This window comes from Monodelphis domestica, chromosome 6 (assembly GCF_027887165.1).
Source record: "Monodelphis domestica isolate mMonDom1 chromosome 6, mMonDom1.pri, whole genome shotgun sequence".
Classification (NCBI taxonomy): Eukaryota; Metazoa; Chordata; class Mammalia; order Didelphimorphia; family Didelphidae; genus Monodelphis; species Monodelphis domestica.
This window is the reverse complement of record NC_077232.1, coordinates 264732836-264868996: the sequence shown is the minus strand read 5'-3', so window position 1 is coordinate 264868996 and position 136161 is coordinate 264732836. Positions and strand designations below refer to the sequence as shown.

Below are 136161 nucleotides of genomic sequence, written 5' to 3'. Positions count from 1 at the left end.
AGTATTCCCCAAGATTTTATTCTTTGCCTTCTCTGTATTTGCCCCTTAGAGACTTTCATTTACTTCCACATTTCCAACTACCATTTCTAGACAAATGGCTTCCAGGTCTATGTCTTAATGTCTTATCTCTATTACGAACTCCAGACAAACATCTTTCAACTGTATGTAGGACACTTCTATCTGCTTGCCTCAACAGCACCACAAATTCCATTTATCTAAAGCACAGAACAGTGGAATCACACTCAGATAGAAAGTTTATTGACTAAGTGAACCAGTTTATTTTTCCCTCAAACTCTGACCCTCTTCTTACTTCATTTTTTCTATCAAATGTGACAAGGAAATCACTTTAAAAGACTGATATATATTAATTTAAGGTCGCCAAGGAATTCAGCTATGTAATTCCTTAATGAAAACTCAAGTCAGCAGTCAACCTTTTATGGAGTTTAATTACAAACAGGAGGAAGAAAGGTATGAGAGAGAGAGAGAGAGAGAGAGAGAGAGAGAGAGAGAGAGAGAGAGAGAGAGAGAGAGAGAGAAAGGGGAGAGAAGGGAATAGGGCTTAAAATACCCCCTCTGTTTAGGCTGGGCCAAAAGGCCCAAGCCCTTAGATAGCTGAGGCAAAGAAAAGAGATCAGTCCCTATCACTCACGTGACCAAAATGGAGAAACAGTCTCAGGGGCCTCCACCTCCAGCTTCCTTCAGAGCAAGCTTCTCAGAGCACAACCTCTCAGAGCAAAACCTCTCCAACCACCTCTAGTCCTCAGACCCCGCTATCTTTAAGGAAACCATCCAAGTTCCCTCCCCTCAGTTCTCACATCTACCAATCACTGTCCATGTCTTCCTTGTGCCAATGGTGGCTCTAGCTTAACCCAGGACCGCCCAGAGGTCTGTGGCTTTGCACATGTCTATTGAAGGTCATATTCTCAAATAATTAAATCTTGATCCTTTGCTACAGCCCTTCCTAAATCCTGTTACCCTGAGTAGGGTGGAGATTGGAATAATTAAATTTTGATCTATGCTGCAGCCCTTTCCATTGTTCAGCAAAAGGTTTCTGTCCTAAAGTAATCTTAAGAAGGGAGGAGGAGGAACCTCCCTTGCCAATGGGGTTCACATTCCAATAGACTATCAGTAGGAAATTTTTCAAGTATGAAATTTCCCAGTGGTGAAATTTCCAACATTTATAAGTCTATGAAATTTTAAGGTTTACACAATGGAACCACCAAAAGTCCAGTCTTCTGTGTTTAAATCCTTGGGATTATGTTTGACTCTGCCATTTCTCATATTATATCAGTTTCCAAGTTCTATAAATGAAACCTCCACAGGATCTTTAACACTTGAAAAGGTTCTGTGTACACCACCAGCACCCCTAGGTAGCTTAAGCTTTCATTACCACCTGCTTGGTTTAGCCTCAGAGACAGTCTTCACTCTCTTTTTCTCCAATTTATCTTTCCTACTGCTGCCAGCAAAACTTTCCTTACCTGGACATTCCACACCTTTGCTCAAAAGTCTTTTAAAATATATTTAATTATAATTAAATTCTATACTTTATAATATAATAATAAATAATATAAATAGAAATTAATTAATTAAGAATATTTTCCCATGGTTACATGACTATGTCCTTCACCTCCCCTCTACCTTCCCCTCTCTCTGGGCTGACAAGCAGTTCCTCTGGGTTTTACATGTATCATTGTTCAAAACCCATTTCCATATTATTAATATTTGTAATAGAATGAGCATTTAAAGTCAAAATTCCCAATCACATCCCCATCAAACCATGTGATTGAGCATATGTTTTTCTTCTGTGTTTCTATTCCCACAGTTCTTTCTCTGGATGTGGATAGCATTCTTTAAAAAAATTTTTTTTATTATGTGTAATTGCTAAAAAATAAATTAACCCTCAATTTAAAAAATCTCCATTTACATATAATAACAATTTTTCATATACATTTTCCAAAACTTTGAGATTCAAATTGTCTTCCTCCCTCTCTTCTCTCCCCACTTCCTAAGATGGTAAGCAATTTGATCTAGGTTATACATGTGTTATTGTGCCAAACATATTTCTACTTTGGCCATGTTGTGAAAAAAGGCTCATATAAAACAAAAGCCAAAACAAAAACTCACACCAAAAAAAGGATCAAGTGAAAAAGTCTACTGTGAGAAATCATTTGCCTCTACCCATACTCATGTTAAATGAATTTTATCCCTGATTAGTCCTAATCAGTATTATCTCGCTTAATGTGATTCCATAGGGATAGTGATCAATTACTTATTTGCAAACAGTAATCAGAAGTCACTAGCTCCAGTTATGGTTCATGGTTTGATGATTATTAAAAAGAGTCTTTTCCCCCAGGATTTCTATACCAGACTTTAGCTTAGTCAATAGGACCTGAAGGGAATCATCATGGCTAGAAGGGCCATGATATATTAAATATGGAAAAAGGCCTTTCTATTCAGTATTGCTCCCCTTGTGACCCTTATTAAGCAAGCTGGGCCACCTAAACAAGAAATTAAAGTGGGTCTGTTGATAAAACAATCCTGATGATAAAGTGGCTGTTAGCTAACTACTGCTTGGCAGTAAAGTAATAGGGTGGTATACCAAGAGTTTGGAGTCCATCAACAAGATCACTCACTGAAGCCTGGCCTGAGCAGGCATAAAAGGACAGGGCTGGGCTCTCTGGAGAAGGAAGGGGTCTCAGACCATGAGGAAGGTCTGGGATCCTATTTGTTAGAAGAGGCCAAGTCTCTCTAATAGTTGTTGATTCAGAGCTCTGCCTCAGTTGTTTTATTGTGGATTGGACAAATTTCTAGCATTGCAAATCTTCAGTCTGCATTCAGACTCCTTTAGTTCTTCCTTTGGAGGTAGATATTTGCTCCAAAATGTTAGTGGCTCCTTAATGGCTCCCAAATAAAATTCGAACTCTTTCACCTCTTATTATGGGGACTCCACAATCTGCATCTACTCTACCTTTTTAGCTATATCTCATTTTGCTTTTCTTTATGCATTCTGCATTATGTCTTGCTCCTCTAAGTCTGTGCATTTGACTGCTCTCTTCTCTGTGTCTGGAATGTTCTCCCTCTTCTTTTGTTAAATTTCTACCTGTCCCTTAAAGCTCTATTAAAATGTTATCTCCCCTAAGAGGCCTTCCAAGATTTCTCCAACCTTAATGATTTTCCTCCTCAAACTTCACATAACACTTTGTTCTATATCTCTTTAATGTGTGTGTGTGTGTGTGTGTGTGTGTGTGTGTGTGTGTGTGTTTTAAACCCTCACTTTCTATATTAGAATAGATACTAAATATTAATCCCAAGGTAGAGGATCAGTAAGAGCTAAGCAATTGGGGTTAAGTGATTTGCCCAGGTTCATACAACTAGGTGATGTTAGAGATCGTAATTGAACCTAGGGCCCCCTGTCTCAGGCCTGACTATCCACTGAGCTACCAAGCTGTCCTTTAATGTGTTTTCATAAAACAGGAGCAGATATATAGCCCAGAGAGAGCATTTCATTAGAAAATAATAGAAGTCCTCTCAAAAAATCTTTAAACAGATCCTAGCAGGGCTATGGTGGTACTTGTTTTCTACCTGAAGAAAAGAAGAATTCTATAAGATAATTATTAGTGCTTTTGATGTTCCCTCACCAGACTGAGAGCTCCAAGAGGGCAGAACCTATATATGCCTCTCTTGCACCTAAAACAGTGCCCTGCACACCGTAGAAACAATGCATGTTTGTTGAATGAGTGAATTGGGCTTAACTTACTGAAAGGAACATTAACTGATGTTTTTCTTAACCGCTCCAGTACCTAGATTAATTTTACAAATTCATAAATGAGTAGTAGTCCCATACTAAACATAATATTCTAGTGAGATTATTATTGGTGTTAATTAGAATAGGAGGATTGCTGTGTCATTTTTCCTAGAGTCCATTAAAATCTCATAACCTTAAGAGACTCGTAAATTGTCATGCTATAATGGAACTTAAAAAAAATTAGAATTCAATCTGGAACTCCTATGGAATTTGTCATAATGAGATTTTAAGTATGTGCATTACTAGGATGTATAACTAAAAAAGCAATATGTTGGAACAATATAATCATCCATTCTAATTGGCATTGGCCATAGCCTTGTTAGAATAACACAGCCAGGGTTAGGCTTTCACAACTGAAGGACAATGGAAAACTTGGAGCAGATTCAGATGAGAGCCACAGAGATGATGAAAAATTTGGAAAAGATGGCCAGTGACCAAAGGATTAAAGAACAGATTATTTACTTGGGAGAAAAGAAAACCAAGGAACAATTGAATAATGATCTTCCAAGCAATGATAAAGACTTTCAATAACAGAAATCCTACATTCTTGTATGTATTCAAAGAAATTGTCTTAAATTGAAAAGCAAAGGATTTTGCTTAGAGATGAAGAAGAATTTCTTGACAGTGAGAATTACAACCCTGGAACAGGGTCCTTGGAAAGGCTGAAAAACTCACTTTGTTGTCCTGGGATAGATTTGATGACTTGTCAGAGTTGTTTCCAAAGGAGTGGCATGATTTGAGATTTTGTACCCCTTTGCAAGCTTGTCAGAAAAAATCCTTTATTGCCACCAATGGAGATTGGCTGTGAATGGAGCATCTTGTCATCTTTACAAGCCTCTACATTTAGGAGACTGCTGGAGCCAGATTTATTCTGGTCTTTATGATTCTGATGATTATGTCTTGTAATTTAAATTTCCTCTGTTTGCCCTTCCAGTTGGTGCCAAAGATGTTTTGTTACCAGACTTATCATTAATCTAATTGTATTCATTTAAGAAAAGCTGGCAGAACAAAACTAGCCTCAGACACTTCATGACTATGTGACCCTGAGCAAATCACTTGAGTCCAATTGCCTGGCCTTCACTGCTCTTCTGCCTTGAAACTAATATTTAGTATCCATTCTATGACAGAAAGTGAGAGTTTAAGAAAAAAGGAAAAAGAAAAGCTCAAGGACTACACTGCTGTTTGGTTATTTTTCTGGACATGTGATTTCATCATTGGTGTAGGAAAATCCCAGTGTGGAAACTCCCTTCACTGATATAGGTTGCATCTAATAGATTGGCACATACTTAGATCCTAAAATATCATCTACTTTGTAGGATTGTTATGAGGACCAAATAAGATACTATTTGTAAAGTGCTCAGCACAGGACCTAGCACATAAGTGCTACATAAGTGTTAGCTGTTATTATTATTTTAAGCTTTTATCTTCTGTCTTAGAATGGATACTAATTATTGTTTCCAAGACAAATGAGTGGTAAGGGCTAGGCAGTTGGTGTTAAGTGACTTGTCCAGGGTTACATATCTAGGAAATATCTGAGGCCACATTTGAACCCAGGCCCATCCATCTCCAGGCCTGGCTCTCTATCCACTGAAGCCACCTAGCTGCTCCGTGTTGTGTAATTATAATAACCAAACTTGACCCTAAAGAAGAGAAAATACCCATGCACCCTTTCTTTGAAGAGGTGGGGGACTGATGTATGGAACATGGAATTTACTTTCAGATGGTGGGTTAACTTTGCTTTATTTTTTCCTTCTGTTTTCTTTGATTATAAGAAATGGCTTACAAGAAATGGCTCATTTTTTTATTTGGTTACAAGAGATGGTATAAGAGGGGGGATATTTGGAAGTAAAAATGATACATTAAAATATGTTTGCTAGAGGTTGTATAACAATTTCATACATATTTCACATTTTCAGATTTATGCTGAAAGAGCTAACTCGTATGACCTGTCAACCATCTAGATAATAGGCTCTGGATTTGGAGAACTGAAATGAGAGTCTGGGAATTTGAGGTACCAAGATCATATTTTCTGTAGGGTCCATTGAAGCTTTGATTTTCTTTTCTTTTTTAATATATTTTATTTGATCATTTCCAAGCATTATTCGTTAAAGACATAGATCATTTTCTTTTCCTCCCCCCCACCCCCCATAGCCGACGCGTAAGTCCACTGGGCATTAGATGTTTTCTTGATTTGAACCCATTGCTTTGTTGATAGTATTTGCATTAGAGTGTTCATTTAGAGTCTCTCCTCTGTCATGTCCCCTCAACCGCTGTATTCAGGCAGTTGCTTTTTCTCGGTGTTTCCATTCCCATAGTTTATCCTTTGCTTATGAATGGTGTTTTTTTTCTCCTGGATCCCTGCAAGTTGTTCAGGGACATTACACCGCCACTAATGGAGAAGTCCATTACGTTCGATGATACCACAGTGTATTAGTCTCTGTGTACAATGTTCTCCTGGTTCTGCTCCTCTCGCTCTGCATCACTTCCTGGAGGTTGTTCCAGTCTCCATGGAATTCCTCCACTTTATTATTCCTTTTAGCACAATAATATTCCATCACCAACATATACCACAATTTGTTCAGCCATTCCCCAATTGATGGGCATCCCCTCATTTTCTAGTTTTTGGCCACCACAAAGAGCGCAGCTATGAATATTCTTGTACAAGTCGTTTTACTTATTGTCTCTTTGGGGTACAGACCCAGCAGTGCTATGGCTGGGTCAAAGGGTAGATATTCTTTTGTCGCCCTTTGTGCATAGTTCCAAATTGCCCTCCAGAATGGTTGGATCAGTTCACAACTCCACCAGCAATGAATTAATGTCCCAACTTTGCCACATCCCCTCCAGCATTCATTACTTTCCTTTGCTGTTATGTTAGCCAATCTGCTAGGTGTGAGGTGATACCTCAGAGTTGTTTTGATTTGCATCTCTCTGATTATAAGAGATTTAGAACACTTCTTCATGTGTGAAGCTTTGATTTTCTAATGCCAAGATACAATGAATCACAAATATTATACATAACTTTATACAATAATGCCTCTATATTAGAAGGGTAGAAGGCAAAGTTTTATGTGAAGTCTAAAGGGGTAGCAGGGAGCAAGGGATAGTAAAAAAAAGTACTCACCTTGGAATCAGGAGGACCTGGGTTTGAATCTTATCTTAAACTAGATATGTAATCCTAGATAAGTCAATGAACCTTTCTGAGACTCAGTTTCTTCATCTGTAAAATGAGAGGGTTTCACTAGAAGTTAGTCACTAAAGCCTCTCCAGCTCTAAAATCTATTATCCTAGGGAAGGATCTCTGGGAAAATGTGCCATTTGGGAATTTAAAGTTGGAATCTAAAGGATGGGCAGGAATTTATGAGGAGAAGAAGGGAAAGAGAGGGTATTCCAGACTTAAGGAAGGGCACATACAAAGGCACAGAAGCAGAAAAGCACTGTGTGCATTCAAGAACAAATGATGCCAAAACTAAATTATTTTGTTTACTTACTAAGCTGGTGGGTCAGAAGGAAGCCATTTCCATAATATTCCTCAATTTCAGTAAAATTTTTGAGAGAGCATCTTTTGAGAGATGTGAGGTGCTGAGTGATATTACAATTAGGTGAATTTCAAAATTGATTGAATGATTAGAGACAATGGATTTTAATAATCCACGTTGACTTGGAGGAAGGTCTGTAGTAGAGGCTCCAGAAATTTATCCTTGGTCCTATGTTGTTCAATATCTACATCAATGAAATGGAATAATTCATTTTCAGACAAGACTGGCACTAATAGTAAGAAAAATACAAGCTAAAACAACTCTGAAGTTCTACCACATACCCATCAGTTGGAAAAAGATGAACTTAAAAAAGAAAAATGGTGTTTTGGGGATGGACTGTGGGAAGACAAGTACACTAATACTCTTGATGGAACTGTGAAGTGATTCAACCATTCTGAAAAGCTATTGGTAAGGGTACTATTAAAAAAAAAAGAATTACAACTGTGCATGCCCTGGGACCCAGTGATCCTACTACTCTATATACCCAAAAGAGATCAGAGAAAGAACCTGCACGTATAAATATATTCATAGCAACAACTTAATTGTAATCAAGAACTGGAGAACAAAAGGATGACTGTCAATTGGAGAATGATGGAACAAATCATGGCCTATGAAGGTGGGAATAGGAATAGGGGTTGGATCTGTGATTTCATTGGTATACATGGAACTCTTGGTGAAGCTATTGTTAACAGAGGTCAGCAGAATTCCATGTAATAGAATATTGTGGTGGCATAAGAAATGATGAAATGATACATTCAAGGGGGAGCAAGGCAGCACAGTAAATAGAGTGCCAGGACTTGGGATACTTCTTAGCTGTGTTACCCTGGGCAAGTTATTCTTCTGTCTTAGACTTGATACTAAGACAGAAAAAAAGGGTTAAAAAAAAATAAATGATGTATTCAGAGAAAGCTACAAAGACTTGTACTAAACTGATGAATGAGTGGGATCATGAGACCATTTTACACTATTATGACAATAACATAAAACAATGAAGAACTTAAGAACTCTGGTCAGTGCAGCGACTAATCAACTTCCAGAGACATGATGAAATACTTCCCATTTCTTGTCAGAAAGGTGATGAATTAGAGGTGCAAAAAATATATATAAAATAAATATTTTCAAACAATGTCTGACTTAGTTCTGTTTGACTATACTTATTTGTTACAAGGGATGGCTTCTATTATATGAAGATTAAATTTAACTCCCCCCTGATGGTGAAAATGAAATTAATTAATTCTCCCCTGATTGTGAAGATTAAATTGTAACCCCTGCCCATTTTTTGATTTAATCACCAAATGTGTAAACACCCTAGTCACACTTGAATGGGAAAGGTCTGTGACCCACATGTGCAATAGTGGGTGATGGATCAGAATTAAACTGCCCCTTCACTTAAACTTTGCCCCTGCAAAGCTTCAACTGTGATTGTTGATGTAAAATTAGGGGAAGGCACAGGATATAAAGCAAAAGAAAGTTTTTAAAAGGGAATTATAACTTCCCGTGGAGAGAGAATTGTCTGAGATCTTCAGCTGAAGAAGAATCTGCTGATTGGACCTGAGACCCTGTTCCTGGTGAGGCTGTTCTTAAATCTCTTCCTTTGGACTGACACATGGTGAGTGAAAAGGCTGACTCCTTCCCTGGATTTACTGAAAAAACTAGGCTCAGGAGAGACCTACCTCTGGAGAGAGTTTTCCCCAGGTCCTGCCAAGTCTGGCTGAACTAACTCTCCCTGCCCGGGTTGAGCCAGGGGCTGGGAGTAAATTACCTAGTGCTTAGGCTAGAGATCTTACCCTATCCTCTCTCTGATTTTCTTACTTCATTCTTTCTATATTTTGTAAATAAATTCTAAATAAATCTCTTTGGAAATTAATATAAATTCCTGGTAATCCTATTTTAAATATAATCCAGTTCAACCTTTTATATAATTAACCCCTTTTCCCCCTTACAATTAGAGGGGGAGTTATTAAGGAGGTTAGTGGGTAATGATGATGATTCAAACAAACAAACAAACAAACAAACAAAAAAGAATAAAGAAAAGGGAGGAAATAGGAGGAAGTTCAAAAAGGGACACAGAAGCCAGGCAGTTTTTTTAGTCTGCTGTTAAATTTAATATGTGATTTTAAAAATTATGTAATAGATTTGGGTTTCATATATAAGAAAAAATAAAAGAAAGAAAAGGAAGAAAATCAGAAGAAAGAAAGAATGCAGAAGGCAAAGAAAGTAGCAGAGAGAGAAAGAGAGAGAAAACAGAAAAGGGAGAGAGAGAAGATAGGAAAGAAAAAGGGAAAAGGGGAGGAAGAGAGAGAGTTGAGAGAGAAGAAATAACATTTTGTGACACCCTCAGGATACCAGAGAATGGTCAGAACAGTAGGAAATGTCAAAGTTGAACGAGACTGCCTTTAAGTTCTTCCCAGTTCTAGATCTATGATTTTATAATCCTTTTCCAGATCTAAATTTCTGATCCTATGAAAAGTCTGTGGAGGAAGGATTACTCTTATTCTCCTATAGCCACAGAGTAGGAGCTCAGAAGGAATAAAGGAGTCCAGAGAAAGTGAAAAAGGCCTGTCCCATACTGGTCATCTTTGCTAGTTGGGGGTGAAGCATACAGACTCCCACATTAAAAAGGCATGCTCAGGGCAGCTAGGAGGTTCAGTTGATAGAGAACCAATCTTAGAAATACAAGGTCCTGGGTTCAAATTTGACCTCAGACAGTTCCTAGCTCTGTGATCCTAGGCACGTCAAGGTAATCCCCATTGCCTAAACTTTACCCTTCTGCCTTGGGATGCTTAGAATTGACTCTTGTAAGGGGTAAATTTAGGGGGTTTTGACTGAAATATAAATTTAGTTGGTCACCAGATATTAAATTCAATCCCAATAAAAATACTCAAGTCAGTTTAGGAAATTTATAGTGGTTTAATTGATATAGAGGGAAGGAATTAAGAAGAGAGAGGGGAAAGGGTATAAGATTTCTCCGGCCTAGCCTGAACCAAGGGGAGTTCAAAGACCTTCCAGCTACGAGGCCTCCTCCAAGATGAGGGACCTCCTAAGAGGATGGCGTTTTAGGAAAAGTAAAGGGAAAAAAAAAGAATCAGCCTAAACTCTGAGAGAGCTCAGGGAAGACGCCTCACCTGACCCACACCAAGACACCAAAATGCCAAAACGCTGCTATGAGCCACACCACTGCCTAAAAGCCGGACAAGAGGAAGTGATGCAAATATATAGACTTTTTTTACATCACTTCCTGCCTCTCACATGTATCAATGGTAGCTTAAGCTTGACTTAGGATAGCCCAGGGGGTCTGTCAGTTGTTTCTTATTTGTCACTTCCTAGCACATGTCTGTCATGGGCCATCCTCCTCAACATTTAATCCTTAAGTAGGGGTGTAGACATTCCTATTTGTTGGGATTTTAAAGGTTTAATCAGGGTGGAGAAAATCCAAAATTCACACTCTAAGACAGAAGATAAGGGTTTTTTAAAAAAGACATGCTCTGGGGCAGCTTTAGTTTTGGGGACAATGTGTCAGCCCCCAGATATTCCCTATACTTTGACTTGCTCATCTCTGGCAGATTCCTTTCACTTTTAATTCTCTGACCTGCTGTTGGTTCTCCCCCCCCATCTTATGCCTTTAAATCTTGGTGCCTTAGAGAAGGGTAGGAACTCTAGGATATGATGCAGCATGACTTTTGGGAACACATCTGCTCTGCTCTCGTAACTCAAACTTTGATTCCCTAAGCACAGGCAAGGAATAAATCTTCCCCTCCAACTTGCAGATTTTCCTAATTGTTAGCACAAGTAGCTTTGCCCAGGGCAGAATATGACAGATTGTTTGTAGTTTCAAGGGGCCCTACCATATTACCAGACCACCAAATGAGGGGGCTTCAGAGATCTGGGCAATAGTATGACCATTGTTCTCAGGCCTCTGAAAAACCTAGCCACATTTCAAAGCTCACTTCAGGTTCTATGGGCATCAGATGCTTGGTTTAAGCAGTATTCAGAGGCAGCAAGCAGCTCTGGCCCCATATGACACCAGCACAAATTGTTTATGACCCTCTAACCCCTAGGATTCTATGCCAGACAGACTAAGATGGTTTTTGGAAGGGTGTGCTTAGTGGAGCCCTTCTCTACCTCATGGAATGGTGTGGATGATGTAAAAATGGTTTCTTCAGGAGTTCAGGGAGATTTTTGGCATCCTTCCTTATAAGTGAACTTGTTAACTTCCCCAAGTTTGTGGCCTTAGCTTAGATGTTTCACAAGGAGTCAAACCCCTTATTGGAGAAAGCAATAGACCTCTTTTCAAGATGTATCCTCAACCATCCAAGGAAAGGACCAGATGTTAAAAATTAGAACTCATGTAGTTCAGAACAAGAAGGTTGTTAGATTAAAATTAATATCTTCAAGTTCTTATTTTTCATAAAGTTTATTAATAATCACTTGAAATAGAAAAGGTAGATAAGCATAGATTTAAAGTCTCTTTCTTACTCTAAGTCTGACCATCCTGCAGGATCCTCCATCCGTCTCACCTGCCTGCTCAGGGAAGTAGAGAGAGCCTGGTGGGCTCCACCCACACCCTTTAACCCTTTTATTTACATTCATGGACACAGTGCTGCCATGTGAAAAATGGGATGAACTGGGTGGGCAATCCAGGACAGGGAGGGAATGAAATTCCCTTTACACAAGGTGAAGGTTACAAAGGAAGGATTCAAGCAAGGAATTCACTGTGCAAAAGTCTTCAGGCCAAAGCAAAGGAAGAAAAGGGGTCAGTAGTGGTCTATCAGAGGGGCTGACTTTGGACTTGCCATATCTATCTCTTCTAGTCCTCAATCATTTCTCCTAGTTGATACATGAGATGGCCCAGTTCCTCACTTCCTCCACATCATGGCAACTTGCTAAATCAAGCAAGGAACCATCAGTTATATACTAAAGTGTTGAGTTTCCATCAGGCACAGTTGATTTGCTTCCAGGCTCTGACATCACAGGCACAAAGATGTAGGCAGTTGGCAGTGGACAGCTGGGGGTGAACAAGCACAGGCTATTAAAGTTTACTCCAACAGGGAATAATATTAGTGGGTGTATTCAGAGGTCATGGCCACAAGTGAGCCATATGGGGTTCAAAGAACCCCTCCAAAAATGGAAGCTTTTAAATCTTTTTTAACTATCATACTAATAAATTCACTCATTCCATCAGGGAAATGGGAATGTCAGGTCCTTTCACATCCTAAAGTAGAAGCTGACATGGCATAGCCTTACTCTGGTGATGAATAAATTTAATCAGATTACTCATCCACCTGCATATCTACTCTCATTTCTAGTCACAGAGCACTCTTTGACAGTTTCCAACATTCTCTCAGTACAACTGCTGTGCATGGGTACTATATCCAAGCTGAGGCAGAGGATAGAGTGCCAAGCAAGTCAGGAAGACTCATCTTCCTGAGATTAAATCTACCCTGTTTACCTCCATTTCCTCATCTGAAAATAAGCTGCAGAAGGGAATGGCAAACTACCCCTGTATCTCTGCCAAGAAAACCCCAAATAGAGTCATAAGGAGTCAGACACGAATTAAAACAACTGGACAACAAATGTCCAGCCTTCCTTTAAATAACAGGGTTTGGTTAAAAAGTATCCACATAGATAGCCCTGCCAGCTCCGACTACCCTCTCCTCACTGCCCCAGCCAGAGTCCAGTGATTTCTGGTTCTAACCACCAGGGGGTGCTGAAGAGCTAGGTCAGGGGAGGTGGCAAGGTTGAGTTGCTATGGTGGCCTCCAACTCAGGACCCATGCTTGAACTGGTTCCTCTTCTCCTGGAGTGCAAAGCTTAGATTTGAGAGTAGCAGCAGCAGAGCCAATTGCCCCAAGAAACCTCTATATAGGTCACTGCCTTTTTGTCTGGCTTACATTTTTCTCTAGAGGTGACTCAGGATTTTCTAGTGATTTATTTCCATTCATCTTTTTTCTTTTTCCAGTTGTTATCCATCTCTTTGTGACCCCAGTTAGGATTTCCTTGGTAAAGAGAGTGGTTTGCCACTTCCTTCTCCAGCTCATTTTGCAAATGAGAAACTGAAGCAAACAGGATTAAGTGGCCACACAGCTAGTAAGTATTTGAGGTCAGATTTGAACTCAGGAAGATGAGTCTTCATGACTCCAGGCCTAAGGCATTCTATCAACTATGTTACCTAGCTGCCCCCAAGTATATAACAATAATATAAATGAAAGAAGGAATTAGTAACAATTTTGGTAGGGTGGTGGGGAGAATGGGGAAATAGAGGCAAGAATATTTATTTGTAGGCTACTGTCAACAGCCCAAGTAGGTAATAACGAGAGGCAGTAGTAATAAAATTATATATATGATGTGTTTCGAAGATAGAAATAATAGGACTTGGTAACTCTATATAAATGATGAGGAAGAGAAAGAATAAAATGTTACCCCAAGATTTTGAACAAGGGAGACTGGATAGTATCACTGACTTAAAGAGTAACATCATGAGGAAGAAAAATTTTAGGGGAAAAATCATGAGGTCATTCCTGTACATACTGAGTTTGGGGTACCAGTGAGACAACCAGGTGAGATGTCATATGGGAAGATATTTGAAGATGGTGTGGAGCTTAGAAGGGATGTAATTTCTGCAGATATTGGTGGTGGCAGTTGAAGCTTTGAGAACAATGGCCAAAGTAAAGAATATGGAGAGAGAGAAGAAAGAAGAGCTAAGGAAAGAAATCTGGGGAAAAACCACCTTAAATTGTTCAAAAGAGGACAAGGAATCAGCAAAGGACTGGGTTATGTTTCTGAGAGTTCAACATCTTTGAGGCCAAGGAAGGTCAAGATGGTAGGTGTAGTAGGGTGTAATATTTACCTCATATGGACCTATCAATAAGCATTGATCAAGTGCCTACTATGAGGTAGGTAGGCACTATGCTAAGCACTGGGGCAAGGAAAAACACAAAATAGTTCCTGATCTTGAGGAGCTCACAGTCTAATGGGGGAGACAACAAGGAAAAGACTACATACAAACAAGTTATATGAAATAAATAGGAAACAATTGACAGAAGGAAGGCACTAAAATTAAGAGGGATTGAGAAAAGCTTCCTGTAGAAAGTGAGAATTTTGCTAGGACTTGAAGGAATAATGGGATGCAAGAAGCAGAGAGGAGGGAGAATATTCCAGGCATGGAAGAAAGCCAGAGAAAATGTTTAAAGCTGAGAGATGGTGTCTTGTTCATGGAATAGCAGAGAGGTCAGTGATAGGATTGGAAAGATAGGGAGGGGCTAGGTTTGAATGCCTAACAGGATTTTTGTATTTGATCTGGGGGCAACTGGAAGCCACTAGAGCTTATTAAGGGTGGACTTGTACTTTAGGAAAAATTCTTTTGGTAGCTGAATAGAGGATGGACTGAAGTGGGGAGAGATGCCTAAGAGACTAGGATACTGTCCTGAACGTTAATAGAGAAATATGAAAGGAGATCGTTAGGGGAAGAAAAGATAGAGTTCAGTTTTGTACTTGTAGAGTTTAAGATGCCTATTGGACATTGAGTTCCAGATTCCCAAAGATTGTTGAATATGAGAGCTGGGAAGTCAGAAGAGAAGTTAAGACTAGATAGGTTGATGTGAGAATTATCAGCACAGAGATGATAATTAAATCCATGGGAGCTGGTGAGATGATCAACTGAAGAAGTATGGAAGGAGAAGAGATGATGGCCAAGGACAGTATCCTATGGAACAGATCTGGAGGAAGATCCAGCAAAAGAGACTGAAAAGTATTTAGACAGGTAGGAAGAGAACCCTGTCCCAAAAACCTATACAGAAGGGAGTATCCACAAAGAGATGGTGATTATCATCATCAGAGCCTGCAGAAAGGCCAAGGAGAATGAGGAATGAGAAAAGGTCATTGGATTTGGCAATTAAGAAGCCACTGGTAACTCTGGAAGAGCAGTTTTAGAGGAATGATGAGGTTGGGAGCTGCATGGTAAAGGATTAAGAACAGAATGAGAGGAGAGAAGGTGGAGGCATCTATTGTAGACATCCCTCTTAAGGAGATTAGTCACAAAAAGCAAAAGAGATATGGGATGACAGTGAGGATGGAAGGATCAAGTAAGGGTTTTTTTAAGGATGGGGGAGAAATGGGCATGTTTGTAGATGGTAGGGAAGGTGCCAAAAGACAGGGAGAGATTGAACATAAGTGAAAGAGTAAGGAAGACAGAAGGAGAAATCTTTTGGAGGAGACAGGTAAAAGATTTTGCCTTGGCAAAGAATAGGGTCACCTCTTCATGTAAGGTAAGGGTGGAGGAGAAGATGGTGGCAGATGAAATCTGAGTGATAGGAGGAAGAGAAGAAGTTGTCAGTGAATGGCCTTAATTTTTTATATAAAATATGAGACAAAGTTCTCTGGTGAGAGGATGGGGGAAGAGGGAACCATGGGAAGTTTGAGAATGTATAAAAAGGCTTGGAATTGCTCCTGGGAAGAGAAGGAGAGTTCATTAATAATGGAGTTGTGGAAGGAATATCTAACAGCAATGAGGATCTGGTTATGGTTGTGTAATACAAATCTGAAGTGGACTCAATCAGAATTACTTTCTCCATCTTCATTCAGCAACACATGAATAGGAATGAAGGCAGTGGATGGTGGGAGTCATCCAGGGCTGAAGCTTGGCAAGGTCCAATCAGCAATATGATAAGGGACTCAAGATAAGACAGGGTAGAGTTGAATTGATTCCCTAAGTGATGATGGGGAAAAGGGGAGAGTGCAAAAGCCATGACCCTGGAGAGAAATTCCCCTTAGAAGTTTTTAAAAAGGGAGGAAGAAAACTAAGGGAATTTATGTTGAATGGCCTCAGTTGTCTTATTGAAATACAGCTGCAATAATAATAAAGGCTAAGGGTTTTCTTGTGTGCTCAGAGAGAAAAATATTTGGAACAACTATGATAAGAATAGGGCTGTTAAAGATCAGTGAGGGCCTAGAAGAAATTGGGAATCACATAGTTTTTGGTGAGATGAGACCAGCTTGATTTATCTTCTCCAGCAAATCTTGATAACTTCAGAACCAGTGTAGAAACATTAGATTATGAGAGCTGTCCAAAGATAAAAATGATTAGATAGGGAAGAGTAGAAAGTCAAGAGGTAAGAAATTCAAATATGATGGCTGGCAAAAAATAGAATGGCAGTCAATGGGTAGTTGGGATGCAAGTGAAGCCAAAGTGTAGGAAATAGGAGAACAAGGATGGATAAAGTAAAAGTCATGAAAAGGGTTTATTTCATGTGGCTTAGAAAATAGGTATAGTTGGGGAGAGCTACAGGAAGCAAAATAATGAAGTTGTGATCAGACAGCCTAGAGTTTCTCTTTGTTTATATGTTGTAGCTGGCTTATATCCACCATGTTGTCTCTCCATTGCTCTCGGTGTGATGCTCGTCTTTAATTTTTCAAAGGCAGTAGTGTTCTATATCTTTCTGCCATAAAGTCACAGAGGTAAAATGTTAGTGCTGAACAGATGGGCCTTTGCCTTCAGGGGAAGCTTGGGATCATTAAAGGGGATTTGGAATTTTCCAGAAACAATCTAGCCCATAATCCTCTTCCTGTTTAACTCTGGGGCCAGGTCAACATCGATCTGTATAGTGTGTCCTAGAGATGTACGAAACAAACTCTCTACCAGTGGGTTCTTAACCCACTCTGGCAACCTAGTGAAATCTTTGGACTTTTTCTCAGGTTGATATTTTTAAATGCATTAAAATAAAATAGGAATCCAAATGAAACCAATTATGTTAAAATGCTATCAAAATCAAACACACATATACACATTCACAGACTTAGGTTAAGAACCTTTGCTCTAGGGGGCAACTAGATAGCTTGCTTGCTTGAAGGCCAGTCCTAGAGATAAGAGGACCTGGGTTCAAATTTGACCTCAGATACTCTCTACCTGTGTGACCCTGGACAAGTCACTTCATCCCCAATGCTTAGCACTTACTACTCTTCTGACTTGGAACTAATAGATAGTGTTGATTCTAAGGCAGAAGTAAAAAGTTAAAAGGAAAAAGAACTTTTGCTCTACAAGATTGAAACCTGGCCAACAGATAGATATTTTTCCATTTGATCTTCAACCAACCTATTTTTTTTTTAACCCTTACCTTCTGTCTTGGAGTCAATACTGTGTATTGGCTCCAAGGCAGAAGAGTGGTAAGGGCTAGGCAATGGGGGTCAAGTGACTTGCCCAGGGTCACACACCTGGGAAGTGTCTGAGGCCAGATTTGAACCTAGGACCTCCCATCTCTAGGCCTGGTTCTCAATCCACCGAGCTATCCAGCTGCCCCCTCAACCAACCTATTTTTAATGTGAAAGATAAGATTATAAGAAAAGATGCCATGTATTTAGGCAAGGAACTCAGCAACAAATGTTTTGTTAAATGCTTCATTTGTTAAGCATTTACATGGTAGAATCAAACAAACTCCAGAGCAGGCCGTGAAGACATAGCGACACTGTCTACCTCAAGGTTAGGTAGGCAAGGCCTGTGTTAAGATTTTAAGATGGGCCCAGGGCCAGATGCAGAGTATTGTTTAGTTGTTTCAGTTGTGTGAACTCTTCATAACCTTATTCGGGGTTTTCTTGGCAAAGATACTCTTTAGCTCATTTTTGCAGATGAGGAAACGAAAGCAAAGAGAGTTACACAGCTATTAGGTGGCTGAGACTGGATTTGAACTTGTGAAGGTGAGTCTTCCTGACTCCAGGCCCAGTGCTCTATTCACTGCACCATTTAGACACTTCTTAAACACTTAGTAAATACTTGTTAACTTTTTTTGAAACTTTGATCACTGGTTTCCTCAATGGACTCCTGCCCACTCACTGATACTGAGTCTGAACCCAATCCATAATGGTTAGAATATTCTCATCCCCTCTTACTTACCCATCCCAGTGATTCTAGACACCTGACTGCTGAAGAATAACTCTTATCTTCCCCAGTTTCCACTATTCGCTTCATAATTCCTATGCACCTCTATAGTACCCATTCAGTGTTAAACTCCAGACCTATCTGCCCCTTTTACTGACCACTCTGGAAATATGATTTCTTATCATTTTAAACCATATTCTTTCTTGTTCTTCCACATTCTGGAACATACTAAGATCTGGCTCTTTCCACATGACACCCATTACTTGGCTGTCCTTTCAGGTACTTTCTGCCATACTTTTAACTCACTGATCCTGGTGGGGGAGTCAGGAATCTCTTTGTTCCCCATTGTCATTACCCAAATTCTCTACTGCCTTAACTCACCAGCCTTTCCCCCTTTGAGGTTTATTCTATCTAAATTTATCACCCAACCCTAAGATACTGTCACGCTTTTTTCCAATGTGTTTGCTGTCTGGCTCACAGTATCCCTCTCCATCCCAATTCCTGCCATCATATTAGTCTTCAATATAACTTGTGAATTGTTGATGTTACCTCAAAACCCCTAATCTCCCAGTTTCTCAGTCTACTCAAGGTCCATAATTGACTTTTCTGTTTCACCTGAGCAGTATGCAAAGGGATAATCAAAGACTTGATCTTGCCATCAAATGAAAATATTCCACTTCTATGATCAAGAACTCTATAATTCTTTTGTCTAGTCATAAACATTTAGCAAATTTATGTTATCTTATTTCATCTAGACGCTTACCAATAGTAAGACAGTCCTTCCACTGCCTATAACTGATTCTCTATCCACCTCTGAAAAAAACAGCTGTTTCAGACTTTTTCTTCTTTTTCTTCTCTCCCCAAGTCTCCCATATCTCCTTTCACACCACCCTTTCAGTGAAGGATCATGTCATCCTTTTTTGAAAAAATTTGAGGCCATTCCCCAAGAGCTCCCTCTTTTCATCTTACATCTCTTCACTCTTCTTCCATTCCAGGCTGATGAAAAGGAGGTCCTTTCTCTTGACAAAGCTGAGCCAGTTTTCTCCAACAGATTGCCTCAATCTCTCTTATCTCAACTTTTCCCTAACTACAAGTTCTTTCTGTGCTATTTACAAACCTTCTCTAGTCTTCCTCAGCCATAAAAAAAAGACCATGTTTGGTTCTCCCAACTCTGCTCATTATCATCCCATATTTCTCCCACCCTTCTCAGCTAAATTCCTCAAAAAAGACACTTCCACTTTGTGTATTCATTTCCTTTGCTTTTGCTCTCTTTTAAACCCATGGCAATCTAGCTTCATAATACATTACTCAACTTTAACTGCTCTCTGTAAAGTTACCAGAGATTTCTTCATTCTCTACTCTAAAAGCCTTTTCTCAGCCTTCATCCTTCTTAACTTGTCTGCAACCTTTGAAGAGGTTGGTTATCTATCTTCTTCTGGCTGATTTGCCCTCTTAAGCTTTTGTGACACTCTGCCCTCCTGGGTCTCCTCCTAACTGTCTGATCACTCCTCAGTCTTCACATCAGGCCCATTAACTATGGGTGTATCTCAAGGCTCTGACTTGAGCATCTTTGACATTTGATAACCTCATTAGCTCTCATTGTTTAAATGATCCTCTCTCTGCAAAGATGATTCCCAAATCTATACAACTAGCCCTATTTTCTCTTCTGAGCGCTAATTCATCACCAATTATCAACTGGATATTTTGAACTAGATATCCTATAAGATATCTCAAACTGAACATGCCCAAAATGGAACTCCTGCTTCTCCTCTCCCAACCTTCTTATAAACCTTCCTATTACTGGTAAGGATACCATCATCCTTTTAGTTATCCAGATTCACAACCTCATTTTTTCCTTAATTTTTCACTTTCACTCATTATACATATCCAATTAGTTGCAAAATCTTGTCATTTTTTTTCTCTACAACATCTCTCCAGTCTATTTCCTTCTCTTTACTCAAATAGCCCACTACCCTAGTTCAAACCCTCTCCACCTCTCTCAGGGACTGTTGCAATAATCTAATTGGCTCTATGCTTTAAGTCTCCATTCACTCTAATTCATCCTTCACATAGATGCAAAAACAATTTTCCTAATATATATCTCTGATCACATCTCTCTCTCTCTCTCTCTCTCTCTCTCTCTCTCTCTCTCTCACTCTCTCTCTGGATGTTTCCATAGATACTTTGAAAAGTTTAAATTATCATAACTTTTTCATTTTTACCTCAAGCTACATAACATTTAAAAATTTTAAATGTTCTGATGTGTAATTTATTAAATGGAGCAAAATATTGGCCTGAGGACTGTACAAAATTTGTCAAATTCTGATTACTTAAGAATTTTTTCCCCAACATGCTTAGGAAGATACACTACTATGGCAACATGCTATTATAGAAATGCTAATTGAGTTGCAAATGTTTGGTGGAGATTTATCAGGGCATACAATACTTTGTAAGCAAAAACATTTATTCTTGTTGTAATCCATCATTCTTGAGAGCTAAAGAAAGGACTAGGATTATTTGTACACATGCAAGAATATAATGCATAAAATTTATGATTGAAACTTACATGTGCATCTCATCCAGGGTTCTTTTAATTACTTAATCATTCAGCTATAACAAATAGCAAAAACCATTTTTTCTGACATTATCTGAGAATTCACATTTGAAAATCAAAGCATTTGAACCAAGGTCAAGCTATTTCCTCAAAGTAGGTCAGGCAATTATTCCACAAATCTGCAGGTCAGACATTGGCTCTGCATGTAACATTTTTATTGTTGTAGAAGTCTTTCTTCTGGCCTTTTATAGTCATGCCTTTGTAATCTCTGGACTTTGAAAGTTTCTAACATTTTCAAAAAATAACAGAATGGTCAGTATGGTTTGAAACCTGTACTGTATCTGTGTCCTGGTTTTGGATATGTATCTAAATTAGAGGATCACAGATTTGAGCTGTAAGTGTCTTAGGGGTCATCTTTTACAACCCCTTCATTTTATACAAGAAAAATGAGACCCAGAAAAATTAAATGAGGTGCCTAAGGTTATATGGTTAGTAAGTAGAAGAGCCAAAATTCAAACCCAGAACCTCTGACTTTTCTGTGTTTTGAGAAACCTTTATTATGGTTTTTTTCTAAATATAACTTTGATCATGTATGGCATGGAGAGATATTCAATATGGGATCGGCTTCATCTCTCTCCAAGGAAGTTAGCAATTTTCCTACAGTAGGAAATAAGGGGAGAGCCAGTGATTAGATGCTCATTCCTCTCATCTAACTCCAAGAGGGAAATTGGGATAGAATTATTAACTGTTTATCATACTATTACTATACATACATTAACTATTCATCATCATTTAATGAGTCTGAAGAGGAAAGACACTAGCAGTTATGGGGAGATTATGAAAGGTGGTAAGGAACCTGAAGGAAAAGAGATTCTATTAGGCAGAATTGAGGATGGAATATATTCCAAGCATGTGGGAAAAGCTAGAAGAGCAGCTAGGTGGCTTAGTGGATAGAAGTAGGACTGGAGACAGGAGGTCCTGTGTTCAAATCTAGACTCAGACACTTCCTAGCTGTGTGACCCTGAGCAAGTCACTTAATCCTAATTGCCTAGATATTATCTGCTTTGGAACCTGTACTTAGTATTAATTCTAAGACTGAAGATAAGAGTGTTTTTGTTGTTGTTGGGTTTTTTTTTTTAAGGAAGAAATGGAAGATAGAGTGAGTTAAAGAAGGCCAGTTTGTTTAGATTCTAGAATGTAGGCAGGAAAGCAACATCCAACAAAGCTGGGAAGATAGGATGGGCCAAGTTGTATAGGGCTTTAGAAGTGAAACAGGCGATAAGGCTTTATCCTAGAAGCAACAGGAATCCATTGAAGCTGATTAAGTAGGAGAGTTGAAAGGGTCAGATTTATTGTTTTGTTGATAGTTTAGACTTAAGAAAATTATGGTGAAAAATGTTAATACTGTAAATTAAACTTTAAAGTGTCTGTTGTACTGTGTTAAGCATTTGCCAGCACACTCCTGGCTTAAACTAAGATGAGTTAGTGGTAGCTAGGTGGTACACTGGATAGAATGCCTGGCCTGGAGTCAGGAAGACTCATTTTTCTGAGTTCAGATCTGGCCTCAGACACTAGCTGTGTAATCCTGGGCAAGTCACTGAATCCTGTTTGCTTCAGTTTCCTCATCTGTACAACAAGCTAGAGAAGGAACTGGCAAACAACTCCTGTATCTTTGCCAAGAAAATCCCAAATGGGGTGTGAGAATGTTGGGTCATGAAGAATTAGACACCACTGAAATAATTGAATAACAACAATGGTGTGAAAAGGGGTTGGCTATAAGAGATTTAGAAACAGTTCTGGCAAGATTTGTCAGCTGATTGGATATATAGATGAGGGAGAATGAGTTGAGGTGAATGTCAAGTTTAGAAACCTGGAAGTGATGTCTTTGACAAAAACAGACAAAGTTTGGAAAAGGGGAGCATTTTGGGGAAAAGATGATGAGTTCAGTTTTTTACATGTTGAGCTTGCATCTTTGGAATAATCTCAATCCTTCTCTCTCCCACATCTTCCATATGAAGTGTTGTTAATTATACCTCAGTTATATCTCTCCACCTGTTCCCTTCTCTCTACTCACGTGGCCACCACCCTAGTTCAGGCGCTCAGTACCTCTCGTCTGGATTATTGCATAATAACCCCCTAAATGGGCTCAAAACTTCCAGCCTCTCCCTCTCCAAATCTTATTCCACACAACTGCTAAAATAATTTTGGAATAGGTCATGGGTAACCCATGTGCTTGATTTCTATTTTTGGAATGTAAAAGAAAATGATGAAGGCTCTCAGACTGGGTGGACCCTTTGTGGAAATTTTTATAGAGCATGGACTAGAATTGCATAGGATGAGTTGGCAATGACATCAGACCATTTCCCCCCAAACCTAACTGAAGTCTAACTTTGAAGTCACACTTGAGTTCTCCCAATCATGGTCATGCAAGGCATAGACTCTTCGGATACAAAAATATCAAATATATTGAATTCTCTATTAGAATAACAAATATTTCCCCAGCACCATGGAACCTGTGGAGGATAAACAGAAGTACCAGGTGACCAACATTACCTTCAGGAGTTAACCATCTTCTTGGGATTATGAGTAACACATAAAATAATAAGCAAACAAAATTTGTCAAATATACTTAAGTAATAATTTGTGATGGATTTATAGGGTTGACTGAATTCTGTAAAGGGCCTATGCCATCCTTTGTATTAAAGGCCCATTGTCTCACAAGTGGAAAAGACCCTAGAGATCATCTTTCCCTTCTGCAGCATAGCTAACTATACAGGGTATGAACACGAGCCTGGAATGTTCTCTTTCCTCATCCTTTTCTGTATATGTTCATTCCCAATCTATTGGACAATATGACCTTTTTAATGGAAGCAAGTGGTGACACAATGTATAGAGCACTGGTCCTGGAGTCAGGAAAACCTGAATACAAAATAGTCTCAGATAACTTTCTAGTTATGTGACTATGTGACCCTGGGCTAGTCACTATAACCATTTTCTGCTTCATTTTCCTCATGGAGATCATTATAGCACCTTCCTCCCAGAACTGCTGTGAGGATAAGATGAGATAGTACTGTATTTATAAATCACTTTGCAAACCTTCAAATGTTATAAAAAAATGTTCTTGTTAATGGAGCATACAATTGCATTTGCTCATTTGTTGTGCCACTGTTATCCTCATTTAGCTTAGAGATCTTTAAAACCTCTTTTTTTTTTCCACCTGAAAAAATTCCTGTCTCCACTATCTGTTCTTGTTAAAATCCTGGGCTTGGAAACAGGAAAACCTGAGTTTAAATCCTGCCTCATATTTACTAGCGATATAATCCTATGCAAGTCACTTAATTTCAGCCTTAGTTTGTAAAGTGAGTATGACAACAGTACCCACCTACCAGGGTGGATAATATACATAAAGCACTGCAATCTGTAAAGCACTGTATAAATGCTGGCTATTATTATTGAGTGTTTGATTTTGGAACCCAAGTATAGGACTTTATATTTATCCTTATTAACTCTTACCTTATTAGATTTGGGGTTCATCATTTTAGCTTGTCCATTTTTTTGAATCCTACCTCTATTGTCCAGTGTTTGTTATCCCTCCTAGCTCTGTATCTTCTACCCAGTTGCTATGCATGCCACTTCAGCCTTTATGTCACTGATAAGATATTCAAGAATATATGGCCAAGATTACATCCCTAGGTTACTCTTTAGAATTTCCACCTAGAAGGATAATAGAAGTGGGTTAGACCAACTCCTTCATTTTACAATTGAGGAATTGAGACTTGGAGAAGTTAAGAGGCTTGCTAAAGGCTGTGATCTTTGTCATTAAAGTGGCTGAGCCAGGATTCAGTCAGGTCTCCTGAATCCAAATCTAAACCATCTTTCTCCTATACAATCTTGACTAGACTTCTTGGTAATGGTCATTTAACTGCCTCTGAATCCATCTAAGTATATGATCATCTAGCCTGCATCTTTCCAACTTTTCTGCAAATATGATATGAGATGTTTAATCTGATATGACATGTTATTGACTAATTAATAAATCAACAAACATTTATTAAGTACCTTCTATATGGCAAGTACTATACTGGGAGCTGGGGATACAAATGCAAATATTTTGCTGTGGTTACAATATATTCCCAGATAAGTAAATAAATGATTTATATCAAAAGAAACCCAGTGCTTTCTGCAAAAGGTAGAATAGTTCTTGACAATCAGAATATTCAAAAAAGGCTTCTTGAAGGAGGTGACTCTGTTTTGGTGCTTGAAGGGTTCGAAGAGGAGGGCTGAATGAGGACATTACAGCTATGGGTTACAGCTTGCACAAAGGCATGGTGATGGTAGACAAAATGTCACTGTGGGAAATTACAAGCAAGTTAGTTTAGCTAGAGGTTAGTGAGAGGCAGTAGTGTGTAATCAGCCTGGAAAGATAGGCTGGAGCCAGACTGTGAAAGGCTTTAAAGGCCAAAGTTGGTATTTTATCTTATAGGCCAGGGGAAGTTACTGAAATTTCCTTAGTTTTGATGAAGCCAAGCTAGCTCTTAGTGACTAGTTTCCCTTTCTAAAGTCTGAGCAAAGATAGGTGTCCTTAAATGGTTAATCTGGAAGTTTGCCTCCAACCATATCACTACTGGCATGTGTCCTTTGCAATACATAGGCCCAGTTGGGAGACCAGCCTCATTAATAAGTCCAAACCCCTCTACAGTCCCCAGACAATTTGTTCTTCCAGTACATAGATACACATACCTCAAGTCAGTGGTCATAAGACTTGAGGGAAATGAAGAAAAATATTGTAGACCCCTGTTTTTTTTTTTACTGATCTGATTCTGGGACAGATTACTTTATGACAGGGGAACATAAAACTAAGGAGAATTTATTACATTTTGAAACAACAGCTGTGATATAGTCTAATACCTAATGTCACCAAAATATTTATAAGTGGTATCTCATTAATAAAGAGGAACAAATTATCTCCCAAGAAGACAAATTTTAAACATGAAGTTGGAGTATACATTTTTGTCATTTTGATCTTTCACCTGTTTTAAAGAATCTCAGTCAGTTATCTAGCTGGAATCAACATTAGAAGATAACAGCAGAAAAAGCATTGTATTTGTAGCCAGAGTTCCTGCCTTTGTTAGCAATTGAACTCTTTCTTTAATGATGAATGGATTTTATAAAACAAAATTGGAATCAGAAAGGGAATTTCTAGCAAAAAAAAAAAAGGAACACCAGAAAGGACCAGGCAGGAAAATATGTTTGACAATCAATCTATTTTGACTGTACTATAGGAAGGAGAGGGGATAATTTTGTGGTTATAAAAGTAGTTTTGAGTTAGATTCGGAAGGAGCCACGTCTGGACTTAATTTGATAGTAAAGTACAGCTAGAAAAGCAGTGTGGAATAGTGGGGCAGGCAGAATCTGGAAGACTTGGGGTCAAATTCTACCTCTGACATTCTGGCTATAAGAGCAAGAACAAGTGCTCTAGGCAACGCTGTAAGTTAAAGTGTTGCAAATTGGCTTTACTTCCTTACATGGAGTTCCCCACAAATTATGAGGGTTGGAACTAGGGCGCTACTTTTGTGGGATAGAAAGGAGGAGGTATATATAAAACTACTAGACTTTATAACTAAACCAAAGATTTTTTAAAAAAACTGATTCAACCCAGATGTCAAGAAAAGACAGTTTTTGTTATCATAGATTAAAATATGTTTAGAAGATAGTTGGTCTGGGAATCAAGAACATTTAGCTTCAAGTTCTGCCTCTGACACATACTGGTTGTATGATAGTGATCAAGTCATTTAGTTGAAAATCTTTGCTAAAATGTTGCCCTTGAAAAACATTTTGAACGAAAGGAAGAAGTTTTCTCAACAGCAAGACAGCAGGATAGCCGGACAGCAGGACTTAGTATACTATTTAACAAAGGAGGTGCTTAAGAAGTGCTTGTTGACTTGAGACAATATAATTAGGTTTCCATCCCCTACCCCCATTCCTCCCCAATGAAAAGGACAAAGTAGGAAATGAGAGATCCAATCCAAAGCCAGATTTGCCTTCCTGCTATTTTTGTGCAAGATGCTCCATCTCCCAGTTCTGGGCATTTCCCCTCGATGCTCCTCAAACTTGGAACTCTTCATCTCTGTCTCCTGGCTTTCTTCAAGTCTCAGTTAAAGTTCCACCTTCTACAAGGTGTCATTCTCCGTCCTAATCTTAGTCCTAATCTTCCCTCTAAGACTTACCCCCATTGATCTCTTTTATAACTTGTTTGTGTGTAGGTGTTTCATAGTTTTCCCCCCATTAGACTGCGGTGTCCTTGGGACTCGAGACACTTTCCCTACCAGCTTTCTCTGTATCCGCTCAGACTAGAGCCCGATATATGGCAGGAACTTAATAAAAACTTATTAATAAATGTGCATGTTGTTTCCCCCATTAAACTATGGGCTCCTCATGAACAATTATTGTTTTTTGCCTTTCTCTGTATCCCTAGCACTCGGCGCATAGTTGGAGTTTAATAAATTTGCACAGTCTCCCCTCGTTAGCTTGAGCTTCTTCAGATGTAACCCTGTTTGTTCTCTGACTTTCTCAGGATCCCAAGGGCCAGGCACATATCAAGCGCTAGAGGACCATAGCTAATGACCTGCCACACTACTGTCGGCTCTCCCGCGCCACTATAGTAACTACCGGGAAGAGGTATCCAGGCACACACGTGCCTACGTACGCCCGGCAGCCCACGAGGAACCCTTCCGGGGCGGGGCCGATCCAAAGTCAGGTAGCCGTGGGCGGGCCGGGGTTCTCAAGAGTAGGAGGGGATGGAGAGGGGTGGGCCGGCAAGGGTTGGGCTGGGCGGGATCCCCATTCCCGCCCCCTCCCTACTCGGCTTTCCTGAGGCTCAGTCTCGGGCTCGGCCCCTGCGACTCTCTTCTTCAGCTCGTGCTCCACCCCACCCCTCTTCCCTGGGGTCCTCCTCTATCCTCACTCCTTCATTTACTCCGCCGGCTCGGGCTCCGCCCCACATCCTGCTGGCTCCTCCCCCCGCCCCCAGCTCCCTTCTTTGGCTCGCTTGAGGTTGAGGCTCGAGCTCCGCCTAACCCCTCCCCGTTGGGTTCCACCTCCTTCCCCGCCCCCTTCTTCCCTCTTCCGGCTCACGCTCCGCCCCGCCCCCCTCTGGCTCCGGCCTCTCTCCCCTCTGGCTTCCCGCTCGTGACGTTCCGGCTTGCGCTCCGCCCCACCCCCATCTGGCTACTCCTGCCTCCTTCCTCCTGCTAGCTTCTCCTCCTGCTCCCAGTGTCCTCTCCATCCCACTCGTCCGAAGTCCAGGCTCGCGCCCTGCCCCGCCCTCTCTAGCTACTCCTCCCGGTCTCCCCTCCCTCTTCCTACTCCTCTGAGGCTCCGGCTCGCGCTACGTCCCGCCCCCCTCTGGCTCCGCCTCTTCCCTCCTTCGGCTCGGTGGAGGTTCCGGTTCGGGCTCCGCCCTACCCTACCCCGCCCCCTGCGGGCTCCTCCTCCTCCTCCTCCTCCCTCCTAGGGCTCGACTGAGGCTCGGCGGCGGCCGCGGCAGCAGCGCGGAGCTCGTGTAGCCCCAGCGGCAGCAGCATGGCGGCCGTGGAGAGCCGGGTGTGCGAGACGGCGGGCTGCAGTAGCGAAGCCAAGCTGCAGTGCCCCACCTGCATCAAGCTGGGCATCCAGGGCTCCTACTTCTGCTCTCAGGTCAGCCCCGCACGCACCGGCCCGGCCCCGCAGCCCCACGCGCGAGCTATTGGGCGCTGGCCCGGCGCGGTCGGGCACGGGGCGGGCGGCCCTGGACCCTGGCCGAAGCTAGGGGCGTGTGGGAAGGGCGCGCGCGTGTCCTGGACTAGGGGGCGTGCGGGCGCAGCAGCCGCAGACCATGTGGAATGGAGGGCCCCTCCCCCCCGGGGCAGGGGTTCCCGGAGCCTCTGGCGGCCCCCGCCCCGGTCACGTGGCCGCCTGCTCCTGGGCGGGCCGGGGGCCGGAGCGCCTGTGGACTAGCCTGCCCCGGGTGTTTGGAGGGAAGAAGCGAGTAGAAGAGTAGGGCAGCGATCGCGGGTCTGATCCGACCACTGGTACCGGGCGGGGGCGGGGCGCCCGGACCCTGCACTGCCAAAGTTAGCAGCCCCCAGAGAAGTGCTGGAAGTGGGAATGAGAATCCCGGTCCAACCTTTCCCTCAGACCGAGAGCTAAGAAGGGCTAACGAGGACATCGGGTGCCCCCCCCCCATTTTACGGGCGGGCAAACTGAGGGCTGGGGGCTGCTTCGGCTAAGACGTGGCAGAGCCGACCCCTCACTTCAAACTTAGTACTTCCTTTATGCTAAGGCTTTGAGACTAGATCAATTTAAAATATCTATGTATAATATATATAATAAAGGTGGGAGGGATGGCGAGCCGGAACGAGGTTGCAAAAAAACTGAATATAAATGTAAGGAGATGAGTGCATGAGTCACCTTGCTCTGTCTCCAGAGTTTCCCTTTGCTTCTCACGCTTGTCAGACCGAGGATGGGCCGGTCAGGGGTTATATAATGGGTGCTGGGATATTTTAGTAAGTTTGTGCCTCTGAGGAGATTCCAACCCCAGTGATGTCATTCGGTCCGGCTCCTTGCACTTGTGCTCTTGTTATTTCTGTCCAAGAATTCTACACCTGGTGTTAACTCTTATTTTTTTTGGACCGGATGAGTGATTTCACGAACTCCGGGAATTCCTAGAGAGGAAATACCTTTTACCTATGCAGATAACTGTTCTGGGTGGGGGCTCTGAGGTTACATGTATACTTTGTTATACTACTGGTGTCAGGAAGGACTTGAACTCCGGTTTTCTTTACTCTGTGGTGTTTTCAACTACCACACACTATATTCTATTTTTTGGGACCCCAAATATTGACAATTACAAACTTCTAGTATTTATTACACTTGAAACTATTCGGGAAGGTACAAAGCTTTAAAGGATGGACTTGGAGCTTGGCAAATCTGGGTTCAGCTCTGACCTCTGACAGCTGGCAGCTTACATGACCATGAGCAAATCACTTAGATCATTTGGGCCTTTTTTCTATGAAGTGGTGGGGTTCCATGGACCTTTTCCAACTCTGAACTATGACACTGTGATGTCACACAATCTGACACCCTTTTAAAACATGCCTCAATTCTGAGGGACTTAAATCTCCTTCACGCACAAGTGTCCTTGTGCACACTGATTTATATACCATAGATGAAAATGCACAAAGATAATAGTCATTCTCGGTTACCGAGAGACTACTACTACTACTATTATGACTATGGATGCTATCCACTTCTAGAAAAGGAACTGTTGGAATTGAAATGCAGATCAAAGCATATGATTTTTTATTTCAGTTTATTTGGAGGGTATATAAATATTTTCTTACAAAAATGTTCTTTAAGGTCCCTTCTAGCTCCAATCTATGGTACTGTGAATGATTACATTCACATATGTGTCACATATATAAATGTATGATATATATGAATCATTTGAATGGTCCTGGTATCATAGATTATATATATGTGTTGACACCTTAAAACAAGACCCCTGCCTCCCCCCACTCCCATGTTCAAGGTATATTCTTTAAGGTCCCTTCCTGCTTTCTATGTTGGTGATTCTATGATATGAATATAACTAAGCAGTTACTGAGGGTTATAGAGATATATTTAAAGTTTTTGGAAAATTATACTGATTTGAGATTGAGGAAGTTTCATATTTGAGTCTATTAGTGCTTCTTTGATACTGCTGCAAGTATCATTGAGCCATTTAGAATCTACTGGACCCTTTCATATATTATTATTTTAACATTTAAGCATGTCCAGCCCTTTTATCAATCTGTGGGCCTTACTGTTCATGAGGTTTTCCTGGCAAAGATACTAGAATGGTTTGCCATCTCCTCTCTATGTAGGTATATATCTTGATAAGGGTTTGTTGAATTAAATTGAAACCATCCTTGTTCAGATATTTCTTACCTTTCTACTTCTGCTCTCTCTTCACACAGCAACTAGTTTAATCCTCCTAAAGCACAGCTCTTAGAATTGTCACTGCCTTCTTTAGATTCAGAAGTTCCAATTTACTTATAGAATAATGTCCAAGTATGTCTTAGGTTTATCAGCCTCTGTGCCTTTTTTTTTTAAAGCTCTTCTCTTTACCTAAGACCTTTATATCCCCAAATCATAACCCGTTTGTTTAGGTGATGTCAAAAGATCATAAATTTTGAGTTGAAAAGGCCTTTAGAGATCATTTAGTCCAGCAATTCTCAAAGTGTGGTCCAGTGATCCCTAGGGATTTCTAAGTCTTGAGGCCAAAACTATTTTCATAATATTCCTAAGACATTTTTCTAAAGTGGTAAATACTAGTAGGACTAATGCCTTGTCTAAGGTCACACTAAGTAGTAAGTTGCCTAACCAAGATTAAAACCTAGGACTCGTGACTCTAAATCCAACACTTTCCAGTAGACCAGTGGTTCTCAACCTTTCTAATGCCATGACCTCACAATACAGCTCCTCATGTTGCAGTGACCCCAAACCAAAAAATGATTTTGGTGGCTACTTCAAAACTGTAATTTTGCTATAGTTATGATTCCGAATGTGAATACCTGATATGCATTATGTATTCTCATTGCTACAAATTGAGAGGTTGAGAACTGCTGCACTAGACTATCCTGTATGTAGAGCTTTCTTTAAGATAACAATTCAGATTATCCTAGCTGAACATATGCGGCCTTTTCCCTACCTTCTCTCCTCCCTCTCTCCCTCACCAAATCCTATAGTTCATTACATATTGACACTTCACTGATCTCGAATTCAACTATAGGGTAACGTCACTTATCCTGAATATAAATGAGAACCAGGAACAAAGTGAAAACTCTCTTGAGTAGTCAGATGTTCCTCTCTCCCCTGATCCTATCATGTGAGTGATTATCTGGAGAGAGGAGGAGGGAGACCACTTGAATGGGGAATGGGACATCTTTAGAATGTCCTTAGAATGTCATCCAAAGGCAGACTCTAATTCTGGATGAATTACTTTTTGGCTGTGAGTAAGTGGGGGTAGTTGTAGGGCCTGGAAGTAGTTCATGATGCTATATTATCCTTGAAAAAGTTTAACACTCAAGTCTGGACTAGTTCTTTTTAACATTTGTCATTGTGTGATACACTTTTAGATAATTTCATTGCTATTAGGGAAAGAACATAGGACCACCCCTACAGCTCTGGATTTTTAATTATTTAATGAGTCTTTAAAAAAATTGGATCTGATTTCATCAGTGCCAACAGTTCACTGGTAGATCAATGGAAGTCACTCTGCAACTTGTTTTAGAGTTGCCTGGTGAATTCAGTCATTAAACATTAATGTTATTATTAATTTATTGTTGTATTATTAATTTGTTAATACTATGTATACAGTACATGGATTTATTGACCTCTAGCATATCTCATATACATTATACTCAGATATTACTAAATATATTAAATTCAAATAGTACTAAATACATTCAAATCTTAGTACTTTAACTTGAACAGTATATGAATATCCTTAACCTAATTAATAACATTATTATAATAGATAATATTATGATATATGCTATCTATATATAATATACACGCACATATATGTGTATATATAAAATATAATACTCACTGAGGATTCAAGGAAAGGCAAATATTGCCCTTATCCTTGAGGAGCTCTCAGCCTGATGGAGAAGACAATATGAGAACAACTTGCACCAACAGGATACATACAGTACAATTGGAGATAATCAACAGAGCCAGGCATTAACATTAAGAGGGATCAGAAAAGGAATCTTCAGAAGGTGGGAATTTAGCTGAGTCTTGAAAGAAGCAAGGAGGCAGAAATGAGGAAACTAGTTCCAGGCATAGGGTACAGCCATTGAAAATGCTTGGAGTCAAGAGGTGGAGCAAGGCTTGATCAGTATACTGGATCACAAAGTAATAGGGAGTCTGTTAAGATGACTAGAAAGGCAGAAGGGGGCTATGTTGGGCCAAACAGGATTTTATAGTTAATCCTAGAAGTAATAAGGGACCTATGAGTAGGAGGGTGATATGGTCTGATTTGCATTTTAGGAAGGCCAATTTGACAGCTTAATGAAAGATAGATTGGAATTGGTAGAGTAAGAAGATTAACCAACAGTTTAGAGGTGGTAAGGGCCCTTACAAAAGTGTCATCTGTCTCAGAGGAGGGAAGAGGGGGTTGTTAGGAAATGATGGGTCCTAGCAAGAAGGGATATGTGAGTGAGTGGGGATGAGAAAGGCTTGTGAGGGTGATAGTGTTTCAGGGTGACATCTCAGTTGTAAGGAGTTGAGGATGATCTCTTAAGTTGTAGGATTGGATAACTGGGAATTTGGTGGTACCCTCATACAACAGATACAGGACTTGAATCCAGGTCTTTCAGACTTTTGAGACCAGCTGTTATCTACACTGCCTCTTAATGAGGAGTTCTTGATAACAAATAACATACCCCTTTATGATTAATTACAATACTAATAGTAATGCTTTATTGAGAATTCATTCAGTTTCAAGCTCAGATTTCTTCATGAATTCATTCATTATTCAAAAAACTTTTATTTTAGAATGGACTGAAAACAAAAAACCTTACACCTCTCCCTTCCTCTTACTGGTTCTCTTGCATAGTAGTAGTAGTAGTCTCTCGTAACCAAGGATGCCGTTGTGCGCTTTCATCTGTGATGTAGATGAGTGTGCACAAAGACACTTGTGTGTGAAGGAGATTTAAGTGGAAAAGTCGATGCACAGAAATATTCTTATTCACTCTTAGATGGAGTCCCAGATTTTACCATTACTATTTTTTTTATTCTCTTTGTGTTTTATAAAGTTTACCCTAGCATAAGGCTGGGTTGACTCTGAGCTAGACATTTTCCCTTAAGGCATTATTTTGGGAACATTAAGCCTTTCTTTAAACAACTTTTATTGAAAATCTCTGTTCCCTTGTTATAAGTAATAAGTACATTTATATAGATTCCCTATTCTTGGATAGGGACAGGAGGAGGCTGACAACATTGAATGAGCACCTATCACAACTGGAAACTATGCTAAATGCTGGGGATACATAGAGGCATGAGATTCAGTACTGTGATACTAAGTGTAGCAGAATGTATACATAAGTATCAAATCAGAGTAGCATATGACAGTAAATTTACATTTGTATGTTTATGGTTTAGAAAATACTTTTCTTTACCCTCTGAGGTACATAGTGCAATTATTGTTATTCCCATTTAACAAATGGGGAAACTGAGGCCCAGAGCTGTTAAGTGATTTGCCCAAGTCAGGCAAGCACAAATGAGCTAGCCTTTGTGTTGGTAGATTATGCACCAGATTATGAAGATAGTCTGTGTATTAATAAAGAGAAGGGAAGAAGATACCTCCCTTAAAAGGGTGGTTAGTGTACCAAAGGCCAAAGGGTGGGATGCAGCATTTATTTCATTGTGGTGGGGAAATTCCCTCTATTCAGAACAGCAGCTGATTTGTAGAATAATGACTTAAGAGTGTAACTAAGAAAATTAATAGATGGATTTGATTCTAGAGGCAAAGATCAGTAAAGAACTTAGTGCCTTTTAATGGAAATGGAGAGCTTATTGTTGACACATTTAGATTTGATATGATAGGCAGTAGTGAGCTACTATAGTTTCTTTAGGCCAGGAAATGGCATACTGGAAAAAAAGGCAGTCAGACAAGCTGGAGCAGGAAGAGATTTAACAATGATGGCAAAATCCTATGATTGGGTAGTGGCATAAGGGGAGATTTCCTAGGAAGGTAGACACATGCAAGAATGAATTAGAAGGAGGTATAGGAGAAAAGATTTGGTTTCAAATATGGAAGGCCAAGAGTAGTACAATTGTCAGAAAAAGCCTGATGTCCTCCTCAGAAATTCAATGTGAGAAGAGACATTGGAGGATATCTAATCTAACCTGTCCCTGAGGAAATCCTAGCTCCTGAAGTTCTTGACTGTGGGCTAGCCTGCTCAGAAGACTTCCAGTGCTGGAGTACCTCCTAAGGCAGCCTTTGCCCTTTTGGATCTTTTTTTTTCCCTTATTTTATTTGGTCATTTTCAAACATTATTCATTAGAAACAAAGATCATTTTCTTTTCCTCCCCCCCTCTCACCACCCCTCCCATTGGGGATGTGAACTTCAATCTGAACTCATTTCCATGTTATTGGTTTTTGCATTATGGTGTTCATTTAGAGTCTTTCCTCAATCATATCCCCTCCATCGCTGTAGTCAAGCTGTTGCCTTTCCTTTTACTCTCACCATTTGTCCTCTGCTTGAGGGCAGTGTTTTTTTCTCCTTGATCCCTGCAGGTTGTTCAGGGACATTGCATTGACACTAATGGACCTTTTGGATCTTTATACAATGTGTCTAGTCTTTTATAATACCAGCCATCCTTTGGATGTGCACTCGTTATATGGACAAAACCCATACTACAAAAACTTTGTGTAAGGTGAAAGTCTGTAATTAAAATCTGTCTTCATTCATTTTAATGGGGAAAATGATGGAGTATTTATTCCTTCTGTTAGGGTTTGCAGTGAATAGAGCTCACTTGAATGAAAGGTTGGTATTAATTGGTTTTGTTGTGATAGTACAAAAATGTGGTTGAAATTTTTCTCTGAAAACCCCAAATATTATTTATTATACTTGTTTTTATCCGTCAGTCATATAATGTTGGGATAGCTTCCCCCTTCCCTCATGACAAGTGGATCTTTGCCCCATTTTTCTCATCTATAAAACAGTCATAACAGCTCCTGCTTCACAGAGTCGATGTGAGGACCATATGAGATGTGTTAAGTGCTTTTGCAAATCCTATGGGCTCTATATGTGTTCTTATTATTAGAAATGTCTCCCTTTTTTCATCCAGATATGCTAAGTTAATAAATTTCTCAAAACCAATGTAAGTATTTATCAAAAGGAGAAAATGATGTTCTGTTGCCAGAGGTGAAGGAGAACATCTCACAAGAGAGTAAGGTAAAAACAGAATGAATATCAAGGCATAGCAGGTTTGTCATTAAAAGGGGCATCAGTCAGACCTATTGACAGCAGACTTAAGTAGTGGAAATCGTGTTATTTTCTGCTTACACTGTGCATTGTATTCTATTCCTCTATGGATTTGTATGCCTGTTGAATGGAAGAATTTGTCTATTTTGGTGAAAATAAGTTCATATAATGAAGAATAGATACAAATCAGTGTTCATTAAAATGAAAACTCATAAATCTGCTGTCCAGACAGTGAGGCATGAATTTGCCAATAACCTTTCAGCTTAAGATTTCCAAACTAATCCTTTAACTTAAACTTTCAGACCTAATGTGGCTCATGATATTTGTAAATGGCCCCATGAGACCATGACAATAGAAGTGGGTATAATTAATACTAAATTATGCTTTTAAAAGGAAGAGGTAAATCTTCTTTCCCTTTGTATTGACCAAATACAATTTATAGTATCTATGGTAGGGATTTATAACATTTCTACTCAGCCTGGCTGAATTCAGTGAGTTTAGAAAGTCTTGGGAGTAAGCCATGGTTTTGCTGTCTGGATTCTGGAAACCAGAATTCTACACAGTAGAGTGAAGAAGGAACTTGCCTTTGTAAGGGGATCCAAAGTTACCTTTGTAAGGTAAGGGGATCCAAAGTTCCTAGAGTGATCCTAGAACATTGACTTGCTGCAGAAAATATGAGAAATCATCTAGTCCAACATTCTCCTGAACTGAGGGGTCATTACCTTTATTTATAAAGAATCTCTGGGGTTTGGATGACCTGAGTTCAACATAATTATGTTCTAGGTGTTGAGGAAAATGTCTAGGAAGGGCAGTCAGAGTTTATGCCTTATCCTATCATATGTAATGTATATTCTATCATACTGTTTAAAGAATATAGAAGGATTTTTCAAGAAGTTTAGGGTCTTTTCATGAATAATGATAGCCTTTATTTCATGTCAAGTCAACAAGCATTTATTAAAGGCCTATTAGTCCTCGGCATGTAAGTAGAAAGCAAGCTTCTGCTTTCAAGGAGCTCTGAGATACAATACAACAATAAAAAGAAAGGATATACAGTATATCTATAAAAGATACAGTCAATCAATAAACATTTATTAAGTGCCTATGGCATGTGAGATACTGTGCTAAGCATTGAGGATACAAATACCAAGAAAAAGAAAGACAATCCTTGCCCTCAAAAACCTTACAATCTAATAGGGGAAGACAACATAGAAAAGGAATTTGGAAGGAGGGGAGGGGGAGGGGGGCATGAAGGAAGCAGTATAGCTTGAGGAGCTGTCTCTCTGGGATCTCCTTCTTAAGTATAGGTTTTTGGAGCTAATGACTGCCCTCCAATCAGAAAAAGGTAGAGAGCTACTGATGAAATGTGAGTGTCATGGCTGATTCAGTCTTGTAAGATGATAAATTTTTCCCAATGAGAAAGTTCCTAGGATATGATGGAAAAGGCCATACTTTTATTTATGTTGTTCATTTGTGTCCAACTTTTGTTTCTCCAAGACTTTGTTTCCTTCCTCTGAGATGTTTAGTATACTTAGATGATACTGATCAAACACCCCCTTTCACATTGAACCTCCACTGTCTGATTAATAGTTAGCTTCAAGCTAGTGTTCAGGTTCATGCCCAGAACCAGAAATCTTTGAACTCTTTTGTGCACAGCTTTCTGTTTCCTGTAACTAAGAAACTTCCTAATAAATCCACACCACATATAAAAAGGTGGCAAGATATAGGACACTTGCCCCTATAATGACCTGATCTCTTAGTTCTTCATCTGTAGGAATTAAGTATTGGTTGATCCTTTCCCTTCTCTAATATTTATTGCTTTCCAATACTCAGCTCAAAAAACTACCTCCTCTATAAAGCTTTTCCAGACCACAAAAGCCTAAAATAATCTCCCCCCTCTGAATTTCTATAGCAAAAACTGTTTAAAAATTACATACTTTATATCTCAAAAATGATCTTTTCAATGTCAAAGGCAGAATATGAGGTTGGAAAAACCATCAATTTAGCCCAGTATCACCTTCCTCAAGTAAGCTGTGATAGTTGACAAAATTTAAAGTGACTGGTCTTATTTGGGGATATATAGTTATGATCTGTAAGACAAAATGTGTCTTTGTATCCTTAGTACTGTAATAAATGATTATTTCATCTGTAGTAACATTAGATAGGGGGAAATTAAGTATTGATTTGCCTATGATTTCTAACTTAGTACCAGAGAAATCTCAGAGTTGAATAGGAGTTCAGGTCATCCAGGCCAACCCATTCTTTTTTTTTTTTAAACCCTTGCCTTCTGTCTTGGAGTCAATACTGTGTTGTGTATTGGCTTCAAGGTCAAAGAGTGGTAAGGGCTAGGCAATGGGGGCCATGTGACTTGCCCAGGGTCATATAGCTAGGAAGTGTCTGAGGCCAGATTTGAACCTAGGACCTCCCCTCTTTAGGCTTGACTCTCAATCCACTGAGCTACCCAGTTGCTCTCCCAACCCATTTTTGAAGCAAGAATTACCTAACAATCAATTCTACCTTCAGGAAAGTTTCCATCAAAAGATTTCCAGAAAGATGAAACTTGCAACCTATTCATGCCACCTACTTCACTTTCTAGTGGTTCTAATTATAAGCAAGTTTTATTTTATATATTACTCTCATCAACTTCTAGTCATCCTCCAGTTCTTCTCTCTATAAGCCAAGCAGAATAAATATAATTTCTCTTCCACGTGGCAGTCTTTCAAATTTATGTTATAGTATGCACACACTATGTGACATAATATAATATAGTATGCACATAGTCTTTGTGGGTTTCAGTGATTTTAAAAGATTTCTAGAAGGCTGACTTTTTTGAACTAAGATTCAAGCCACTCTGGCAAGTGAACCTAGGATCAACTTTATACCACAATGAGGCATCAGCAGAGGAATAAAGAAATTAATAAAGCAAAACTCATGTTATGATAAAAACAAAAATGCTATTTGAAACAAGTTACAAAGTACAAATACTTTTGAAAAAATAATTTTACCTGAAACTAGTTTCTTTTGTCACAGAAGAGAGAGGTGTTTCTAGAATGTTAATTTAACGATCAAATATGGTTCAGTATCAAGTTGGAGTTATTTCTGTAATAAGGTTACCCTTTATATACCAGAGGACTTTTTGCATGTTGTGGATTCCTTGACAGTCTAATAAGGCATCTCTTCTCAGAATCATGTTTTTAAATACATGAGATAAAAAGCACAGCATTACAAAAGAAATCAATTAATTTGAAGTACAGTTATCAAAACATTTTTTTCCTTTTATTTTTTATTTATTCTTATTTTTAAAATTTTTCCCTTCTTTCCTCCGGCCTTCTGGAGCTGACAAGTAATTCCAATGAGTTATACATATATTATCACTCAAAACCTTTTTCATATTATTTATTTTTATAATAGACTAATCTTTTAAATTCAAAACCCCAAGTCATATATCCATATAAACAAGTGATAAATCACAGGTTTTCTTCTGCATTTCTTCTACAACCATTCTTTCTCTAGATGTGGATAACATTCTTTCTCAAAGTGCCTCAGGATTGTCCTGGATCAATGCATTGCTTTTAGTAGCAAAGTCGATTACATTTGATCATCCCACAATGTTACACATTCAGTTACTATGTATAATGTTCTCCTGTTTCTGCCTATTTCATTTCATGTCAATTCATGAAGATATTTCCAGGTCTTATAGAAATCAAGCAGTTCATCATTCCTTATAGCACAAAAGTATTCCATCACCATCATATACAACAATTTGTCAGGGAATTTTTTTCCCACCAATTTTCCTTTTTTTTTTTGCCAGTACAAAAAGTACATCTATAACAATTTTTGTACAAACAGAATCTTATTGCTGGATCACAGGACATGCATTCTTTTAAAGTCTTTTGGGCATAATTCTAAATTGCCTTCCAGAATGGTTGGATCAATTAACAACTCCACCAGCAATGCATTAGTGTCCCAATTTTGCCACATCCCCTCCAACATCTGTTATTTTCCTTAACTGTCATATTGACCACTCTGCTAGGTATAGTGGTACCTCAGTAAAACAGAGTAGGAAACAAGTAAATGAGGTACACAAAATTTGCATACTTCATTCATTAAACCCTGCTCATTCTTTTTTTAAAACATAATTCTCATAAGCTTGGTTATCTAGATCAAGTTGTCCCCAAAATCCCACAGAGGATCTGCTTCATATGCTGGAGGTCTTCCTTGCTATTGGAAGGATATCAGTGGAACACAAGGGCTGCCCTGTGGTTATTTTTCACTCATTGTATGACCAGATTATCTTCCTTTTCACTCAAATGTGTCTTTGATGAATCCTTCACACACACAAAAGTTCTCTGCTGGTAATGTCTTGTATCCTATCCTGTTTGCCCTTCCTTCCACCATATACCTATTTGTTGCCTTATGGGTGATATCATTTTCCATTCTTCAGAAATTATAATGTTCATGCTTCACAGTCATATGACAGCACTGGAAGAATATTGGTCTTAATCGCCTTTTTTAGGGAGAATTGTGGGAGATCACTAAATAACAAAAGCAATCTGGCTCTCTCCTCTTGCTCAATTCTGGACCAACTGACTGTACATTTGTGTCTGTCCAAGATAATTATTTATGTACATGCATGTATATAATTATACACAGAGATGGATCAGTATACATTCATCCAACTGCATATCATAGTCCAGACAATAGACTTTCTACTTGGTTTTTGCTGGGTGGACAATTGGGTCATACTATTTTAGAGTAATAATGGTTCTCAGACAGGGAGGCTATATGGTTTTCTGGGGCTTGATACAGGCAGCACAATGTTATTTCCAAGCAAAATCATCTGGAGGAATAGCCATCTAAAGAGAATCCCTTTTGATTTGGATTTTGTTTTGGTTCTCCCATGACTGTGGTAGACACCTTTGGTGAGTATATATCTCCTTGTTATTTATTATATCTGATTTTACATTCATAATCTAAAGATAGTTGAACAAGACTATCTTTGTTATATCTTCATAAAAGATTTTACCTAATTTGTATTTATGCATGGGAAGTACCTTGTTGGAAGAGAGCCGTTAAGACTTCATTTGCTTTCCTGAATCAAATTCTTATTTTTTTTCCAGTCAGCAAACAGTGAGCATTGTTTCTTGTATTCTCAGTCTTTTTGTTACTTTCAAGACATTAGATGTAATTTCCCATGGAATGTTGCTTGAACAAACTTTCTTATTCTTATCAAGAGTACACTTCATGTATGAGTACATTATCATAAAATCATATAAAAGGGGAAATAGACTTATAGGTAACTAATTATGAGTGACTTATTTCTTCAATGTCTAATATGATCCCCCAGTGCCCTCAAAATTGTGTTGTCTGTAGTGTAGACTTTATGTATTACTGATCTAGCCCAGCTTTTGCTTTCTGTGGCATCATTTGGACTTCCTCTATAAACACATCTGAAACTGTGGTATTAGAATATAAGTTTGATGTCTCTACTTAATGGTAAAAAGAGTGTGTGATAGAAATATTTACAGATCTTTTCCATCCTTTTTTTTCTTCGTAATTTTCCTTCTTCATCCTTAAATAATTTCAGGAGTGATGACAATTTATGTAGATATCTTCTCAAATTTTCTTTAAATTTATTTTATATAGCACTGCATCTCCGTTTCATGAGAGGGAGAAAGGATTAAGCATTTGTGTTGTGCTTTCTGTGCTAGGCACTGTGCTTAGCACAACTCATTTGGTCCTCACAATAGATCCAGTTTTACCTGTTTCAGTTGCATACCATATCTTTTCTTAATTTTTTCCTAGCTTTGCAATTTGATCTTTACTCTTAACAAGTTTCCAGTTAACTGATTAAAGAATGACTCCTACATCAGTAATGAATCATTTTCTGGCTGTTAAAATACCAATTAAGCATTAAGCACTTATTTCATTCTGTGGTAGCCATTGTATTGGGCATTGGGAATACAGTGACAAAAATGAAACCTTGCTTGCCTTCAAGTCCGTTGGGAAAAATTTTTACTCCTAGAAACACTTAAGAAATGTAAATATGAGGCAATTTTAGACATTGTAGAGAAGCATTACTAGCTGGAAGGTTCAGCCAAGACCGTAGGTTGCTAAGATTCATTGAGGCCAAAGTGAGGCAGAATTTACTTCCATGTGGAAGGGAGACAGCTTGTGCAAAAGTTCAGAGATAGGAATGAAAGAATGAATGAAGTAAGTATTAAGTGCTTACAATGTGCCAAAGCACTGTGGATACCAAGAGAAAAATGAGAATCCCTGCCCTCGGCAAGCTTCCATTCTATTACATGTGGAAGGCTTCAGATTCAAGTTAGATGGAAAAGCTCCATGTACATGCCCCATGCCCTGGGGCAAAGCAGATGTTGATACTTCTTAAATGCCATTTCCACTAATAAAATATCAATTTCTGATTCTAACCCATTTGCTAGTGCCAAGATCTTAGGTGGAAAGAGCATTGATTACTGGGTACTGAAGAGTAGCTGTGACTGTAGTGCTTGCAGGGACAGTGACCATTGCTTCCCAGGATGATGTCTAAGGGCTCTTGGAGATCTTAGGAGAGATGGTGGTTTGACTTGCCTGGTACAGACTGCCTTCTGTCTTGGGATTCTTGGGTCCTTTGCCTTGGGGTTCTTTGCCATCCATCTCACTTGTCTTGTGAGGCGGACTGCTGTATTTGAGGAACACAAAGAATATCGTTTTGGCTCTACAGTAGTGTGGGGAGGAGTGTAATGTATAATAATCTTGAAAAGGTAGGCTGACACAAGGAAGGAAAAGGCTTTAAATGTCAAAGAAGTTTGCATTTGGTCCTAGAGGGAGCCACTGTAATTCATTTAGCAAGGGAATGCCATATGGTGCCATTGTTTTAGGAAAATGAGAAGAGACGGGAAGACTTTCAAATAGTTTGGGCAAGAAGTGATTAAGAAAAATAGGGTAGTGGTTGTGTGAGTAGAGATAAGGGATAAATGAATACAGCTTGTGCCAGCTAAAGACTCAGTTAAATTTTCACTGTGTGCATTACACTTCTGAAATTGGTAAATACTATGAGTCAGGGCTTGGTTTATAATTTTTTTTAATTGTGTAGACTTGAGAAAGTATTTGAGAAAATGTTAATGCAGATTAAATCTAAAAGTGTGTTGCTAGTATTTTTTTTTCAGAGAGCTGATTATTAAAACATTTACCATTTACCCTGGAAGTGATAGATGTGGTAGAGTTAGAATGGACAAGTCTTAGTAACTGATTGGTTTGTGGAGGATGACCTAGCTTATCCCCTGATCTTTTTTTTAAAAACCTTTACTTACTTACAATACTGTGTATTGGTTCCAAGGCAGAAGAGTGGTGAGGGCTAGGCAATGGGGGTTAAGTGATTTGCCCAGGGTCACACAGCTAGAAAGTGTCTGAGGCCTGTCTAAATCCAACAACGTGTCCTTTCCCTTCTTTGCAGAGAAAAATGTGGTGTTAGATATAAAGAAGGTAGGCTATCCACAGTTTGGAACTTGGTCACTGTTTGTAATGTTTTGTCAGTGGAACTGTATTTATTACTTAAAGGTTGGTTTTCCTTCCTTCCCTCTGCTTATTCCCCCAGTAAGAAATGCTGATGATTTTTTGGTAGCTGATATTGCATATATTAGTATCCAACCCCTCTACTCTTTAGTTATTTAGCCATGGGCTGACAGCTAGGCTCAGAAATGAGATTTGAATCCAAGTCCTCCTGATTTCAAGTAATTGTCTGTATGCTCGTCATCCTCTATATCTTCTATCCTCTGGAATTTGGTCTCTCATCTCTAATAAGGGAGCTTTCAGCTTTATCTTGGCTTGAACCAGGCCTACCTTCACTATTCAATCATTAACAAACCACAGTTTGGTAGCACATTCTCCTTTCTAGGTCTTCTTTGTGTAGAATATAAACTTTGTGAAGGTAGGAACTGTCTTCTTAGCTGTCCTGTTTGTAGCCTTGGAACTTAACACAGTCCCTAGAATACAGTAAGTAATTAATAAGTGCTTTTCATTTGTTCATTGAGTCCAGCGCACACTCTTCATTGCACTGTTCCATTCATTCTGACTAATAAAGGGATATTGTAATTCTTGGAGCTTCTTTGTGATCTCTCTTATTTAAGGGCCTAGATCTGTAATGTCATTGGTGCTCAACTGTAAATTGTTGACATTACTACAATTTTTGTTCTTGAAGAGTTGGCTGGGACCTCAAAAGTTTAAGTGATTTTCTCAGGCTCATCCAGAGGCAGGATTGAACTTGGGTCTTACCAGCTCTGAGGCTGCAGTTCTCTTTATTCATTACTCCTAGTTGCCTTCTTTGCATCTCCAAAGTCCATTCAATTAATTTTCAAATCATGTATTAAAGATAAAAAATCAGTGCTATATATTATAAGGTGATATGGGTTAGGCAGTGGTTGTTAAAGTGACTTGCCCAGGGTCACCCAGCTAGGCAGTATCTGAGTTCAGATTTGAAGTCAGGACCTCCTGTCTCTTGGCCTGGCTCTCAATCCACTAAGCCACCTAGCTGTCCTATGGCCCCTTTCCCTCATTTCCCCTTTTAGTTGTTTTAAATTACATTTTATTTTTTAAATATTTGGTAATGTTTTTTAACTCAGTTAAAATATTTGACCAATGAGAAAACCTCATTCCCTTGAGTATACTTGAAATGTGGTAGGAAATGTACTTAGTAGATACCAGGTTAGAATTACTATTCTTAAAAGTAAGAAATACTCCTTTGAAGAGTACAATTCAAAAACTTGGTTCTTGTAAATTTTGGTCATTATTCTCTATTACTGATTGCAACTTGGAGGCCCCTACCCTATCAGCCAGCCTAGGCTCCAGCATGGCAAGACTGAGGTTTGTTCTTTTTTTGGCCCAGTAAGGTCATGAATGCAAAGTTATGACGGCATCTCCTGCTTACCCACCCCCACCCCCTGCTGTGACTTGCTACTTGGTGGTTTTAGAAACCTTGGGAATGATGGAGCATGGGAGAATAGGGAATCCCTACACTTTGGATGTAAAGATCATATAAGTTTTTATCATACAAGTGCATAAAAGGCCATAAACGCAACCTGGGTCAGTTATCTTGACCTTTTAGAATATCGTATGTTTTTATTTCTAATTGATTAAGAAATCAAGTTTTCTCTTTCTGGACTTTTCACATTTTTACATGTTTTTATATAGAGTTTTAAGTTCCTTGAGGATAGCCTCCCTTTTTTCATTTTTTCATTTCATTTTTACCTATGCACCTAACCTACTCCCTTTCACACAGAGGGAAAATAATATGCCTTTTAGGTAGTGTTGTATTATATTTAAACATCCACAAAAGGAGTTCTGGGTAAAAAAGAACGACACGTCCATATTCTGCATTTAGTCTTAAAAACTACTTTTTCCTGTTCTTAGTCAATGTTTACATGTTAAATTGTAGGAGATATTATTTCTATCTGAATCATGAGGTCCAATTTCTGAGTATTTACCAGCATGATGCAATGAAAACATTGAAACTGGGGTCCTAAACTCTGGTTTTGTCACTATTTCAATACTGGAACTCAGTCAGGTCATTTAACCTCAGAGCCTTGTTTTTTTTTTTCATAAGGAAAATGGAAATTATGATACTAGGATTTTTTTATTAAAAGGCTCTGCTATAAGGCAATGTAAACTTTTGTCATCAAATAAAATTGTTTAAATTATGTTGTAAGACTTTTTTTAAAGTTCTAAATATAAATATATATAAAGCAAGAATAAATTTAAAAAACCCTTATCTTTTGTATTAGAATCAATACTAAGTATTGGTTCCCAGACTGAAGAGTGGTATGGGCTAGCCAATTAGGGTAAATGACTTGCCCAGGGTCACATAACTAGGCAGTGACTGATACCAGGTTTGAACTCAGGACCCCGCCTGTATTCACTGAGCTATCTAGCTGCCCCATAAATCCATTTTTAATATATTATAGACTAAAGGTGGAAAAGCAAGTTACTACTGTGCCATTCAATTATAAAACACTTTGTAAGTACTTGCTATGTGTGAAGACTATGCTGGTTGTAGGCATACAAAGAGGTAAGAAACGGCTTTCCTGGCTCTGGGAGCTTATATTGAACACACCTAGAAGGAGTATATTTAGAGGTACAGCAAGTAGGTACTCAGGTTGGCAAATATAAGACAATTTGAGTAGGGAGGAAGCACTAACTTCTGAGAGTAGACTTTCTATATGTGTGGAGGAGTCTGAGCTGAACCTTAAAAGGTGGAAATTGAGAATATATGGGTATAGAAGCCTATATCTGAGGGAACTGAAGAAAATACCAGAGTTAGAAAAAAAGTCCCCAGACTGTACTTGGGGGATGCCTTACAATTGGGTAACTTTGTACTTTTTATATTTTGACATATTCTTGTGGCCTGTCACATCATAATGTAAGCTCATTCTAAGTGGGGATTGTTTCCTTCCTTGTATCTCTAGTGCCTAGCACAGGGCCTGGCATACACATGCCAGTTGGTTGGTTGATGATTGATTGATCTTGCAGGAAAGAGGTAGGAGGAGTCTTAAGAGTCAGTGTCTCAGAAGTCCCTGGAGGGGAGCCTGTTCTGAAAGGGAGAATGGTGGCCAGTAGTATCCAGTGCTGCAGAGATCTAGTATTGAGAGCTGAGAGGTGAGAAGTTTTCTAAATGGTCCGGTTGGAATCCAGCTTGCCAGGGGTTATTCTCTGGTATTTGGAGTTCATTTGACAGCTATACTGGAAAAGCTAATCTGCAAACAAAAGCCCTGTGAATAGGGGAGCTCAGGAAAAGGCTGGCTTACTTCAAAAGAGATTTTGTTTTTACAAAATTCAACAGATGACTCTAGACCTGTATGGTGAGGGGGTTGGGTAAGAGAGAGCCACATTTGGTGGTGGTCAGGGGCAAGTTTGGCTATGGATACAAATCCTGGATAGAAGCTGAATTGACAACTCTCTTAAGTCTGGGTTTTCACCTTAGGGTTGTTGTTTTTGTTTTCCATTTTATTATTACCTGGAAATGTGCCCATCCAACACTCATTTCTGTTTACCTTGAAGAAGCCTCATTATGTATTAGGAGCCCGCCTCCCTACCCCTCCATTTGGAATCAAGAGAGTCAGCATCTAATGCTGTCTCTAGCATCTTCACCTCTTCCAGCTTAGTTTCATTGCCAGTAAAATAGGGATAATATGATACCTATTTCACTTGTTTGTTTGTTTGTTTGTTTTTTTAACTCTTAACCTGCTGACTTAGAACTTAATTATTAGTTCCAAGGCATAAGAATGGAAAGGGTGAAGCAATTGAGGTCAAGACTTGTCCAGGGTCACCCAGTTAAAAAGTATCTGAAGGGAAATTTGAACCTAGAACCTCCTGTGTCTCCAGGACTGACTGACTATCCACAGAACCCACCTAGCTGCCTCTTTTATTTCACTGATTTTGAAGTAAATCTATAATGGTGACTCCTTTGAAAGGTTATCATTGTATCTGCAGTAGTGGAGTCAAAGCACTGGAGTTAGGTTCTTGGACCTATCACTTCCTACCTGTTTGGCTTTGGGGAAAGCATTGAAGTCCTCTGGCTCAGTTTTTCATTTGTAAACTGGGGAAGTTGGGCCAGATAGCTTTGAAAGTCTCCTTCACCCTAAAACAGTGGTCCTTGTGAATTACTCTGGTAAGAGGTTCATTCACCTGTAAGCCATGTAACTAGTAAATGGCAAGGCTAGGGCTTTAACAACCCAATCTCTTGACTCTACTCCTGGAAATTGTATCCCTCAAAAAGTAATTTCCATACTTGTAAGAGTTGGGGAGAATTACTTACCTACTTTTCATCAGGTTTAATGATCAGTTAACAACATCTAGCATTTATATAGCACTTAAGAGTTCGTAAAGTACTTTCGGTATTTTATTTCATTGGAGCCTCAAAACAATCTTGGGAGAAAGGAGCTATTATTATTTTACAAATGGGGGGAAAGGGCCTAGAGGAGTTAAGTGACTTGTCCAAGGTCACATAGCTAGTGGGTGACAAGTTCGATTTGAACCCAGGTCTTTCTGACTTCAAGTCTAATGTGCCACCTAGCTGCCAAGAATAAACCTTTATTAATTACATATTGTATGTGAGATGCTCTGCTGGTTAACCAGCTGCTGCTACAAAGGGAAAAGTCAGATGGACCTTGCCCCCAAGAAGGTTATGTTTTATTATTAGAGACAGTATTAGTATATATAATCTCATTGAGGTAGGGAGGAAGGCATTGGCAATCTGAGAGAAGTGGAGAGGTTCATGTAGTTGTTGTCATTTGAACTTATAATAATAGAATTTCCTTATTGCATTAGTTGGGTTATGTTGTGGGTAAAATCTTTTCCTCTTTTTTTGGGAGGGTCTTATAATCTCACTGGACTGTGGGAACCTCTTTTGATAGATCTTATCTGTAACTTGAGAGAGTTGCCAGGGGCACTGAGAGGTTGGTAACTTTTGTGGTCATTAGCCAGCTAGCCAGTGAAGGAGAGTGGATTTGAACTCATGCTCAAATAATGCCTGCCTTCATGGGATCAAGATGTTTTTAACAAATAATATTTGAAAATCTACATTTTCAAAAACAATTCAATTAGAATCTGGTTACTTGCTTTACAGAATATTTATTATCTTTAGAGTTCCTTTAAGTAAAATGTTCCCTCAAACCATTTAAAAACAAAATTCTAGTGAGAAAAAATTGAAGTGACCCTTTTTCAGTCTATTTTTGAGTAAAAGTATAGCTCTGTAGTGAAAGCCTCTTATAACACATTTTGATTCTCTCCCTGAATATTTCGTTGTTATAATAAGATTAGCTAACATCTCAATGCTACTTAATGTTACATTATTCCTTCTCCTTTGATCCTTACTACAACCCTGGAGGATAGGTGCTGTCATTATTCCCATTTTTATAAGTAAAGAAACCCTTGCCCAGAGTCACACAGCTAGTAAGTGTCTGAGGCCAGATTGTACTTGGGTCTTCTTGGCTCCAGACCCAGGGTACCCCATTGCTGCCCACTTCCAGTGACTATATTCATCTTTCTAAAACACTTATTTAAACATATCTCTTCCCTGCTTAAAAATCTTCAATAACTGCATATCCCATTTGATCAGGAGTCAAAAAACCCAGATGGTTCTAGATATGCTTCTGCCACTAATTAGCAGTGTGTGCTGGGGCACATCACCAACTAAACCTCCTGAGGGCCTATTCTAGCCCTTTTGTAAAATGAGAGCTTTGGATGAAGTGATAGTCAAGAGTTAGGCCTTACAAGCAAGAGTTCTTACTCTAGGGTCTGTGAACTTTTTTTTTTTAGATCTCAGTCATTGTATTTTCATATTGAGGCAGCTACCGGCATGTAATGGGTCCTGGAGTCAGGAAGACCAGAGTTCAAATGCAGTTTCAGACACTCAGCTGTGTGACCCTGGGCAAATAATTTAACCTTTTATCTCTGATTCTTTGCCATAAAATGGAGATAATAGCATCTACCTCAAAAGTTTGTTCTGAGGACCAAATGAGATTTTTTTTTAAGTCTTTACCACTGTCCAACAATGAATAGATACTATATAAATACTATATAAGGCCTTTCCCTCTCTTCCCTCCCATTTTTTTTTGTAATCCTTCATTTTATGCATTTAGAACATTATTTTGAAGATTCATAGTTTATTCTGGGGTTACCAAAGTTGTCCACCATACAAAAAGGTGAAGTGAACACTCCCCTCCTCCCCCTTGCCCTTTCCTTCCCTGGGATATGAGAGGAACAATGAAATAACAATATTACAGATGGTCCCAGAACTTTTGCTGGACCCTCAATACCTCCTGTGTTTTAACCCAAGCCAGTTTTTTCCAACATTATTTTTTATTACTTCATATCAACATTCCTTCACTGCTTTCAATTCACTTTCTTTTGTTGTTTCCATTAATAACACTTTGATTTGACTTAACTTCCCCAAAACATCCAAAGCACTCATACACATAGGCATTTCTCCCCAAATAAATCTTTTCCTTATTCCTGTCACCTGTTTTGTACTCTTATCTTCACTCACTTGATACCTAATCATTTGTTGCATTGGTCCAAATTCTTGCATTTTTGCATTCTTGGTCTGCCTTACAGGGTCTGTATTTCTTCTGCTTATCAAGATTTAAAGCCTTTTAGAAACAAACACTTTGCTTCTCCCTTTTTTGTATTCTCCTAAGCATTTAGCCTAATACTGAACATAGCAGACACTATCTAGATGTGCTTAGTGTCTTAGCTACCACCAACTCTCCCCAGCTTGTCCAAGGAGCTAACCAGGTCAAAACTGTTTACCTAATAATACTATTCTGGTTTTCTTCTTCATAACCCAAATAAATAAAAGCTCTTTGTAGGAGGTATGGGAGTCTTCAATGATTAAGAGTGTAGAGGTATAGAGGGATCCTGAAATCAAAACATTTGACAATTATTGGCTGATCTGCACCGGTAGAAGGTAAAATTCATGAGTTGGCCTGAATCTCTACAGACCAGCAACTTCCTCATTCCTAAAATGGCTTATCATCTTCTCTGTCCTTAAAACTCCAATCTTTTCTTCTTTGGTTCTACCTAGTCTGTGATGCAAGTCTCAGATAATACCTTCTTTGTAACTGATATCATTGGGTTTTTCTGTGTTTCACATGCTTGTGGTTAGAGCACATCCTTCCCTCCTTGTTCAGTGAAGGTCATTAGGGCAGATCCAGTGTTTTAACTCAACTTGTTATCTCAACTAAGCACAGAGCACAGTGGGTTTGCTCAGAGCAGATAGGGAATTAGGAGATGGTGAGGGAGCATGGGTTGTCACTGGCCTCCTGGCTGTTCTAGGAACAAGACACTCCCTTTCCGCTGCAGGCATTCTCCCTGGCTATCCCTCATGCCTGGAATGTACTCCCTCTTCCACTCCAACTACTCACCTCCCTGGCTTCTGTTAACTATTATCTACCTCCTATTGGAAACCTTCTTCATCCCTCTGAATTCCATTGCCATCCCTCTGCTAATCATTTCCCATTTATCCTAAATGTAGTTTGCCTTGTGTAGATTTGCATGTTGCTTCTTCCTTGTGAGCTCCATGACCACATGCCTTTTGTCTCTTTTTATATCCCTGGGCCTAACAATAGAAGTAGGCACTTAGTAATTTTTAGTAACAAAAAAGCAATCCTTAGGTTACCTAGCTGAAGAAAGTGGATGCTCACCTCAGTCCTGGCCAGAAATTAGTTCGTGGTCATGTTTTTGTGATTCACAGCCACAGAGATCACTTGGGATTGACAGCGAGTTAGAAAGGTGGGCTTTTGAATCAGGGAAAAGTCTTATTTTTGAAAATGCTGTTTACCTTCTCCAAAGTAATCTACGCACGCAACCTCTTCCTTTTCATGTCTGCCCCCAGCTTGTTTATTTGCTCTTATGTATCTCAGCTCTGTACACTAACTTCCCCATCTGACTGAGTTATAACATAGATAGTATATCATCCTTTATTCATGTGGTTTTTTCTGTATTGCTAGGCTCATTACTTTTTGAGTGGCCTTTTGGTGGCCTTTGGAGTGTTTCAAAGTGTCTTCTTTGGAATCATTCCATTTCATCCTTGTGTAGAACAGTCTTCCATGACATTGGAATATGCTTTTCACAAGCCTGGGCCAGTCTCCCTTCCAAGAGCATAATAGAGGCTAACAGTTCTAGAGGACAGTTAAACAAGAGTATTTCCATAGTGGTGTTGGTCAGGGATCTTGCATGATTTTTAAATGTACACAGAAGAGACAGTTGGAAGAAAACCTTTAAACCCATATTTTGCCCTGCTGTGTCAAGTACCTTTTGTGGGGGAGGGATAACTGACAAACCCACAATGGAATCTTGAAATCTCTACACCTTTCAGACATTGCTGTGATAAGAAGTGTAGTTTGCTGTAGAAAATTACCTATGAAAGTATTTCCCTCTCATATTTTTAAAAGATATCCTTGATTTATGAGTAGACCACTTTCATAGCAATTTTGTGGACGTGTGAAAGTAGGCATATGAAGTGGTGTTTGCTGATACTTTCTCACATTTGTCTTTTGGGGAGGGGGGAGGTGTCAATAACACTACTCAAGAATTTTATGATTTTTGTTGCCTCCAACAAAGATTTCTTCTTGTTCTAGTTTTTCATGACCACTACTAGGCTTACTTTCATATTCTCAAGGGACATATCCATTCTTTCTTAAAACCTTTGGAAATGATGGATGTTGAGTTTAAATATGATTGTTATACTATCATTAATACAAACATGCTAGCTAATCTTTTCTAACAACAACAATACTACAACTTTAATTTTTGAAAACTTTCCCTCCCAACAGCCATGCAAAATGGATAGTAAACATACCATTTCCCCCATTTTTACAATGAAGTTATTCATTGAAAGTTGAGTTGCCCATCTAATAGTGTCAAACCCAAATCTCCTGACTGAGCTGCTGCTCTATTGTTTAGACCATGTTGCCTCTCTTTGATTTCATGTCTATTTTGATCTTTTCCTTCCAGTTTTTTTTTTCCTGCAGTTATTCTGGGTGTTCTGATTTGGCATAAGATGGGTTTCACAGTGATCTTTTTTGGAGACTTCTTTTTACATTGCTGGTTTTTGCAGTGCCAGGCTAGGGATAGGGATAAGATTTATGCTTTTGTTGATAAATTGGGAACTTCTGATCAAGAAGTTCCCTCTGCAAATGCAGATCAGCATGTTCTTAGTAATGTATTTTTATTTTTACTTTTTGAGAGAGTTACTTGGAGGTAACTCTTACTTTGAGGTAAAAGATTTGGTCAGGCTCACAGCCTGGGTGTGTCCCAAATGAGACTTGGGGCTTCCACATTATGAGGCTAGCTTTTCAACCTCTACCCACCATCTCTGTAATAATTTACAAATGAGTTCATACTCTTGTTATCATATCTCTGGTTAGAAGATTCAATCTTGGTTGACAAATATTTGGTAGGCATTTTAGGCTGTGTCTCCCTTCACAGCAACTTTTAAATCTAACTCCTCTCTGTTCGCACAGCTACCCCCTTAGTTCAGGTCTTAGTCACCTCTTGCCTAGCTTATTGCAACAGCTTTTTCTTCACTGTTCTCCCTGCCCCAAATCTCCCCTATTCAGTCTATCCCACACCCTTGAGTTCGTAGTAATTTTCTGTTAGCACAAATCTGACTATGTGAATTAACCCTTTCCACCATGTATTTCTACCAGCTTTCTATTGTCTCAAGGGACAAATATAAACTCCTGCCCCAATTGGTTTTTAGCATTTCACTGAACATTACTTTATTCCTCTCACATTCTGCAGCTCAGCTTGGTTTTCAGAGATGACACTCCATCTCTTAGTTTCCATCCCTGAAAGTATACTTCCTCCTTATCTTCACTTCAAGCAATCCCTTCCTTTCCCCACCTCACAGTTTTATTGATTTTTCAAACTACTACAAACATTTAGAGATGTCTTGCTTTGTGAGAGGTCTCCTGTAACAAAGGAAAACTAAGACAGCAAAAACATCTGAAAGTTCATTCAGCATTTCATATCTGTAGCACCCTCACCTCCCTTTCCTGATCCCAATCACTGGTGTGACTGAAGTGACTTTTTGATATTTTTGCATATTAACTTTGCATTTATCCTGGATACATTTTTTTTGAATTACTGTTTTCCCCATGAGCATGTAAGTTCATTGCAAGTAGGAATTGTCTTAGTCCCCAGCCCTCCCAAAGTGCCTGGCACCTAGCAGGGATTTAATGGATACTTGTTGGTTTTGACTGATCTCTTACTGATTGGAGGAGCAGGCACATATTGAAACCTAGCAGGAAGCCTTGGTAATGAGGAAAACCCAAGTGTTCAAAGCAACTCTCAACTCTGACCTGCTGGGTTTGATGTCCTCTGGACCATCAGCAATCGTATCTATAGAACACTCAGCCCCATTTCACTGCATGCTGCCTCCTTTCTCCTGCACACCTCTTCTTAATTTTTGATGAATCCCTGACAAGCTACCCCCCAATCACCCTTTATAGAATTTGGGCAGTTCTTTTAAAGCCTGAAACTGCAGAACCCCCATTTTGGCTCTGGGCAACAAAGACCACAGGATTCTCCTTTGTTCTGTCACCTCAGCCTGTTCTTCAGTAGAGCAGAACCCCCAGTTTGGACCCTTGGGCATTGCAAGCCCAGTTCCTTCCTTCAATTTGGACTTGTTCTCACAGAAGAACAGAGGCAAAGCCTGGCATTTCCCCTGTTGAAAGTGGAGAGAACAGTAAAGAGCAGCTTCTCAAGCTGCCAAGCTCCTTCTAGTCAGGCCTTGCCCAGCCAGTCTGAAAACCTCTCAAAGCAGGTGAAAGATTCATTTTTAGCACTCTTACACTTCTTAGAGTCAATAATAAGTATTAATACTAAGCTAGGCAATTGGGATTAAGTGACTTGCTCAGTCACACAGCTAAGGAAGTGCCTGAGGTCACATTTGAACCCAGGACCTCCCATATCTAGTCCTGGCTCTCTGACCCCTGAGCTAGCTATCTTTATTGCTTCTTAACTCAGTTCCTTCACATCTACATTTTTCCCCCCACAACACCAGGGTCCACCTGACAGTTATGGAACCAGTGGTCTATATTTAATTTCTATAATCTCTAAATAATTATTTGATTTACCACTTTGTGAATTATAACTTCACAAATGAGGCATCTTTGGCATAATGGTTTACGCATTTGGAGAAAAGATCCGAGTTCAAATTTGCCTCAGACACTTGATAGCCTCTTAACCTTAGGCAAATGACTTGGCTTCTATCTGCCTCAGTTTCCTCATCTATAAAATGGTAATAGTACCTCTCACATGAGATAATATTTACAAAGTCTTTCTCAAGCACCATATAAATGTATTGTTGTAAATATATAACCTTTAGACATATTTTTCTATTCAGCTTCCCATTGATAGTAGCAGATGGTACTAAGCATCAGTTTGAGATTATCAATAAATAGTCTGTTGACCATTTATAAATTTTAAAATAGTAATTAATTAGTTAAGGATCATTAACATGTTGGAGGATGAGATCAGAATTCAAAACAATCCAAATAGGCCAAAACAAACCAGATAAAATAAGATGAAATTTAATAGAAATAAACATCAAGTCTTATACTTGACTTAAAAAGAGAGCAACATAGGTATTAGATGGAACATATGTATTCTTACATTTTGGTTTTCCTGAAGATGTGGGACTTTAGTGGATTACAATTTAGCTCAATATGAGTTAACATAATTTTTTGTAATCTAAGGCTGGATGAAGAGAAGGTTTCAGAATTAATAAGGAAATTAATAGTCTTGAATTCTACCTTTTTAGAGCATATATCTAGAGCATAATGTTCAGTTTGGGGTGTCATTTCAGCAAGGATATTTATGTTCCGAGAGAGGATTAAAAAAGGGTAGTAAAATGCTTAGGTCCTTGCTGCTTGATTTAATATTAGGACCAAATCTAATGGCATTTTCAATGCCTCTTTATAGATTATTTGGAAAGATTAGAAATACATATATTATTTTATGCAGGAACAACCCATTTCTGTGTTTAGTAGTGTACATTGAGATTATTTTAGTCATAAGGAAAGGGACTAGACCTGTGATTTTATTCATATAGATAATTCCCAACTCCCTTCTCCAAAGCCTTCTATGAAATTAGCTTCTTAGTTACTTGAGGTACTGAGATTTAAATGGCTTGCCCTGGATCATAGTATCAGAGGAAGGACTTATCTCCCTTTTCCAGGGCCAACTCTCTTATCTACTCTAGAGCAGCTGCCTCTATCAAATTTATAATAGCAAAATCTGAGTTATAAACTTAGAGAATGATTGCATTCTTTCCATCCCCAATTCAATCATTGTAAATTGTGAAGTTGAAAAAATAAGATTTTCTTTTCTAATTCATGAAGAGATAAAAAGGAAAATGAGAACTAAGTAGTATATACTCTTATTTTAATCTACCTAAAATATTATTTCTTATTTTTGTTAACAAGTCCCTCAATAGAAACGAGAAAGAGGGAAGTAGTTGGGGGAGAAGGTAGGTAAGAGAATTTATTTTAAAGAAAAAAATTTAGATTATATATATTATAACTGTTTCTACTTAAATGTGCTAACTTAAACATGTTTTTTATTTTGCATGGAATAATTTTTCAATTTTTATATTTTTATTTCTGGGGGAAAGGCAGTACCAGGGAATAAGCAGTGGATTTAACTGTATTGTACACCTGCAAGTAATTTTTAAAGTATCTTTATCAAAGATACATAGACTACTGCTAGAAGGCCCCTTAGAAGTAAGTCATCTGTCTAGCTCAAGCTACTTCCCAATATCAAATCTTTTCTATAAAAATCCCTGAGAATGATCACTTTGACTTTTCTACACCAAATAGCCAACTCATTTGCTTTTTTCATTTTTCCATTTTTCCCCTTGACTTTTCTTATATTTGATATTTAATGGTGGTAATTACATTCAAAATGAATAGTAAATTTGTACTCTAAACTTCATGTAGGGAATGGCATTGTTAAGCTTTGTTTCTCCCCCCAAAAAAATTAGTATAGCATAATAGATAAAGTCTTGAAATTATTATGAATATCTGAGTTAAAAGTTTTAACCTCTGACACAAACTGACTTTGTGGGTGATCCAATTGACCTTTCATTGACCTGAGTAACTCTCTTAATACTCTTACGTTAAAGCTAAGTTGGTGATAGCTAGAGTAGGAGTGTCTACACCAGGGATTTTCTCACACATATGAAATCACAAGTAGGAAACCCCACTTTGCCCCCCAAAATTCTCATTTTCTAGCAGAATGCATTGTATGTAGTAGGTATTTAATAAGTGTTTGTTGAACTGAATTAAATAATACAAATAGTATGTTAGTTTTCAAATTGGTTTAGTATACATACTGTTTCCTGACTCCTCATGTATCATTGCCTTTATAGTACACTGATAAAAGTAAGACTGAATGTTAAGTAGCGTAATCATCCTGGGCAGTTCTTTGTTGTTCTTTTCCCTTATTTTCTGTTTATTTTCCATATACTTATTTATTTTTCTTCCAATAAGAGTCCAGCTTCTTGAGAGGCCATTTTCATTTTTGACTTTGTATCCCCAGAATTGAGCACAGTGGTTCAAATGTAACAGACATGTGGCAGGTGCTCACTGATGACTCAGTGACTGAGTTGCCTTTCCTTTCATCTTACATGATATTTGGGTTTTTGAAAATGGAATATCTGTTTATATTCATGTGCATTACTTGTATGGTATCTTTAACTCTTTGAAGAAAAGGCTATAAAAATATAGTGAAGTATGAAGTAAACTGTAAACCATTCATATTTCAGACTAAATGACCACTTCACAATTCACCTGTTTCTTTTTTGGTGTTGAATAAAACCATTGTTATAGTTTGAAAAATGACTATCCGTAAAATAAGGTGTGAAAAGAATGAAACTATACTAAAAATTATTCAGTACTATGAATTAGACCTCTTCAAACACTGTTATAACTAGTGGTTTAAAGTTGATCTGCTTTTTGAAGTGACTATTTGAACAGATGTCATGAATATTTGTTTTTACCCTAACATTTTACCAAGAGAAGCCACAATTATTCACAACCTATTACGCTATGTAGAACAACCAAATCTCTTCTCATTCCAAAAAATTTCAGTATATTTCTAATAAGGAAGGCACAACACTAACTTTTATAATATTTGCAATTTTAGGAGTGTTTTAAGGGAAGCTGGGCCACTCACAAGTTACTACACAAGAAAGCAAGTAAGTAAAATCACATCTCTTCTGCTATAATAAGCATTCTATTCCAAATTTCAGTCCTCTATAGAGTGTAAGCTCCTTGAGGGCAGATGCTTTTAATTTTCACTTTGTCTCTATGTCCCTAGTATCTAGCATACAGTACTTGACACATAGTAGGTGCTTTGTAAATGTGTTAGGGTGAATTGGGTTGGAATTTCGCACCACAGGAAAAAAGCTCTTGCTTTGCTTAAAGGAATACAATTGGTATGATTTTCATAATGCTTCTATACTAAGATTTGTAGAACGTGTTGCTCTTTGTTAAAAAAAATGAGTTACTATTTATACAGAGCTTTGTAAACCTTATGGTCCAGCTTCAGGCATTCTCAAAACTTTTTTTGTCTCATGGAATCCCTTTGGTAGTCCAAAGAATCTCCTCAGTGGACTTAATAGTTGACTAGTTTCATCATAGAATTGTCTCTATAGACAGGAAGATTTCAACCAACCATGAGGCCAGTCTGATAATTGCAGTAATTTGGACTTGACTAGCATTTGGAGAGATCAGTAACAACTACAATGTGATATAAAGCTCTTTGTGATTTCTATTGGAGACAAAATACAACACTATTAATGCTACTGTACTTTGTCACCTACATTCATAATTAGAGGATGTGGCCTATTTCAGTTAGAGATTTGGTGAAAATAAAGATTTCCTTTGTTTCCCCATCCAAGTTCAATGTTAAGAACACACAAATAAAGATGGATAGTTTCTCTCCCCCACTTCCTTCAGTCTTGCACCTCATTTTTAAAAAACAAATCTTTCTTTCACTGTCACTTTAACAAAGAAATACAGCTAAACAAAATAAAACATTGGCCATGTTTGACATTGTCTATCTCATTCCTCACCTGTAGTCTGCTACTTCTAAATAAGATATACTTGTCCCGCTGCCAGTCCTGTGAAGTCAAGTTGACAGTGTCCTGGGTCTTTCAGGATTGTTTTCCTCATGTCACTGTGATCACTATATATATTGTTTTGTTTATTCTGTTTACCTAACTATGTATCAGTCTGTACAAACTTCCCTAAGTTTCTCTGAACTTTTTATATTCTTTGTTTCTTATGGTACAATTATATTTCTTTATTACACCATGAAGCATAGTTTGTGCAGACATTCCTCAAGCAGTGGGCACCCATTTGGGGACCTCATTTTGGGGGGAGGGGAACCTCATCTTAGTATGGTGGCCACATTTGTTATTCTCACTATTGACAGGTATAACTCTTTGGATAATAGCAGTGTAATACCCCCACCCTTTTGGAACACTTTTTTTTTTTGTTTAAACTAAAATAATGTAGATCCTATAGCCAAAGTGTAGCAGGAAGCATTGGATATTATTAGCCTCATTTCTTTGTTTTTCATCTGAACTTACCAATTGTTAGCTTTATTTAATGCCCTTGAAAAACATTGTGATTCTTAATTTACAGAAATTTAGGCTACCCTTGGAGGCTGACTTCACAGCCATCAATGTACATGGTGCTTTTTACTGTAGCTTTCTAGTCCGAGGTGCTGTGTATGTCAATCCTCGGAGATGTGATTTAAAAGAATGGGGCACGATTGTACATGTCACATGACCACTATTGGAAAACCAGCTCAATCCAGGATTAGCATGGTGTCATAGTCTGAATATGTAGGGCCACCACAATTTACAGTTGTGATGATTGTCATGAGACCATTATTTTATCTCAGCCCACATTATTTTACATCTATTAATCAAAGTGTCCTCCTTTCCTGGGATCGCTTTCGAAAAAGTTGGCTAATTTTAATCAAATTTGGTGTTATGCTAAAATATATACTTAACTTCCATTTGTAAATTCATTAGTCAGCTTCAAACCAGTTGTTTTCTGTTTTTTTTTTTATGGATATAATTTCTCTAATTACACTAAATAAAGTGCATGTCATCACCTGTGTCATCTTAGACACCTCTCTCATTTAACTCTCATTTCTAGTCCTTTACCAATTCTTGCCAATTCTTCCCCCACAACATCTCTTATAGACTTTCTCTATTCCTTAATTATCAGCCTAGCACTGCTTCTCTATCAGTTCTTGCCTGGGCTATTGCAATAGTTTCTTTGCTTCAAGTCACTGCTCTTTTCTCTCTATCCTTTACACAGCTAGGTGCCAAAGAACTTTTTATAAATGTAGGTTTGAGGACTTCCCTGCTTGGTGTAAAAGTTAAAATTAATGTCAATAATACAATGTTATATTTAAGAGGTTTATTAATGATCATTAGAAATAAAGGAATAAAGGGATACAAAAATAAACCGCGTGCCCATGGCTAATCAGCCAGTCCAAAATCTCAAATACCACCACCATGCTCACCAACAGGAAGCCAGAGAGAGCCCAAGCAGGACCACCCACTGAATTTATTCCTTGTCTACAGGAAGTACATAATGACAGGAAGTCAGTGCGCTCCTGGGAAATGTAGTTCTTTTTTTAGGGTAGCAGATTTTCAATTATGCATTGGTAAGTTGCAGTGGTTCCCCATAGCCTATAGAGGTTTAGAATTTAGAATAGAAATTCCTCTAAAAGTCTTTCACAACCTGAACTCAGTCTGTCTTTCCAGTCTTCTTAAACATTGTTTCCTTACACATTTTTCTTTGGTCTTGTCACCCTGGAATATCTTCTTGTTGCACCTCATATGTGATGTACCATCTTCTGTATTTGGGGCTCTGCATAACCAAGCTGATGGATCTCCTTACTTGGAGTGTTCTCTCTTTCTCCTTTGCATCCTAGAATACCTGCTTTTCTTTAAGGTTTAGTTCAAGTGCTGCTTCTCCAAGAGACTTTCCATGGTACATCTTGCCCCCTGCTGTTGGTGTGTCCATTCTGAGGTGATGTTCCATCTATTCACTATGTGGGCTTCATAGACTGATTCATGTACATTATCACTTCATTTAGAATGAAAGCCACTTGGGGGCAGGGGCTTTTTGGGCTTTCTTTTTCTTATATCCCCAGTGCATTGCCTTCCTGTGTTAAAACTCTTTAATCCTTTTTGATTAATTAATAAAAGAGCTAGAGCTGGAAAGGCCCTTCAAAGCCATCGGTTCCTGTCTTATACAACATCTACACGGTTGGAGTTCAGGGAGATTAAATTACTTGCCCAAGATCATCAAGTTAATGATCATCAGTAGTGAGATTTGAACACAGGTCTCTGACTCCAGACCCAGCATTCTTTTCACTTTGCCAGGTTGCCTCCAGTGTAGAACCAAGGAAATGCTGATGTGTTTTTTTGCCTCCTCCATTTTTTTAGGCACCACAACAAAGGAAAAATGAATCCCCAAGCCTAGAACTAAATTGAATATAAATATATAGATATATTCGTACACACATATAACATGTCTCTGTATGATTGTTATATGTGTGTATAGTAGTGAGATAAACCTATGTAGACAGCTAAGTGGTATAGATAGAGTGGTGAGGCCTGGCATCAGGAAGAATGGGATTCAGATCCAGCATCAGACATTTATGCTGGCTGTGTGACTCAACAAGTCACTTAACTGTTGTCTGCTTCCCTTTTGTCTATAAAATGGGAATAATGATGGGACCTTCCTCCCTGGATGTTGTGAGGATAAAGTGGAATAATATTTGTAAAATAGTTTATAAACCATAAAAATATTATATATAAATTCTAGCTAATTTCATTATACTCATCGACTTCCTTTCCTTTACCTTTTTTTTTAAAGCCCTTACCTTCTGCCTTAGAATCATTACTGTTGGTTCCAAGGCAGAAGAATGGTAAGGGCTAGGCAAGTAGAGTTAAATGACTTGCCCAGGGTCACACAGCTAGGTAGGGTCTGAGGTCATATTTGAACTCAGGACTTCTTGTCTCTGGGCCTGGCTCTCAATCCACTGAGCTACCCAGCTGCCCCCTTCTTTACCTTCTTGATAATGCTGTAAGGTAGTATCAGTTTTAGTCAGTCTGATAGTTGTATAATCATCCAAATTTCAAATCTGTAGCCTTTTTTCATTCAAAGCTATTTTATATTCCCAGTTACATGTAATAATAATTTTCAACATGTACTTTCTGAAATTATAAGATCATCTCCCTTTCCCCCCTCAGGATGGTGAGCAATTTTATCTGGGCTCTACATGTATGCAATCTTTTTTAAGAAACACCATAGTTATGCCTCTGTTTTCTAATAAAATTCAGAAGAAGTACTAGATGAATGCTTTTTAAAGTATTCAGCACTATCTTGTTAAAAACATGAAATATTTACTTTTTAGTACTTTAATAGTTCTTTCTTCTGTACTTCCTTTGATCTATTTCTCCCTTCTTAAACCTTCCACTGTTATAATGCAATCCATGGTAACTCTTCTTTATACTGTCTTTAGAGTCAGAGGATTTAAGTAAAATCTCATCTCTTGATTGAGGAAAGATCCTGTCTGAGTTTGCATGTGCATGTGTAATAATAAGTCTCCTTCCTTTAAGTGATTTGTGATTTCCTCTTAACCTGGCTAAACAGAAAATTCTATACCATATCGACTTTGTGTGGTGTTGGATAAGTCCTCAGCTTTTCAGCTGTAAAATTAAGGATTAGACTAGATGGCTTCAGTGGTGCCTTCTAATGCCATAGCAATGATCTATGGTTCCAAACTGTTAGCAATATTTGACTAACTAAAGTCTTCACTGAAAGTTGCAGTTTCACTATAATGACATTTTACTGTCAGGAAACGACTTGGAGTTCTTGTTCAGGAAAACCCTAATGGGTCAAATGACTGAATCCATACAGAACTATTAAAGGAGGAAATTAGAATTTAGATTTGGTGTACTTTGTGTAAGATTGCTTAGATTATGAATTAAGGTGAAGTTATTTTGGCCTTTCCCAAGCTTGTAGAGATATGCCAATGTGCCCCCTAGGTATTCTTAGATATGTAAGGCAACTGACCATGTGTTTGTGCCTCTCAAATAAACAAAAACCTCTCAGTGAGGATTTTTATCTAATAATATGTTTGAAAGGTATTGCTCAATTATTCACTAAGCCTTTATTAAGTACCTACTATGTACAAAGACAAAAAATAACTAGTATTTTAAATTACTCATAAAATTATTCACATTGTATTGTACTCTGTTTTGAAGAGTACTTTGCATGTTATTTAATGTCCTCATAATCTGTGAAATAGATGTTGCTTTTCCCTTTATTTCAGAAGAGGATATTGAGGCTGAGAGAGGTTAATTGACTTTGCCAAGGTTACACTTACAAAGTAGTAAGTGTCTGAGGTAAATTTTTGAACTCGGGTGTTTCTGACTCTAGGACAAGTTCTTTATTTACTGTGCCCATCTACATGTTTCAATAAGATAGTTTTTGCCCTTGAGCTCACTGATTTCATCAGGTTGGCTTGAGTTTTTTCCTCCTTGTTCTCTGGGAATCCATTCAAAAACCTTTTAGTGTGGTGTTACTGACTCCAATTTCCATTCAGATTTAGCTATCTAGGCTATTGTTTTTATGACTTGGGGAATGCAGAACAAATAAACTGAATCTGTTTGCATGTTGTTTTGAAGTGCCTTATGGTGTAGCATATAACCTCCATATATATATATATATATATATATATATATATATATATATATATATATATATATATATATATATATATCCTCCAAACATATTTGAACCATCAATCTTAGAGATGTGTGAATAATGTCCAAAAAATTAATAGAACTACATATACATTAGTCTTGCTTACAGATTGCTTTGGAGTTGCTTGATTTTTTTTACAGGTATGTTTATGATTCTTTCAAAATGGATTTGGGTAGAAAAACAGATCGTGGAAGTGCGAGGACCAGCTGGAAGCCCAGGAAGTTTTTATACTTTTTTTTAAACTCAGGAGTATATTAGAAGCAAAAAGCCTATGCCTAATTGTTATTCTGGCCTTGCTTTCAGGTAAAAAATTACTCTTGAGGCTCATATTTTGGAATAGATTTGCTTCCTGCCATTTATGATTGCAGTAGGCATCCAAGTTATCCGCACTTTGATCTGTTTTCCTCTTTGGTTTGGCCCTGGTGGCAGCAAATACTGTTCAGGGCTCATATTTTGGGAAAAATAGCCAACTGATTTGTTGTCACTTAATATTCAGTATGTGGCCATCTTCAACTCTTAGAAAAGGAAAGGGTTAGAAATTGAGTAATAAAATGTAATTTGATAGTAGCCTCCTTTCTAGTTTCTACCTTGCTTTATAGTTGATGGTTGTTCTTTTTTTTTTTGTTTGTTTTATTTTGTTTTTGTTTTCTCTTAATTGTTCTGGACTCAAAATATGTCCTGTGGAACTTTTTAATCTAAGATAGGCTACAATAGAGTGAAAAAGGGCATACAACTGAGACTCAAGAGTTCTGGGTTCTAAGCCCATCTCTGCTACCAACTAGTTGGATTAGCAAGTCACTTCACCTCCAGTCTCAAGATTCTCATCCAATATAATATATGAGATCATTTTTTTAACCCTTCCTTCCATCTTACAATCGATGCTAAGTATTGATTCCAAAGCAGAAGAGTCACACAGCTATAAAGTGTCTTAATACCAGGTTTGACCCCAAGACCTCCCATTTCCAGGCTTGATCCTTTTTCACTGAGCCAGTTAGACGTCCCTGAGATGGTCAATGATGTTCCAGTTCTTTGATTCTGCCTCCTATGTTATATACGAATTTATAGTGTGTCAGTTGATAGAAAAAGTGAGCTTTTCTTGTGTAGCTTCCAAAATGTTTTAATCCATTACTTATTTTTCAAGTAACAAGCATTTCCTTTTGTTCCTCCTCCATTTAAATGAAAAAAATAAAAGCAAAACCTGTCTAATAAATAGTCAAGCAAGACAAATCCTTGCAATGCCCATGCTTGAAGAATTGTATGTCTCATTCGGCATCTTGAATCAGTTTTCTTAACTTTCTAAATATATGCTGACCCCTGTAGCATGAGAATAACTTGGAAGTAAGGAAACTTTTCCCTGATGAGAGAAGGAAAGAACTAGTTCCTTGGTCATTCTGAGGTGGGGGAAGAGATCTGCTGGTTTTCTTAGCATACTTGATGTGTGTTGACTTTGCTGTATTTTCTTTTTCAGAATGTGCTTCATGAGAGATTGAATGTTACTATATATTGGTACCCACCAAATATTTAAAATTAATAGCCAGCACCTGCAGTATTTATTTGTTAGATGATTGGGGTAGGGCCCTTTGCAATTGCCTGTTGGCAGGTCTCCCTGCCACAGCTCTTCCCTACATACTCCCCATAGCTGTCAAAATTGTCTTCCTAAAAGTCTATTAACTGAATCAATACCAATGGCTCCTATTTACCTCCAGAATCAACTTTAAAGTCTCTTGTTTAGGTTTTAAATCCCTTTGTAACCTTACCATTTCCTACATTCCCCACCCCCTACCTGCCTCCTTTTGTGTCTTATCTCTTCCTTTAGATTGTAAGCTCTTTGAGGGCAAGGATTGTTTTCTTTAATAATTGTATCCCCAGCACCTAGCACAGTGCCTGTCCCATAGTAGGTGGTTAATAAAAGTTCTTCTTTTGGATTGGATTGGATTTCTAGACCTCTTGTATCATGCACCCTCTCACTAAATCTGTAGAGCAGTGAAAGGGATCTCTTTGCTGATTTGAAACTCTCTGATTCTGGACATTTACCCTGCCCTATCCCTCATGGCTAAAATGATCTCTCTTTTCATCTTTACCACTTGCCTTCCTTCAAATCCTGTCTAAAACCCTTCTTTAAAAAAAAAAATGTCAAATTTTTTTCATTACAAATTCTCTCCCCCTCAGTACCCTTACTCAAAGAAAAACAAAACCCATTCCAAATATGTATATATAGTTATTGGTGTGTATTTTTATTTTTGGATTTTGGTTTTATATGAGTATTCTCTCACAACATGATCAACATGGAAATATGTTTTGCATAATAATACCCAGATCAAATTGCTTACCATCTCAGGGGAGGGGGAGGAATGGGAGTGAGGGAGTTTGGATCTTATAATTTCAGAAAACTTATTATGTGTAATTGGGAAAGTAAGATATTTAAAAAAACATAGTCATACAGAACAAATCCCCACATTAGCCATGTTCCAAAAACAAAAACACAAAAAAGGCAAGAAACAGAAAGGGAAGAAATATCGTTCAAGCTGTACTGGATTTATCTATCTGGAGGTAGATAGCATGTTTCATCATAAGCCCTTTGGAATTCTGGAGGATTGTTATGTTAATCAGAGTTACAAGATTACAGTCATTTATATTAATTGTCCTCTTGATTTTGCTCATTTCATGTTGCATCAGGTCATCCAAGTCTTCTTAGATTTTTCTAAAACCATCCCCTTCCTCATTTCTTAGAGCATAGTAGTATTCCATCATGTTCATATACCATAACTTGTTGAGCCATTTCCAAGTTCATGGAAACTCTTGTTTCCAATTCTTTGGTACTACAAAAAGAGTGCTATAAATATTTCTGTACACCAGAGCCCTTTTCCTCTTTATTTGATTCTCTTTGGGATACAAATCAAGTAATAGTGTTTTTGAGTCAAAGATTAAACACAGTTTAACAGTAAAGTCTCCCGTTCTTTCTGAAGACTTTCCAAAGTCTTCCTTAATCTTAGTGGCTTCCCTTTGAAATAATGTCCAGTTACCCTATTTATACAGAATTGTTTTTGGGTGGTCTCTCCTTTAGAGTGTAAGCTCCTGGAGAGCAGGGATTCTCTTTTGACTGCCTTTAAATATTTGATAAGGGGGCAGCTGGGTAGCTCAGTGGATTGAGAGCCAGACCTAGAGATGGGAGGTCCTAGGTTCAAATCTGACCTCAGCCACTTCCCAACTGTGTGACCTTGGGCAAGTTACTTAATTCCCATTTCCTAGCCCTTACCACTCTTCTGCCTTGGAACCAATACACAGTATTGATTCCAAGGCAGAAGGTAAGTGTTTTAAAAAATATATACTTGGTGACTTGCCTATGCTTCTCTGTTTTCTTTTTATATGAATTTGAACAGTCAGGTCTGAGAATAGGGCATAGTAATGAGTAGGTAATATTTTCAATATTTCAGAAAGCCACTGAAGTAAACCTAGGGCAGATTATCAGTTGTGTTTTTGCTTTTTGGAGAATTTATTAGTTTGAGTTCCTCATAGTCTAGACATCATGCTAAATATTTGCCTCTTACATCAGTTAGTAAGGTTTTGCTAACAGACTAATAATCTGAAATTTTAAAATGTGTGTGCATGAATGTATGCTTTATTGATGTTTTCTGCTTTTACATCATATTAATTTTCCACACCTACCCTTGGATTTGAACCATTCCTAGTTACAGTATGAAGCATTTTCAGCAAAAATATTGAAGGCCAAAACCCTGTCTGGTTAGTGAGTGTATTAATATTTTGATCTAGTAGTCCCTTACCTTTCTTCTGAGACAGAGAGAAAAACATACATTATCAAGTTTTCTACATTAGCTTCATTATAAATTTTTTTCATAACTCAAAGTTCAACTTAATCATTATATTTGTTCTCATTTCTACTTATTTTGCTTTGCATCTGCATCCATCATTTTTTTGGTATCCAGTAGAATTCTAAAATAAGCTTCCTATACATTGAAATAATAGAAGCAAATGCCTGTGGTTATCATGTATTGATTATATTCAGCTATTGGGGACAGTTTGTAATATTGTTTTCAGAAGGTTGACTGAGGCATAGAAACTGTTTCTCTACCATCTTGGGGGGATGCTGGAGTTTAGCAATTGAGTAGACAGGTTTGCTCTGTTTTTCTTGTTTGTGTCTACCAAATCTTGAGTTATTTGTTTTACCATTGATGGCTTGTATCACTGAAAACAAATGTTTACAAAAAATACAAATTTTAAATATTTAAAATTAAGATATTTAAATGTTTAATTAAAATTTTCTTTTTCTTTAAGCATTTTAATTTCTTTAAATATGTTTTTTTCTAGAAGATGAAAAAGCGAAACATGAAGTTTCCTCTTGGACTGTGGAAGGAGATATTAACACAGATCCATGGGCAGGTTATCGATACACTGGTAAACTTAGACCACATTATCCACTGGTGAGTAAATAAAGAAATATTTCAATTTTAAGTAACAACTACCTGTTACGAGAAAAATTCAGTACGATATTTTATAAGATTGAAATCCCTGTGCTTTTTTTTTTTTTTGAGGGGACTACTTTAGCTGTCTCAGCACTTGAAAATAGTTCTGATTTTTACATTACATAGTTTTCCATGTATCCTTCCTTTCTTCCCCTTCTGGAGGATTTTTTGTTTTTCAATTTAAAAGGAAGAGAAAAAAGTAATTGTCTTATTAACTTTCTTAAAATAACTTATTGATCTTTTTTACAACACTCAGATTTCTTCCTTTGTTCTTCTTCGAGAACTGTCCATTAATGCTATTTTTTGAAATAAAAAAGAAGACAAAAATTCAGTAAACATATTATTACCTTTTATTGTTTCATGAGTTCTCCTTAAATAGTTTTTTTCCTAGGCTATAATAGCCAAATGAACTAGAGCTTTGATATCCAAATATTAGCATTTTCTATTCAGTTTTTATAAAGCAATTTCATTTTCTATGACAAACCAAGTGATTATAGACATACTTCTTTTAAATGATTTTAAAGGATCTTTGGTCCTTTCTTGTTTGCAGTAGAATAATAAGCAATGTGAAAGACACAGAATGGCTAATCCTCCCCCCCCCCCCCAATAATTTTTTTCTTTTTCTTATCCTGAATGGATTGAGGAAAGAATTGGTGTGTATGTGGCCATGAACAGTACTGCCTGTGCTTGTTGTATATGTTGACATTGCTCCTTAACAGCATGGAGTAGGAAGCAGAGAACTGAATTTGGAGTCAGGCACCAGTCTTCCAGTACAGCCTCTGGTGGTATGAGCTTGGGCAAGCCATTCAATCTCTGTGAAATGGGGATGACTGGACTTGCTCTACTCATATTATAAGGTTGTTGTGAGCAAAGAGGTTTGTAACAGACAAGCAGGACAAGTATAGAGTTTGTTATTGACTTTTTTGAAAAGAAAGCAAAGTTTTCCATAGAATCCTCTTTTATGTCTTTTGATTGTGTCTGTGTCTGGATCCTTCCTTCCCCACTCCCCACCCTCCAAGTTATATTTTATCTTCGGGGGAAAAAAATCCCTTCCACCTCCAAAGTGTTTTGAAAGCCTCTAAGTGTAATATGAAGAATTATTATTATTAGTTATCTCCTCTTTTTTTCTACAACTTAAGTTGTCAATATCAGGAAAGAGAAATTTGGCATCGTAACCAAATAATAATGATGCATTAAATAAAATTTTGGAATAAAAAACTTTTCAGTAATGGCTTATTCAAATAATAAATATTCATCTTATTTTAAACTTATTTCTGTTCTGCACTTTGATGTTTCTTAGATGCCAACAAGACCTGTGCCAAGTTATATTCAAAGACCTGATTATGCTGATCATCCTTTAGGTAATTCCAATTACATATCTATTTAGTCTTTGTATTTATTTGGTGACTTCCACTAACAACGGGAATTTATTTTGCTTGTGGTTTCTTTCTTGTCTCCTAATCTAAAAATACCCAAATTTCATTGCCTAATTCAATTCCTTATTTCATTTTATAATCCTCATTTATCATGTGAACTTTTGTTTTGCTTTGCCTGATAGCATGTGCAACTTAAACTTTTTTGGATGATTCAGAATAAATTTTGTTCTAGTTTCATTTTTATTCTGTGTATGCCTTTGCTTTTTGGATGAGTTTCTTGTAAGCAATAGATTTTAGGGTTTTATTTTCTTAGCCAATCTGTTATTCTCTTTCATTTTATTGGATTATTTAATCCATTCACATTTAAAAATATGAGTGTTAATATTATATTTTCTTCCCTTTGGGTTTTTTCCCTGGAGTTAGAATTTTTTTGTCCCACTTCATTTTTAAGGCAATACTTTGATCCTCCAATTATTTTTTCTTAATCTCCTTTAATGTAATCCTGTTCTCATAAGAGCACTATTTTATTTTGAAATTAAGAATTGAAAAAAAATAATTTTCTGCCCCTGCCCCTTTTTCTTTCCCATGATTCTCAATACAGGATCTAGGAAAAATCTTCCAGTTTAAAAATATGATTATGCAATTAGTACATCTATACCTGGCATCATAGAATAGGCAGTGTGATATAAGAGAAAACACTGGGACTAGGTTCAGATTTAGAGTCTGCTACTTAGTATTTGTGTGGCCCTGGAAAAACTAACCACTGTGAGACTCCACTCTTCTTTCAGTAATATGAAGATGTTTGCTTAAAGAATTTCTGAAGCCGGGGCTCTCAAACTGAAATTAGTAAACTTAAAAAAAAATCAACCTGTATTTCAATTTAATTGATTTCCTTTGCCTCTTATTATTTTACTTTATTTTTTTTAAGAAATATTACTATAAGAAGTCTATAGGCTTTGCCAGACTGTCAAAGTAGTCTGTTAACAAAAAAAGGTAAGAATATTAACTCTAAAACCACTTCAATGTCTAGATCCTCAGCTATATTTTGGATTATTTCAAATTCTAAACCATTGTCAGGAAATAGCTAGCAAATATCTATTAAACCCCTACTGTGTGTTAGGCACTGTGCTGAGCTCCAGAGATACAAAGAAAGCACCACCCCTCAAACAAACAAGCAAACAAACAAGTTCCTGCTCTCAAGGAACTTGTCTTCTAGTTAAGCTTTTAAAAATAACTGTTTCCAGAGAATAAGGATCATATGTAAATAAAAAATAAATAATGTGGGTTTTTTTGATATCTTAAGGATGAACTTTATCAAAGAACTAGTTTGACCTCATATATTATGAGCTCCAGATGGAACAGGGACAGGCAAGGAGGGATCAAAACCACAAACTTAGTCTGGACAAGAAGAGGAAAGACCAGTAGTGAGTTGAATTGAAGGGGTTTTGTTGGCCTAAGGAAGGACAAAATTACCTCATCTGAAGGGCTGATGAGTTCTGTGAGCCCAGTTAGACCAGTTTCTAAGTGTCAGGAAGTCAGGAGAGTCAGGGAAGCTCTAAAATAGCATTAGCTACTCTGAGGATCAATCAGGATTATGGCTTCTGTTCCCAAGGCATCTGTTGCTTTCTATTGTTTTTGTTTTTGTTGCAAAAACTGGAAGGGTGCATGTGCTCAGGAAGAGGCAGAGCCCTTTGAGGATACTAGGAGCTCTGTTACATATGGGGAGACTAGGACTTTAGAGAAGTTCTTTTATACTTTTTAGGAGATCGCACTTAAATGTATAGTGCAGGATTTTTCTCCAATGTTTTCAGTCTTTTGAAAACATGATAGATGGTAATTAATTTGGTAAGGCAGTCTATAAATACACTTTGCTGAGAAAGAATAAAACTTGATTCTTTTCATTTTTTTAGGCAGAATCCTTTTTGTTTTAGGAAAGGTTGGTTTTTTTTTTTTTAAACAATTTCACTTTAAGTAGAATTGAGTTTTTGCAAATGGATGACTAGGGGATAGCTTTGGTATTGTGGTATGGGTTAGAAATGCGAAGTTGCATTTATTTTAACTCTATAGTTGTATCGGTTAAGACTGCTTGCACATTGCCAAAGCAGTATGTAGAAGAGTAGAAAAATGCTGTTGGATGGATTATGTGATTGAGTACAAACTTAAGGGGTGGAAAAAAAGAATTAGTATGTAAAAATGTGGGCCAAGAAGATTACTTATATTAAGTCATCAGAGATGATTTTAAAATGCAATATGACTTCACAAAGACAGATTAATTAAAATACTGTTAGTCATTTTATTTTTTTAAGTATGATAGTGTCTTGAATAAAGCAGTAATGGGGATGAGACTTAATGAATAGCTAAAAGTGTATTGGTTTATTGGTTATTTCTAGCTTTAATACATTTACATAATTTGCTATGGATAGTCCTTTTTTCACAGTGCAAAGATGAAAAATTCAATCTAGCTTCTCATAAAATTACAAAATCTAAATGAATGAGATTTTATTGTAATGTCACCAGTGGCATTGCTGTGTCAATCACTACATATCTGCTCTCCTTCCAGTTGTGTATTGGTTTTATGTTTCTTTTTAGGAATGTCTGAATCTGAACAGGCTCTCAAAGGTACTTCTCAAATAAAAATACTTTCCTCTGAAGATTTAGAAGGCATGCGGTTAGTGTGTAGGGTAAGATTTTTTTTCTTTTTTTATTGGTTTTGATATGTTGAAGCAATAATATAGGAAGTCAGTTCGTTATGGAGTTTTATGAAGCATCAAGAGTTGCATTATAAGATTGTGGCTCTTAGATATAGTAAGATGGAAGACATTAACTAAGAATACTATATAATGATTGAATGCATATGCTCTTCCCTATCTTACTTGGTAGTGTGTTATTTTTAAATACAAATATCAGTTAATCTGGCATGGTCCTTTTTTCTCTAATCCTTTGTATTTTGAAATAATGAATAAAATCTTATACCTCATCATTTTATTATTATATAATTTAGTATAACAAAACTTAATAAGGCTTTTTTATTTGGAGGACCTTTTTATCTGATTTCAGACCTATTTGCTCTTTCCAAAGTTAACAATGTCCTTTTAATTGTTCAACCTGGTGCCCTTTTCTCAGTCCTTACCCGCTTTTAACTTCTCTGCAGTTTTTGGTACTTTTGACCACCTTCCTTCTACATACTCTTTTCCCTTTCATGACACTGTCTACTGTTTTTCATCCCGCATGATTGCTGCTGAGTCACCATTTCCTGCCACTTAACCAGGCTATCTCTCAAGGCTTTCCTCTGGGTCCTTTTCACTTTTGTCTATTCCTTTTGTTGATCTCAACAGTTTATACTTTTGGACTTGATCTCTACTGAGTATTAGTCTGACATCATCAGCTGTTTGATGGCCAGCCACCTAACTGCATCTCAAAGTCAACATGCCCAAAGTCAAATCTGATATCTTCTTTCCTAAAACTGTTTCCTCACTTCCCTGCTTCTTTTAAGGATATCACCTTCCTTCTAGTCACCCATGTTCTCAACCTCTCAACCATCCTTGACTTATGCCCCATATTTAATCAGGTGCTAAGTCTTTGCATTTCTATATTCTCATCTCTCCCCTTCTCAGTCAAATAGCCACTAACATAATTTATCCTCAAAAACATTCATCTATCCAAAGCACAGGTTTGACTATTTCACTTATTTGTCCAACAATTTTCTGTAGGTCCCATTCTCTCTGGAACAAAATACAAAGTCTTTTGAGAGTTTGATTTTTTACTCTGCTGTACTTATTTCATATTCCAGTAGTCTCTTTATCCACTTAGTATTCTGTCCAGAATAGCTAGCCCGCTCCAGCTGCCTGGAATGAACTCCCTCCTGACTTTTGCCTCTTAAAATTCTTAGCTTGATTCAAGGTTCATTTGCATGCTACTTCCTCTAAGAAGTCCTTCCTCATTTCTCTAGTTAGAGCAATCAGTTTCTCCCTTCTCAAAGTAAATTTACATATGTGTGTAAATGTAATATTCATTCTATTAGAATGTAAGCTCCTTGTGAGCAGGGAAAAATTTTCCTTTTATTTTTATATCTCTGTAGCACCTAGCACAGTGCCTTGCGTGTTGTATGTGCTTAATAAATATTTGTTGAAGTAAATTGTTGAGGGATAAAAATCATATTAATGTTTGGGTATACAATGAATATATTGCATTACATCATCTGTTCTTATAGTTAATGTGCCTATTAGTCCGGGTAGAGTAATGTATACTTAATGTGTTATACTAGAAGAACTCACATATAGTATTACTCATATCAGAAATGACTTTCTGAGATGATTGCTCTGTAGATTATCTATTTTTCTAGGCATGTAAATATTTTTTTTAAATTTGATTATCAACTTTTTAGTGTCTAGTTTGTTTCAGGACACTCACAAACACAATTAGAGACATAATCTCTAGTAATAAATATATCATTTTGCTTTTAAAAATATACTACTTGAATTAGTTTCAGAAAGAGTAATGAACTTAAAATTAAATCTTAAATTAATGTTTCCCAATGAAGATGAAAATTAGTCTTCCCTTTTCTTTACAAAATCTTAAGGCAGAGTGAAAGGGATATCATTTTTATTTCTGTTGCATCATTCTAAATGTGCTCTTGATGATTCCTACAGCTTGCAAGGGAAGTGTTGGATGTTGCTGCAATGATGGTTAAACCAGGTGTAACTACTGAAGAAATAGACCATGCTGTCCATTTAGTAAGTCAGCTTTACTTTTTTACAGTAAAGTTTGTCGTCGTCTTTTTTCTAAATCCTAGTTAGATGTAACATGAAAGTTATATAACCTTTAAAATGTCAGAGAATGTAAAACCCAGTGGAATTACTCATTGGCTGAGGGGGAGGGGGCATGAATCATGTAACCATGGAAAACTATTCTAAATCAATTAATGAAATAAACAATTTTTAATTAAAAAAAAAGAAAAAAATGTCAGAGAGCTGAAATAATTCAAAATAGGTTTTGACTAATTGTTGGCATTAAGCTTTCACAAATTGTATGTTTTGAGACCTTAAAAATCATCCTCTTATCACTATCTTAAATAAAGATAGTCAGCTATAAAGTAGGATATCCTCAAATAAAAATAAAGCTACCTAACCATGACAGAAGAGGGTACTTCAGCTTCAGGAATATCATGGAAACTGCAGGTTTTTCAGTTTAGCTTCATTTGTTGTGTCATTGTAAACATTGTAACCCACTATATATAATTTTTTTAACGGGTTAAAGTTTATTGTATTCCTGTTTTTAAAGAAGTAAGCTCATCTCTGGTTTTGAAATTTTAGTTGAAAAGAAGTTGAATGGTCAGGTTAAGTACCTCTCTCCTTTTCATCTGAAAGAGCTTCTTAATCAGGATCTGGGTTCACATCCTACCTCTTCTATTTACTAACTCTGTGACCTTGGAAAAGCGTCTCTTTATCTCGTACCTCAAATTCTTTATCTGTAAAATGAGAGGGCTGGACTACAGTGGCTCTAAGGTCATCCTTTCCAGGTCTAGAGCTGTGACATTTTACAATGTAACAATAAGTAGGGTGATAAAATGTCTTTTAGAGATGACTTTATAGTGGTTTCTTATGTGGTTTTTTACATGCTTACCTTCAAGAAACCTTCCCCATTCAATGAATTCATGATTCATGGCTCTAACATTTATCTAAAGATATATCACAGTGATATATCACTCTTATTTTCCAGACTGTGAAAATCACCATAGGATCTTCTGCCTGATGACTTTCTTTTTTGATTCTGTCATTCTGAATTCATGACTATATATATAGTTAAGATTAAAATTTTAGTTCCTAGTAGTAAAAGTATTTTTACTTTTTAGAGGTTTATTAAAGATTAAGAAATAAAGAAAAATACAAAAATAAGAAAGCACGTGCCTAGGCACAGAGGCCATTCATAGCCACTTACTCTACATCTTGAGAGACACGAGTGTTTGGAAGTGCAAGCAGGAAGAAGAAAACTCAGTAGGCTTTACAGGATCTCAGTGAGATTAGAGAGCATTTCGGGAACTAGAGCAAGGACTTCTGGGGATTGAAGTCCGGGGTTCAAATCTCAATTTTTATGAGACAGAGACAGAGAGAGAGAGAGAATGTTTTAATATTGCTTTTGTTGCCAATGTATTCTTTCCCCTTCCATGCCCTAAATAACCAACAAATGACCAATCTTGCAGTTATATAAGGCTTTCACTGCCAATAGCTGTCCAGCTCTGCAAAGAGGCAGAGATGCAGCCTTCTAACTCTTCTTTGGAGCCCATCTTGGTCAGTTGGCATTTTATATCTTTTGGCTTTAATTGTTCTGTTGTTGTTATCTACTTTTTCATCATTGTAGTCACGGTGATTGTTCTCCTGAATCTGTTTTATAACCTTTTATATCAGATTATATTTTTTTTTAACCCTAGCCTTCCATCTTAGAATTAATACTAAGTATTGGTACCAAGGCAGAAGAGTGGTAAGGGCTAGGCAATGGAACTTGCCTGGGGTCACACAGGTAGGAAGTATCTGAGGCCAGATTTGAACCTAGAACCTCCCATCTCTAGGCCTGGCTCCTAATCCACTGAGCCATCCAGCTGCCCCCTCTAAAAATATTTTCAAAATCCACCATCAGTTTTTAAAAACGTAAATGGTTTAGATTGGGATTTTGTGGGGTTGTTTTTGGTTATTCTGAACTTGACAAATGCTCTCCCTCCTCCATTCTACTTACTAATGTCTTTGTTTTCCTTTAAGTCCCAATTAATATCTCATCTTTTATTGAAAGTCTTCTCCAACCTCTCTTAATTATAGTGTCTTCCCTTTGTTAATAATTTCCTATTTATCCCATGTTTATATTATATATATATGTTTGCCTGTTTTTTCTTTCATTAGATAATGATCTACTTTGAAGACAGGGTTTGCCTTTTGCATATTTTTGTGTCCCCAGCACTTAGCATAGTACCTAGCATATAATAGCTCTTTAATAAATGTTTATTGGTTTACAAACATCAAAAATCTCATTTTTATTTCTGACAATGTAATAGTATTCCATTCCATTAATATTATAATATTGTAAGGGGGAGAAAAGGAGTTTTTATAAAAGATTGAACTGGATTATTTAAGAGTAGGAATTTAATTAATTCCAAAGAGATTTATTTTCAATTTATTTACAAAATATAGAAAGAGTGAAGTAAGAAATCAGAGAAAGGATAGGGTAAGATATCTAGCCTCAGCACTAAGTATTTTGCTCCAACCCCTGGCTCAACCCAGGCAGGGGAGTTTAGTCCTTAGCCTGAGAGGCCTTGGCTTTTGAGCTAAGGGCCCAATGCAGGGAACCTCTCTCAAGAGGATAGGTGTCTCTCCTGAGGCTAATCTCTTCAGAAAATCCAAGAAAGGAGTCAGCTCTTTTCACTCAACCATGTGTTAGTCCAAAATGTTCACCAAGAACAGACTCACCAATTCAGGGTCTCAGGTCCAGTCAGCAGATTCTTCACCAACCTCCAACTTGAACTCAGAACTCCAGAAGAAGCTGGAGTTCTTTCTAAAAATCTATCCCTAGAAGATCTCTCAACATCTCTCCATAAGAAGTTATAACTCCCTTTTAAAGACACTTTCTTTTGTGGCACTTCCTGTGTCTTCTTTTATTTTTACATGGACAAATCATGAGCTTTGCTTAGTACTGCCCAGGGGGCAGTCAGTTTGATTCTGATTCATCACCCACTATTGCACATGTGGGTCACAGACCTCTCCCACTTAATCATTAAGTGGGATGTTTACACTTTTGGTGATTAAATCTAGAAATGGGCAGGGGAGTTAATTTAATCTTCACAATCAGGGGGAGAAATTTAATTTAGTATTCATAGTATGATAGAATTTGTTTAGCTATTTCCCATGCTAATAGAATCTACCTTATTCTCAGTTCGTTGCTATTTTTTAAATACTATTACTATATTTTGTTATGTAGAGAATCTTTCTTTTTATCATGGACCTCCTTGGGTATGTACATAACAGTGGAATTTCTGGATGAGGGAATATAGGCATTTTAGTCATTATAGTAACACAATTCCAAATTTCCAGAATGATTGGTTCATGAATACATGACATTAAATCTTTTTATAAAAATAGAGAGGGGTGTTACAGTTCAATGGAAAGAATATTTCTTGTGGAGTCAGAGGACCTGTATTCAAATCCTAGATTTTTCAGTTTCTGCTTGTGTTATATTGGGCAAGTCACAGCACCTCTCCAGGCCTCAATTTTCTAATCTGTGAAATCAGGGAGTTGAACTCAGTCTCTGCCAGCTTTAAATCTGGGATGCTATGAATTTAAGAGTGATCTTAAAGCACAAACTATTGAAATAGCAGCAGTTACTTTGAACTCATATAGATAGTACATTTGAATGATTACAGAGGCACTGATTGTGTGATTTGTTCCTTTTCACATTCTAAATCATTTTTCCTTCATATATTTTTAAATATTATAGGCATGCATAGCAAGAAATTGCTATCCATCTCCACTGAATTATTATAATTTTCCCAAGTCATGTTGTACTTCAGTGAATGAAGTGATCTGCCATGGAATTCCAGACAGGAGACCCTTGCAAGATGGTGATATTGTTAACGGTAGGGAATACAAAATTATGACTTTTCCACTGAGAAAATCACTGAAGCAAAAATGAGATCACGTATGGTGGGGGAGGAGAGTGGGGTTATTATAAACGGATGAACTGAATTATTTAGCCCTGACTTTTTCTCTTTATTTTTATTGCTGTTCCATTTTTAAAATTGGGGTAGTAAAAGGCCACACTTTTAAGAAATGCTTTTATAATGGTTTCTTACATGATGCTTACATGCTTATTACCTTTAGGAAATCTTCACTGTTTAGTGAATTCATGATTCATGGCTTTAAATGTTTTTGGCATTTTGTTTTTGAAACTCTAGTGGTAACACTTTTACATTCCTTATTCTTAAAGCATTACCTCAGTTATGGCAGCCCAGAGGAAAACAAGTGATCACGTAGTGCCAAAAAGAGGGAAGGATTTTATTAAGGCTGCAGGATAAGTAGCATTCTGCATCTCTCCATCAGCTACTTTTTAGAACATATTCCTTTTGCATGACAAAGATGAGTGAGCTCCCTGGGTGAAAAAATATAGCATTTTAGTCAGTTTCTTAATGTAATTCTAAATTTTCAGAGTGATTGGATTATGAATTCATGGCACTTTAAAGATTCTTATATCTTATATAATGGACATAGAGAGGTAACTTTATTATAGTATAATTGTTATAGTTTAGCCTCAAAATTTTTTACTTTTCTGGTCCTGTCTTTTAAAATTCAGATCTTAATGGATGAAAATCATCCCATTTCCTGAAAAGTGATGAACTAGTCAGTGGCATGTCTTAATGATTATTTCAGTTTGCACTGATGTTTTCCTCTTACCTATGCTACTGTTGCCTTAGGAGAAGGAATTTTACACTAAATGAGGAAAACTTTTTCAAGCTTTGCAATTTATTTGGAGTATGTAACAATTTTTATCTTTTCCATTAAGGATCTTTGTCACTAAAGCAAAGTTATAAGAGGAAGATGTGATATGTTTAATTGTGTGTGGGTATTTTTCTTCTTAGTGGATATCACTATCTATCGAAATGGTTATCATGGAGACCTGAATGAGACATTTTTTGTTGGAGAAGTGGATGAAAATGCGAGAAAGCTGGTCCAGACAACTTATGAGTGTCTCATGCAAGCAATTGATGCAGGTGAGGCCTGGTGGCAGTAATAACTGATTGCAGTAGTTATGTGTTGACTCCTTCCTTGCTCTGAGCTTCTCAACCTATTATCTCTGCTTGGACATGTGTGTTGGAGAGCTCATTACTTTGTAAGCCTTTTTGAATACCTCTCTGAGAGGAAGTTCTTCCTTACTCTGGCTCATTCTGGGCAAATATGTAAACCATGGACCTCATTTTACTGGGCAAAGAACCATGTCCCTTGATTTCCTCTTTCATATAACGGTGTTTGAAAAACTGAGTCAGCTCTCATGTCCTTTCCAAGTCTCCAAGTTAAGCAATCCTGGTTTTCTCAACAATGTTTACTGTTCTGTCCAATTGCTTTTAGACTATGTTTTAGACATATCTTAAGTGTCCCCCTATTGCTACCCAGAGCTAAGCAAAATTCTCCAGATATTTACTGCCCCCATGCAATACTCAGTGAGACCATTAACACCCTAATTCAGACTCTTGATTTCATTGAGTTAAGGAATTCCTTAGTTAATAAAAACTGTCAAAATGGATTAGTACTTGTACTTCAATATGTAGTCTTTACTCCTAAAACCCTTATTTTCTGTGTTAGTAATAACTCTTAAGACAGACGAACAAGGAATGGACAGACAGGGTTGAATGATTTGCCCAGGGTAACACAGTAAGGAAGCATCTGAGATCAGATTTGAACCAAGTCCTCTAGACTCCAGGCCTAGTGCTCTATCCACTGAGTCTATCTACTGAGTCACCTAACTGCCCTCTTCAATATTCAGTTGCTTGGGAACACTTAGAGCTTATATTGCTTGATTGCCCTTGAATCCAGGTCCTTTGTATTCTCTAAGACTTGTTCTTTTTCTACAGCTGATAAATGACACATGTATATTTGTACAATGAAACCTTCCTTATAACAAAGAAGAACATTAAACAAATCAAAATAATACAGCATTATTTCCCATCTAATCCAGTAAATGTTTATTAAGTGCTTATTTGTGGCAGCTAGGTGATGGAGTATATGGAAATCTCAGCCTTGAGTCAGGAAGATTCATCTTTCTGAGTTCAAATCTGGCCTCAGACATTTACTAGCTAGGTGAATTGGCAAAGAAAATGGCAAACCACTCTACTATCTTCACCAAGAAAATCCCAAATGGAGTCATGAACGGTCAGACATGACTGAAATGACTGATAGCAACAAAATTGCTGTATCAGAAGAAGGGACAATTATGAACAATTTATAAACAGCGCAGGAAGTCTTAAGAACTGATGCAAACCTACAATGAGCACAACCAGGAAAACATTATCCATAGTGAATATAATGATGAGAAGGACACAAGGGAGGGAGTGCTAAGGGATTTTAATGACTAAGCTTGTCCCTAAAGGTTATAAAAGAATATACTTCCCATCCTTCTTTTTTTTTTTTTTTTTTTTTTTTTAAACCCTTACCTTCCGTCTTGGAGTCAATACTGTGTATTGGCTCCAAGGCAGAAGAGTGGTAAGGGTAGGCAATGGGGGTCAAGTGACTTGCCCAGGGTCACACAGCTGGGAAGTGTCTGAGGCCAGATTTGAACCTAGGACCTCCCGTCTCTAGGGCTAGCTCTCAATTCACTGAGCTACCCAGCTGCCCCCCCCATCCTTCTTACAGAAGCTGGGGAACTGTAGGCAAAATTCTACATTGCATTGCTGTGTTGATTTAATTTCTGTTTTTTGTTTAGGAATGACTTACTGGAAGAAAGGGGAGAGGTGGAGAATTTGGAAATGAAAATTATGTAAAAACATAAGATATAAACAATTTTTTAAAGGGGTTAATGGGAAATTTGCTTATTATACTCTGATATGCTCTAAATGTGACCTAGGCTACCACAAAGCAATATCAGAAAATCTGACTTCTGCCTACCACATTATAGAGCATTCAAAGTGGGACCTCTGAGCTATTCTTGAGAGCTTTTTAGGAGATCTTTGGGGTCAAAATTATTTTCATAATACCAAGATGTTTTCATTTCCAATACAGTAAATATGGTTAGATATAACCCACAAGAGCTAGAGTATGAAGGGCTCATGAGAGCAAAACATTTGAGAATCATTGTTGCCAAACATTCACTGCTAATGAGAGGACTGAAAATAGTCCTTCAGAATGTTAGGGACCTTTAAGCCTGTTGATCTGGGCTCTGATAGCCTGGCATTCTGTTCCTACCTATAAGATAAGAAGGGGTGCCCTTATTTTTGAATCTTGAGTACTATTGTGAGTTTTTTTAATAGTAAAATATAATTTCCATTATAGTGAAACCTGGAGTTCGGTACAGAGAGCTGGGAAATATCATTCAGAAGCATGCCCAAGCAAATGGTTTTTCAGTTGTTCGAAGCTACTGTGGACATGGAATTCATAAGCTTTTCCATACAGCCCCCAATGTACCACATTATGCCAGTGAGTACCATCCATGAGCTTGAGGTGTTGGATATTGAGTTAACAAATTTTGAATGTCTACCATGAATGAATGAGTGAATCAATTATTGAATTTAATTGTCTATTGTATACCAAACACTGTAATAACCAAGGTTTTACATTTTAAAAGCCCTCAAAGAACTTTGTAGTTTTTGGTTGGGTGTCCCTGTGTATGCTGGGAGAAAGTCATCAATAGACTATAGATTATAGAATTTAGAAAAACTTGTGTTTTTACTGTCTCCTCCCAGAGACAAAAAGACAAAAAGTCACCAATTTCCAGTGGTTTGTTTGTGCTTCTATTCTCTATGTATGCAAATGGGAATTGGGGACATTTTCCTTTGGACACATTGAGTAGAAGGCACCCACCTCATATACATATCTGCTGCCATCTGGGGCCAGGGCAGTTTTCTTTCTTTCTAATTCAAAGGTTCAGACTCATGTTGGTTCATAAGAGGGTTTCTATAGCCAATTTGGAAATGAATCTCTTGAACTTTATCAGGGGTGGCCTTCAAACGATAGAAGTGCAAGGTCTCTGACACTTTGATCTAAGTAGCCTGTTTTGATCTGCTGTGGGAGCTGTTGAGAACCAAAGTTCTTCCCATCCACTCACCCCATCTCTCTCTCTCTCTCTCTCTCTCTCTCTCTCTCTCTCTCTCTCTCTCTCTCTCTCTCTCTCTCTCTCTCCTCTCTCTTCTCTCTCTTCTCTCTCTTCTCTCTCTTCTCTCTGTCTCACACACACACACACACACACACACACACACACACAGACACACACACGCTTAATTTGAGTCTTTCCTACCCATTACTGAGCAATCACCCTCATAACTCCTAAGAATACATTTTACATGGCAACAAATACCTTTTCTAAGTTCATCTTGTATAAGCATAATTTTTCATTTAAAAAGTTTTTAACAAGTTTATTGGATCCCTGTGTTTTGAACATTAGAAAAATAGCAATTCAAATTGAACATGAAGGCTATTGTTGGTTCCAGATGGTTGATATTAGAGCACACTTCCTTCTTCGGGATTAGTAGATGGTGAATAGAATATTGCATATACTAACCGCTCCAGTTACCTTGTTGTATGGCTTCTCATAACTACTTTTCTCTTTGTTTTAGGGGGAGTACTTTCAAGGGGGTGGAGGATGTAGTTTACTAAAAGTGATTAAGGCAATAAAGTGGAACAGCTAAATTTTAAATATGTATTTTTAATATTTCTAAAAAACTGGGAAAATTGCTTTTTAAAGCGTGCAGTGCTGTAAAAGGAACTTGGACTGGGTGGCCTGTGAGGTTTCTTCCATCTAGATCTCTGATTTTATTATTCACTATAGAAATTCAGAGTGGTCAGACCATCAGGATCAAAAAGTAGGCTGGGAAGATTTAGAGAGTATGGAGTTTGAGATCTGAAAGATATTAATATTTGAAATAGTTGAGAAGATAGGTCAGGTGGGAAAAGCAACATGTGTAGAGACTTAAAGTTAGTCATACCGGTTTCCTTAACTATAAAGGATTAGCATTGGACTAGATAATTCCTGAGATTCTTTCCAACTCATAAGAAAAAATTAATCAAAAACCATTTATTCAAAAACAAAAAAGCATTGATTGGAGGCAGCTGGGTGGCTCAGTGGATTGAGAGCCAGGCCTAGAGACAGGAGGTCCTAGGTTCAAATGTTACCTCAGATAACTTCTAGCTATGTTACCCTGCTCAAGTCATTTAACCTTAATTGTCAGCCCTTGCCCCACTCTCCAATACACAGTATTGATTTTAAGAAAGCATTTATTGAGTACGTACTTAAGCATTGTGCTAAATGCTGGGAATGCAAAAAAAAAAAGGCAAAAATAATTCTTACCATAAGAATTTGAATCTACTTGTTGGAAACAATGTATGTAAATGAATATGTACAAGATAATTACAGAATAGATGGAAAGCCCTTAAAGGAGCTAAGAAGGTAACTTTAGAGCTGCACTAGCAGCTGAGAGACTAGGAAAGACCTAGAAGATATGGTGTTTGAGATGAATATGGGGATTCTAAGAGTTAGAGATTGGGAAGGAGAGCATTCTTGGTATGCAGATGGATTGTCGGAAGTATGGAAGGAAGTAGAATAGAAGAAGACTGGAAAGAGAAGAAAGCTTTAAATGCAAATCATTGAGAGCATCTTAGTTCTGGATGCAACCAACCCTTTAGGAAAATCATGTTGGCCTCTGAACAGAGGTCCATTAGGAGGCTTTAGGCCTTTTTATTTTCCAGGAAGGAATTAATGAGGACTAGAATTAGAGGGGTGTCTATGTGAATGGAGAGAGAGGGACATAAAATGTGACAAAGGACAAAGGACAATGAATTGGGTATGTTGGATAAATTAGAAAGGAATCAAGGATGAAACCAATTGCTAACCTTGGTAATTGGAAGGATGCTCATGCCCTCTGTAGTAATAGGGAACTTTGGAAGAGTGGAAGGTATGAGGGAAAGATCATGAGTTATGTTTCAGACATAGCTGGTCTTTGTTTATGTAGTGCCTGCTGTGTGTTAGGCACTTTAAATATTAGCACATCTGAGTCTTACAACTGTCCTAGGAGAGAGGTGCTATTATAATCCCAGTTTTGCAGTTGAGGAAACTGAGGCAGACTGGTTCAGTGACTTGCTCAGTTTTGAAATGGGTCTTCTTGACTCCAGTCCTAATAGTCGCATTTACTGAGCCATCTATCTACAAGAGTGATGACTTGTAATGAGAGATAGTTGGATGGTGACAGGGGGGTGAAGAGAAGATTTAGGGTGATTAAGCCTAGGAAGGTGGAAAGCTAAAATATGAAAAGACAAAGAAATTTTTTTGGACATGGAGTTTGAAACTTGTAGGTCATGGCAAGGTCAAGGATGTCATCGTCCTAGGGTCCAGCTGAGATAGAATGGAAGAGCAGCTTATAAGAGTTGAATTGATTGAAAATTTGGGAAATTGGGATATGTCAGATCATATCCTAACGTATATAGAGGTCCCCTAGAATGAGAGATAGGTTGGCTTGACATGAAAGACTGTGAGCCAGGTAATAAACTTATTAGGGAAAGAGTGGAGGGGAATCTTAAGGAGGTTAGTGAATAGTGGCAATCCTAATCTGGATTGGGTGATAAAATTGCATTGAAGGACCCTTAAAAGGTTGCCAAATTATGGTGTAGGAGGAGAGTCTAAAAGTTGAAATGGGAAAAGTGAGGAATATTTTGACTCTCTATCAAGATCAGCAGATTGGAGCTTATAAATGAAGGTGCTACTAGTACTTGAAAGGGTGGCCAGAGAAACAGTATCATCAAGAGGGAGGTTGAGGGTGGCAAGAACAAGAGATGAAATGGTATAAGATGAGAGATAAGGAGAATTGAAGAGGTTCCAGTGCAGTGATGCAGTTCTGGAGTGAGATGTTATTGGGGCAGAGTTGAGGAGAGTGGGAACGAGGGAGCAAACAGACTAGATTAAAGAGAGGGATTTGTTTACTCCATGTTCAGAATCACTTGGATGGGGGAAATAGGAGGGAGTTAGTTCTGTGTTAACCATTGGGGAATGGTAACAAGCAGAGTAATAATGAGGTCTGCTGCTGAACCTGCCATGTTGCTATTACCTAGCAGGTACTTGGAAGCCTTCCTAATGGCAGGTGTAATGGCAATCTAATAAGGAGACTAGAGATGATTTATCCTTTATTCCTTGATTCCTATTCCCACTCCTGCAGGGGCTGGCCTTGTGATTGCGAAAATGTGGATTCAAGACTGTGAATTGCCAAAACTATAAAAATAATTTTAGTGTCTTGATTTTATATCAAAAATAAGTGGTCACCATGGGAAAAATTCCCAAATATGAAATACCTAAGTCAGCTGGGTTTTATGGAGATTTTAATTAATACGAATGAAGGAATTAAGGGAAGGGAGAGAGACAGAATAAGAGGAAATAGTAGGAAAAGGCTTAGGGCCTAGGCCAAATAGCCTAGGCCTTTCTCTTTAAGAGAGAAAACTAAATCAGTGTTATCCACTCACCACAAGATTTTGTCCCAAGCAAAACTCTAGTGTTCAGAGACCCTCCAATTCAGCTTCCAAACTCAACTAAGTTCAGAGGCCCAGCTACTCCAACTAGTCAGAGATCCAACTAACTACTAAGTTGAGAGAGCCAGCTCCTTTTAAATAAAAATTTCTCTTATGTCACCTCCCCTAAATTTTCACATCTACCAATCACAATAGATGTTTTCTACAGGACTGACCATTCTTAATTCACATCTTCTTTTGTTAATCACCTTCCCTGAGTAGACTAAAACTTCACACCTCTTGCCCTTTGTAAGTTGTTTGACCTTTTAGTGATTAATTTAACCTTTATAGGTACTTAGCACCCTTTTGTATTAGATCTAAAAATAGACCTAGCTTAAGGTTTTAGCCTCACTATAAGTATGAGTTAGGGACTTTTTCATTGTTTAGTAAGGAGTTTTACCACTTTATCTTCCCCTAAAGTATGCCTAAGTATGGTTGGAGTAATGTTAAAATTCCCAATATATTCCTGATCAAGTACCTCCATTTTTTAAATGGGGAATAGCCTTCACCAAATGTTCTAAGGTAGAGTCTGAGCAGTTTTAAGATTCACAGCCTTCATTATGCTTTTTGTCAGGAGGCCTACAGCCTATCGGAGAAACAAAATCCTTCATTCCTATGTATTTGATTTTCTTAAAACCATTTGTGAAATTTGCTATAGCAAAATATCAATCAGTTCTTACATTTCTAGGAGCTAATGATATAGCAGGAATTTTCAGTAATCAACAATAACTAATTTTTAAAGATAAGGCCATGAAAAGAAAAATTGTGTACTCATTTATAAATGCCTCCCTATAAGCATGTCATAGGTCATTATTTACCTAAGCAGGGGAGGGAAGTATGTACCACGTGCAGCTTTTCCCTGGGGCTCCTCTAGTCTCTAGTGGTCTCTTCCTTTTTTTTAACCTGAGGAATTCTCTCTACCAGTGGAGATACCATGCACTCTACAAACTTAATCATCTTAAGTTTTGCCTGGGACCCTGAGAGATTTTATAATATGGCTACAATGTGTCAGAGGCAAGGCTTGAACTCAGGTTTTCCTGACTCCTTGCTACTACACACTGCCTCCTTTTGGTTGCTGGGCAGGCTCTCTGCTTTTTCTGATTCTCAAAAGATCCTTAGATGGATAAGGTGTATGTTACCTTTTGCCTTCCTGCTCTAAAGAAGTCATTACCGGTCAGGAGTTAATAATACTATCTTATATTTGCATGAGCACTTGACAGTTTTGAAAGGCTTTCACATACACTCTTGAAAACTAAGAAACTGACAAATAAATAGAGGTCCGATGGCTTGCCCAAGGTTACAGAGCAAGTCAGTAACCGAACTGAACCTGGAACAACACACAGTGCCTGACGCATCTTCCTTCTTGCTAGTTTGCCACTTCCCAGGCTACCTACCGAACATTTTCATTTTTCCCCTTTTTTATTGGATATGCAAAATTCAGCATATTATTTTCAGAGTGTCCTAAATTTTTTATATATTCACATACCCAAGAGAAACTGGTTGTAAAGTCTGTAAAGTCCAGAAAACCTAATCTTACTTGGAGGACTATTAAATAAGCAACTAAGATAAAAGGTGAAAATACCCATCAGGTTCTTATAACCAGAAAGCAGTAGATGAAATCATGTATTTGCTTTGCCATTGGGAGTTGTTACGACATTCTAGTTTCTTTTCTGTCCCTAGAATAAAGGGCTATTCTTCAGCTACTTTTTGGCAATGCTTTAGAAATCACAGGTTTTAAAACTAATATTTTATCTTTTAAATAAAATTTAAAATCAAGAAACACACAAAGCCATTAAAACAGAATAAAATCAGATGCCACTAGTAGTAGTCCCCATTTTGCCATTCTTCCTTTAAATTAAAAAAAAATCACTCAAACAAACCAAATACAAAGGCTGTTTACTCTAAAAATGGAAGATAAGGATAACTTGTTCGGTCTAAATTATTTGTCCCATTCCCTTTTACAGATGGACAGAGAATGAGGAGTTATCCTTGGTCCCATAATCCACATGAGCACTCTGTATTTATCAGAGATGAACAATATATTCTTTTTTTTTTCCAGGAGAAGCTATGCATATGTGAAATAAAGCACAAGAATTCTTTGCTCTTTTGAAAATGTACTTTTAAGCAATGAAATATATTTGTAGAAAAACTGCATCTGAAGAATGGAATGAAAAATTAGCTTAATGGTCATTGATATAAGTATATGATGTTTATTTTCATTCTTTTCCTCAGTGTTCTGCATTATAAGCTAAGACTTGAAGAGGACTTTTTTTTTTTTTAAGTGGGGCCAAGAAGAGGGGAAATGCTAAATCTTGAGATTTAATTCATTTGTGATTTGTATTTTTATTTCAGAAAATAAAGCAGTTGGAGTGATGAAGCCTGGTCATGTATTTACAATTGAGCCCATGATCTGTGAAGGTGAGAATGAACAAATATGCAATAGTTCTTAATGAGAGAATGGTGCTTTGATTTCTTGATTGGTAAATTGCAACCATGTTTCCACCCTTCTCTTTGTTTTTATTTCTTGGCCTCCTGCTTTGAATTTGTGCTTAATTTTATTTAGAAACTCAGAAGAGAAGAAAGATTTGGTTAGAAAGTGGTTACCTTACATATTAATGTTGTTGGGGAGGGAGAATATTTTCCTATTGAAATCACCTCAAAAATTGCTAGGATTCAGGCTTGCTTCAGTCTTTAAGAGACAATAATGGTAGGCAGGAAGACTTGTTGGCAGAGTTTTGTCCTTGTGTGACCCGTGTTCGAGGGCCTCTAGGAAAGGTTGGTAATCTCTGGTGGCTGAGGTGACCATGTTCTATGGGTTTGGAGATTTGGGAATGAAAGGCAGCTTCCCTTCTTCCATGGGCTCCCTTCAGAATTCAGATACTAGTAGAGCGGTCAACAGTGATTTACTTGGTCTTTCAGTATATCGGTCTGGCTGTCCTAGCTGCCCGCCTCCCGTGGTATCAGAGCAGCAGACACTCATCCTGTTTCCTTCCACTCCATGTTCTGACCCCCAAAGGGGTTGTTTATCTTATTCTCCAAAGGAAACATCTGTTTTGGCAGGCCGCTCAAGTTCATCTCTCTGTTGTCTAGAACCTCTTGACTAAGCTTGGCTTAGAGGTAAGTCAATCCCCAAGCTTATCAAGCCCACTCTGGTTGGATTTGGCCCTCTCAGGTGTTGCCTGCTTACTTCTTATTTAGAAGATGCCATTTCTATGCCTGATATCAGAAAGCAGAGTTGGGTGGCATGGAACTTGAAGGTATTCTATAATTTGACTAGGTTGAAGGCCATTTGGGTCTCATAAAGTGGTAGTCTTGTCTGGGAGACTGCTTTTTCCCTTTTTTGGCATCTTCAACACAATTCATCCAGGATCTGGCAGGGTTGATAGTGTGGATAGTGGATTGCTGTGACTCCATTAAAGTAGGAGCCCTTCACTGCTTTTTTGATTCTAGCTATCTGATTTAATTACTTCTGTTCTCTAATTCTTCCTATGAGATCTTTAGGATCTGAGGAACTTGCAGGAGAGGCACATGCTGCAAAGGTTTTTTTTTTTCCCAACCAAAGACTGGTGAGGGAAATTAGAAAATAGGCATTTTTTCCTAAATGATTTTGAAGTGTTGTTATAGTACAAGAAGATACTTGACTGACCTAAAGTGTTTTTTATTTCTAGGTACAATTCTGTTACAATTGTAGATTTTGTTGGGCTTTTTTTACTCTAATAAAAGGGAAACTCATGTATAGAGTAGAAAGTGAATTATAAAGTCTTTAGGGAATAATAGTTAGCTCTTAGAATACCTAGTATGTACAAGGTACAATGCAAGGTACTTCAGACTCTCAAGGAACATCAATCTAATGATTTAGAGGCCACAGTGGAATTAGAACAAACATAGAGACCCCTTTGCCATAAATGTCCTTTGGGGACTTGAGTGGAAGGCTTGAGAATCTCACTGTTTTCCCCTAGAGAGCACAACTAGGAATAAATGGGGAGTTGTGGAGAGGAATATATAGATTAGATTTTATGAAAAACTACATTTGGAGTATTACATTATTGGACTGGGCTGCTTCAGGATGCAGCAGTGAGTTTGTCCACCCTCGAGGTCTTCAGACAAGTAGATAACCAGATCAGTTGATAGTTCATAATAATAATAGATAATATTTAAAGTTTGTTGTAAAGCACTTTTTAAATACTATCTTGTTTGTTCCAGTAACCTGACAGGTAGCGGCTATTATTGTCTTCATTTTGCAGAGAAGGAAAGTGAGTCCCAGAGAGTTTAAAGTGACTTTCAGAGTCTCATAGCTAATCAGTGTATGGGTCTGGATTTTAACTGAGGAATTTTTGGCTTCAAATCCAGTAATATATAGGGTATGCCACCTAGCTGCCTGATATGTTGGTAAGCAATGCATTTTCATTTGCGGATTGGTCCAGATTGAGGGCCCTTTCAGCTAAAGTTTTACAATTCTGAGTTCCTCCTACAGAGATGAGAAGCAGAGAGGGGGGTACCTGAGTACAACTAGCCGTGCAGAGAGTCTCTAGGAATGCAGTGCTTTCTGAGGAGAATCAGATTTCCATGAGTACAAGACTAGAAAGAATACCAGAGGTGGGGGGGATAGATGATGGAGGAAGGTTGAATGGGTCTTGGGGAGTGCCAGAGGACCCAATAAAAAAGAGGAAAGATAGTAAAGAATGTTAGAACCTAGATGGAGAGGGAGAGAGGTAGTAGAGGCAGACAGATTTTTGCCTGGGTTGTGGTGACATTCTCTGGGAAATGAAAATTTGCTAGGGCTAGTTTGTTCAGCCCTCTATATTTCATGGTTGTTTTTCCTCCAAACACTATGGAACTCTACTATCCTCAGAGATCTGACTAAACACACTGGTTGTGTCTCAGTAAGTATTCAGCAGGTATCAAACAGCCCTATGTCAGATCTGGAGTCCAAAGTTGCTGTCCTTTGGAAACAGAGTAGGAAAGTAGACTCTAGCTAGGGTGGTTCCTGTAGGCCTTAACATGGAAACCCAGCTTTCCTTGACCATATTTGGAGTCTGAGACTAGGGTACGTTTAGTAGTTCAACAGAGCAAACAAAATTACTAGGTATTTTCACAAGGATGGGGTTTAGATTATCATTAAATAAAACAAGCTCTCTTGTGATGTTGCATAACTTCATTAGAACCCAAGTGTTCAGAATTAGAGGACTTCTATTACTAGAGGTGTCCCTAGACAAGTAGTTAAGCCATTCAAGTTTTTAAAATTATTTTATGTATTTTGTTTTATTATAATAAAGGTAAATGAAATAACTTCAGATTTTTATGTGAAAAATTACTGAATTAAAACCCCCAACTGTTAAATCATCTGGATGTTTATCAAAGCATGAATTTCTTTCCCTTCCATCTCTCCATATTTTCTTTTGAGCCAGAGATCAGTTTAATAGAAATGTTATTTCATCTGTTGGATTTTTAATTTCTGTGAAGCCTAGATGTAATGTTCCACCTGAGGTTTATTCAGAATGGAAAAAGTATCAAGCTTTCTTAATTACCTAGCTTTTATAAAGGAAATTTTATTCTGAGTCTTGTCATTCATTTTGTGTATTCTTCCCATTCTCCTGCATTACCTCATTTGCCCCTTTATTTTGTTTCTCTAAGCTATTTCTCCTGCCTCTTTATTTCCTTACTTCTCTCATTTTTTTCTTTGTTTATTCTCTTTATCTCATTTTGTTTTCTCATCTCCTTTTCCATAGCTTTAACCATCTCTTCCCTTTCTCACATCTTTTGTCTTTACTTTTGCACTTATCTCTGCCCTCTCAAATCTAGATTAGATTTATGGTTTTATCAGGTATTCTGTGGTTTCCTTCCATTTCCTCAGCAATTTTAAATATCTAGTAGTAGTAGTTCGTAATTATTTTCCTAAAATTTTAATTTAAAAAAGTCTTTGACTTAAATTTTGCATACCCTCTATAGTTAAAAGGGAAAACAGGCATCTTGGGAATTCTCCCAACCCCCTTTCATCCTTTAAGAATGGCATGATGATTCTGCCTAATAATACAAAATTGGCCAGTATGGACAGCTTCATTCTACCTGAAGTAATGTGTTTATAAATGTAGATGGAACCAGCCTGATGAAGCCTAAAGCTATTTCATACAGCATGAGGATGCTAAAGCAGCCTTGCAACTCTATCTAGGGGACTACTTAACAGTAAAAGGGATGGGACCAGGAAATAGGTGACAAGGAATATTAAATAAGACTGAAATATCAAAATATGACAATAGGAAAAAAAACCTCAATATGAGCCCAGGGCAGAAACAGACAAATCAACAGGGAAGATCCTGAAATCAGGGAAAGAATGAATAAAGAAACCCTTGAAGAATATATAAAGCTTTCAAAACAAATGCATAATAAAAGGTGTCCCCATTTTGCCACATTCCCTCCAACATTTATTATTTTCCTTTTCTGTCATATTGGTCACTCTTCTAGGGTAGGTATACGGTTATTTTGATTTGCATTTCTCTAATTGGGTGGTATTTCAAACACTTTTTCATGTGATTATTGATAGTTTTGATTTCTTCATCTAGAAATTTCCTATTCATATACTGCCTATTCCTTGACCATTTGTCAGTTGGGGAATGATTTGATTTCTTCTAAATTTGACTTAATTCTTTGTATATTTGAGAAATTAGAAAATTCCATAATAAAAGGGAAAGTGAACCAATAATATCTGATTAAAGAATCCTGTAAAATACCAAGAAAGTGTTGACTAAAAATAAACTCTTGAGTAGTTCAAAAGAACAAATAAAATCCATTTTTTAAAAATTAGGAATGTCAGAAATTTAGGGCTCTCATATAGAATTAAAAAATAGAATTGGATGATTTAGAAAAGTTAAATTCATGATAGAGAATCTCTGAAGAAGTGAATGAAAGATGAACATATTTGGAATACATAACTTCTGAAGCAGAAGGAAATTTGGCAGAAGAGAACCAAAAGGCAACAATATGTGTTTCTTCTTTTTTTTTAATTTAGATTATTTTCTCATGGTTACATGATTCATGAAACAATATGTTTTTTAAAGTCATTCAATATCTTATTTTTTTCCCCAGTTACATGTAAAAAACAATTTTAACATCAGTTTTCTAAAATTTTGAATTTCCAGATTCTTTACATTCCCCTCCTCTGTGAGATAGTAAGTAATTTGAATATATGTTATACAATTATATAATATTAGTTATATTGTGGAAGAAGACACATATACAAAACAAAACAAAAAGATAACCGACAAAGAAAACAAAATGAAAAGTACTTTGCTTTGATATGCGTTCAATTTAAGTTCTTTCTTTGGAGGTAGATGGCATTTTTCATCATAAGAATTTTGGGAATGTCTTGTATCATTGTATTGCTAAAAATAGCTCTGCTATTCACAATTATTCATCATACAACATTACAGTTTTTGTGTACAGTTTTATCTGCATTCTGTTCATTTCACTTTGCATCAGTTCATGTAAATCTTTCCAGGTTTTTCTGAAATCATCTTGTTTGCCATTTCTTACAGTACAATAGTATTCTGTTACAGTGAAAGACCACAACTTCGTCAGCCTTTCACCAATTTATGGACATCCCATCATTTTCCAATTCTTTACCACCACAAAAAGAGATGCTATCAGTATTTTTTAACAGGGGCCCTTTTCCCCAGATTTGGATGCCTTTGGGATACAGATCTGGTCATGCTACTGTTGGATTACAGGGTATGCCCAGTTTTAGAACCATTTGGGCATAGCTCCAAATTGTTCTCCAGAATGGTTGGATAGTTCATAACTAACTACATTGGGATATAGTGGCCCAGTTTTCGTACCCTCCCTCCAACACTTATTATTTTCCTTTTTTTGTCTTAGCCCATCTGACAGATGTGATCTAAGATGGTATCTAAGAATTGCTTTTAATTTTTATTTTTTTAACATGTGTTTATTTATTGGGAAAATCATATTGTAAGCCTATTTCAAAGTGACAGTGTATTTTCAAATGAATATATAAGAATCTATATCCTTTTTCAAGTGAAAAAGTAAAATAAAATAATTCTTTTGCAGTAGACAGCTAAAAACTTCTGTTGCTCTATTAATACATTCCTCAGGAAGATAATTTTTTTGTTATAAATACATGATAAATTATAATAAATATACTTATCAAAGAGAAACAGATTTTCACATTAGCTGTGTCCAAAAATCTGTCTTGTTCTTTTTTTTTCCCTCTTTTCCTCCCATTCCTATTCCCTCCCCAAGAAGACAGGTAATATTATGTAGTTTGTACATATGTTATCATATAATACATATTTCCTATTTGTATTGTGAAATGAGAAATGTTGCTTACACTAGAGAAAAATTCATAGAGAGAATAAAATGAAGAATATTTTGTCCATTTGGACTCTCTCTTCCTTCTTTGGTGTTGGCTATTCTTTTTTATGAGTCTCTTGGAGTTATCCTGGATCCTTGTCTTGTTGAAAATACATAAATAATTTATAGTTGATCATCATATGTTATTGTTGTTATTGTGTACAATGATCTCCTGGTTCTGCTCACTTCACTTTGAATCACTTCATATAAATCTTTACAGGTTTTTTGATGATCACCTTGTTCATCATTTCTTATGGCACAATAGTGTTCCGTTAAGTCATTTAATACAGCTTGTTTTGCCATTCTCCAATTAGTAGACATCTCTTCAGTTTCCAGTTCTTTGCAACCACACTCAAAAAAGAGCTGCAACAAAGATTTTAGAATACATGATTTCCTTTCCTTTTTCCTTGGTCACCTTAGGAAATAAACCTAATAATGATATTACACTTTTGTAATTCTTAGAGCATGATTTCAGATTGCTCCCTAAAATGGTTGGATCCATTCACAGTTTGACCAACCATGTTTTAGTGTTCCTATTTTTCCACATTCTCTCCAATATTTGTAATTTTTCCCTTTTATCATAGCTAGTCTGATAGGTATGAGATGATATCTCAGCTATTTTGATTTGCATTTCTCTAATCAGTAATGATCTACCTATATAAAAACATAGCTTTGATTTCTTCATCCCCAAACTGTCTATTCAAATCTCTTGACTATTTGTCAGTTGGGGAATGGCTAACACTCAATATATTTGACAAAGTTCCTAATGTATTTTAAATATGAGACTTTTATCCAAGAAACTGTCCACAAAACTTTTCCCCAGGTTATTGTTTTCATTGTAATCTTGACTACATTGGTTTTATTTGTATTCAAAATTATCCATTTTACTTTTCACAGTGCTTTTTATATTTTGTTCATTTATAAATTCTTCTCTCCACAAATCTGATAGGTAATATGTTCCCTGTTCTTTATTTCGTTTATAATATCCCCCTTTATCCCTAGGTCACATATCCATTTTGATCCTATTTTGGTAAATTGTGGAAGACATTGGACCATATGTATGTTCTTCCAAACTGCCTTTCAGTTTTCCCAATAATTTTTACCAAGTGGTGAATTGATATTCCCAAAACTTGGAATTTTACCTTTGCTAAACCCAAGATTACTATAATCTTTTATGATTGTTTATTCTATGTCTATTCTGTTCCATTGATCTTCTTTTTTTCTATTTTAGCCAGTACCAGAATAGTTTTGATAAAGACTAATTTGTAGTGTAATTTGAAATCTGGTACTGTTAGACTGTCTTCCTTAGCATTTTTTCCCCATGGTTTCCTTTGATATCCATGACCTTTTGTTTTTCTGAATGAATTTTGTTATTATTTTTTCTGTTTCAATAAAATAATATTTTTATAATTTAATTTGGATGGCATTGGATAAGTAGCTTAGTTTAGGTAGGATTGTCATTTTAATTACGTTGATTTGCCCACCTGTGAGCAATTAACATTTTTCCAGTTATTTAAATCTGACTTTATTTGTTTAAAAAGAGCATTTTATAATTATATTCATATAGTTTCTGGATTTGCTTTGGAAGATATATTATTATGTATTTTATTCTATCTTTGGTTAGTTAAATGGGCGATCTCTTGTAATCTTTTCTTATGGGACATTCTTAGTGATATATAGAAATGTGGAATATTTTAGTTTATTTTCAATCCTGCCACTTTGCTAAAATTATTAATAGTTGATAAAGTTAATTTTTAGTTGAATCTCTAGAACTTTCTAGAGATTGATTATCATTTCATCTGTGAAGAGATAGTTTTATTACATAATTCCAATTTCTTTTTCTATTATTGCTATTGTTATTATTTTCATACAGTATTAAATAATATTAGTGATAATGGGTTCTTTGTTTTACTACTCATCTTATAGGGAATGCTTCTAACTTATCCCCATTACAGATGCTTTTTGCAAAATAAAAGAACTTAATAAGCCAAATAACCTAAAAAACAGAATGCAAGTAATAATATAAGAAAACTATCCATAATTTCTGAATATAGGCAGTGTATAAATGGAGATTTTGAGCCTTTGGACTTCATCCCCCAGAAGTCCCTTAATATTTCCCAAAATTCCCTATAATCTCTCTTGCATCTACACGTCGGCAAGATCGCATTATTGGTAGTTAAGTGGATATATGCTCCTCCCACTCACTCTTGGACCTGCGTCCGGGCTGAAGTCAGGAATTTGTTTTAATTATTATTAATAAAACATTATAAAATATAACATTTAGTTACTGATTATTAATTTTTAAACTCACAGCAAGAAGTATTATTTGAGAGATTACACAGATTGTAACCAGAAGGAAAATAGAACCCTAACCTTCAAACTCCAAGACATAATCAAAAAGCTTAGGTGAGCCCAGAGAAGGGAGGTCATGGGTGCAAATCTGGCCCCAGACACTAGCTGTGTGACCCTGGGCAAGTCACTTGATGACCCCCATTGCCTAGCAATTACTACTCTTCTGCCTTAGAACCAATACACCATTTTGATTATAAGACGGAAGGTAAGGGTTAAAAAAAAAAAGCCTAGGTGAAAGTTCAATTAATATTTCACTTTATCCATTATACTCTTAGAGAATCATTTTCTTGAAATCATTCAATTACTCTCTGGACATTTACTCCCTAGAAAGATTCTTGCTTCCAGGTAGCAGAGGTGAACTGAAAGAGATACTTCCATAAATTGAAGTTATCACAGACTTTCTCTTCTTTCAGACTGATCATTTCCCTAATCCAATGGGGCACAGGGAGAGGAGACTATTCTTAAGTGGATCAGTCTAAGATTCCATGTTCTTGTCTGGTCATCATCCTGTATCTTTCAAAAGGGCGAACAGAGTTCCCGCTAGCCTTTCACCTCACGTTATCACAATGTACCTCAAATTAGTAGGTTAGGCTTTTGCTAAAGGAGAAAATATTCAGGAAGGCATTATTTTGGAATTGCTAGTTAAATGATTGTTACAGATTTCTCATCTAAGTGAGAGTAGTGCCTTAAAATGTTGTCCTAATACAATTTTGTAAGAGAGAGGGGGAGGAAACCTCAGTATAATTCCACAATCGTATTTGGTGAGTTGTTTGCATAAATATATTAATCTGGAAAATTTTTTCTTGCCAAGTTACAGATATTTCTTACATGCTTTTTAACTTCTTATCTATTTGTTTATTTTTTAAGGTGGATGGCAAGATGAAACCTGGCCAGATGGCTGGACAGCAGTGACGAGAGACGGAAAACGATCTGCTCAGTTTGAGCACACTTTGCTGGTCACAGACACTGGCTGTGAAATCCTGACCCGGCCACTAGATGGTGTGCGTCCTCACTTCATGTCCCAGTTTTAAATTCTCCTGAGATGACACCTCTGAATAATACCCTTTGCCTGTACTGTGCATTTTATTGACAGTACAGAATAGAGGAGGGTATTTTATCATTGTTTGTTTGCATTGTCTGTAGCTAAGAGAGGAATACAGCATTGGGTGTGTGTACCTTCCAAGATCTTGTTGTGGGTCTGAAAAAGCAGTGAAGAATAAAAAAATTTTTTTCTCTACTCTTTTCTTCTCTCCCAATACCCTTTACCCCCTTCTTCTCATTTGCCCTTTAAAAATCTTACCTTCATTCAGTTTATAGTTGCTTCTGTCACTGCCATGACAGACTACTCAATGCCAGCTGCTTTCCAGCTGAACACTGCTTATAAGTGAGAATTCTTGACACCTCAGCCAGATTTTTTTGCACCCGATTTTTTAAAAAGATAGATATGTATGTACTTATGTATTTGTGTGTATGTGAGGAACAGTACACACAGATACACATTTTAAATCTCAGAGACCCACATAATTGTTTGCCTAACACTTACTTTGATTCTCTTCTAAGGAGTTATAGAGGATAGGATAGGATAATGAATATGATATAATACCCAATTAGGGAATTTTTTTGTTTTTGTTTTTTTCTTCTTCCCTCTGCTTTGCAGCTCCTGTTGTAATTGTGCTTGAGGAAGCCTGAAATTCATGAGGCTTGCTTCCTAGCCTAGACTCTTAGACACCAGTGGGGAGACACAGCAAGTACACTTTGGGGAAAAATCACTGGCCTTTTCCCTGTTTAAGTCAGAATTATTTATCCACTAATAGAGGCTGCCTTTGCAGGGCCTAACAGATGGATGCAATATATTACTATTTCAGACCTTCCTTTTGAATTTGAAACCAAGAAAGGATTTACAGACTCTTGTCCTTTTCTCTCTGTTTTATTTCTTGATCCTGCCTAGGGATTATCATAGAGTACAGGTTCCCCTGGGAGAAATGTGAAAAGACAAGTTTCTTACACATACCTAACTTATAGAAAGAGGGATATCTGATGTAAAATTGAATTGACCTAGTATTAGTATGGAACCACTGTAACCCCCCAATGCCAGTAGGGCAGGCTTTTCCCATTCCCCTAGTAATATACTCCATGTGGGAAATAGGCAGTCTGTTTGGGCTTAAATAGAGTACTGGAACCTTCAGCTCTGGGGGCAAATGCACGTACACATGCACATGTGTGGGTTTGTGTGTGTGTGTCTATGTGTGTGTGTCTGTCTGTGTTTTACTTAAGCTGTGAGAGTGACCTCAGCTACCACTTTAGTCCTAATATCTATTCTTCCAAATCCTTGAGGGCTACTCCAATAAATAAACTCAGTGGACATAGCAAAATATAAAACCAGAGTCACTGACAGGCACATTATTCTTGGGTGTCTAATGACAACTTGTAGTGTAATCAACATCACTAAAGCATTAGCCTTGCAAGGAAATGTCTTTTTTTCCAGATTGCCTCAGACCTTTAAACAAAAATTATGATTCATTTTCTCAACTTCCTTTTTTTTATGATTCAGTAAAATGACTGGTACCAGGTGAGTTTAGGGGGTAAGAGGGAGACTTACGGGTAAAGCATGTGTAACAATTTTCACTACACAGAATGTATTTGTGAATGTAATGTATAAACATTGTAAATGGCCTTACAGTATTTGCTAGGGATTTAAAAAAAGAAAAGAAACTGAAGGATAATCCTACCACACATACCTATCATCTGCTTTATTACAGTCATTTGGGGAAGGGAGGAGCTATTTTTCCAATCTAAATAAAGTCAGTAGCATTATTTAGTGACAAAACAATTCTTGGTGGCTGTAAATTTGAACATTTGGGATGCTACTAACCTTCTTAAGTGGAAAATTTATATGTTTCTGGGAAGTTGTCCAGATTAAAAGGCCAGCAGCCATTTGATGTTCATCATTGGAGAGCAAATCCAGAAAATGCAGAGTCTTGGAGGAAAGGGCTGGTGGTTGTTTCAAAATTAATTTTTATTGATAGCTTTTGTTTTTATATCACCTTCATTTTCCAGTGACCTGTTTTTCCTCACCAAGAGAGTTGACTCTTTTTTTATTCTCCAATTTGTGGAGATTAAAAAATATATATCAGACCAGGGATATTACGATCTACCTTACTATCCTTTGGAAAAGCTATTGCTTTGGTAAGGAAAATACCAGTAATGTGCAAAACAAATTTTCTTTGTTAAAATTTTAACACTCTCCCTTCTATTTCAATTAGTGCATATACTTCAGGTGAAAGTTACTTCTTGCCTATCTTTCTATCTCTACTATTAGAATTGTAGTCATGATTTCCCCTTACTCTTTTTTAGTGTTTCCTATAAGCGTTTTTATATTATAAACAGCCATAAGAATGCAGTTTGCTACCATTGCAGTGATTTACCAAATTAGACTTCATCTGGTGATCTCATCATCACCTTTTTTCTAAGGGTTTTTTTTTTTAATGTGCTTTATTAAATGGCAGAGCAGTCAAAAGCGGACCTTTAGTTTGGACTGCTTTTGATTAAAGTTGAAGGAAGAAGCTCTAAACTTTGAAGAAAAAATGTACCTCTTGGAGCTAAATGGCTGACTGCTCAGAAAATTCCTTTAATTAAATGTGAAGCCAGGATACCCTTTAAGGGTAAAATACATAAAGGTAAAAAAATATATGGTGGGTGGGTGGGCTTTTTTAGAGGAGGTTTCTTAACCTTTTTTTGTGTGTCACATCCTGTGGGCTTTCTGGTGAAACCTGTGGAGCCCTACATGTTGTTCCCTGTATTTGCAATTGGAGGAAATGCTAAATTTTGTTTAAAGACTAGTGAAAATAAAGATGCAGTTTCTTCCCTAGTTCATATCTCTCAAATTTTATCTATGAACCCCAGGTTAAGAATCCCCTGCTTTTGAGATTTTGGAGGAAATTTGGCATCTTTTAAGAAAGGATATCATGATTTATTTTGTAATTCACCTGTAATGGCTACTGACCACATGTGGTTTTTCTTTGAAAGGGACTTACCAAGTTTGCTCCATGAATGGACTGGGATGAAATGCTATTAGGAAAAATAATAAACTTAAGACCATCTAGATTTACTGCCTTCTTTGTCTTTCCACGAGAGTGGAAGCAAACATCTGGACTTTCAACACTTTTGAAGCACCAGGACTAATGTGCCAGTACTTGATATAAACAGTTGTGTGTGCTTTCAAAATGAACTCCTACCCCCTTCAATTCTGAGGAAAGCATATCTTTTCACACCTAGACCTTGTGCTGTTTATTCTGGCAGAGTTGTTTCTGAACAAGGAGCTCATGGCTGCTTATAGCTCTAATTACTCAACCCGTGTGACCTCCCCACCTCACCTTTCAAGAGGGGCGATCAAGATTTTGCCAGAAGAAAACCAGAATACATTGTAAGGGGCTCTACCCTCCTTCATATCCCTGTGATATATTTGTTGGTCTGTTGCCTTTTATAAGTGTCCTCCTAGACTCTCCTGATATTGTTGCTTTTAATTTGGAGGACTAAGGGTGAGCAATAGAACTATATGTGGTAATTTTCTGAATATTTATAAAAAAATATACAATATGTATCCTAACTTATTATTATGTTGTTTTTCTGAAATGTGCCAGTCCCAAAGAGGGCTTCCTGTCACTTATGGGTCTTTGTGGTTTCATATCATTTTAATAATAAATGATGATTGTAAACTGGCTTCAAAATCTTCTTAAAAGATTTTAGTTAAAGGAAAAGTGATATTTCAGAAATGAACCTACTGAGACACCAATAAGCCTAGAGAACAAGGAAGAGCCCATTTAGCTTCTGGGTTTTTTTTTTTGTTTTTCTTTTTTGGCTTGTTTTTGGACAATTTGGTACCCTCTTCAAGTATTACAAAAATTATTTTTGTAATTACTACCAAAAAAATTAAAAATTAATCCTAATAATCCTAAGTGGTCTGTCTTTTAGAAACAGCATGGTGTAGCAAATGGAATTGAGCATCAAATATATGGCTTCTGGTTGCAACCATGTCACATTGTGACTGTATGAGTCACTTAGCTTATGTGCTTCAGTTTCCTAATTTGAGAAATGAGTGAGGGGGGGAGGTGACTAGATCAGAGGTGTCAGGCCACCAGGAGCTGCCAGAACCAGAATAAAATGTAATTGGGAAATTATACAGTAGAACAGAGTATTAACGTGGTTTTCAAGTCAGTATGGCACCATAATTGATTCTTGTGTATGGTATATGGCCACCATTTCTTTTTGGCTTTGGCATCATTGGTTTAGGTAATCTTCACATTCTAAATTCTGTTATCCCAATAGTATCAGCAAATCTTGATTTCATTTATGTTAGAAATAGTTACTTGGTTTTAGTTTAGTGGGATCTACGCAATGTGAGCTTTTTTTTTTATTTATCATGTTCTATACATCTATTATGGTGTCAAAATCAGTTTTTGTGTTTTCCTGTCTCTCCCTTTGCTATGTAAATTGTATCCTTGATTGGAAGAGTATATGCTTGGCCTCTGAAGTTCATTGCACTTACTTATCCAGCTTTAATAGTGTTTTCCTCCTGTAAACTTTCTGCAAGAAATTACTTTTAGTCTTCTGTGTGTTGAGAACCACTCTTTCAGATAACACAACTTAAGACTTAATTCAGTGCTCATTTTTGAGCTCATAATGACTGCAGCTATTTTTGCATAGCAAATTTAAGTTCTAAATTTTACTCTCAGAAGATTTTTATAATGTTACAACACAACCCTTGATTTCTTTCTGCTTAAGTGATAATGAATATGCTTCCATAAGCAGCTAAAACTGGTCCTTCCAGTTTCTCTGTGAACTAGTGCTGGCTGCAACTGAAATCAGCAGATATTCTATCCCAGAAGTAATAAACAACTTTGAGTATGAAATGGCCTTTTCATCCCTGAAATTTGTTTGAAATTCAAAAGTGATAATTGGTATGTGTGATCCTTGAGACCTTCTGAGTCAATTGTCTTCCAATTATACACACTCCCTCACTAGCTTTTGTTACTATAATATTAAAACAACTGAGAAATTGTTTTCAATCTTGATCTTGTGGTGTTGACCTGGCTTAATTCATTTATATGCACTTCTATGCATCAGACAGTTTTTCTGCTAGGATGGGGTTTTTTGGTACTAGAAAATGAAATCAGATGAAGAATGAATGTGCTATTTGAACCCTTTGTCACTAGAGAGAAAAAGAATAAATGGGTATAGAAAGAACATGACTTCCCTCAAATGTAAACTAGAGAAATGAGAATCTGCAGAGTTTTTGGTGTTTTTGTTTTTTTTTAGCAGGATTTTGCCTTAATATCTTCTGCAACAAATCTTAGTACTGTTGTGGTTGAGGATTCAGCAGTATGCTTGATGTGAGCTGGAGGTAGTCTACCAACTGATATTACCAGTCCTTTATAAGAAATAGCTTTTTATATGTATAGGTACATGTATATAGTGTGTGTATATGTACATATGCACAGATACATGTAGATTCTTTTTTCAACTATCATGATCAGTTTTTATAAAGATGAACATTTTTGTGTCTATCCTGATTGATGGCCCATAAAATAATCTTTGCTGATACAGAAATGGCAGATTCCATTGGACGAGAAATCCTGTGACAGATGTCACTTGTCTGAGTAGCCAAAATGATTCAACAAGGATGTCCATTCTGACATGTATATTGATTATCAATGATCTGTACATTATTAAATACTCAATAAAATTTGATGTGTTTTTCAAAATGTGTTGAGTGATTTAGGCTGTTAAACAGTATCAGAACTCTAGAATTGGAAGAGACTTTAGGGGCCATCTAGTCCATTTCCTGTGGAAACAGGCCCAGGGAAGCAGAATTCAAGCCCAGGTTCTCTGGAACCTCTCTTTCTATTGGAGCACACACGGGTGTATTTCCTAATTCCATTGTGAAATTACCTATAAGGATTTGCTTTAAAAGGGGATTAACATTTGGAGATGGGGGATTGGCATCCTAATTTGGCCAAGATTCAGAACCAAACGTGTCTAGATGCCAACTCAGAGGCTCCCCTTCTCAAGTACAAAGTATTTTGGCTCCAAAGGGGAAAATTAATTACCAGCTGACTGGACTATAATGGACTAAATGTAAAAATCAAAGCGGCATTTTGCAGTTTTTGCAATCATTACACTTTAAGAACCAGGATCTGGGCATTTCCCTTCCCCTCTACCACCACTCTACCCTTACTTCCCATATGTATGTGTATAAATGTGTGTCCATATTCCCTCCCCAAGTCAATGTGTTTTGAAAAGCATGTTAATCTGAGGATATCATTTAGTTTAGAAATTGTTCTTAAAGAGAAATGGAGATATAGCATGCCATTTTGGAAAGTTATAGCATTTGTGTGAAATGCTGGCAAATCCATGAGCAGTATACCCCTTCTGCTAACTTTAGCTGTAGGCTGGAACCCCTGGGGTTCTTTCCTGAGATAGACAAGCCAGGGCAGGGCAGAGACCACCTCTGACTTCCATGTTCAGCCTAGCCAGGCCTGAGGCTTTCCCCCAGGTCTGTAGTTGCAGGAGAGCTTCCTTGAGACTTTCTGGCCAGTGCCGGGCCCTGTGGGACCAAGCTGAATCACACCACTGCCCAGGGAGAGCCTTCCCCAAGGCCTTGACTGGCTGCCTCAGCCTTACTCAGGAGCAGACTAGCAATCATAGGCAAATCCAGGACACTTCCGCTGGAAAGAGAGCTTGAAGATTTGTCCTTCCAGGTCTCTAGCATAACTGAGAGAACAACCTCAGAACATTTCTGCAGGATCCAGTGGGACAACAGTGGTTAGAAGCCACCTAATTTTAACAGCTAACATTTATAAATCTCTTAGCTTTTGCTGAGCACTAAGTATGCTAGATGCTCTATAATTATCTCATTTGATCATCAACCCTAGAATGCTAGGTACTATTATCCCCATTTTACAGTTGGGGAAACTAAAGCTAATACAGTTGTGCCTGACTTGCCCAGGGTCACATAGCTAGTGTCTGTGGTCAATTATGAACCCAGGTCTTCTGGATTCCAGGCCAGTGTTCTATTCACTGCTTTGAGCAGTGCCTGAAGCCTGTGATGGGACTAGCATCAGAAGTAATCCTCTTGAGTTCAGCAGCACAGGGAATAGACCTTAGGCAAAGGCTATAGCAGGGATCAGTTCAAGAACTCTGTGATAAGCAGGAGCTTCTGGAAAGATTCCTTGAATCTCCTGAAGGAAAGGCCCTACAGGCAACACACCATACAGTGTGTATGCACTCTGCAGCACTTTTACTTCATGATCAAGTCAAGGAAAACTGATCACAAAGAAATAGGCTGGTTTGAGAAATAACTTGGGATAAACCCCTAAAAAGGACAGTACGTCCAGGTAAAGCTTCAAAGGGAAAAAACAAAATCAAAAACCTTTCTGGCCACAGAAACTTCAGGAGTACCTGGAGGAAAGAGAACAAGATGTTACAGAATAGAAAAGCTAGGGAAGAATTTCCAGGAAAATTGACATGGCACAGTGATGGTGAATCTTTTAGAGACTGAGTGCCCAAACTGCAACCCTCACATCACATGTGAGCCTTCTACCTTACCACAGATAGGGGAGAGAGGAAAGTGCTCCCATTGGGACACTGAGCAGGGAAATGAGTGATGTGATAAATGTCCTCAGGTGCACAGGAAGGGGAGGAAGGGAACAGCCCCCTCTGGTATGCTCTGGCACGTGTGCCATAGGATTGCCAACACTGCCTTAGAATGTGGTAGGAAACCTTACTAAGGAACTGAATGCTCCAACATTAGAATAAGTTGGTCATACAATACCAATTCAGCAATACACAAAATATCAAAATAAGACCAAAACTTTGAAGAAAGGAGGAAGAAAATCTAAGAACAAGTGACTTAAAAAACAAGTCAAGTTCAGTCATTCCAGGCATGTCCAACTCTTTGTGATTCCATTTGAGATTTTCTTGGTCAAACCTGGAGTAGTTTGCCATTTCCTTCTCCAGCTCATCCATATGAGAAAACTGAGGCAAACAGGGTTAAGTGACTTGCCCAGTGTTTTTCAACTCAGGCTTCCTGGCTCTAGGCTGTGCAGCCTATCTAATTTTGACTACTATTATTGACTATTGACACTCAGCCAACATTTATTGAGTACCTACTATCTTCTAGGCACTTTGCTAAGCATTAGAGATTCAAAGAAAAGCAAGAGTCCCTGTTTCCCCCAAACTCAAAGTCTGATGGTGTCTATGACACAATTTTTTAATGATCTTCTGGCTTAGAATTGCTACTAAGTGTTGTTCTAAGGCAGAAAAGTGGTAAAGGCTAGGCAATTGGAGGCAAGTGACTTGCCCAGGGTTACACAGCTAGGAAGCATCTGAGGCCATATTTGAACCCAGAATCTTCTATCTCCAGACCTGGAATCTTTCTATTGAGCCACCTAGTTGTCCTGACACTTGCTCTCATTTGATGTTGGGGCTCCCTATCGCAAACTCTCTTTCAATGGGTTAAAATTATGGCCCCAAAATACAGAAGCATAGGAAGACAAAATGATGTAAAATGAAGTAAACAGAACCAAGAAAACAATATCCATGGCCATAGTTATATGCCAGTTAAAAACAATAGCAGCAAAGCAAAATTCAATGTTGTGTGATGATAATGACCAAGTCTCATTGCAAAGTAGAGATGAGAAAATGTATGTTCCTTCTTTGGCATGGAGGGCACAGATTGTAGCTTATATTGTTTTGCACACAGATGATGTAAATTAGTTTTGCCAAACTACTTTTTTCTCTCTATTTTGACTTCTCTTAAAAGGTGGGAAAGAAGGGATATATTTGGAAGGGAATGGGATGAAAGAACAAAAAATGCATTGATATATGTTGTTTTTTCTTTTTTTAATTCAAAAATAGTTTATTTTCCCAATTACACATAATAATTTCAACATATGTTTTTCACAATTATAAGATCCAAACTATCTCCCCCTCTCCTTTCCCTTCTCTCCTCAAAGATGGTAAGCAATTTTATCTGGGCCATACGTATATTATCATGCAAAACACACTTCGATATTGGTCATTGTTGTAAGAGAATACTCATAGAAAACCCAACCCCCAAATAAAACTATAAATACATTGATGTGAAACATCTACATGCAACCAACTCCAACAGTTCTTTCTCTGGAGGTGGATAGCATTTCTCATTATAAGTCAAGACTGTCTCAGATCATTTCATTGCTGAGAGTAGCCAAATTTTCACAACTGATCATTGCTGTTACAGTGTACAATATTCTCCTGGCTCTGCTTATCTTTGAGTCAGTTCATGTAGGTCTTTCCAGCTTTTCTAAAATCATTTTGCTTATCATTTCTTATAGCACAATAGTATTCCATCACAATTTGTTCAGCCATTCCCCAGTTGATGGGCATTCCCTCAATTTCCAATTCTTTGTCACCACAAAAAGAGCAGCTATAAATAAATATTTTTGTTCAAGTAGGTCTTTCCCCCTTTTTTATTATTCCTTTGGGATACAGACCCAGTAGTGGTATTATGGGATCAAAGGTATGTACAATTTTATGGCCCTTTGGGCATAGTTCCAAATTACCCTCCAGAATGGTTGGATCAGATCACAACTCCACCAACAGTGGCTCAATTTGTCACATCCCCTCTAATATTTACCACTTTCCTTTACTGCCATATTGGCCAATCTGATAGGTGTGTGGTAGTACCTTGATGTTGTTTTAATTTGTATTTCTTTAATCAAAAGGGGTTTAAAACTTTTTTTATATTATGATTCTAAAATTTTTATTTATTTATTTAATTTAGAATGTTTTTCCATGTTTACATGATTCATGTCCTTTCTCTTCCCTCCTCCTTCCCTGCTCCTGGAGCCAACAACAATCCCCTGGGTTTTACATGTATCGTCATTCAAAATCCATTTCCATATTATTAATATTTGCAATAGAATGATCATTTGAAGTCAACATTCCCAATCATATCCCCATTGAGCCATGTGATGAATCATATGCTTTTTTCCTGCATTTCTGCTCCCACAGTCATATGATTATTGATAGCAGATTCTTCATCTGAAAATTGTCAACTAGGGAATGACTTGTATTCTTATAAATTTGACTTAGTTCTCAATAGATTTGAGAAATTAGACCTATATAAGAGGAATTTGTTATAAAAATTTCCCCCCAAATGGTTCATTTCTAATCCTGTTACATTTGTACAAAAGCTTTTAAATTTAATATAATTAAAATTATTCATTTTACATTTGATAATGCTCTCTACCTCTATTAAGGGAGATTTTGGAAGAAGTAAGAGTGTATGCACAGAGTTGATGGAACAGGGAACTTTTCAGTGGGGATCCAACAAGTGCACCAGAATCCTAGATTAGAATCCTGGGAAAATAACTGCCATCAGGGAAGTTGGGAGAAGACCCTGGGGAAGGAAACATGGACCCAGCTCTGACCTCCTATGGTCTTTCTCCATGCTTCTGTGGATAATCCAGTTGATTCCTGAAGATCCTTTTAGTCATTTAAATTTCTACTACTCTGAAAAAGAACTCTCAGACAAGGTTGATCTGAATTGCTCAGTTTACTTTGGGGAGGCTTTGACCTCACCTGGGTAGACCACCTAACTCCATCACTATCTTTTTTACTCTAGAGACTATTTCCCTTGTGGGTTTAGTTTAGATTAGATCAGATTAGAAGGGGAGAATTGAGGTAGAGAGAATAGAGAGCTTTGCCTTAGCTGGGCTGAGGGCTGAAGAGACTCTGTGAAGAGTCAGATGGTGGCATATAGACAGCTTTATTAGTGTTTGGGGAAAATCCTCAGCCCACATACCTTTCCCCATCTTCAGCAATAATTACAATACGCCTGTTACCTTGAGAAGTGGAGTCATAGTGATTATCTACTGGCTTGAGTCAGAGAGAGAGAGAGAGAGAGAGAGAGGAGAAAGAGAGAGAGAGAGAGAAAGAGAGAGAGAGAGAGAGAGAGAGAGAGAGAGAGAGAGAGAGAGAGAGAGAGCGAGAAAGAGAGAGAGAGAGAGAAAGAGAGAGAGAGAGAGAGAGAAAGAGAGAAAGAGAAGAGAGAGAGAGAGAGAGAGAAAGAGAGAAAGAGAGAGAGAGAGACAGACAGACAGACAGAGAGACAGAGAGAGAGAGAGAGAGAGAGAGAGAGAGAGAGAGAGAGAGAGAGAGAGAGAGAGAGAGAGAGAGAGAGAGCCATTTCACTCTCTGGCCCTGAGAAGACCATCTTGCCTGACTGGGTCGAGTAAAACCCCAGTCAACCATTTATATCATCTTTACACCTTTTGTTTGGTCATAAATTCCTCCATTCTCCAAAGATATACCAGACAACTATTCTGTGTTCCCCTAATTTAGGTATGGTACCACTTTTTATATCTAAATTATATAGCCATTTTGACCTTATAGGGACCCTATAGGGAATGAGAAAATGATTTATACCTAGTTTCTGCCATGCTGTTTTCCAATTTTCAGAGCAGTTTTTGTTGAATAGGGAGTTCTTATCCCAAAATCATTGGGTTTATCAAACACTAGGTTGCTAAAGGTCATCTATCCTTGTATATTGTGTGTCTAATCTATTCCACTGATCTGCTATTCTGTTCCTTAGTCAATACCAGACTCTTTTGATGACCACTGCTTTATAGTATAGATTGAGATCTGGTACTGCTAGGCCTCTTTCCTTCACAATTCTTCTTTCATTAGTTCCCTTGAGATTCTTGATCTTTTGTTCTTCCACATGAGTTTTGTTATTTTTTTCCAGTTCTATAAAATAATTTGGTAGTTTGAGTGGCATAGCACTGAATAAGTAAATTAATTTAGGTTAAATTGTATTGTTTTAGTGTGGCCCACCCATGAAAAATTAACATTTTTTCCTGTTTTGATCTGACTTATTTGTGTGAAAAACGTTTTGTAAATGTGCTCATATAATTGTTGTGTTTGTCTTGGCAAGCAGATTCTCAGGCATTTTATATTATTTAGAATAATTTCTGCCTCTTGTGTAATAGAGGGTTAAGTCTGGTGGTAAAGAGAGAGAGGGAGAAAGAGTAGAGACCTCCCTTCTCAAACTGGGGTTCAGGGAAGGTAGCTGCTATTTAACTGGGCCACAGGAGAGGTGAGGGGGAGTGAATAGTTCCCCCCTTCAGCCTCCCCTCAGCTATGGCTGCTCACCCCAAACTGCCTCTTGATTTCTCTCTACTATTAATGTATAGAGGTTCCCTCCTCTATGAGAGAGTTACCCTCCCCCCTTAAGCTGGAATTGTTTCCCACTCACACTAGAGTCAGTTGGGGGAAAATGACAAACTTTATTCTAACTGAATCAATTTGGGAATAACACAAGGAATGGCTGCAGGAAGTAAGCTACCCTTACTTCCCTCCTCAAGTTGGGGAACCCAGGCCTTGGCAGCCTTGGGCCCCTGAGAGTTTCAGCCTAGGATGGCCCTGGTGTTGATCCACAGGCACAATTCAGACCCAGGGCACCAGGATCTGGGAGGTGATCTTGTCAACTGCTTTGCTGTCTTCTCCACCTGCCCCTTCATTCGGAATTGGTGTCTAATCACCAGAAGAGTCTTTCCTCAGGAGCAAAGTCTTGACCAGACCTCTCCTTAGGCTGCCTCTCTCAGGACAGACTCTTTTGCTCTCCCAAGATTCCAGAGCATCCCCTGGGGCCCCTCCCCCACTGTGGCTGAGACTCCATCAATTTCCCAGACTGTAACTCCAGTTCTAGGATTTGAAACTTCTCTCACAGTTGTTTAACTTTGTTGGTAATACATTGTTGATGATTTGTGTCAATTTATTTTGTGTCCTGCAACTTTATACTAAAGTTATCAATTATTTCAACTAGTTGAAAATAGTTTTTATTTAAAAAATATTTTTCCATGTTTACATATTTCATTTTCTTTCCCTTCCATCTCCCCTCCCAGATTCAATAAGCATTTCCACTGGGTTATACGCATTCAACTCGTTTTTTAATTGATTCTCTAGGATTATTCTCTATGTATACATCTAATATATATCATCTGCAAAGAGTTAAAGTTTGGTTTCTTCATTGGCTACTTGAATTCGTTCCATTTCTTTTTCTGCCCTTATTGCTAAAGCTAACAATTCTAGTACAATGTTAAATAGTAGAGGTGATAATGGGCGTCCTTGCTTCATTCCTAATCTTATTGAGAAGGCTTCTAATTGGTCTTCATTGCAAATGATACTTGCTAATGGTCTTAGGTGGATACTACTTCCATTTTAAGGAATAATTTGTTTATTCCTGTGCTTTCTAGTGTTTTAAATAGGCATGGGTGTTGTATTTTGTCAAAGGCTTTATTTTATTAACCTTCATTTAAAAAATTTTTGAGTTCCAAATTCTCTCCCTCCTGTTTCTCCTTATTTTTTCTGAGCTTTAAGTCCTATGTCTCTGAGGCACACAAAACTAGTAATCAACATCTCGAAGCAGAAGGAGAAGTGCAGGAAGCAATAAGGAGTGAGGCAAGGTCTGATGATAGCGACCTGTGCCCTGAATTATATAATGATTACATAGCACCCAGATGGCAGGCACCTTTGTCCTAAAGAGATATAAACTGAAGAAGTTCCAACAGATTTTTTACTATTCAGCTTTGGCATGAGATGTACATGAGGCTCCTACCCAGATCCTGAAGTGGTTTTCCATTTCCTTTTCCAGCTCGAGGAAATGGAGGCAAACAGGGTTAAGTGACTTGCCCAGGGTCAGACAGTAAGTATCTGAGACTAGATTTGAATTCAGAAAGATGAATCTTCCTGCATTTGTAGTTGCTTCATTAGGCAATGAGGATGATTATCTTTTAAAAATTAAGGATAATCACGAAGTGTGGATACAGAAGACTTAGATTTCTTATTAGCTCTTCCCAAAGTCCCATTGAAAATATATATGGACGTATGTTAAATAATTTGTTCCACATTTAATTTTAATTGCTAGGGAAATCAGAGAGGCACACATTAATGATCATTTATCCAGTTCTTCTGATTTTCCCTTCTTCAATTCATCTCAATATTGGTACATACCTTTTTTTGCATTCCTAGAATCAATGTGCATGCTGTTCTAATTTGTTTTTTGTTATATTACTTCAATTAGTCATTCAAAATTTCTTGATATTGTGCATGTTTATCACTTTTTGATGATTTTGTTGATGATATATATTCCATCTCATTGCTAAATAAACCATTTTATTCAGTCCTTCACCAACTATTTGACATTTAAATTGTTTTCAAATCTTTATAATTGCTGCTATATATACATATATATGTATATATATTTAAATTTATATCTCTAGGGCCAATACCTAAAATGGGATCATTGGGTCAAACGGCAAGCTGATTTTTGTGACTTGTGTACTGCTAGACTGACACTGCCAATTTAGAATCTTTTCAATAATATATCATTTAGCACCTGCTTCTCCACAGCCCTTCTCGAAGTGAGTTTTGTTGTTTAGTTATTTTTGGGTCAATATTATGCTTGTGAAATGGGATCTCAAAGCTGTTATAATTTGCTTTTCTTGTTTTTAGTGAAGTTGAGCATTTTTCAAGTATGGTACAATGGCAAGATCACTGCTGCCAGAGAAGGAGAGCTTCTCTTCGAATCTTCCTGCAGTTTGTTACTTTGGTTAAATCTTTAAACTCTGTGGGACTATGTTTATACTTATCTGTATTTAACAATTAGTACCAGGGGAACCTGGGTGCCCTCTCCCTCTCCACTGTTATTGCTCTCAGCTCTGGACTGTGACACGTGGTAACTAGGTTCAGTCCTCCTAAAGAAACAGTTGGATTTGAATGTTTTGGCTCTTTATGACCTTATCCTGGCGCCCCAAGGAAAATTACTCACAGCTAAGGTGTTAGCTTCTGTGAAAGTTCCTCAATATTGGACAGATATTTATTTCCCTCAGTCAAAAAAAATGCTAAAAATTCAAAAATCCACAACTTATCTTGACAAAGACTTAATACAGTGAACAGTAACATAATTATCATGATATTCTCTGAAGAGTTTGAAACAAACATTTTCAGCAGCTCCCCTTCTTGTCTGTGTCTTCTGAATTTCCCCTTGTTCTCTTTAGAGGGAATTAAAAAATACTAGGCAAAACTATCTTTTTTTTTTTTTTGCGTCCCTATACCTGCCTCCCAATTCTTCATATTGTCCTCCCCACCAAATATTCTTAAACCCTTGCTTTGAAACAAATAAACAAAATGATCTCAGACATTGATAATTTCCTCCAATGAATATCTCATTCCATGTCTGTCATCTGTCACCTTTCTGTCAAGGACGAGTACCAGTTTCATCACTCACCTTTGCATTGATCAGTTTTTTAAGTCTTTTAAAGTGTTTGTGTTTCCAGGGTTATATAAATTGTTCTCCTGGTTCTCTAAAATGATTCCTACATGTCTTCTCAGCTTTTAAAAAATCTGTCCCTTTTGTCATTTCTTACGGCACAATAATATTTTATTCCATTCATTGTATTTAGCATTTCGAAATCTGATAACTGTATGTTCTGGAGGTTTTAGTTTTAACGTTTTCACTTTGGAATCTAATGATTCACGTCTCCCTCCTCATCAAACTATTATTAAGCATTTATTAAGGGTTTATTATGTGCCAGGTTCTTATTAGTAGTCAGATGCTTCTTCTAATGTAATCCTTTAAAAATTCTTCTAAAAAGCTATAATATTGGTGCAGCCTAGGTGGCTCTGGACTTTGAAAGACTTAGGATCTCTGATCATCAAAATGATTTTGCTTCAGGTGACACACACAGGCTGAAAATACAAGCTTTGAGGAGCATGTATTGCTTTACATATGTAATACAACTTGCAGCTTAGAATGTTACAGTACTAGATTTTTTTTTAATCATTCTTTCTGTAGCCATGAATACAAAGTTTACTTTTCTGTATTAACAACTCTTTGTATTTTATTTTGCATTACAAATATGTCTACTTGTTAAATAATGACATCCCTTTGATAGTAATGGTTCAGTACAAGTAGGTATTACAGTTTTGATGTTTGTGTGTTTAAATTTAAAGTATGATTCTTTTACTAGTATTGCAGATCTTGTAGAACAGTTAAGGCATCTGTAGGGCATTTCTTTTTTCTTTCCTTTTTTTTTTGAAATATATTGTAAAATAATAAAAAGTAATGTAACTAAAAGTGAAACAAAACAAAACAAAACAGATTCCAAAGGACTCAAGATGAAATGGGCTGCCTCCCTGTTGATGAGAGAGGTGATGGACTCAGAATAGAGATGGAAACATTTTTTGGATATTTCCAATATGGGGATTTAGTTTATTTGGCTATACATGTTTGTAACAGGGACTTATGTCTTGCTCTTTTCATTAGGGCAGGTGTGAAGGAAAGAAGGCAGACCTTTGAAGAAAAAGACTTTCCATGGGGACAGCTGTGAGCTATGCTTACAGAAGATGCTAAGCATTTGGACATGACAAGGTCAGCTCTCTTCATTGTAAAGTGCTAAGCGGTACAGAAAAGATCACCAAGGGTCCCTGATTTTTAGACTGTAGGCTGGAAACCAAATCAAGAGAATGGGGTGAGTCTAGGAGATAGTTTCCTAAACAAGGAGGTCCCTAGTAAAAGGCTAGATGAAATTATAACAGAAGGGTAGGAAAGTGGCCAGTGTCACACTGGATCAGCGTCTATAGGAGGTGGGGTGGAAGGTGGGGAAGGTGTGGTGGGGAGCAGCTCATGGAAGACTGAATGTCACAATCAGGATGTTCTAGTTGATCCTGGGAAGTGACAGGGAGTGGGATTTACTGTGTGCCTGGGAGATAAGGTCAGATCTGTGCTATGGGAAGATCCCATCAACAGCTGAATGAATGATAGGCTGAAGCGGGGAGAGACTTGGGGTAGGCAAACCGGCAGTCTATTGAGATGGTCCAGGTATTTGGTGCTGGGGCTTTGCACCAATGTGGTGGCAGTGCCAGAGAAGGAGATACATGAGAGATGTCATGAAGCTATAAAGTGCCAGGGCTTGACAACAGCTTGAATGTGTTAGAGCAAGTATGACCCTGGGCAAGTCACTTACTCCTCCTGCCTAACTCTTACCATTCTTTTGCTTTAGAATCAATACTTAGTATCTATTCTAAAACAGAAAGTAAGGGCTTTATATATATATATGTAAAACTGAAAAAAAAAAGAGGACAATCTGGATGGATATTTCTGGCTTATGACTGCTTTTTTAGGAAGAATAATTTTGTGTTGCGTATGCCAACTCATGACCTTATTCTTCCTCAAGCCAGCTTTCTGAGTTTCTCACACAAACCACTCAATCTCCCATCTCCCCACCTTTGCACCGCTCATTCTCCATGTCTGGAATACATTCCCTCCTCAACTCTCACAGAATCCCTTTCGTCTTCCGAAGAGCATGTTAGAGCATTTAAGTTCTTAGCCTTAGTTCTAAAGCCTTTCCTGATCCCCTAGCTAGTAAGTGCCCTCCATCCTTTGAATTTCTTCTGTAATAGACTTTCTTTCCCAATAGAAAACAAGATCTGTCTTTTTGTTTGTATTTTCAGTATCTAGGGAATGCCTGACATACATAAGGTATTTTTTGATTACTTGGTCTTTGAATACAGGCTTATTAGGGGACCTAGATTCTTTTTTTTTTTTTTAACTCTTACCTTCCATCTTGGAATCAATATTGCGTACTGGTTCCAAGGCAGAAGAGTGGTAAGGGCTAGACAATGGGGGTCAAGTGACTTGCCCAGGGTCACACAGCTGAGAAGTGTCTGAGGTCACATTTGAACCCAGGACCTCCCACTGCTAGCTCTGGCTCTTAATCCACTGAGCTACTCAGCTGCCCCCGGGACCTAGATGCTTATTCTCTCTTCATCTGTCCAACCAGGAGATTCAACTCTAGCAAAACTGGTCCAACAGGACCTTTGGAAAGGTTTAAAAAACATTTATCACTGGTCTCACCTGTGTTTTAGTTCTCTCATGAACCTTAACCCTGTTTACCCACATCCACGATATATTTTTATCCCTGACTGTGGTGTAACTATGACAAAATTTTAAAAAGGAATCCTTCTTGATCTTTTTATTTCATATCATTAGTTGTTAAAGCTAAATTCTTAGTAGAAAATAATGAGCTAATTTGGACTTTCACCAATGATTTGCATGTTTGCCTTTGAGTTAACACTCCTCACCTAGAAACAATATTGGTTTGAATTCTGCAGACTTAAAAACAATTTTCTTCTTTTGAGAGAAGGGCTTGCAAGAGTTCTAGCTATTGAGTACCATCTGCATAACTGCTAAATTATGTAAAAAAAAAAAAGGCCAAATTGACTTTGTGAGCCTTGGGGAACATCTATACAAGAGTCATGGAGATAATTGAATGGGTCTAGAAGATGGCAGCACCAATAGAAAAGAAGAGCCAAGGACTCCTTGAGAAGGGCTTTTCCTATCAGTCCTAGAGCAGTTAAGCTAGGAGCAGCTCTGTGCCACTAGTCTTGGAGAACATCTCAAAGACTTCCATGATGCCATGATCGTGGTGGTTAGGTAGCTGCAGTGTTGTGACTAGGTTCCTACTTTAAGCTGATGGTACTTGGGAGTCAGGAATGCCTGGCTTCAAAAATGCCAGTGAAGATACTTTATTTACAGAAGATGCTAAGCATTTGGACATGACAAGGTCAGCTCTCTTCACTGTAAAGTGCTAACTGTACAGAAAAGATCACCCAGGATCCCTGATTTTTAGACTGAGTCTGGAAACCAAATCAAGAGAATGGGGTATGAGACTATAGGCACATCTCTTATCCCCTCTGTGCCTCAGATTCAGTATATAAAATGAGGCAGTTGCAATTGATGGAATAGAAGATCCCTTCTAGCTCCATATTGATAACCCGATGTTCTTGGTATTCATTTTCTGTTTTCTTGGTAAAATGCCTCATTTTTCTTGGGTTCCTGGCTTGACTAGTTTGCTCTCTTGACCTCAGATCAGATTTAAAGGGCACTTCATCAATATCGCCTTTGACTTAAAATTTAACTCATCAAAGGATCACAGTATTATGAAGGGCCTTTGAGTTAATCCAGTCCAATCCCTTCATGACTTGGCCAAGGTCAACAGTTACTATACTGGCAGTGGTGGGATTTGAAACCAGGAACTCCAACTCCAAACTCAGTCCTCTTCACTGCCCCACTTGAGTTTCTTAGAATTGGAGGAGATAATTCTAAAATTCCTTCTAAATTTAAATACTAAATAGGCAGTTAGGTGGTAACATAGTGCATAGAATGCCAGGTCTGGTGCCATGAAGACCCGAGTTCAAAGACAACTTCAGAAATTTACTGGCTGTGTGATGTTGGGCAAGTCATTCGTTTGCCTCAGTTATCTCTAAAGTGGGGATAATAATTGCATCAACCTTCTAGGCTTGTTATGAGGATTCAATGAGATAATATTTAAATATTTAATTAAATATTAAATTGAATTTAATTAAATTTAATTAAAAAAATTAAATTTAATTAAATATTAAATAATATTTAAAAAGTCCCTGGTATATGGTGAGTGCTACATAAATGCTAACTATTATTATTATTATTAAAGAGTAGGGAAAACACTAATAGAAAGCATCTAATGGCAGGGAAAACTTTGAATTAGTTCATATCTATGATTTCAACCATGTAGGGAACTCTTCTCTCCACATACCACAAAACCTCCTTTAGGCAAAATATCTGCTGACACAGATCAGCAATGCCTGGCAGCTGCATGACACAGTAGATGGGTGGGAATCAGGAAGACCAGAATTCAAATCCTGCCTCAGACACGTATTCACCGTCTGATCCTGGGCAAATCACTTCATCTCTTCGTTTCCTAAGCTACCTCTCAGCGTGGCTATGAGGATTCGAATGAGATATTTATAAAGTGCCCTTTAAATCTGAAACGGCCACTTAATGCTAGTTCTCACCATTATTATTATTATTATTATTATTATTATTACTACTATCTGTAGCTCGTGAGACTATGTCAGCAGCAAAACTTGAACGTGGGTTTTCCAACTTCCTCTCTTCATATACCTCCTCTAGGCAAAATGGGAGAATAAAAGCCAAACTTTAACATAACTGTGTACAAATTACTTTTTATCTTGAAGCAACCTACAATTAGATCAGAAACAATCTCTGTAGCGATTAGAAAAGAGATCTGTGACCCTCCTGACACTCAACAGAGACATCCTGAATGACATAGAACTGTTTTCATAGGACCAGATGACTACAGCAGGGAAATCCTTGGCTTCGTGTCTACTGAGAAAGGGAGCCACGGGGAGCTCAGGGATGATTGATTTCGGCTTTCAAATTTACAGCTTCAACACACTTCGAATGCTATGAGAAAAGAAACAACTCAGCATTATTGACCACAAATAAGGAGATTCACGTCCTTTAAAAAAAAACACCTTAATTTCCATTTCAGAATTAATACTGTTTATTGGTTCCAAGACAGAAGTACAGCAAGGGCTAGGTTATGGGGGTTAAGTGACTGGTCCAGGGTCACACAGCTAGGAAGTGGCTGAGGCTGAATCTGAACCCAGGACCTCCCATCTCTAGGCTTGATTCTCAATTCCCCCATCTCTAACTTTGCCAAGAAAAATGAACAGTGAGACATGATTGAACAACACCAACAGTCTCAGCATACACTAATCTATTGAAATGGTTTTTAAAAGCCTTTAGTATTATACTTCATAATATTGACAAGGAGAAAGGTTATTCCTCCCCTCCCCCAAAACAAGGAAGAAAACAGCATAGAATAGAATGTATTTTTGTTGTATGAAGATTAAAGATGTGGCTAACATATTTGTGCCAGGTCAGCAATCTCTAAAAAATTTGGCCAATATGACATAATAAAAATATGAATGTTAGGAAAATAATAAATGTTGGAAGAGATGTGGCCAAGTTGGGACGTTAATACATTGCTGGTGAAGTTGTGAATTGATCCAACCATTCTGGGGGGCAATTTGGAACTATGCCCAAAGGGCGATAAAAGACTGTCTGCCCTTTGATCCAGCCATAGCACTGCTGCATTTGTACCCCAAAGAGATGGAAACAAAATGGAATGGACCTGTTTGTACAAAAATATTTATGGCCGTGCTTTTTGTGATGACAAAAAACTGGAAAATGGGGGGTGTCCCTCGATTGGGGAATGGCTGAACAAACTGTGCTATATGCTGGAATGCTATTGTGCTGTCAGGAATGATGAACAGGATGATTTCAGAAAGAGCTGGAAAGACCTATGTGAACTGATGCAGAGTGAAATAAGCAGAAATAGGAAAACATTGTATAAAGTATTTGCAATATTGTGGAACAATCAAATGTGATAGGCTTTGCTACTAACAACAATGCAATGATCCAGGACAGCTTTGAGGGATTTATGAGGAAGAATGTTCTCCACATCCAGAGGAAGAACTGTGGGAGCAGAAATACAGAAGAAAACATCTGATTTCTCACTTGTTTAAATGGGTACATGATTTGGGGTTTGGGTTTTAAAAGATTTCTCTATTACAAAAATGAATAAGGAAATGGATTTTGAGTGATAATATACGTATAACCCAGTGGAATTGCTTGTCAGCTCTAGGAGTGCAGAGGAGACAAAATGAATCATGTAACCTTGGAAAACACATGTAAATTTGTTACTGAAATAAAATAAAGATAAAGTTAAAAAAAAAATTGGCCAAGCAATGTGTGTGGGTGTTTGGCAGAAAGGGGAAAGAACAGAGGGCAGAGGGTGACAAAATTTTTAAAGGAACAGGAAGGGGCAGTTAGGTGGCTCAGTGGATAGTGCCAGTCCTGGAGATGGGAGGTCCTAGGTTAAAATCTAACTTCAGGTACTTCCCAGCTGTATGACTCTGGGCAAGTCACTTAACTTTAATTGTCTAGTCCTTACCCTCTCTTCTGCCTTGGAACCAATGCACAGTACTGATTCTGAGATGGAAGGTAAGGGTTTTTTTTTCCCCCATTCTCATTTTGGGCATGCAGACTTCAACTATGATTTAATGATCAGAGGAATTTCAAGTATATAAATTTACATCAAAAGAAGCACAGAATGGGAAATGTGGGGGGTTAGGAAAGGGCATTTTCTTTAGGGTCTCCACAGGGGTGTGTATCCATGCTTAATTTATTTACTCCAGTTTTATGTTATTTCTATGTGGAGAATAATAACAACAAGCTCTGATTTTTCCTTGTTTTCTAGAAATTATAAAATACAACCCGCAAATTCTTAATCACTTTGTGGCCCAGCTAAGGGGAAAGCTTACCTCTTTCCTGTGTGCATCAGCTCAAAGGCTTCATTAATTTGATCAAAAGGCATGTTGTGAGTCACAAATTCATCCACTTTGATCTTCTTGGACATGTATTCAGACACCAGCTTTGGGACACTTTCTACACTCTTCCATCCTAAAAGGAACCAAATGATGAGAGAAGTGATTGAGCTCAAGTGAACATCTGGACAGGCAGAAGAAAACAGACCACTTGATGAGCAGAACAAGTCTTTTCCTTCAATGGACCTCAAGATGTACCAAGATCTTACCACGTCACAGACACTGAAAACCTCAGAGTTGGAAGGAACCCCAGAGCCATGGAGTCCAATGATTGCCTGACTGCAAATCCCCTCCATAAACTAATGCTCAACAACTGATCATCCGGGCTCCTAGTTTTATAAACATTTAATTTTCCTATTGACCTGAAATTTGCCTCTCTGTAACTTTCTCCCAGAGGCTCTCTTTCTACCCTATGGGACAAGCAAAACAAGAGAAATCCCAACTCCATGATACAACTCTTAAAACATTTGGATAACAACATGATCAATATGGAAATATATTTTTCATGACTGTACCTGTATAACCTTTATCAAATTGCTTACTTAAGTTTCAGGGAGAGAATTTGGAACTCAAAATTATATAAAAACCAAAAATGTTAAAAACTATTTTTACATGTCATTAGAAAAATAATTTAGTATATTCTATTAAAATAGTATATTCTATTATTATCCTATTAAATATTCTATTAAAAAAGGAGAGCAGGAAGTATAAGACTGGGAAGTTAAAACAATGTTTTCTTGATTTGAACCCATTGCTTTGTTGATAGTATTTGCATTAGAGTGTTCATTTAGAGTCTATCCTCTGTCATGTCCCCTCAACCTCTGTATTCAGGCAGTTGCTTTTTCTCGGTGTTTCCACTCCCATAGTTTATCCTTTGCTTATGAATGGTGTTTTTTTTCTCCTGGATCCCTGAAAGTTGTTCAGGGACATTACACCGCCCCTAATGGAGAAGTCCATTACGTTCGATTATACCACAGTGTATTAGTCTCTGTGTACAATGTTCTCCTGGTTCTGCTCCTCTCGCTCTGCATCACTTCCTGGAGGTTGTTCCAGTCTCCATGGAATTCCTCCACTTTATTATTCCTTTTAGCACAATAGTATTCCATCACCAACATATACCACAGTTTGTTCAGCCATTCCTCAATTGATGGGCATCCCCTCGTTTTCCAGTTTTGGGCCACCACAAAGAGCACAGCTATGAATATTGTTGTACAAGTCTTTGTGTCCATTATCTCTTTGGGGTACAAGCCCAGCAGTGCTATGGCTGGGTCAAAGGGTAGATATTCTTTTGTCGCCCTTTGGGCATAATTCCAAATTGCCCTCCAGAATGGTTGGATCAGTTCACAGCTCAACCAGCAATGAATTAATGTCCCTACTTTGCCACATCCCCTCCAGCATTCATTACTTTCCTTTGCTGTTATGTTAGCCAATCTGCTAGGTGTGAGGTGATACCTCAGAGTTGTTTTGATTTGCATCTCTCTGATTATAAGAGATGTAGAACACTTCTTCATGTGCTTGTTAATAGTTTTGATTTCTTTATCTGAGAACTGCCTATCCATGTCCCTTGCCCATTTATCAATTGGAGAATGGCTTGATTAAAACAATGTTTATAAAGTTCTGGGGGCAGCTAGGTGGCTTAGTAGATTGAGAGCCCAAGGTCCTAGGCTCAATTCTGACCTTAGTTATTTCCTGTGTGACCCTGAGCAAATCACTTAACCCCCACTGCCTAGTCCTGAACGGTCTTCTGCCTTGGAACCAAAACAGAGTACTGATTCCAAGATGGAAGGGAAGGGTTTAAAGAAAAAAATAAAGCTGTGAGTGGCAGCTAGGATGCTCAGTGGATAGTGGCTAGAATGCCAGGTTTGGAGATGAGAGGTCCTGAGTTTTACTTAACCCCAATTATTGCCCAGCCCTTACTGCTCTTCTGCCTTGGAACCAATACTTAGTTTTGATTCTAAGACAGAAGGGTAAGGGTTTAAAGAAAACAAAGCTTTGATAAAAACCAAACACTTAGATGAAATCTCCCAAACAACCTCACTCTGCCCCCATTTTTTCTCATGCCAAGGGAAGAAGTGGGTTCCTTCTCTTTGGGGATCCTCAAGCAAAAGCTGGGTGACCACTTGTAGGTGATGGTTAGGGAGTTTTCTTTTCTGGGGAATGGGTTAAGGCTGTTGATGTCCTGTTCACCTCTGAACTTCTGGGATTCTCATCTTCGCTGAACACCCTCAGTTCCTTCAACCCATCCTCTTGGGGTAGAGCTCCAAGTCCCTCCACTGTTATTAGGATGTCAGCTCCTGGAGGGTCAGAATGGTTTCTTTTTTTTCCTTTGTTATCCCTAGCTCCTAGAACAGTCCCTTGCAAATAGCAGAAACTTAATAAACTATGGCTGAGTTAATCACTCTTTTCTGCTTTTCTTCCAGCCAGTCAGTGTCATTCCTAAAATGTGGTACCTGGGGTACACAGTAGTACAGTGGATAGAGAGTCAGGTCTAGGGTCCAGAGGTCCTGGGTTCAAATCTGTCTTCAGACAGATATTAAATCTGTACATACTAACTGAGAGTAGGGAAATGTGACCCACAATCATGCTTGTTGATGGATATAAACCACTTTGGGATTAAATTCTGCCATGGAAAGCACACAAAATGGATTCATATAAGTGAATTACCTCCAAAGGCTGTCCCTTTCCATGTACGTCCCGTGACCAGCTGAAATGGACGAGTGGAGATCTCCTGACCTGAAGCAGCCACTCCAACTACCACGCTGACTCCCCATCCTTTGTGGCAGGCTTCCAGGGCAGCTCGCTGGAGGCCCAGAAACAGAGATGAAAATGAGGAGATGTACACAGTTATGGATTTCAGAAACTGGCAGGGGCTGGGGGGGGTACTCCATAGAAGAAGGTGCAGCCTTTTTAAAAATAAAAAACAACCCCCTCAAACTTAAAATAATAAAAAACCCCTGAAACAAACCTGCAAACCTGTTCAGTTACTTATTACTTTAAAATATAATTTCTCAGCTCAAATGAAATAGCCTAGCACTGCTCTGTGATCCATAAATAATTTTAAAAAGACAGTAACAACCCCCACCCAAAAAAAACTCTCCCTATTTCTCTTCTGCCTTTTTTATTTTAAAAATTTATCTAGAACCTCTAAAAACTTGTCACTTATTTAACAAATATGTTGGAGAATAAGATTAGTGAAAATTTGTTGTCTGCCCATAGGTTGCTTGTTTCTTGTTTGTTCCTAGCTGGTTATATTTCTTCCCATCTTGGTCTGCCTATCTGTCATATTTATATATACTACATATATTAAACACATATTACTTAGGGGTTTCACTTTAAGAAGTATTTACATATTATCATCTTTTTAAAAAACTCTTACCTTCCGCATTAAAATCAATATCATGTATTAGTTCCAAGGCAGAAGCACAATAAGGGCTAGGCAATAATTGGGGTTAAGTGACTTGCCCAGGGTCACACAACTAGGAAGTGTCTGAGGTCACATTTGAACTGGGACCTCCTGTCTTTAGGTCTGGCTCTCAATCTACTGAGCCACCCAGATGTTACCATCTTAATACATGTTATCATCTTAATAAAATCTTATTTATATGGTAAAAAATGTTTGAGTCATTTTAGGGGCAAGGAAATAAATTCTTTTACTATTCTTTTTTACTCTTTTATTTTCTCATCTTGCTACTGTGGCCCAAGTAATTAAAATCTATTCAATTGTAATAAGGGATTATTTTCTTATAAATCAGAGAATTTGAAGTTATTATTGATGTATTCATTTTTAACATATCAATGTAATCCTGTACTTAACTCAGTACCTGGCAAGTAGTAATTGCTCAATATGTAGTTATTAATAATAATAGCAACCAGCATTTACATTAAGTTAAAAAAAAAGAAAAACCCTGACCTTCTGTCTTAGAATTGAAAGTAAGTACTGGTGTCAAACCAGAAGAGTGGTAAAGGCTATATGATTAATTAAGGGACTTGCCCAAGTTTACATAGCTAGGAAGTTTCTGAGGCCACATTTGAACCCAGGACATCCTGCCTCCAGGTCTGGCACTCTATCCACTGAGCTACCTAGCTGCCATTAAATAGCTCCTTAAAATACCCAATGTTTTATAGACATTTATAGACATATAGAATTTGAGGCTGAGTGATAGGTACCACAGAGGCCATAAGATTAAGTGATTTGCCCAAGGTTACCTAGAAAATGTTGCTGGAAGTCTGACACTCTATTATCTTGCTGTCCATATTATTAAGGGAGCATTGGAGAAACAAACAAAAAGCCCACTCCCATTTAAGGCCACGTGAAGCTGAGCACACTTACCATGACTCCAACATTACCAATACACTCGAAAGAAAAGTCTACTCCACCATCAGTCATTTCCACCAGCACTTCCTGGATGGACTTCTTGAAATCTTGAGGGTTAATACATTCAGTAGCTCCAAACTCCTTGGCCTTTGCAAATTTGTCTTTGTTGATGTCCACTCCAATGATGCGGGAAGCTCCTGCCACCTTGCAGCCCATGATTACGGCCAAGCCTACACCTCCGAGGCCAAAGATGGCACATGTAGAGCCAGGCTCCACCTAGAAGAGCACAAGATCCTTATAGGAGCCTAAGTCCTTGGATAATTGAATTTCAACCACCAGCTTTCAAAATAAGCCAAGCCAAGACTACCTTGATAGATAAGCACAATGAACTGCCCCAATAGGATAGAACTCCTTTAAAATGCTAGGCTAAGCATAAGACTGGCCAGGCTAACAACAATTTTGGTGAGAAATTAAGATGGACCATCTCTTACCTTGGCAGTGTTGATAGCAGCACCATAACCAGTTGAAATGCCACAACCAAGCAGGCAAACTTTATCTAGGGGTGCTAAAGGATCAATTTTAGCAACAGAAATATCAGCCACAACGGTGTATTCAGAAAATGTGCTGGTCCCCATGAAATGAAAAATTTGCTTCCCTTTGCAGGTAAAACGGCTGGTATTATCAGGCATTAATCCTTTCCCTTGGGTAATTCTAATGAAAAGAAAAAGGGAAAATAAAGGCTAAAATTTCCATAAAATCTAAAAGAAAAAAAAACCTGAAACTTTATTTATAAAACTATATAACTATATAGAACTATATAATCTTCAATTCTATATGTCATCTGGTCCATTGCTCTCATTTTATTTTATTATTATTTTTTTAAACTCTTACCTTCCGTCTTGGAAAAAATACTGTGTATTGGTTCCAAGGCAGAAGAGTGGTAAGGGCTAGGCAATGGGGGTCAAGTGACTTGTCCAGTCACATTTGAATCTAGGACCTCTCATCTCTAGGCCTGGCTCTCAATCCACTGAGCTACCCAACTGTCCCCCATTGCTCTCACTTTAGAGGAGAAAACTGAGACCAAGAAAGGTAAAATGACTGTAGGGTCTTGGAGCTAAGCAGTAGAACTGGGACTAGAATCTAAATCTCTGACTTGTCAATGGTCTCTTTCAATTGAAAATAGACATATCCCAAGAACACTGTGACTGAAGTCAATCCTCCAAAAATATTTACTAATCTCAATGTACAGTTCAGGCAATCATAATCATGCAATGACCTCACAGGAAACCTAGAAAAAATACAGACTTCTACAATTTGACAAGCATTTCGTGAGTGTGTAGTATGTGCTAGGCACTGTCCTAGGTGCTGAAGACACAAAGCCTCCCCTCAAGGTAGGAGATGAATTGTTAAGTACAAAGAATAGCTTTGTCTGCAATGCAGATTGTGTCAGAGAGAATGTGAAGTTAGTTTAGAAAGATAGGTTGGAATTTGGGGAGCTCCTATTTGATCCTAGAGTCACTAGGGGGCCACTGAGAATTTTTAAACTGAAAAGTGACAGGGTTTTAGGAATGGCAATTTGGTAGGTAGATGTATGGAAGCTGTACTGGAGAAGATAGATTAGAAGCATGAAGACCAATTAGGAGACTACTGAAATAATGCAGGTGAGAAATGATGAGGGCTTGGACTAAGATGGTGACCATGTGAGTGAAGAGAAGTGGCGAGAAATGAGATATGTTGAGGAAACAGTGTTATGACTTGGCAGCTGGGAGCCAGACCTAGAGACTGGAGGTCCTAGGTTCAAATCTGGTCCCAGACACTTCCCAGCTGTGTGACCCTGGGCAAGTCACTTAACCCCCATTGTTTAGCCCTTACCACTCTTCTGCCTTGGAACAAATACACAGTATTGATTCCAAGACGGAAGGTAAGGGTTTAAAAAATATATTTTATTTTCTTTTACTCTGTAGTATGTGAAAAGGGAAATTATTTTGCCCATTATAAAAGATAGGAAGTGTTGTGGAGTGGCTCAAGATGAGTCGAGGTTCTACCTCTGACATATTGGCTACGTGATAACACACAAGTCACTTAATCTCTCAGTTCCCCAGGCAACTCTAGGACTAAGGGGTAGGGAGAGGTGGGGAGGGAGAGGTGCCTTAATGCATAGAGCACTTGGTCTAGAGTCAAGGACAAGGGACTACAAATCTGGCCTCATTTACTGACTAACCCTGGGCAAAGTCACTAAACTTAATGGCCTCAGTTTTCTCATCTATAAAATGAGATAACAAGAGTACCTAGCTCTCAGGATTGTTGTGAGGATCTAATTAGATAATAACTGTAAAGCACTTAACACTGTACCTGGTACATAGTAAGCACTCAATAAATGTTAGCTATTATTATTCTTAGACAAGGGACCTTAACTTGTGGTCTATGGAAATATATATGCATATATTTCTGAGTCAATGAACCCAGCTGAAAAAAAATTTTGATCTTTATTTCAATATAATAGATTTCCTTTGTAATCTCATGTATCTTGATTTATGCATGTCAAAACATTATTCTGAGAATGGGCCCATAAAGTGCCAAAGGGGTTCATGACATACAAAAGGTTAAGAACCCCTTTTCTAAGAGTATAAGTAGTTCAGAGCTGGTGCTGATCTGCATTGATACAAATTTCCATAGTCTTCCTTAGGTTGATAAAATTAGAGATATTGACAAAAAAGCAATAAATAAAACCAATCTAGCAAAATTTCTAAACTTTGTCAATGGACAAAAAACCCTAATGAGAAACAAATTTCAACTTGATCACAGTTCACTAAAGAGTTACACATGTTAAACATGAAATGAATTTTGTTATTAAAAAAAATTAAACCTGTCTTTGTCAGGTGACTTTTGTGCATTCATTAAAAAAATATATGTAAGCTAAAATGATACCAACCTTATTTTCTGGCAAAGGTTTGTTTTGGGATTCCTGCAAAATTTGCATTCTCCACATTGTGGGATATAAAGTGGGATGACAGTGTCACCTGGGAAACACATGGAAAAAGTAATCACTTTCAGGAGTCTTTCCTTCTTTCCTTCTTATCTCCCTCCCTCCCTCCCTCCCTCCCTCTCTCCCTCCCTCCCTCTCTCCCTCCCTCCCTCTCTCCCTCTCTTCCTTCCTTCCTTCCTTCCTTCCTTCCTTCCTTCCTTCCTTCCTTCCTTCCTTCCTTCCTTCCTTCCTTCCTTCCTTCCTTCCTTCCTTCCTTCCTTCCTTCCTTCCTTCCTCTCCCTCTCTCTCTCCTTGCCCAAGGTCCTGCCTTCAAGGCTGGCTCTCTATCCACTAAGCTACCTAGCTGCCCCAAGATTCTATTTCATTCCTAATAAAAAGATCTTGCAACTGTTACTACAAATATAAGTCACTGTTGACTGTCTCAACATTCTATGTGATTTTGACTGGGCTGGAGCAACTGTTGGGTGAAAGACTCAAGGACGACAATGCTATCTACTTGGTATGCAACATAACTTCCCTTCTCCCCCGTGCCAAGCTTCCTGGTTTTTATCTCTCTGATTCTCCCAGGACAAAGCCTCCAGAACACAGAGGACAAAACATTAATTTTGGTAAAGTATTAAAAACAATCAGCCATTAATCAGTTCTTAAAAGAGAACTACTGGGAACAAAGTCGATGTAAGGTCTTTGAATGTTTTTAGAGAAATCAGTGGCCTATGAAATTAGAGAACAAAAAGACTTGTATTTGCCAGATGAAGAGTGATATCAATCTTGACAACTCACTGAGCAAGCAATCTGCTGCTCAATGAATGGTGTGGCCAGGTGATCAGAAAAGTGATTTTTCCTATAGCAATAATCCTAGGAATTCAAGGGTCCAAGCGTACACCTACCTGCTTTAAGCTTAGTCACTCCTTCACCAACACTCTCCACAATCCCAGCTCCCTCGTGCCCCAAAATCACGGGAAAACATCCTTCAGGGTCTGCCCCACTCAGAGTATAGGCATCGGTATGGCAAACAGCAGTGGCAATAATCTATCAGGGTAGTCAAATAAACAGAATGTGGACAAATTTATGCATTTGTGTAGATGATTTGGAATATATAGAAGGAAAAGTGCTATTCCTTTATTTTTGTTAGGATCATATATTTAGGGCTGGGAAGGGCCTTCGAGGCTATTAAATCCAATCTCCCCATTTTGATTTTGATGCCTTGTGAGTAGTTGTGTGCTTTGCCCAAGATCACACAAATAGTAGTAACCAGCTGGGTTTTAAATGGAATCATGATACCATGCTGACTGTTTTCCCTGTTCCTTCAGGACAAGGCCAATTTCATTTTTTCTTTGTGTATCCAGAGACCTATTACAGTGCCTGGAAAATGGTAGTCTTTTCTTTTATTTTTTTTTAAACCCTTATCTTCTGTCTTAGAATCAATAAAATGTATTGGTTCCAAGGCTGAAGAGTGGTAAGGACTAGGCAAAAGGAATTAAGTGGCTTGCCCAGGGTCACTCAGCCAGGAAGTGTCTGAGGCCAGATTTGAACCAGGTCCTCCTGTCTTTAAGCCTGGATCTCAATCCACCAAACCACTTGGTTGCTCTCTCGTGGTAGGCTCTTAAAAAATTCTTAGGCACAGCAAGGTGGTGCAGTGGATATAAAACTGGGCTTGGAATAAAGAAGACTCATTTTTATGAGTTCAAATGTGGTCTCAGACACATATTAGCTATGTGACCCTGGACAAGTCACTTAACACCAACTGCCTTAGTTTCCTCATCTATAAAATGAGGTGGAGAAAGAAATGGAAAAGTATTCCAATATCTTTGCCAAGAAAACCCCACATGGGGTCACAAACAATCAGACACAACTTAATAACAACAATATTGACAAACACATGCACTATAAAACATATGTGATACATCTTTACGGCAAACTATGCTGAGGGCAGCAGATGGGGCCAATAAGGCATATGAGATAATCCTGAGTATTGTAGTAGAACAGAGGATGAAGGTGTTTGTGCCTGGGGAAAGGCTATCTTGTCCCCTCCTCCTTGGATGTCTGTTTTGACTCCAGAGCATGACATTTTTCTTTCAACCATCATGAGAAATAAGTAAGCAATTCATGCCCAGAGGAGGCTGAAAAGAGGCAGAGGCCAATGCCTCTTGGGAAGAGAAGAGAGGTGAAAAAATCAAACAGCTTTGTGGATCCCCAAGGCAATGATTTTCCTTGCTTTATTTCCACCTCTGCCCTAGAGGAAGGATTCTCTGAAGAGCTCCCAACTCAACTCATTTGCCCAGAGGACCAGGACATGGATCAAACTTTGTCAGTGACTCATGTACATAATTACCTTAATTCGAACTTCATGAGCTTTTGGGGGTGCCACCTCGATTTCCTCTATTGAAAGAGGTTTGCCAGCCTCCCAGGCCACAGCAGCCTTGCACTTTATAACCTAGAATAAGGAAGAAATGGCAAGCTTTTATTTTCTTGAATGAATAAGTCACTCTTATGGGAAAGAACCAATGGAAGTCCTAGAGAAGACATAAGAAAACAAAATTTCAGGGGACAGCTGGGTGGCTCAGTGGATTGAGGACGAGGTCCAGAGACAAGAGGTCCTAAGTTTGAATCTAGCTCAGACACTTCCCAGCTGTGTGACCCTGGACAAGTCACTTAACCCCCATTGCCTAGCCCTTACTGCTCTTCTACCTTGGAACCAATACATTGTATTGATTCCAAGATTGAAGATAAGGGTTAAAAAAAAAAGAAAAGAAAAAAATTCACTTGCCTTATAGAGGGATGAGAACCTATTAGGCCAGAATATTTTATACAGTGTAAGACACTGTTTATATATTAATGTTTTTGCTTAATTGTTTTTCTTTGGTATAAAGGAGGCTTTACATACAAATCACAGATTCATATGTAACTTGGACATGATGAATAAAGATAAATAAAGATGATTAGAGAGTAAATAAATAAATGAATAGAGAAAAAGCAATTAAGTTCTGGTGGTCAGCTTGCTGGCAGACAGAAAAACCTACTGACTACGTTTTCTTTGAAAAGAGAAATTGAAATATGAAATCTTAAATAAAGGATTTGGATATTAATGTTAAGATTCTTTGTCGTTTCAGAAGGATACATGCCTCAGAGCAAAGTCCCAGAGGAAGATTTCTGAATGCCTGCCTATAAACAATTGTGTCTGGGGACAAGTGTCATGGCAGACCCAAATATGCTTCTGAAACATAACATGCATTGTTTATTGCATATCCAAAGCAAGAAATACGCCAAGCACTGGAAACCCAGGCTACTATGTCTCTACTGTAATCAAAGCCATACTTTCTCTCCATTTAAGTAAGTACTACCACTGCTTCTGGAAAGAGCATGAAACCGTGATTATAAGTATGGTTCCAAGACAGAAGAACAGGAGGTCTGGGAAATTAGAGTCAAGTGACTTGTGCAGGGTCACACAGTTAGGAAGCATTTAAAGCTATATTTGAACCCAGGACCTCCTATCTACAAGCTTGGCTCTCTATCTACTGAGTCACCTATCCCCTTTTAATGCCTTTTACAATCTGGATTTAACCTGCTTTACAGTTTCATTATACATGACACTTCCTGCAGTCAAACTGGCCTCCCGAAACTCCCAAATTCCAATTCCCTCTCTTCCCTTGCTGGACTACAATCCCTCCTTCCTCTCATCTCCTTTAAAGAATCCCTCTTTCTTCAAGATGCAGCTCATGCAGTCCCTCTGACAAGGAACCTTCCCTAATTCCCAAATGCTAGTGGCCTCTCTCTCTCAATTTGCTTCTGTGTGTCTCCTCTGATTGAGTTTAAGTTTCTTAAGGGTAACAGAGGGTTGTCTCATTCATTTAAGTGCCTGCCCCACAGTAGGCACTTAAATTCTGGTTGATTATTCATGAAATAATTTGGAAAATCAGCAACTTGAGAGATACAGCCCAGATTATTAATATCGTCATTATCTTTAGTTATTTCAAAAAAAAATTAATAAATTTTTAATTATCTTCCTCTGCCTGCCCAACATCTAGGTTTCTGGATACCTGGATAACCTGGATCTGTTTCTAAAAGGAAAGTAGGAATCACAGTATGCTTGTCCCCAAATTCATTGGGGCTACCATCGGGGATGAATTCAACTGAACATGTACAAAATACTTTGGTAGGCCTTGACTGGGCAGATAAAGACAAAAAAATGAAAGAGGCCCTAACCCAAAGGAGCATTCAATGAGGTGAACTCCAGGCATGATGCTCATATGCCAATCCTTATAGTCTTTTTTTTTTTTTAACCCTTACTTTCTGTCTTGGAATCAATATTGTGTGTTATTAGTTCCAAGGCAGAAAAGACATAAATGCTAGGCATTTTGTTCTAAGAGTGGGAGGTCTAGGCAATTGGAGTCGAGTGACTTGCCCACGGTCACACAGCCAGGAAGATTCTGAGGCCAAATTTGGACCCAGCACCTCCAATTTCTAGGCCCACCTCTCAATTCACTGATCGATCTCACTGCCCCTCAACCCGCACCCCAATCCTTATATTCTTATGATTTGGAGTCACAGAATTTCAGACCTTAAAGGGATCTTCAAGGAATATTGGAACAGAGTAAAAAGTCTTAAAGTAAGATGATCTGTCCAAAATCATACAAACTGATCAATGGCAGGACTTGGACTAAAGCCCATTTCAACAAACTCCTAAATCCAGATCTTGGGGTGGTTTAAGTCATCTGAGACTACATCAGGGTTCTTGCAAAGCCCCTTTCCCTGAGAATGCTTAGCAGTGTGCTTGGATGCTGATGACTTGGGTTAAAAGCCCAGCTCCCACATCTCCTGTTGGGCAGTAAGCAAAATTACTTTGCTAGTTTCCTCCTTTCCCAAATGGTTCAAAAGCTCATCTGTTCAGAATTGGAGGGGCCCTCAGAGCCATCTAGTTTGACCCCTACATTTTACAAAAGAGAAATTGGAGCCCAGAGAGTACTTGGTAGAGGTGGGATTTGAATACAGATGTTTTGACTCCAAACCCATTGATTTTTCTACTATACCATTTTCCTACCATTTAGAGGACCATAACCCTGGAGTCAAAAAGCTAGAGGCTATAGAACCCATCAGACTGCAACCCTCAGGCTGCATGTGAAGCCTCCCCCCAGCCCCCTTACCCCAGACAGGGAGGGAGGAAGCACTCAGGTTCACCAACATGGCAAGACTATGGTATTATATAATATTACTTGCCCCACAAGGGTTATTGTGAGAATTCTTTATAAAATATAAAAGATCTACAGAAACCGGAGGAATTAAAAACCCTCCACACTTGGAAACTGATTTATTTTGAAAAAGATATTTTATTTGACCAATCATAAGTAATAACAACTTTCCACACAAATTTTCTGAAGTTATAAGATCCAAATTGTCTTCTCCCTTCTTGTCTCCCTATTGTTCATTGTTGCTTTGATCTGCTTCCCGGCTCCAACTTGGAAACAGATTTGGGGCTGGAAGGGACTTTATAAATCATTAACTCTAGACTCCTGTTTTATAAATATGGGAACTGAAGTTCAGTAACTTGTCCATGGGGCTGAGACAAGTTTTGATCGTGGGTCCTAGGACTCCAAAGTCTGCACTCCCTCTACTTTACAATGTAATTTATCACTCCCTTTCTGGACAAAGTCATAAACCTTTCCCCTACTTTCCTGTCTTTGTTACAGGCTATTCTTCTGCAGGCCTAGTACACTCTCTTCTCATCTCCGGCTCTCGAATCCCCGGGCCTCCATTAAAGCTAAACTCAAGAGATAATCTCAATATTGGGCCTTCCCAGAATTCACGGTCCCTTTAAAAATATTTCCCATTTTTTGAATTAACTATTTGCTACTTTTACTTTCCTCTACAAGCTCTGGGAAATCAGCCTCCCTTTTTAGATTCTGCGCTAAAGAAATGCTCAGTGCGAATCTCTCGTTTCTCTGAGAGGCGGAAGCACTGTAGCATGTACAATTTCCTCTCCCTCGGGTCTGCACTGATACTGTGCAAATCACCGCCTCCTTCCAGCTGCCTGGAGCATCCCTGGCGTGCGTGGCTCCCAGGTTCCCCCGGCTGCACAAGGATCACTCCTGCCCCAGCCCGCAGCCACTTTCCTTCCCTCCCGCGGCCTCCTCACCCACGCACAGCGAACGCCCAGGCCAAAGGCCACGGACCCTGGCGGCCGATTCGCGTTCGCTCTCTCCCTCGCGCACGCGGCTGCCCCTCCCCATGAGATTATGGCCCAGGTCCTAGTCTCTGGGTCCGCTGTGAGCCCCTGCAACACTGTACCTGGCCCGCCATTTCCTCCGGCTGTCGCTTTGCTGAACTCAGCTGGGTACCCAAACCTAGCCGTAGTACTAATGGGCAGAACTCGTGCGTGCCCCGCCGCAGCACCGCCCCCTGCGCAGCGTGGTGGCCAGTTCTCTCCTCCCCTTCCTCCCGCTCCTGGACTTGGGGTCCGTGGGCACTCTGGCCAGCGAAGGGACCAGTGTTTCCTTTGTCTCTCCCGGGAGGGAAGAAAGTAGGGGGGCCCTGAAATGGGATTGTCGGGGTCGGGAATCCCCGCGGGATTGTTTTGTATCTATGCAGCAGGGATTGGTTGAAACCAAGGTTCCCAGCAAACTCCGGGCGCAGACCCTGTACCCCCGGGGCTCTTTGCAAAAGCCAAACCTGTTTCCGGGGAGGGATTTAGTCATTTAAGGCCGGTGGCGACTGGCAGTTCCACAAATCCGAAAGCTGCTCTCTGTTCCTAAGGTGACTGCCATGCCAGTGGTGGCCTCCAGTTCATTGTCCACCAGCTGCTCAAGCTGCCTGCCAGCTTTGCTGTAGGAGAAAGTCTGGAGCAACATTTTCCAAACTTTATATAGTGACGGCCTCCCAGTCCTTAAAATAAAAAGAGCTCCCCTCGTTCCCCCTAAAGTCTGTGTGGATAATTTATTTGTTTATATTTTATTCAAATGAAATGATGAATTTATTACATTTCATTACATTTATGATATTTATACGAATTTGTTACATTTTATATTATAGTAATTTATTACATTTCTTAACTTTATAATTGATTACATTTTTTATTATTTATAGTAATTTATTACATTTCGTAATCTTTCTAATTCATTACATCTTATATTTATAATTGTTAAATTTTATATTATTTATGTGCAGTGATTTATTACAATTCATATTTATAATTTATATTTTATAATGTTTATAATTTGTTACATTTTATATTATGTGTAGTAATTTATTACATTTCATAATATTTATAATTCATTAGATGTATACTGTAATTTATTACATTTTATATTTGTAATTTATTACAATTAATATGGATAATAATTATTGTTATATTATGTGTCACTTATTTATAGTCATTTATTACATTTCATAATAATACTTTATTATCACATTTTATGTTATGGTAATTAATTACATTGTATATAGTTATACTTTGTTACATTTTATATTATTTATAACAATCTATTACATTTTGTAATATATAGCATGTATCAGTCTTTTTTAATATTAAAAAAACACACTACTCTTGAGTTACATCTTCCTGTCAAGGTTCTAGGGCTACACTGGGGAAGATGTGGCATGGGTGCAGAAGGGGCATTTGGGGAGCTGTTCTCTTCCTCCTCTTCCCAGAACCTGAAGACATTTTTTGCATGCCCTACCCCTCTGTCCAGCAGCCCAAAGCAAGCACTTTCTCTCTCAGCTCTTTCCTATAATTTGGGGGCTCACAGACAGCTTAAATTTGCCCTCTGGGCACTCGAACTCTTTAAAGGTTTGCCAATGCTGTTTAGGGTATCCCTTCTAGATCAGCTATCTTTTTCCAATGCTATTGGCCACTATTCTGGTGTGTTTTCCCCAATAATTAATGCCCCAGTTCCATTCAACCAATTAATGCCAATTAGCTTTTATAATAGGATATTTACTGAGCAGAGAGCACAAGATCAGAAGTATAAACACTTATAATAACAACTATCTCAGAACAGACAATTTATAGTTCCTGTAGCCTAAACCCCTCATTTTACAGTTGGGGAAACTGAGTCCCAGAAATGTTAAGGATCTTGCCCCAAATCTTGCAATTTACTTGTGGTAGGGCCAAGATTAGATTCCAACCCACCCAACTCCAAAGCCAGCAGGCTTGGTACTGTCCCTAGTTTGTCTTCCAGAGTTTAGTGAACAAGCATCTGGTAAGAACCTAATACTCTATGTGCCTGCTGTTGTGCACTTTTGTGATAGAGGCTGGCATTAGGAAAAAGGGCCAGACTGAAGAGTATGTGAAATTGATCACAATGATGGGGGAGGGGCCCCAGGAGGGATTCCTGAGGAGAGAAGACCCTGGAGAGGAGAGCAGGGAGGCCCTCAGTTGGGAGAGGTGGATAAAGACTTTCTCCTGAAGGTTACCCATTTTTCCTGCTGGTGACTGGAAATCTTTTCCCCCAACACTTCCCAATTGAAGGGGCTTCTGAAGAGAAACCTGAGCAGACTTTACCTCAGCTCCTGTTACCCAGGGGTGAGTCAACCTGACTTTCTCTCAGGGGGCTCAGGCTGCCAAGGCCTGAGTTCCCCCAAAACTCAAGGAAGGAGGAAAAGGGTTTAGATAGAGACAGGGACCCCCTTTTCCAACTTTCCTTTTCTCATTCTTCCCTGTCCATCATTCCTTTCATATTATCTGATTGAGTTAACATTAAAAGTTATCTGTTCCCCAAACTGAATGTCCTTTGGTCTTAAGTAGTGGAGGGGGGACAAGAGGGACAAGAGGGAATTGGGGAGAGCAGCCTTAGCTAAGGAGGGAAGGCAGAAGGGGGTTCTCCTCTCTTTCCCTCTCCATACCGAAAGTCCAAGCCCTCCCTCAGGGTACAAAACTCCCCTCTTGCTTTTATTTTTTTAAAACACTGGCCATATGGAGGCAGAAACCAGTCTCCTTGAAGGAGAGAGAGTGAGAGAGAGAGAGAGAGAGAGAGAGAGAGAGAGAGAGAGAGAGAGAGAGAGAGAGAGAGAGAGAGAGAGAGACAGAGAGACAGAGAGACAGAGAGACAGAGAGACAGAGACAGAGACAGAGACAGAGACAGAGACACAGAGACAGAGACAGAGAGACAGAGACAGAGAGACAGAGACAGAGACAGAGAGAGACAGAGAGAGAGACAGACACACACACACACACACAGAGAGAGAGAGAGAGAGAGAGAGAGAGAGAGAGAGAGAGAGAGAGAGACAGGAAGAGAGAGGGAGGGAGAGAGAATGTCAGTGATATTCACTCCGAGTGGTTGAGGCTAGGAACACTTGACTCCTCAGTCTGGAAAATCCACATAAAAGTTTTTGACCCTCCCTCCCTTTGTACCAAAGAAGTCTGATTTTTTTTCTTTGCTGGGGTGTTTATAATAACTTGCTGTAATATTTGGGTTAAGTACTTGGTCATAGGCTACATATAGATCAATGTTAAGTAAAAATACTTTATGAAAAAGAAATTAAAAACTCCCCAAATATTCCTATTTAATTTCTTATGAGACTCATGATGTATAGAAGCCATGATGAGGAAAGTCTTGTTGTGGAAGGGGTACCTGGAC

General features: G+C 38.1%; 2 protein-coding genes across 2 annotated transcripts; one reads left to right on the top strand and one right to left on the bottom strand.

Annotated features, from left to right (window-relative positions):
- Positions 1–28223: 28223 nt before the first annotated feature.
- On the top strand, positions 28224–97191 carry METAP1 (methionyl aminopeptidase 1). Its single transcript, XM_001364086.5, has 11 exons — positions 28224–28456; positions 57484–57535; positions 67470–67582; positions 68925–68985; positions 71590–71681; positions 73650–73733; positions 77479–77617; positions 78617–78748; positions 81021–81164; positions 87588–87653; positions 96822–97191. Exons 1-11 carry the CDS (start codon positions 28343–28345, stop codon positions 96983–96985), a joined length of 1161 nt encoding a protein of 386 aa, XP_001364123.1. The 5' UTR covers positions 28224–28342; the 3' UTR covers positions 96986–97191.
- Positions 97192–117046: 19855 nt separating this feature from the next.
- On the bottom strand, positions 117047–133265 carry LOC100618327 (alcohol dehydrogenase class-3). The gene is made up of 9 exons (XM_056803163.1): positions 132875–133265; positions 128925–129026; positions 127480–127621; positions 126539–126626; positions 124098–124317; positions 123622–123882; positions 121956–122091; positions 119229–119367; positions 117047–117303 (listed from the first exon to the last, which is right to left on the bottom strand). The coding sequence occupies exons 1-9, from the start codon at positions 132884–132886 to the stop codon at positions 117279–117281; spliced, it is 1125 nt and encodes a 374-aa protein (XP_056659141.1). The 5' UTR covers positions 132887–133265; the 3' UTR covers positions 117047–117278.
- Between the last annotated feature and the right edge of the window lie 2896 nt (positions 133266–136161).

What these genes read in the sequence shown, in the direction of transcription:
- METAP1 (XM_001364086.5), top strand. Translation starts at nt 28,343, where the DNA reads ATGGCGGCCGTGGAGAGCCGGGTGTGCGAGACGGCGGGCTGCAGTAGC. An exon ending in GCATGCGGTTAGTGTGTAGG is followed by an intron (nt 71,682 to 73,649) that starts GTAAGATTTTTT and finishes TGATTCCTACAG; the next exon opens with CTTGCAAGGGAAGTGTTGGA. An exon ending in CAATGTACCACATTATGCCA is followed by an intron (nt 81,165 to 87,587) that starts GTGAGTACCATC and finishes TTTTTATTTCAG; the next exon opens with AAAATAAAGCAGTTGGAGTG.
- LOC100618327 (XM_056803163.1), bottom strand. An exon ending in GAAAGGGACAGCCTTTGGAG is followed by an intron (nt 119,368 to 121,955) that starts GTAATTCACTTA and finishes GGTTCCTTTTAG; the next exon opens with GATGGAAGAGTGTAGAAAGT. An exon ending in CTGATGCACACAGGAAAGAG is followed by an intron (nt 117,304 to 119,228) that starts GTAAGCTTTCCC and finishes CTTTTCTCATAG; the next exon opens with CATTCGAAGTGTGTTGAAGC.